Here is a 144,179-nt window from a genome sequence, read left to right on the forward strand (position 1 = left end):
TCATGATCTTAAAGACCTCTATCATATCCCCCCTCAGCCGTCTCTTCTCCAAGCTGAACAGCCCTAACCTCTTCAGCCTTTCCTCATAGGGAAGCTGTTCCATCCCCTTTATCATTTTGGTTGCCCTTCTTTGTACCTTCTCCATCGCAACTATATCTTTTTTGAGATGCGGTGACCAGAATTGTACACAGTATTCAAGGTGCGGTCTCACCATGGAGTGATACAGAGGCATTATGACATTTTCCATTTTATTAACCATTCCCTTCCTAATAATTCTTAACATCTATTTGCTTTTTTGACTGCTGCAGCACACTGAGCCGACGATTTTAAAGTATTATCCTAGATCTTTTTCCTGGGTGGTAGCTCCTAATATGGAACCTAACATCATGTAACTACAGCAATAGTTATTTTTCCCTATATGCAACACCTTGCATATAGGGAAAAAAAATACTACAAGCCTTGCCCCAGCTTCAGAGGGCCTGTACAAGTTCTGCTCAAAGCAATCTTCATATGTCTCCTTTGAAGGGTTTCAGGTACAGTATTTTCAGCTAATGGACGCTTGTAAAATTGAGCCTCTGTTTTCCTAACCCGCACACAGCCACTTCTCCTGGGCACCCGATGCCGGGGAAGTGCTAGGGACGCACAATTTCCCCTAGCGCCTCCTTTTTACACAGCAGCTCATTTGCCTACTGCATCACGCGCCCAGGAGAGGAGGATGGGTGCGCGTTAGGAAAGCGGGCACCCAGTTTGGACGCACAGTTTTAGTATGTCTGTATTTCATTGGCCTGCTTGTCAGTGGGGAACTTCAAACACAGTCTGATATCACAGAGGTGGAGGAGATGGAAGTGGAGGGGTCAGATTTAGGGGAGGCTGTGGAAGTTAGCTGAAAATACTGTACCTGAAACCCTTCAAAGGAGACATATGAAGATTGCTTTGAGCAGAACTTGTACAGGCCCTCTGAAGCTGGGGCAAGGCTTGTAGTATTTTTTTTCCCTATATGCAAGGTGTTGCATATAGGGAAAAATAACCCATGCTATAGTTACACAGTGTTAGGTTCGATATTAGGAGCTACCATCCAGGAAAGAGATCTAGGCGTCATAGTGGATAATACTTTAAAATCGTCGGTTCAGTGTGCTGCGGCAGTCAAAAAAGCAAACAGAATGTTAGGAATTATTAGAAGGGAATGGTAAATAAAACGAAAAATGTCATAATGCCTCTGTATCGCTCCATGGTGAGACCGCACCTTGAATACTGTGTATAATTCTGGTTGCCGCATCTTAAAAAAGATATAGTTGCGATGGAGAAGGTACAGAGAAGGGCAACCAAAATGATAAAGGGGATGGAATAGCTCCTCTATGAGGAAAGACTAAAGAAGTTAGGACTGTTCAGCTTGGAGAAGAGACGGCTGAGGGGGGATATGATAGAGGTGTTTAAAATCATGAGAGGTCTAGAACGGGTAAATGTGAATCTGTTATTTACTCTTTCGGATAATAGAAGGGGGCACTCTATGAAGTTAGCATGTAGCACATTTAAAACTAATCAGAGAAAATTCTTTTTCACTCAACGCACAATTAAACTCTGGAATTTGTTGCCAGGAGATGTGGTTAGTGCAATTAGTGTAGCTGGGTTTAAAAAAGGTTTGGATAAGTTCTTGGAGAAGTCCATTACCTGCTATTAATCAAGTTGACTTAGAAAACAGCCACTGCTATTACTAGCATAAGTAGTATGGGATAGACTTAGTTTTTGGGTACTTGCAGCCTGGATTGGCCACTTTTGGAAACAGGATGCTGGGCTTGATGGACCCTTGGTCTGACCCAGTATAGCATGTTCTTATGTTCTTAGGTTTGTAGCCCATTGCTCTAACCACTAAGCTGCTCCTCCACATTTTTCAACACACATTTTCTGCGTACAAAATTCCTTACTGCAATAAGTCTTGCACACAAAAAATGCATTTTCAAGAGCAGGTAATACTGTGCATTCAGCTGAACATACCTTATTGCATTGGCCTTTTGATTAGCCCAAGATTTCGTCTGCCATTTGGATGCCCAATTTTCCAGTCTCACAAGGTCTTCCTGCAATTTATCACAATCTGCTTGTGATTTAACTACTCTGAACAATTTTGTATCATCTGCAAATTTGATTACCTCACTCATTGTATTCCTTTCCAGATCATTTATAAATATATTGAAAAGCACGGGTCCCAGTACAGATCTCTGAGGCACTCCACTGCCCACCCCCCTCTACTGAGAAAATTATCCATTTAATCCTACACTCTGTTTCCTGTCTTTTAACCAGTTTGTAATCCACGAATGGATATCACCAACTAACTATCCCATGACTTTTTACTTTTCCTAGAAGTCTCTCATGAGGATCTTTGTCAATGTTATTGTTTGTGAGGTTTTGGGTAGACCCTTGGACACTGTGGCAGATGACCATACCCACGGGGAGCGGGGGGGGGGGGGGGGGGGAAGTCCCGTGAGAGGCCACAGGTCAGGCTCAGCTTTAGGACACACAACACAGAATTATCTTTTATTAAACAGAGTTGAGAAGCCACCAGAGGTGTCAGTAGTGAGTAGAGATGAAGCCCGGCTGGGCTTGTAGTCCCTCAGGACACTGGAACAATGATCCCTCAATAGCTGTGCTGTAGTGGAGAGAAAATGAGATAGTGAGTACAGTGGAGCATACACAGGGTTCTGGTATAGAGCCTCGTTGGTAGATTACTCACACAGCAGTTTCTCCCGGAAGGTAACACAGCAGCTGGAATAGAGGCAGGCCCTCGAGGAGCGAGTACCTGGTTCCAGGGAACAGCTCTGAGAGAGTATAGATAGTAACTCACTGATGGTGTAGGCAGCGGGCTCTTCCAAGCAGAAGTGAGCTCAGGCAGTGAGTCCGGGAACATGGGCCCTCGAGGAGCGAGTACCGGTTCCAGACAGCGACCTGAAAGAAAAGAGAGAGGCCCCCGAGGAGCGGGTACCCCGATAGAGTAAGTCCAATTAAGGAGAGGCAGAGTAGCTAGGCACGGAGAGCGAATCCCATCCGTAAGGAGTCCCCTTGCTAACTCGATTAGCTAGCGAACAGAGTAGGCTTTTGTATCCGGGATGCGTGACGTCATCACAGGGGGACGCCCCTGAGGTTCGCGCCAAAGAAGGAATAAAAAGCAGGGCCGTGCAGCGCACGCGCCCTATGGTAGCTGAACAACATGGCAGGAAGCAGCGCCCAAGCCGGACCGGGGATGCCGGAGAGGACGCCAGGCAGAAGCCGCGGCAGCCAGACGTCCATCAACCGCGGGAGGAGTCGCCAAAGAGGTAAGGAGGGCGGAGTGGAGACGTCGGGCAGCGACAGTTGTAACAGTCAAATGCCTTCTGAAAATCCAAATACACTACATCTACTGGTTCACCTTTATTTACATGTTTATTAACCCCTTCAAAAAAGTGAAGCAGATTTGTGAGGCAAGACTTGCCTTGGGTAAAGCCATGCTGACATTGTTCCATTAAACCATGTCTTTCTATATGTTCTGTGATTTTGATCTTTAGAACACTTTCCACTATTTTTCCTGGCACTGAAGTCAGGCTAACCGGTCTGTAGTTCCCCGGATCACCCCTGGAGCCCTTTTTAAATATTGGGGTTACATTAGCCACCCTCCAGTCTTCAGGTACAATGGATGATTTTAATTATAGGTTACAAATTTTTCTAATAGATCTGAAATTTCATTTTTGAGTTCCTTCAGAACCCTGGGGTGTATACCATTTGGTCCAGGTGATTTACTACTCTTCAGTTTGTCAATCAGGCCTACCACATCTTCTAAGTTTACTGTGATTTGGTTTAGTCCATCTGAATCATTACCCATGAAAACTTCTCCGGAACGGGTAACTCCCCAACATCCTCTTCAGTAAACACTGAAGCAAAGAAATCGTTTAATCTTTCCGCGATGGCCTTATCTTCTCTGTGCCCCTTTAACCCCTCGATCATCTAACGGTCCAACTGACTCCCTCGCAGGCTTTCTGCTTCGGATATATTTTAAAAAGTTTTTACTGTGAGTTTTTGCCTCTACGGCCAACTTCTTTTCAAATTCTCTCTTAGCCTGTATTATTAATGTCTTACATTTAACTTGCCAGCACTTATGCATTATCTTACTTTCTGCTGTTGGATCCTTCTTCCAATTTGTGAACGAAGATCTTTTGGCTAAAATAACCTCTTTCACCTCACCTTTTAATCATGCCTTCTTTCCACCTTTCTTAATGTGTGGAAAATATCTGGACTGTGCTTCTAGGATGGTATTTTTTAACAATGTCCATGCATCTTGCACACTTTTTACCTTTGTAGCTGCTTTCAGTTTTTTTCTATTTTTCTCATTTTATCGTTTCCCTTTTGAAAGTTTAGCACCACAGCAGTGGATTTGCTTACTATCCCCCTTCCATTCATTAATTCAAATTTGATCATATTATGATCACTATTGCCAAGTGGCCCCACCACCGTTACCTCTCTCACCAAATCCTGTGCTCCACTTAGAATTAGATCTAAAATTGCTCCCTCTCTCATAGGTTGCTGAACCAATTGCTCCATAAAACTGTTATTTATTCCATCCAGGAACTTAATCTCTCTAGCATGTCCCGATGTTACATTTACCCAGTCAATATTAGGGTAATTGAAATCTCCCATTATTACCGCACTACCAATTTGGTTAGCTTCCCTAATTTCTCTTAGCATTTCACTGTCAGTCTCACCATCTTGGCCAGGTGGACAGTAGTATACTCCTATCACTATTCTCTTCCCCAACACACAAGGGATTTCTACCCATAAAAATGTGATTGTGCATTTAGTCTCATGCAGACCTTTATTCTGTTGGGCTCTATGCCATCCCGGGCATAAAGCACCACCCCGCCTCCTAGATGCTCCTCTCTGTCATTGCAATATAATTTGTACCCCGGTATAGCACTGTCTCATTGGTTATCCTCCTTCCACCATGTCTCTGAGATGCCAATTAAGTCTATGTCATCATTCAGTGCTATACATTCTAATTTTCCCATCTTACTTCTTAGACTTCTGGTATTAGCATACAAACATTTCAAAGTGTGTTTTTTTGTTTGTATTTTCATTCTGCTTTTTAATTGAAAAGGAATAAATTGGAATTTTTTTAGCTCAGTTGAGTGTTTAATTATAGGCACTTGGACTACTTTTCTTATTATTGGAACCTCACTGTTGGGATGCCCTAATTCTAATGCATCATTAGTATCCTTTGAAGATACCTCCCACTGAACCATGCGCTGCTAAGTGACTGTCGGCTTTCCCCTTTGTTCTAGTTTAAAAGCTGCTCTATCTCCTTTTTATAGGTTAGCGCCAGCAGTCTGGTTCCATCCTGGTTAAGGTGGAGCCTATCTGTATGGAAAAGACTCCCCCTTCCCCAAAAGGTTCCTCAGTTCCTTACAAAACAGAATCCCTCTTCCTTGCACCATTGTCTCATCCACGCATTGAGCCTCTAGAGCTCTGCCTGCCTCTGGGGACCTGCGCGTGGAACAGGGAGCATTTCAGAGAATGCTGTCCTGGAGGTTCTGGATTTCAGCCTTCTACCTAAGAGCCTAAATTTGGCTTCCAGAGCCTCCCTCCCACATTTTCCTATGTCATTGGTGCCCACATGTACCAAGACAGCCGGCTCCTTCCCAGCACTGTCTAAAATCCTATCTAGGTGATGTGTGAGATCCACCACCTTTGCACCAGGTAGGCATGTTACCAGGCGATCCTCACTCCCACCAGCCACCCGGCTGTCTACATTTCTAATAATCGAATCACCAACTATGACAGCCGACCTAACCCTTCCCTCCTGGGTAGTAGCCCTGGGAGACCCATCCTTGGTGCGAAAGGACAATGCACCACCTGGAGAGCAGGTCCTTGCTACAGGATCCTTTCCTGCTGTACCAAGTTGATGCTCTCCGATCATGAGACCTTCTTTCTCCAAGGCAGCAGCGGGCTGCCAGTCTGAAGTTGGGACTTGGCTACTGTGCCCCTGAAGGTTTCATCAATATACCTTTCTGTCTGCCTCATCTCCTCCAGGTCTGCCACTCTAGCATCCAGAGATCGGGCTCATTTTCTGAGAAACAGGAGCTCTTTGCATCGATGCACATGTACAACTTCTCACTGGCGGGTAAAAAGTCATACATGTGACACTCAATGCAAAAGACTGGTAGGCCGCCCTCTTGCTGCTGGACTGCTGCCTTAATCTCAAATTGATTCAGTTCCTAGTTAAGTTTTAGGTTGCTATGGGAGTAGGAATGTGTCTAATTAGCATCCTTTAAATGTATTAGTGTATTCGCTATGGGGTAGATTTTAAAAGGGTTACGCACATAAGTTAAGCGCGTAACACTTTCAAAACCCCCTGCACGCGCCGAGCCTATTTTGCATAGGCTCAGCAGCGCGCACAAGCCCCGGGATGCGTGTAAGTCCCGGGGCTTTCCTGGGGGGTGTGTTGGGGGGCATGTTGCGGCGGCGTGTCATTCGGGGGCGTTCCGGGGTGTTGTTCTGGCCCAGGGGCATTCTGGGGGCGTGACCGAGGCCTCCAAAATCGCTCCTGGGCCGGGGAATTGCTTGGCGGCGGCCGGCCAGCGTGCACGAGTTACGCCTGCCTAGGGCAGGCATAACTTTCGCAATAAAGGTAGGGGGGTGTAGATAGGGCTGGGGGGGGGGGGGGGTGGGGTAGGTAGGGGAAGGGAGGGGAAGGTGGGGTGAGGCCGAAGGAAAGTTTCCTCCGAGGCCGCTCCGATTTTGGCTTCGGAGGGATTTCGTAGCGGTCTCAGAGGGCGCGCAGGACTCGACACGCGCAAGGTGCACAAATGTGCACCCCCTTGCGCGTGCCAACCCCAGATTTTATAAGATACACGTGGCTACACGCGAATCTTATAAAATCCGGCGTACTTTTGTTTGCGCCTGGTGCGTGAACAAAAGTACGCTTGGGTGTAGTTTTATAAAATCTACCCCTATATGTCTGGTAGTGGCCAACAGGAGAATGATCAAACTCTCTATAAGGTATTGGGAGTTTGTGAAGTGAAGTTAAAAGGCAGATTGTTTTGTGTTTTTTTTTTAGTGTGAAAGTGGTACATGCCTATAAATTAAAGGATGAGTGGTACCTGCCTATAAATTAAAGTGGTACCTGCCTATAAATTAAAGGATGAGTGGTACCCGCCTATAAATTAAAGGAGAGTCTGCTTATTAGCAGCCTTACTGACAGACTATTTAAAAATAAATACATTAATTTCTGTTAGTTGTCCTGAGTGACTCACTTTTGTTCTTATTAACAAATGATGGTACCTAATCAAATGAATCATACAATCTTAACACTTCAGTTAGTCAGCCCGAGTGACTCACTGCTGTCTTGATTTACAAATGTTGGTACCCAATCAAACCAAATCATGCTACCTTAACACCTTTCCAAGGTGAGTAACTGAACTTTTCAACCTTTTTACTTAGATATACACTACACCTAGCTTATTTCTAGCTTCTGGCTACCTTTTTTTTATATACAAATACACCAACTTCTGCTTATTAGCTGCCTTACTATTAAAAATAGCACACTAACTTATTTTTATTTTTTATTTTTTTGGTTTTTTATATACCGATCTTCTTACATTGGATGCAAATCAAACCGGTTTACAGTGAAACATTCGAATTTGCCAAAGAGCATTACATAGAACAAAGAACATAGAGCAACTTAAAATGCTTGAGAGCATTACATAGAACGAGGAATATATAAAAACTTTTTGTAACATGGTGTTAAAATAAACTTTTATACAAGGTTAATGTCAAAAACCGTCGACTTTGAATGAGAACAGTCGGAGAATTGCCTCAATTGAGAGAGTGCCGGGGGAGGAGGTCGGGGGTGGGGCAGGGGAAAGGGGAACAGTGGATCAGAGAGGTAGAACGTAGGTGAGGGTTTAAAGGTGGATTAATAACAAAAGAGCAAAAAATGGTTGTAGAGGGGGGGGATTGTAAGCCCTCAAGGAAACGCTAGGCTAAATAGCCATGTTTTCAGTTTTTTCTTGAATGAAATCAGGCATGGGTCTTGTCTGAGTTCTGGTGGGAGTGTGTTCCAGTGGGTAGGACCTGCGGTGGATAGTGCCCTGTTCCTTAGCGAAGTTTTGGCTTGAGGGATAAACAGGGTGCCTTGGTAAGCTTTTCTGATCGGTCTCGAGGATTTGTTGGTGCGCAGCTGATATGTAAGATCCATTGGGGCTAAGTTATATAAAGATTTATGTGTGATGGTCAAGACTTTGTAGAGAATTCTGTATTTGATCGGCAGCCAGTTAATAAACTTCTGTTTATTAACTGCCTTACTGACATTTAAAAGCACAAACACACAAAATAATATACCCCAATAGTTTAATTCTCCCCAATACTTTTAAAACAATTTCCCAAGCAAAACTTACTGATTCCTTTCAGCCACCAGATCCCCTCCTCTCAGTGCTCCCACTGCTGTTCCCTGTGACCTTGGGCAAATCACTTTACCATCCATTGCATCAGGTACAAATTTAGGGCAAGATTCATTAAGGCTTTTTTCCTATTTTGTGTGTATGGGAGAAACCCTTAGTGAATCAGGTACTTAGCTTGTAAGCCCTCTGGGGATAGGAAAATACATAGAGTATCAATATAATCTGCTTTGAAGTTCTAAAAAGTGGAAAATAAGATCACAAAAATCCCAGTCCAGTAGTTTAAACTCCATAGCTGTTACTCTTTTTCCCCTCTTCATCATTCCCCAGAACCTCTGCAGAGCCAACTCACTCTCCAAAGTCTCTTCTCCACAATTTCCACAAAGGCAGTCTCTTTTATACTTAAACACCTGCAAATACCTCCTCACAATGTCTCTTTTCTTTTCTTGGACCCTTGGTTGGGGGTGGGGGTGGGTGGGGAAGGTGTCCTAGATGTTTCACCTAGCTTCCACTGATGTCACATCAATCTACTCACACTTCAGAAGGAGCTCAAAATCCAGGTATCATATTCCAGGAGCAGCTCCAAGGTCTGTACAATCTCTGTCCATTGAGCACAGTGTCAGTCCAGAACCCTGCACTAAAATAACCAACTGGTACCTTTTCCTTAGACCAAGCTAGCCCCCCCCCCCCCCCTCCCCAACAACATAGTTCCTCATGCAACTTCCAAATTCACAACTCCGCATTCAGTTTTCAGAGTCAGTTCACAGTCCAGTCTCAATACAAAGGAGCAGCTCCAGGATGGTGCAACCCTGGTTCTTTGGGCCAGTGCAGGTTCCAAGCTCTATGATGAATTACCCCAGGGCCGTCGGAAGCACTAGGCGAGCTAGCCCTGGGCTTAGGGCACCGACCATTGGGGGGCATGAGCGGCGGCGACGAAGAGGAATGGGGCTTCAAATCTCCATTCCTCTTTGCCGCTGCTCGCGAGCCATGGAGGGCCTCCTCCACTCTCGAGAAGTAGGAGTCGGGGCTGCGACCAGGGGTGGGGGCGGCACAAGGCAGAAAGTGCTTAGGGCGCCTAATCCTCTTGCATCAGCCCTGAATTACCCATCAGTGCCCCCCCCTCCCCGCCAACCGATGTTCCTGCATTCACAGTCTGTTTCAAACTTCCTCTTAATCAGCAAGAACGTGTAATCCATCCACTTGTATTTCTGTTCACCATAGGGCTGTTGGAAGCACCTGGCACTCCATTTTCATAACTCAGATTTGTAATCTGCAGATGGATCTTCTCTCAACTACAGTCCACACTCCAGATCCTTTTAATAGGATCTCAGGATAAAGTGTGAAAGGTAATACTACTTTCCTGGCTTGGCTCTTCCAGGCACTCCGACACCCTTCATCAGACATCCAGCTTCGAAGCACCTTTTATACTCATTCTCCATTCCCCTTACTGGGCTGGGCAACCCTGCCTGTCAAATTAATAGCTTACATACCCACTGGCCTCTTGGTTCTCTTCCTTTCCAGAAGCTTCCCAGTGTTAAAGAATAGGCGCTTTTGGAATTAATTTTCCTGAAAAAGCAAACATGACATAGAAAGAATGGCCTCCAGTAACTGCTGGTATCCAGATGCCATCTAGTGGTCAGAGCCACACATGTTGGGAGATCTTGAACCCTACTGATAAAAGATTTTACTCCTCTTTCAAGGGGACATGGAACTCAATCTCGAATAGATTATATTTTAAATTTTTAAATCTTATTTTTTAGAGTTAAAAGCTGTAAACCTCTAGTTATATCTGATCATGCTCCAGTTAGCTGTACTATTGAAAACGGCATGACATTATAAGGCAATATAAATTATGGAGAATGCCTTTATGGTTGCATAATAATCTTGATTTTCAAAAGTTTCTTAGGGATAAATGTGGGCTATATATTAATAATTCACAACATAGAACTAGGCCATTTCTCTTTTGGGAAATGGCTAAGGCAATGCTTAGGGGGAGATAATCAGTTTTGTCATTGAGGAAAATAATGTTTGGTATAAAGATATTATAGCTTTAGAGTCAGAGCTTAACTCTGTTAAAAATGATTTTTTTCCAATTTGAAAAGTGCCAGGCAGAAATTTGTTGAACTGCAGCGTTTGTTAAATAATTTAATAAACCATAGACTGCAGCTTTCCTTGCAGCCTTTGAAACACATTTTTCATTTATGGTAGTAAACCTGGTTCCTTTATTTTATTTTTTTAAATTCTCTTTATTGCAATTTCACAATTTACAAATCAAGAAATCTTGACTTTGAAAAACATGATGAAAAAAAGACAAAGATATTACAAAAGAAGAAAATACAAAAAGAAAACACATCATTTATCATTTAAAGAAAAAAAGATATCTACATTTCCAAGACTAAACAAATTATGCCGATTCATTAACAACTTGGTACAGCAACAGTGGGCAGAGACCTTTTAGATAAGAAACCTTCTGGCTGATCTGTATCACAGAAAATATATTTCACCCCACTCAACTTCATGATACATTTACAAGGGAAACCTAAACAACTTTCTTCTTTATTTCATTTCCCTAGACACGTCATGGAACACAGCAATATTCTGACCTAAAAAAAAAGAGTACTTCTTAAATGAGAAAACAATTTTAATGTCCAGTGCTTATCTGGCTCAAGTGCAAATATGACCAAAAGTGTTGCTCTGTCTGGAGCTTCATTTTGAGATTGCTTTAAAATTCCAGTGAAATCAAGACTGAAGACACACCTGGTCTCAAAGAAGCATTTGTAGAGACAGCAGTAGTACAATTAGGTAAATAAAATATCTTTGAAATTGGAATTTTGGAATTTTCAATAATTCTACATAAAATTTATGCAGCATATATATTAGAAAGATTAAGGAACACTTAGGGAAACTGAGGAATCTCAAATTCAACATTTGAGTAATTTATGCATATTCTCAATCTTATGATGTAAAATTTGATTGTCTTTAATTAGAGCTAAGTCACACTCATGTAGCCTGTCACATGAGTTCTTGACCTCCTCAATTTCCTTTTTCTGCTCCTCTATCATTTGTGAGTGAGTGTTAACTTGTAAAGGCAAATCCCCCACCGAAGTCAATAATTTATCAGTCTTTGTAGAAATTGATTTATTAAACCCACTATTGCTGTCCATAAACTCAGATAACCAGATTGAACCAATGTCTCTGGGGTCACTTGGGAAATGTTCACAACAAAATTCCCAACCACAGGATCATCCCCATCATGATGAGAGTCAGTGTGTATATCCTTTATAATGGCCTCACCCCCATGACCTGTAGAGATCTCAGGACCCACTCGAGAAAAGGAACAGCTATCAGGACAAAGAGAAACAATTGTTTCACTAAGTAGGAGAAACACTTCCAAGTTCAGAAAATCCTGACAACTTGTTGATGCACAAAACGGAAGGCTTCCAAGGTGGGCTGGCCAGATGGGGAGGAAACTGCTGGCCTGGATGGGTAGGCTCTAATCATTCCTTTCCTCTTCTTACCCATTCCAGTGAACCTCCAAACATTGAGAAGGAGTAGATGAAAAAAAGGCCCTAGGGGCATGCTGCATGGCACTGATTTTAAAGGACCTGGATGTGTTTAGCTGGTGTTGGGTAAGTGTTGCAATCGGATGGTAAGGCCTTGGGGCAGAGCTCCTTCATACACTCCTCCTACACTGGTTCTAAATTTGTTCCAACCATTAAGAATTCTCAGGGTTAGTCTTCATCTCAGAGCAAATTTGTGAAGTTTTTAAAGAATTCTATGAAAACCTTTATTCTCTTGATAGTGAGGATGTTTAATCTAGAGAGGAATTTTTTAATATGTTATCGCTCCCACAGTTATCCCAAGTACAACTGGATGATACATACATAAGAACATAAGATAGCCATACTGGGTCAGACTAAAAGTTCATCGAGCCCAGTATCCTGTTTCTAACGGTGGCCAGTTCAGGTCACAAGTACCTGGCAGGATCCCAAAGAATAGACAGATTCCATGCTGCTTATCCCAGGGGTAAGCAGTAGATTTCTACAACTCTTAACTTAATAATGGTTTGTGGACTTTTCCTCCAGGAACTTCTCCAATCCTTTTTTTAAATGCACCTCCATTACCAGCATTCACCACATCCTCTGGTAACAAATTCCAGAGCTTAATTATGCATCGAGTAAAAGAATATTTTCTTTTGTGACCCAGTGGTTGAAGTAAAGAAAAGGGGGAGGGTAAAATTATTTTTTATTAAATATAATAGATGAGAAAATGCCTTAAATCTGAAATTAATGGTAAAATTGGCTATCACAGTATAGAGTTCCTATCCTCAGCTCAGTAAAAGTGGTCAGCTGACAGGGGCTGTCGGAGCCCATGCTGGAACCTGGGAGCCCTGGAAACTGACAGTGTGCCGTATCCATGGTAACCCAAATGCTTCCTGCTAAGGCAGCTGATGGGAGAGTTGAGTCAGCTAGGATCCAAGCTGTGAGTGAGAGAGGGGACACAGTGAAGGCAGAGGTGCTTCCATCACCTGTTTCTCTTCAGAGACTGCCTGAAGTGTCTGCATGCAGTAATAAAAAAAAATACAGAGGGAATATTTGTAGGCACATTTCTGAGTGGATGACAGTGTGTGATTGAGAATTTTAGTGCCTGTATTTGGTATAAGTAGCAGCTGTCAAAGTATGGACAGGATAAGACAGTGATTGCTGGGCTGCGGGTTTAGTCCCAGCCAGTTAGCTGTGGTGAATGAGAAATAAAGGTTTGTGAGAAAAAAAAACATAATTTTACACCTTGACAGAAAATTTCCACTAAGGAGAAATTAATTTCTGTACAGTTTTTTTTTTTTTCTGTATGAACAAATTAAGGTTAGGATTTGAGATAAAATCCTAACAGACTCTGTTGTCAGCCTGAGCCTATTTATCTGAGAATTGTGCCTGTTTTGTTTTGTTTTTTTAATTCACCTTAATTATTTCCCTGCTAAAGTGGAATAGCTTTCCCTGCTTTCTCTCCTTTGAGAGAAGTATAGCAGTTCTGCGCATACACACCCCTCAACGAAATCTGCGTTCAGCAGGTAAAGGACTTCTTACAATTCCTTCTATTGCCACTGCTAAACTTACCTCTGTCAGGGAAAGAGCTGTTTCATTAGCCGGTCCAGGTCTATGGAATTTATTACCTGTAGAATTAAGGCCCCAGAGAGATTTAAAAGAATTTAGGAAAGCACTAAAAACGTGGCTGTATGTACAAGCATTCCAAGTAGAAGTCAGCCAGTAATTTTCAATGTTTTGTATATGTTGATGCTTTCTGTTAATTATTTTATGTGTTTTAATGTGATTATTTACTTTTTACGTCTTATTTTATTTCATGATTTGTTTCTTTTATATTAATTTAAGAATGAGTCTGATGTATAGTTACTTGTTTGATTGGTTTAAATTTTTTTTATTGTATTTTATGATTTTTAATTATGAAACATTGTAAACCGGTGTGAAGGTATATACCAACATCGGTATAGAAAATAAAGTAAATAACTAACTAACTAACTAACTAAATAAATAAATAATACTCAAACCATACTTACCTGATTGTTTTATGGTAAAGTTAGGAGAACCGGTTCTCTTCATTTGAAATACCTGTTAACTGGGAATTAAGAGAAAACCAAGTTGTATTAATTGTGGAAAACTTACAGTATCTTTATAATATTTTCATTACTTGTTTCTCACTGTTTAAACTGGTGATAATAAATCTGAGTCATAGCTCAGAATTTGTAAAATTTGTATCTGCTTACAATCAATATTTTTTTCTATTTGGGTTCTGCCTTCTCTCTCTTCCCCTGGGAGACTTGCTGGGTGGGTTCTGGACCCCTATTCCTAATATTGGGAGACTCGGTAAGAAGGAGAATTCCTTTTCTATCCTTCCCCCTCTGGGCAATTACAATTTGTGACTCCTCTGATACCACCTGAAACCCCATTGCTGATCTAACACTGCCTCTGCCACTGCAGCAGGAGGGTCACTATGAATACACCTCAGAGGGGTGGGGGGTTACATACCGATTTATTTCCAATGGATAAGGTTTGCCGATTGTGCATCATTAAAACCTTTCAGGTATCTGAAGGTCTGGAAGTGGGAGCTGAGACTGGTGTGTTGTGGAGTATGATTTTCAGTTAAAGGCTGTATTCATAAAGTTGTTAACAAAGGTCATGAGGCGTTAGAGGGTGCTCTGGAAAATAATAAAGTAGTTTACTCTTCCTGTTCAGTCTGTGTAGTCAATTCTCTCTGGGATGGAGGACCAAGCTATACCTAAATAACCTGTATATAACCATCTAGTATGGTGTCAAAAGTTTGAACCTCAGGTGAGTATGAGTGTACACTGACTCACTGAGCTATTTCTGTGGGTAAAACAGTGCTTAATCCATCAAAATGAGCTTTTGGAAATCTGCACTTCCTGTATGTGGGTAAACTTACACACTTAGGGCTTGATTTTAAAAAGCATTTAATCAAGAAAAACTGAGTTTTACTCGGGTAAATGCCCTTTACTCGAGTAAATGGGCTTTTTAAAATTGCTATAATATCCATAGGATTTATTCATGTAAGTGCACTTTACTCAAGTAAATGGATTTTGAAAATTGCTACAATAGTATGTTACATTTACACCCCAAAATTTTGAAAATTACCCCCTTAAAAGTGAATTTTAAAAGCCCAACGCATGCCATAATTAGGGGTGTGCCGAGTGGATTTTAAAAACCGGAGTATGTGCATATCTCACACTATGGGGCAGATTTTCAAAGCCCTACGCGCGTAAATCCAGGAGGATTTACGTGTGTAGGGGGGTTACATGCGCTGGGCCTATTTTCAAAAGGCCCGGTGGCACGCGTAAAGCCCCACGATGCGTGTAAGTCCAGGAGCTTGAAAAAAGGGGTGGGGAATGGGCGGGGGTGAGGCAGGAGCCTCCAAGCACAGCGGCCATTTGCCGCTGTGCCCGGAATCGCGGGCCGGCCATTGGCCAGTGCGCGCAATCTACTCCTGCCCGGAGGCAGGCACAACTTATAAAATAAACGTTGGGAGGGTTTAGGTAGGGCTGGGGGGTGGATTAGGTAGGTGAAGAGTGGGGAAGGTGGGGGGCAGAAGGAATGTTCCCTCCGAGACCGCTCCGATTTCGGAGCAGCCTTGGAGGAAACGGGGAAAGCTAGCAGGGCTCCCCAAGGGCTCGGCGACGCAAGTTGCACTATTGTGCACCCCCTTGCATGCGCCGACCCTGGATTTTATAACATGTGCGTGGCTGCGCGCGCATGTTATAAAATCGGGCGTACATTTGTGCGCGCCGGGTTGTGCGCACACATGTACACCCGCGCGTATGTATTAAAATCCGGCCCTATGTGCACAAATAAAAAGTTTCCAAAAAGGGGTGTGGGCATGGCATGGGTGTTCCAGGATTATAACATGGAATTTGAGCGTGCCAGGGTCCCCTGCCGCGCAACTTTACTTCAGCTATGGATGATGTGCAATTTGTAAAACAAAAAAAAAACCAAGCTGCACCGCCTCCGACACCCCCCCAACACTCCCGCCCTCCCCGAAGCAAAGCCCTGGGACTTACACGCGTCCCCGGGCTTTGCGCACGCCGGCGGCCTATGCAAAATAGGCTCACCGGGCGCGCAGGGCTTTTTAAATCTACCCCTAAGTAAGCTTGATTAATAGCCGTTAATGGACTTTTAGTCATAATTGATTGGATCTGTTTGTTTGTTTTCTTTGCTTTGTACATGATATACTTGTGCATTTATAAAGTACAATAAATATAAAATTAATACAGATTAATAAGACATTTTTAATGCTGGTAAGTGTTTGAAATACTTGAGGTAAATTGTTTTAAAGTTCATGCATGATGCATAATGGCTGTTGCAAACTACTTAGAAAGCCATAATAGAGTGCAGTGTATGGCATTATTTACCATTAAGAATACAACTAGTAGGTCTCAGACCTGCTTGCCTACCGCTCACCCATGTTAACCTTGTGTACCCACCCAAAAAATCAGTTCTGGCTACGTCACTGTCACTAGGAGAAATGTTACTGTGCCAACAGCCATAGGAATTTGAAAGACACATTGAGGTGAATTTAATACCCGCGTGCATGCGAACATATGCGCATGTTGGCCGGCGCACGAACATGAGCGTGCTGATTTAATAATATGCGCGCATTTATGCACGCATGTTATAAAATTGGCTACCCATGCGTACATGTGCACATTATTTTATATCGACGCGCGCATGTGCACGTGAATGCCGTTTTGCATGTGTAAGTGGGGAAGTGGGGGTCATTTTAGTCGGTCCGCGGGCAACGCATTAGGTCTATTTTCCCAGTTGCTTCCCAGTTTGCCCTGGTAAAGCAGTGGACTTCCTAAACGCCCTACCTAACTTGTCTCCCTTTTACCTTACTAGCCCCAACCCCTAAAACCCTGCTGACTACCTTAATTTCTTTTATTTCAGTACTTATAGTCTTGGTAGATGTCTTCAGTGATGGATTTTAACAGAGCAGTGGAACAAGGGTTGAGGAAGCAAGGAGCAGGATACATCCTCTGTATTAATATCTGTAATATTTTGGATTGGGCCACTGGATAAAAATGTTCCCATTTCGTCTCAATCATTCCAGTCAGCTTATGCTGGCACTCTCTCGCTCTACATCCCTCTGTTTTTTATTTACAGCACTCTGACATACTGAATGGCAGTCCCAGGTAACCCCAGGCTTCTTTTTATTTTTCTGGGAGCACCTATGGGTAAATACTTCTGCCAGGTAAATCACATATATTCTTTTATTGAATATTCAATATTACCATTTTCTTCATGATCCAAACTAGCTTTAGTTTCTTAAATGCTGTCCTCAGAATGTTGTCTAGGCCATATTCGACTTGAATTGTAGTGGAAGTGGTAGTCTTCTGGTAGTGAATTCTGACTTAGCCACTGGAGCAGTGACAGGAAGAGAAGGAGTTAAGCTTTTCATCAGAGTTTCTGACACATACCTCACAGATCTTCCCAGGATGCCACAGCCCCACCTATATTTACCTGTGCTGCCCTTAGGTAATCTGAATGTCTCAGGTTAGAAGAAACAACATGAAAACAAACAATTTCTCCAGCACACTGCATGCTATGTGTACATAAATATTAGTCTATAATAACTCAAGCCTGGCAAACTTGCTCTTACACAAACAGTGTTATATAACTGTTGGTGGATTCCCAAGGCTTTAACTCTGAACTTCCCATTCTCTGGGATGTAAAGCAGTCGTTTTCTGTAATGTTCAGGAGTGAGAAGAAACATTAGATACATGATGCATACACAAATCTTCAGTTACATATTTTGGAATAATTATAATGCAACTGAGTCTGTTTCATCATGATCTTGCTAGGCAGAAGCACCTGAGGCCATGTGTTTAATCAACAAAGGAATTTGCTTCTTCCTCTTTTGTTGGCTGTGTATTACACATCCCTCTCAGGTGATCTTTCTTGTAAGCTGTGTGTTCATAAATTCATCCAGGATTCAGAAGGCTTAAGAACAGCACCACAGGAAAATACATTGGAACCTAATACTAAGCTGACCAGGATTTTAAGTTTTGTTTACAGCTGTTTATGTCACAGAAGCAGTGAGCTGGGCTCTTTGTAAGGTGTGAGCTGGCACGACCACACATCAGCCCCACTGAGGCCAAAAGGTTCTGTTTGGTCACTTAGTTTTGGCAGCACTTGATCTGTTCTTAAGGTGGTCCTAGAACAGTGGAGCTACTGTTAGCACTGCTCAAGGTCAAAAAAATGGAAAAGTACGTTGAAAAAGGAGAGGTAGGGGAGATGAGAAACAGGACAAAGGAGAGGGGTAAAAAGACAGAGAGAAATTAAGTTGTGGGGAGTGGGGAGAAGGGGACTTTTTTTGAGATGGAGCAATTTTATAAATTTAAATTATAAATATATAACCCCATTCCCAATGGAACCATAAAAGAATCTGATTTTCTCTGGGGCTGGAACCATTCACTGGCTAACTCTCTCACAAGCTCTCTTACTCCCAGGGCCAAATCCTTTGTAGGTGGGGGGAAAGATTTAATTCAGGGCCCAATGTGACAGGGGTGACTCTTATTTGTATTCCTTATGAGGGATACATTTCCTCCACACTGTGAAGTGCCAGAAATAAGACACAGGAGACTTTGGTTGAGTGTCCAAAAATAAAAGCCTTTACCGATGGGTAATCAGATGAGAAATGGCACAATTCAAATTAATTCCTTTAATTTCCACAGATGACTGTTACAGTTCTTTATCTTTCTATCTGTACAAGGGTCTCTTTACTTTGGTTCTGGGTGAGGGAAACTCTCACCATCCAAGGCTTGAATTAATGAGGTTCCCAAGAGGGCAGGGATATCCTTTTTGGGACAGAAAACCCCCTTCCAGCTGGCTAAAAATGTATAACACAGTCTCTCTTCCCAGGGGCAAAGACTCTGAATGGGAGTCGTCTGATGTAACAAATTTAGTATTACTCACAATTTCCCTCAATCCTTCTTGATCTCACTCACTTTCACAGATCCCAAGTTGAGAAGGGATCCTTGAATATGTAGCTTTCAATGTTCTTTTACCAGGGTGGGAATAAGGGCCAGCCAAAATCTTCCAGATCTTCTAACAAAATTGCCTTTTAAGCCAAAAACTGATCTTAACACCGGAGTTCCTTGCAAAGGATCACTGACATCTTCCTCGTGGAGGATATGGAGGGCGGGTCTTCCCTATCCCTGGATGTCCCAAAAACATGGTTCTCCGCCCTCAATCCAGGAAAAGTCCAGATGTCTCACCAGGCTCCTACTACTACAATTGCAAAAAACCTGAAAACAACCCAGAGGGAAAAATCCCAACCAGCCAGTGAGGGGACTGGAAAAAGAAACCCCTCCCGGCCCTGGTCAGGATGACCAAGCAGGGTTTGCCTGGTAGGGATGTGAATCGTTTTTTGACGATTTAAAAAAATCGTCAGATATTTTTTAAATCGTCAAAAATCGTTAGAGTCGTGATACAATAGAAATTCCCCCGATTTATCGTGAAAAATCGTAAATTGGGGGAGGATGGGAAAACCGGCACACCAAAACAACCCCTAAACCTACCCTGACCCTTTAAAACAAATCCCCCACCCTCCCGAACCCCCCCAAAATGTTTTAAATTACCTGGTGGTCCAGTGGGGGGGGGGGGGGTGGGGGTGTCCCGGCGCAATCTCCCGCTCTCGGGCTATAGGTGCCATTTTGGCTGCCACTAATATAAATGGCGCCGATGGCCCGATAAAAAAACCCCCACCTGACCCTTTAAAATGACACCCTTAGCCTCCCCCACCCTCCCGACCTCCCCCCAAAACCTTTTAAAATTACCTGGTGGTCCAGTGGGGGCGCAGGGAGCAATCTCCCACTCTCGGGTCATCGGCTGCCACTAATAAAAATGGCGCCGATGGCCCTTTGCCCTTACCATGTGACAGGGTATCCGTGCCATTGGCCGGCCCCTATCACATGGTAGGAGCATTGGATGGCCGGCGCGGGACCTCCAGGGACTTTTGGCCAGCTTGGGGGGGCCTCCTGACCCCCACAAGACTTGCCAAAAGTCCAGCGGGGGTCCGGGAGCGACCTCCTGCACTCGGGCCGTATTGCCAGTATTCAAAATGGCACCCACGCTACCTTTGCCTTCACTATGTCACAGGGGCCGACAGCTGGCCCCTGTGACATAGTGAGGGAAAAGGCTAGCGGCTGCCAGTACGGAAAATGGCACCGGCGCTAGCCTTTGCCCTCACTATGTCACAGGGGCCGACCATCGGCCCCTATGACATAGTGAGTGCAAAGGTAGCGCCGGCGCCATTTTGAATACTGGCAATACGGCCTGAGTGCAGGAGGTCACTCCCAGACCCCTGCTGGACTTTTGGCAAGTCTTTTTGGGGTCAGGAGGCCCCCCCAAGCTGGCCAAAAGTCCCTGCAGGTCCCGCGCCAGCCATCCAGTGCTCCTACCATGTGACAGGGGCCGGCCAATGGCACGGATATCCTGTGGTCAAAAGTCCCTGGGGGTCCAGCGTGGGTCCAGGAGCGATCTCCTTGACCTATGGACCGGGTTCGGTTCAGACTCCTGCCCTGGTGGACTCAGGAAAAGGAGGCAACCTTATTCCTCAAACTTTAGTGGAATATCTGAAGAGTCCTCTCACCAATTCAGAAGATCCACTATTGAACTACAATTTGAAGTGGGCCTTGGACGTTTCTCAACACTGCCACTTCTATTGAAGAACGCTATGACGTCCCCAGCAACCCTTTCCATTGCTGCTAATATTCTTACGCCTTCAACGTTCACCGTGGCTTGAGGGTGCTCAACATCGCTCTCCTCAACCCTAGCTACTCTGCCGCCTCAGACTTCACTAGAGGTACCCGCTCCTCGCGGGCCTCGCTCTCTCTTTTTCTTTTCAGGTCGCAGTCCGGAACCGGTACTCGCTCCTCGAGGGCCCACGTCCCGGACTTGCTCCTGAATACCTCTTCTGCTAAGAAGTCATCGCTGCTTCAACATCAGTGAGTTCCATCTATCTCTCAGAGCTTTCCCTGGAACCAGGTACTCGCTCCTCGAGGGCCTAATGCATACCAACTCCTGGGCTGCCTTAAGAGACTATTGTGGGAGTATTACCATCAAGGACTTGTTCCTGAATGCTGCATGCTTTGCCTACTCACTCTCTTAGTTTCTCTACAGCTCAGCCACACTGGGATCGCTGTTCCAATACCTGAGGGACTACAGCCCAACCGGGCGCTTCCAGCTCACTACTGCCACCTCTGGTGGTTTACTATATTGTCTAATAAAAGAACTAGTGTGTGTCTGTCTCTACACTAAGCCTGACTAGTGGTCCCTCTCGGGATTTCCCCCAAGGGTGTGGTCATCTGCCACTGGTCCAAGGATCCACCCACAACAATTCATAACAGCTTTAACAACAGAGCTTTCTGACAGCGTATTGGGGCGGCAGTCCTGGCATCGCTAGAGTCATAGGCATGCATACAATAGGAGAGATCTCCTTAAGGCACTTCCTATGACATTCTGGTCCATGGGTAGGCGCTAATTTCTGAAAGCAAAATTTGCGGCTTGGCTGCACATTTTGTTTTCTGAATCGCGCGGGAATACCTAAAAGGGCCATCAACATGCATTTGCTTGCTGCAGGCGCTATTAGGTTCGGGGGGTTGGACGCGTGTTTTTGGCCCCTTACTGAATAAGGGGTAACGCTAGCACATCGAAAACGCGCGTCCAATGGCGGACTGGTCTTTGTTCTAACATTTTAAGTTTTTAGCTTTGATTTTGTTTTAGCCCAAAATTCAAGGATTTCAAATGTTAGAGTTTGAAGGGCCTGCTTTGCAAAGCCATGCATAAAACATGGTTTTATGCATATACAGTAAATGTTTGTTCTAAAATAGCCCAAGGCTCAGTGCATGTAAAAATATATGTATAGCCCAAGTCCGCACATACTTTTACGTGCATTGAGGATAGGCACTCTGGGCTGGGTTGGGGGGGAAGGATTTGGGACTTATGCACATACTTTAACTTGAACATTTTGCGCCTTTGAAAAGGAATGTTTGCTTTGAAAATTTGGGATAAAGTCTTGCGTAATAGGTAGACACAGATTGTACCCCAAATTCACAGTTATAAAATGGTCTCTAGTTGTGTATGGCATTGTTTATTTTTTGATTCCCTTGGAAATAATGCTGTTGTATTTTGTTCCATCTGTAAGTATTATTATTCTAAACTTTAATAAAAAAGCATGAACTGTAAAACATGCCCAAGGCTAATTTAAATTATCCTTGATATCTTGATATAAGATAGTATCTTTGGAAGAAGGAGCAGAATTATTTTAAAATGTAAAACATAGGCTTGGGTTCTTTGGTCTTCCTTAGTGTAATGTCTTTCTGAGGAACTTGAGAAATTTTTCACTTTCCAAGCTTCTTAAGAGAGTGATCCTGTTGCTGTGCTAAGGCAATGTAACTTCATATAAAATATTTATTTTTGACAGGTAGACAGAAACCCAGAACAATATGCATTTAAATTATCATTAAATAGATTGGTTTATCTGAAAAGTGTGAACATTTTATATCAATTTCTGGTACAATTTTTTCTCTCTCTCTCTATATATATATAACAAAGCAATAACAGAAGCTCTTAACAATTGAAGCCATGCAGAACCATGCAGCTTTTTAATATTAGTAAAACTTCAGGGGCCCTGCTTTCAAAGAGTTTTGCCATAGGCTGGGAAATGAAATAAAAATAGAACTTGGAAAATAGATGACAAATATGGGCAGTAACATACACGCGTAACCTGAGGAAATCTGCCTCTGCGTGCGCCGAGTCTATTTTGCATAGGTTTGGCAGTGCGCGCAAGCCCCGGGACGTGCGTATGTCCTGGGGCTTGCAAAAAGGGGCGGTTCGGGGGCGTGGCGGCAGTCCGGGGCAGTCCGGGGGTGTGGCCGAGTGCCCCGACACAGTGGTTTGTGTCGGGGCCTGCCGCGCCAGCAGACATTCGGCGCGCGCAAGTTACGACTGCCCGGAGGCAGGTGTAACTTCCTGTATAAAGGTTAGGAGGGGGATTTAGGTAGGGCTGGGGGGTGGGTTAGATAGGGGAAGGGAGGGGAAGGTGGGGGGAGGCAGAAGAAAAGTTCCCTCCAAGGCCGCTTCGATTTCAGAGCAGCCTCAGAGGGAACGGGCAGCACGCGCAGGGTTCGGCGCGCGCAAGGTGCACAAATCCGGCGTACTTTTGTTTGCGCCTAGTGCGAGAACAAAAGTACGCGCTCACGCTTTTTTTTTAAATGTACCCCATAATTTGTAATTTGAATAGCCCTATGTGAAAATGACTTTATGGAAACCTATTTCTGGGGTATTCTTGATTTGAACAAACACAATGTAGGCTGTTCAGAAATCATAATAAGGCCTTCCCATTGCCAACCTGATACATGTTCATTTTACAGGAAAAAAACAGGAACCTACAGTTCATGTATTTAGGGCCCTATATCAAGGAAACAATGTATACTATATGCTCCAAAAATCATTCCAGTCAATACTAAGGTTCTAATTTTCAAAAGCATTTCACACACTTAAAACTGGGTTTATACATGCATAAATACACTTTACCGATGTAAGTGGGGTTTTAAAAATTGCTATGATGTATGCCATTGATAAGTTTTACCCTCATTAAATGCACATACAGATGAATTTTAAAAGAGCTGTGTGTGTAAAAATGAGGATGTGCACACATATAGTTAAACCTGAAACATATATGCACAAGTAATGGTGCATGAATAAATTTGCTCATATAATAAAGGGGCAGGCTGGGACCAATATTTACACAATGAGATGCTATTTTAAAACTTGCGGATGCTCATAAGGCTGTTACTTGCGCATATTTACACCTGCTAATTATCTGTTGTAAGTCATAATAGAATTCTTGAGAGATTTAAGATGGCTGAACTAGCGGTGCACTCTTGAAGGTGTCTTATTTTTCCTGCTTACCCTGGTGAACTATGCCGCATTCAGTTCATAAATGGAGGGCTAGAGAGAGGGATGCCTCAGTTGCCCTTCCTACAAGCTCCGTAATCAGGCCGAGGGACACCCATGTGCAGCAGGGGATCAACGCTGTGGGAGTTGGATTGCTGGAGAGGGTTTGAGAGGAAGGTAAACGGCGCCTTTCCTCCAGGCAGTGACACGGAGGGGCAGCTCTTCTGCACCGGGCAATCTCTGAGAAAAAATGAGAACAAAAAAGAACAAAAAAATTGAAAAATATTCGCGCCGAAACTGAGAATGCTGCGAACTCAGGGATGAAGAGATCCGCCCCCCTGATGTCATCACACTAAGCGGCCAGCCGGTAAACGGCGCCTTTCCACCAGGCAGTGACATGGAGGGGCAGCCCTTCTGCACTGGGCAATCTTTGAGAAAAAATGAGAACAAAAAAGAACAAAAAAATTGAAAAATCTTTGCGCCGAAACTGAGAATGCTGCAAACTCAGGGATGAAGAGATCCGCCCCCCCTTACGTCATCACGCTAAGCGGCCAGCTGGTAAATGGCGCCTTTCCACTAGGTGTCGCACGCCGAAGGGGCACAACAAAGGGGCACTCCCCTTTGTGCACCCCTTCGTGCAACCCTTTGTGTTACTTTTATTTTATTATAATTATTTTAACTTTTCCTTTGTTAATTAACCTTTTTTAAAGTAATTCCTTGTTAACTATTTCCTTGTTAAAAAATGTTCAATGTATTAGACTTAGGAAACCTATTTTCCTGCATACTCTGTTTTATTGTAAACTGGTATGATTTGTATTTGATACAAGAATGTCGGTATATAAAAATTAAAAATAAATAAATAAATAAATAAATAAATAAATAAATAAGGTGGACTCGAATTCTTCCCTGATTCGCTAAAATCTCTGTCCCTGGAGGACCAGCAAGCTCCTGTGAATCCTGCTGAAGTGATCAGGCTGAAGCCATGTTGGGTAACTGCGCTGGATGATGACATTTCCAGTGCTGAGCACCGTTCTGAGGCCATGGGCCTACCTGGAGACATCTCAGAGCCATATAACATTCTTGGCGATGCAGAGAGATTTTCTGGAGGAAAGGTTCAATGGCAGCATGGAGAAGCCTCTACACAGTTGGAAGTAGTTTTGCCGATAAGGTCTTGTAAATTGGTAAGACCTAATATATTTACTCTGGAAACGATATGGGAGGCCATTAAGTCAGCAAATGGGAGGCCATTAAGTCAGCAAATGAATCCTGTGCTGAATCATATAAATACTATGGATGTTCGTCTAAAAACTCTGGAAATGAAAACAAAGTCATTAAAAGATCTAATGAGACTTTTAAAGTAAATTTGGAAAGTTCCTCTGCTCTTCAGCAAGCTTTATTAAAAGATAACCAATTTCTTTCTAATTGTCTAGAGCAAATGGAAAATCAAATAAAGGGGGCAAATCTTAGATTTATTAACTTTCCAAAAAACCCTCTGGTGTCCCTTAAAGAGATGTGGAAGAAATATATGATCACATTATGCCCATCCTCAAAGATCTGCACTTAGCTTCAGAATCCTTCACAAATCCCTCACTATTATCCACAAATCCATACACCACCAGGTCCCCCTTGACCTGCAATTCCCACTCAAACTTCACACCTCTGCCAGACCTTTAAGGGAAGCTTATAAAGGATCTCTACATGCCCCCCCTAACAAAGTGGCTCACTTGTCTTCTACCAGAGAACGGGCCTTCTCAACAGCGAGACCTTCCATCTGGAATGCCATACCACCGGACATCAGACAAGAATCCTGTCTTCTGACTTTCAAAAAAAAAACTTAAGACATGGTTATTCAGACAAGCCTTCCCCTAATCTAGGCCAGCATCTTGCCATGCCACAGATCAGATGTAGGCTTCTAGTACCCACCATCGCTTTAGTTGTAATTAGTTACTGAGTTTCTCTTTCCCCCTCTGCTTATCACCTCCCAGTTACATCCCCTGTTTTATTGTAACTTTCCGCTTCTTCTGGTTATGGTTAACGTTATAATGCTTCTGTTCCCTGTAAACCGATTTGATTTGATCTGATTCATGAAAGTTGGTATAGAAAAGTTTTAAATAAATAAAATAAATAAATATTTAAAAAATCTCTGAGCAAACTTTATCCCTGGTTTCAAGGGTTTACTATTTATCACCTTATACAAAAGATTTACTGGATGGAAAAGATATGCAGGTTTTGTCAACGATTAAATAATCTAATTTGAATCTTACAGCAGTCTTTGAGACTTCTCAGAGCAACATGGTTATCCTTGCCACTCTTCACTTTTCTCCTGGAAATAGACCAATGCGTCACCTAGATAGGATTATAGACAGTGCTGGGGAGGAGCCGGCTGTCGTGGTACATATGTGCTGTGGCAGTCAAAGAAGCAAACAGAATGTTAGGAATTATTACGAAGGGAATGGTGAATAAAACGGAAAATGTTATAATGCCTCTCTATTGCTCCATGATGAGTCTGTACCTTGAGTACTGTGTACAATTCTCTCACCGCATCTACAAAAAGATATAGTTGCGATGGAGAAGGTACAGAGAAGGGTGACCAAAATGATAAAGGGGATGGAAAAGCTCCCCTATCAGGAAAGGCTAAAGAGGTTAGGGCTGTTCAGCTTGGAGAAGAGACGGCTGAGCGGGGACATGACTGAGGTCTTTAAAATCTTGAGAGGTCTGGAATGGGTAAACGTGAATCAGTTATTTACTCTTTTGGATATTAGAAGGACTAGAGGGCACATTTAAAACTAATCGGAAAAAATTATTTTTCACTCAACGCCCAATTAGGCTCTGGAATTTGTTGCCAGTTAGTGTAGCTGGGTTTAAAAAAGGTTTGGATAAGTTCTTGGATGAGAAGTCCATTAATTGCTATTAATCAATTTGTCTTAGAGAATAGCCACTGCTATTACTGGCATAAGTAGCATGAGATCTACTTAGTTTTTTTGGTACTTGTCAGGTACCTGTAGCCTGGATTGGTCACTGTTTGAAACAGGATGCTGGGCTTGATGGACCCTTGGTCTGACCCAGTATGGCAATTTATAATGTTCTTATGTTCTTGACATCCCTGCCACAACAGAGGAGTCCATGCATAACCAGCTGGACCAGCTGGAAAGAAGGGCATATGGGCAGAGCTACTGCGCCTCAGGAGGGATGTCAACAGGCAGAATCAAATCCTGTGAGATCAGACAGCTGTAAACATGCAGCACATTCATCAATAGCATGATGAATGTGCTGATGCAGATCCTGAAAAGGATGCCCAATTAGCCATCTGAGTCTTCCCCAGCATCACTGGAGTCCACACCCTGCAGAAGTCCCCGGGCTGACAGACACCCAAGGGGTAGGCCCCCAAAAGAGATGCCCCACCCCCAAAGTGGCAAGCCACAACGTGGCAAAGGGCCATAAAGGAACAAAGGTTGTGGCATTGAATGGCAAATAAGAAGAATTGTACCAACATTCCTGGGTGGGACCCTCTACAGAGTTCCTGTATCGGCTAAATGGAAGAAGCGTGTTGGGCCTGTCCTCACCACAGAGTCCTGTGCTGGCTAGATGGAAGAAGCCTGCTGGGCTCCTCCTCTTGACAGAGTTCCTCATGCAAAAGGGATGGTCTACTGTCAGTCATTGTGGTTCAGCAGCCTAACTCTAAAGCCTTCCTCAATGCTCTGCCTGTATTTCATCCTCCTTGATGTGGCCTCCAGTCATGGTCCAGCTGCTGCCTCTTCTCATCATTATTTATTTATTTATTTAGCATTTTTATATACCGAGTTTCCAGTAACAGAATTACTAATCAAGTCGGTTTACATTTTAAACAATAACATGACAGGAGGATGTCTTACAATAAACAGGAAGATTGAACTCGGATAAATAATGTCATCATGTCTTATCTCCGCTCCAGATGCTGGTATCTCATCTCATTTCAGCTCATGCTGCTGCTGCCTCCATGCTGCTGTGTCTTTTCCTAGGTCTCCTTCCTCCATGCTGCTGTGTCTTCTCCTGGGCCTCTTCCCTCCATGCTGCTGTGTCTTCTCCTGGGCCTCCTGCCTCCATGCTGTGCTTTTTGGTCCTGGTCACTTGAACTCTGCTGCCTTGCCCCTTAGGCTGTCTCCTTGAGTGCACTCTTTCAATATGGACTGTCTAGGGCCTTCACTTGAATTCTGCTGCCTTGACCCCTTAGGCTGTCCCCTTGAGCACATTCTTTCAACATGGCCTGTCTGGGGCCTTCACTTGAACTCTGCTGCCTTGCCCCTTAGGCTGTCCCCTTGAGTGCACTCTTTCAACATGGCCTGTCTGGAGTCTTCACTTGAGCTCTTTTGCCTTGCCCCTTAGGCTGTCCCCTTGAGTGCACTCTTTCAACATGGCCTGTCTGGGGCCTTCACTTGAACTCTGCTGCCTTGCCCCTTAGGCTGTCCCCTTGAGTGCACTCTTTCAATATGGCTTGTCTGGGGCCTTTTCTTAGCCATCACAGGGCTGCTATCAGCTCCAACATTAGAACTGTACTGTAGCTATTGGGGGTGCCACTTCTGCTTTCTATGGTCTTTGTTTTAATCATGATTGTGGCAAAAGAATAAGATGCTAAACCTGTATATGTAACGATGCCATATCAAACAATGTATGCACAGGTCTACATAGAATGTGCTGTGCATACAATATACAATGATTTGTGCTATTTGGTATCCTTTCTTTGCAGATTGTGATTACCTAAGACTTTGACCTCATTTCAAACAGTGGCCTACATGTCTTCCCTAATAAAATGGTCACTGGTTTGAAAAATACACTTCATGGTTGGATCCTTTCAGTATGTGGTTTTTGTGTAGGGTTTACTAGGCAACTAATACATCAACCACAGGCCATATGTATTATGATAATCTCACTAAATTATTATATTATTAAAATCTCCATATTCAAGATGAAATCTTTTTCATTTATTTATTCCAAATTATTTACTATCATTTATATAAACCCTTTAAATACATTTCAAAAGTATTGCATCAACCATCATTCAGCCACCACACATACTATTCACAACTCTGTCCCAGTCACACTACAATCCCCCAATACCCCCTTATAAAATATCAACTTATACAAAATCAGTATCAATCAACATCGCACTTTCCTTCAAATAGAAATATTCTTCAAACGACTCCTCCACCCAAGACTATTTTCACTTCCGTGAACATTGATGTACTGGAGTTTCATCAATTTTAATTATATATGTTCTTTGACAGGCAAATGGCAATAACTCCACTTGTAAAATTTGTGCTTACTCCATCCCAGATGTTTATACAACACTGGAAACAAGCCTTACTATCAGTTCCAACTCAATGCAGTTCATCACATAATGTATGTTGCACAATGCCCAAATCGAATCTTATCAATCTTGACAATGTATATTCTTTGAAAGGTGAATGGCAATAGCTCCACTTATATAGTTCATGAAAGCCGCACTAACAATCGCCTCTATATAGTTCATCAGATGGTATACATTACAACATGCCCGATGCCATGGCGTTTCAGCGGCTGTCCTGCTGCCTGCATCAGGGGACTCTTTAAACTCCAAGACTTTGTCCTGAAGACAGCTTCAAGATTGTACTCCAAACCAACTTCGGAATTCCACCGGCTCGTTGGTGCTGATGGGCTTTTTTTGAAAAACAACTTTGAATTTCCAACTGCTGGTGTTAAACAAATAAAGCATTCAAAACTTCTCAGTGATGAAATTCCACTTCACGGCATACAGCATATTAACATAACAGTGTCACTATGCATTCAAACAGTTTTACTGTGCATTTCGCCAAACACCCCAAGTCCGCGAAACTTACTTACCCAGGTCAAAGTAACAAATTCTTTTTGCGGCTGTGAGCTTCACTGCAATTATCCCGGCTTCAAAAAGCCGCAAACCACTCCTCCTCCCGCCCCCTACATTGTGACATCACCGACGTGCAGAGCTCCTTTCACTTTGATAATATATTAAATATTAAATTACATCCAATTTTTGCCTCTCACAATTTCTATAACTATTTCCAAGATCTCTTTTCTTTATTTCATTGAATTTAGAAATTGTCTCTCTTTTTTGAGATGCAGCAACCAGAATTGTACTCAGTATTCAAGGTGTGGTCTCACCATGGAGCAATATAGAGGCATTATGACATTTTCCGTTTTATTAACCATTCCCTTCCTAATAATTCCTAACATTCTGTTTGCTTTTTTGACTGCTGCAGCACACTGAGCCGACGATTTTAAAGTATTATCCACTATGATGCCTAGATCTTTTTCCTGGGTGGTAGTTCCTAATATGGAACTTAATATCGTGTAACTACAGCAAGGGTTATTTTTCCCTATATGCAACACCTTGCACTTGTCCACATTAAATTTCATCTGCCATTTGGATACCCAATCTTCCAATCTCGCAAGGTCCTCCTGAATGTATCACAGTCTGCTTGTGATTTAACTACTCTGAATAATTTTGTATCATCTGCAAATTTGATAACCTCACTCGTCGTATTCCTTTCCAGATCATTTATATATATATATATATATATATATATATATATATATATATATATATATATATATATATATATATATTTATATATTTAAAAGCACTGGTCCAAGTACAGATCCCTGAGGCTCTCCACTGTTTACCCTTTTCCACTGAGAAAATTGACCATGTAATCCTACTCTCTGTTTCCTGTCTTTTAACCAGTTTGTTATCCACGAAAGGACATCGCCTCCTATCCCATGACTTTTTAGTTTTCTTAGAAGCCTCTCATGAGGGATTTTGTCAAACGCCTTCTGAAAATCCAAATACACTACATCTACTGGTTCACCTTTATCCACATTTATTAACCCCTTCAAAAAAATGAAGCAGATTTGTTAGGCAAGACTTCCCTTGGGTAAATCCATGTTGACTGTTTTCCATTAAACCATGTCTTTCTATATGTGCTACGATTTTGATCTTGAGAATAGTTTCCACTATTTTTCCTGGCACTGAAATCAGGCTCACTGGTCTATAGTTACCCAGATCACCCCTGGTGCCTTTTTTAAATATTGGGGTTACATTGGCCACACTCCAGTCTTCAGGTACAATGGATGATTTTAATGATAGGTTACAAATTTTAACTAATAGATCAGAAATTTCATTTTTGAGCTCCTTCAGGACCCTAGGATGCATACCATCCAGTCCAGGTGATTTGCCACTCTTTAGTTTGTCAATCTGGCCTACTACATCTTCCAGGTTCACAGTGATTTCGTTCAGTTCATCTGACTCATCACCCCTGAAAACCATCTCAGGAACTGGTATCTCCCAAACATCCTCATTAGTAAACACGGAAGCAAAGAATTAATTTAGTCTTTCTGCAATGGCCTTATCTTCCTAAGAGCCCTTTTAACCCCTCGGTCATCTAATGGTCTAACCAACTCCCTCACAGGTTTCTTGCTTCAGATATATTTTAAAAAGTTTTTATTATGAGTTTTTGCCTCTATGGCCAACTTCATTTCAAATTCTTTCTTCGCCTGTCTTATCAATGTTTTACACTTAACTTGGCAATGCTTATGTTTTACCCTATTTTCTTCAGATGGATCCTTCTTCCAATTTTTGAAGGATGTTTTTTTGGCTAAAATAGCCTCCTTCACCTCACCTTTTAACCATGATGGTAATCATTTTGCCTTCCTTCCACCTTTCTTAATGTGTGGAATACATATAGACTGCGCCTCTAGGATTGTATTTTTAAACAATGTCCATGCCTGTTGAACACTTTTAACCTTTCAGTTTTTTTCTATTTTCCCATTTTATCTAAGTTTCCCTTTTGAAAGTTTAGTGTTAAAGCTGCAGATTTACTTATTGTCCCCCTTCCAGTTATTAGTTTATATTTGATCATGCTATGATCACTGTTGCCAAGTGGCCCCACCACTGTCACCTCTCTCACCAAATCTTGTGTTCCACTAAGAATTAAATCTAAAATAGCTCCCTCTCTTGTTGGTTCCTGAACCAATTGCTCCATGAAGCAGTCATTTATTACATCCAGGAACTTTATGTCTCTAGCAAGTCCTGATGTTACATTTACCCAGTCAATATTGGGGTAATTGAAATCTCCCATTATTATTGCACTGCCAAATTGGTTTGCTTCCCTGATTTCTCTTAGCATGTCATCATCTGTCTGACCATTTTGTCCAGGTGGATGGTAGTATACTCCTATCACTATACTCTTACCCAACACACATGGGATTTCTACCCATATAGATTCTACTGAGCATTTAGTCTCTTGTATGATCTTTATCCTATTGGACTCTATACCCTCCCGGACATAAAGTGCCACACCCCCACCAAGTTGATCCCCCCTATCATTGCAATATAATTTGTACCCTGATATAGCACTGTCCCATTGGTTATCCTCCTTCCACCAAGTCTCTGTGATGCCAATTATGTCAATCTCATCATTTGCTGCTATACACTCTAACTCTCCCATCTTACTTCTTAAACTTCTGGCATTGGCATACAGAGCACGGCAGGTGTGCTCCTATACTCTGAATGATCTGCAGCTGGTTTGGAAGGACAGGAACTGGACACAAGAACTCTGAACAGAAGGCTACAAACTATGGCCTCAATCAGAGAATAAGAACAAACAAGACAGACCACCAAATCCAGAAGACCACAAACTTGGGCCAATACATACAAAGCTAAGACCAAAACAGAGTAACAGAGGCTACAATGAGGAATGAAACCAGACTCCAAGCTGATTTATAAACTGATTTATAAATTGTGGCAGTACAAAGAACATGGTCATCAGCAGGACCTCCAAGCAATAGAGCTTGGGTTACTGAGCAGAGAATATTCATGAAGCTCCTCAGCAGCTTGTTAACTAGTTATTGCTCTGTATAGGACAATGAGTGCGCCAAAATGTATGCTTCTAAAGTGGAGACTCTCTATCTTCACATGTACACAAACTCATATGAAATGTGAACATTGACAAGCAAACACAAATGTATGTTGGTGGAGGACATACTTCCACATGTGCATGGATGTGTGTTCACATAAATGACATATTAATCTTGTTGCTTAGATTCCAAGATAAAAATGAAAGTTTTCAACCAAGATTAAGCGAGGTTACCAATTCCTAGAATCAAACTTGTTCTGGAATAGAAGCAGGAACCTCAACAATTCTACTATCTAGAAAAGACTTAAGGTGACTAGTTTTGAAAAAGATATACCGAGTACCGACTGTCAGAAATCTTAATTAAACATTTAGCTGGATATCTTAGAAAAATTCCCACACCTAAGCCTAATATTTTTTCACGCATCTGAAGGAAAGATTTTCTTCCTATTTGGGTCTGCTTACCCAGACCTTCTGATCCAAAAAAGGGGTATCTCTGTTACAGAAGAATAATTTTTTTATTACGTTTTAATCAGTCTCAGAAATCTGCATAAGAAATCAGTAATGTAGCATGATCTTTCATTTCCTCAGTTGTCTGATCCAGAGAACTGGTTAAGTTCAAACTTTCTGGGGACACCATAGACGTATCTAGCTCCTCCTCTTTCTTTTTCTTATATGGTAAATAAGAAAATCTTATTGAAGGTAGGCAATAAATGTTCAGAAATACAGAGTATCTGCTTCAGATTAGTTCTTGGGGGCCAATTAGGTAAAATCTTGTTAAATTAAGAATTCTAAGATTAACCCACCTCCACCTATCTTCAAAAATTTCCAATCTTCTATGTACTACCGAACTATCATGTGAAACTATCATCCAAATTCTTGACAAACCAGATTTTGAAAATAGAAATCTTTAAGCTTCCCTTCGTGGCCCATAACAGTAATTTCCACAGTTGGTATCTTCCCTTTCGAGGTCTCCAATGAAAAAGAAAATTCCTCAGTCTTTCACTCACAGTTCTTCTCCAGAACAAAGATGGCCTGCCAGATGTGCCCCAGACTGATTTCTGCAAGTCTCTTCAGGACAGATGTCCAGAAAGTAGCAGAGTGCTTCCCAGGAACCGAAGGACCCCACCTTCTCCACCGGAACAGGCAGCTCTCTGCCTCCTACAGCTGCAGCAACGGCCCTTCTGCCGGCCGTGAGAGCTCAAACCTGCCCCCTCCTCAGGGGTATCTACGGCCATCCCAAGACTGCTCCCAATTCAGGAGGCCTCTGCCGCTGCAGCAGTGCCAATGTCCCCCACTTCGTCTTCAGCCACAACCCCAGACAGAACACGGCCGTTGCCAGAGTCCTCGGAGAAATGCGGCATTCGGAACTCAACAATGCCTCCACTTCTGGCAGACCACACGCTGTCCCTCCAGCGATGCCTGCAATGAGGGATTCACCTGAGGTAATTTGCTCCAGACCACTTCGCAAAACCTGAGGAATAGTCCATTGCGAGGGGGATGAAGAGGCTGAAGAGATTCCTGGCGGCCCAACTTTCCTCTTCACAATCGTTAGCAAAGTTTATAACCAAGAAAAAAATGACAGCATCTCTCTAAATCAGCGCCACACTGGATCCCTCGTATGAAACAAAATCAGTATCTGAATTCAAGAAAGCATGGAATAAACACAGGGGAATCTCTGAGGGAGTGATGGGAATTTTAATGCTAAATTAGTTGGTTGGATGGGCAGGCTATACAGGCCATACGGTCTTTTTCTGCCATCACGTAATCTTTTCTCCTTTTAGGAAGGAATAGCAAAACTAAGAACGTCGGAATGTGGCAGCATATAAATGTTTTAAATAAATAAAATACATGAACTTCCTTCTGAAGCTCTTTAATAGCTAACAGATGTTAACACTGATAATTAACTCCTGAACATGCTGCCATATGCAAGAGAGTATTTTACTGAACCCAGCAGGCTCTGTTTAGTGCTGCTTGATGCAGCACTGCTTACTGCAGTTCAGATTCATCAGTACTGAATGCCCTTTGTTTTCAGCTTTAATCAGTGTGGAAGAAGGGCTTCAAGTTTTCAGCTGGATGTTGTTACTTTTTTAATTTCTAAAAGTTGTGAAAGACAGGACAAACAGATTAGAAAAGAGATGCTGCGTAAACTTTATAACAGAATAAAAGCCATTTGGTAGGAAACGGTCTCTTTTTCATGGAAAAATACAGGGAGCCTTAAAATATATAGGAGATGCATGAGAATATTTTAAATCTGTAGTCTTTTGAACAGAGTAAAAGATGAAGAATTAATAGAATGGGATTTCTTATGTTTTATTAGGAAAGAAAAGCTTCTTGCAGTGTCAGAACAGTGGCATTGGCATGAATGCATAGCTGAGACTATGATCCAACCAGAGTTAGCTCGGACTGAAATAGATAGATATATATTCAGCTCTGAGGGCTCTGTGAAGTGAAAAGGTTGCGTATGTATTTGAGTTTATCAGTCCTTGGTATCAGACCTGTGGGCAGAGAGTAGGACATGTGCTCCCTGAATATCTTTTCTTGGTACTTCACAGAGTCTCTTTTATTGTTTTGTGCTTTTAGGGCGGATTTTAAAAGGAGCGCAAATAGCCTACTTTTGTTTGCGCTCCAGGCGCAAACAAAAGTACGCTGGATTTTAGTAGATATGCGCGGAGCCACGCGTATCTGCTAAAAACCTGGATCGGCGCGCGCAAGGCTATGGATTTTGTATAGCCGGCGCGCGCCGAGCCACGCAGCCTACCCCCATTCCCTCCGAGGCCGCTCCAAAATCGGAGCGGCCTCGGAGGGAACTTTCCTTTGCCCTCCCCTCACCTTCCCCTCCCTTCCCCTACCTAACCCACCCGCCCGGCTCTGTCTAAACCCCCCCCCTTACCTTTGTCGGGGGATTTACGCCTCCCGGAGGGAGGCGTAAATCCCCGCGCGTCAGCGGGCCTCCTGCGCGCCGGGACGCGACCTGGGGGCGGGTCCGGAGGGCGCGGCCACGCCCCCGGGCCCGCCCCCGGAACGCTCCTGACACGCCCCGAAAACGCCGCGCGGTTCGGGCCCGCCCCCCGACACGCCCCCCGACACGCCCCCTCCGAAAACCCCGGGACTTACGCGAGTCCCGGGGCTCTGCGCGCGCCGGTAGGCCTATGTAAAATAGGCTTACCGGCGCGCAGGGCCCTGCTCGCGTAAATCCGCCCGGTTTTGGGCGGATTTACGCGAGCAGGGCTCTGAAAATCCGCCCCTCAGGGTTCTAATTTCTCAGAGATTCCTCTCTCTCAGATTTTTCTCTCTCTGTTTTTGCAGCTCCTGTTTCCTCCCAGCTGCTCTTGTTATGTAAATGTTAGCTGATTTTCTTTCACTATGCTTCATTTTGTAACTAGAGTGTTTGTCTCATCTCTGCTGATCCTAGAATTTTAGATATTAAAAGGCAGCAAAGATTATTGTAGAATATACCAGAAATTCAGCCCTGGTTTTATGCCTTCACGTTCTGTACAACGAGCACTTTTCATCAAGATGGAAAATTTCATAGTAGATTATTGGCTTTCCTCATTTCTCATAATCAGACTCTTGTGGGGGTTAGTTGATTGATTTTTTGAAATCTATTATATTCCATTTTTTTCAGACAAAATAAGCACTTTCAGTCAATAACTCTTTTCTAGTGCTTTCCTTTGTACACAGCACAGTTTTGGAAGACCTCTATCCTATCTGTTAATTGTTTTTCTTCCATATTTTGGGCTTGATTCACTCAAAACTTAGGATTTAGGAAAGTTTCTGGCAAATAAAAATATTCAAATACTTTGGGGGTCATTTTTCAAAGTGATCGCACGCGAAAAGTCCCTTTTTGCGTGCGATAACTAAAAAGGGGCAGCACCGGGGCGGACGCCGCGAAGACAGCATGGACGGCGAAAGGTAAGCTTCCGTATCGCTGCCTATTTTGTGCCACCTTTTATGGTGCAGTTATTCGGCGCGACGCCAGCAGTGATCGCACCGCAGAGGATTGTAAGCCCTCTGGGGATAGAGAAATACCTATAGTACCTGAATTTAAACCGGTGTGATATCTCAATTGAGATCGAATGTCGGTATATAAAAATAATAAATAAATAAATAAATACATTTTCCATACTCACCCAGCACAATTCCATCCTGAACATCACCAACACAACATGCACTCATGCATGAGACACCACTGCAATGTATGTGCATCATGCCAGGCTAGGAAACTTGTTCAGTGCCTCTATTACCTGGTGTCCTGTATATGATATGAAGAGAACATATGAGTTATCTATATATACTAGAGATGTGAATCGTGTGATCGATCGTCTTAACGATCGATTTTGGCTGGCTGGGGGGGGGGAGGGAATCGGATCGACGCGGTTTTGTTTTTTTAAATATCGTGTAAATCGTAAATCGGGGGAGGGGGAGGGCAGTAATAAAGAAAAGAATTATATTTAGACAACAACCAACAAGGACTGAATGGCACAGGCTGGGTAAACAAATAAGCGTGGGAGTAGCATGCTTATTGCAGCAGTTACTACCCCTAACCAATTAAGTTAGATACTTCACTGCTCTCTACATCAATGGCGGGGGTGGAAAGTAACTAGAACCAAAAAGTTACTAATAAGGGCCAAGAGTAACAGATAGAAACATAGAAATGACGCAGAAAAAGACCAAACGGCCCATCCAGTCTGCCCAGCAAGCTATGCACTTTATCCATTTTTTTATTTCCCTTTTTCTCTCTCCCACCTGTTACTATTGGCTTCCAGTACCCTCCAGCCCTAATTTCCCTCCACCCCACCACCAATGTAGAGAGCAGCGCCATATCTGCATCCAAGTGGACATCCAGCTCAATTAGGGGTAGCAACTGCTGTAACAAGTAGGCCACACCCCTACCCCATACTCTTACCCACCCCTGTTTTTTTTTTTGTTGTTGTTTTTTTTTTTTGGAGATGGCAGCCCTCCAGCCTTCCGCTCCATGAAGGTGGAACACCAACCACTGGCATCCCGCTCCGTGAATGCCTCTGTGGCTACTGCCGCTCCATGCAGTGTTTTGCTGCCTCCTCTTTATTCACGCCCTCTAGACTTGATGGATCCACAGTGTTTATCCCACGCCCCTTTGAAGTCCTTCACAGTTTTAGACTTCACCACTTCCTCCGGAAGAGAAAATAAAAGTGTGAAAGCTTGCTGGGCAGACTGGATGGGCCGTTTAGTCTTCTTCTGCCGTCATTTCTATGTTTCTATTTAATTCATTCAGACCTAGTGTTACATTCGGTGATCTCCGGGTTGTCCCACGGGGTCCCTCTCTTGTCTCCAGCCCCAGGCCCGAGCTACAACCAGCCAATGCCACCAAGGAGCCCTTGCAAAGCTGCGTGGCAGGCCAAACGCTGCTTATGCCAATGCTCCTGCTCTCTCTCTCTAGGCTCCTCTAGTTGCGCATATGCCCGATGTGCCCTGCTTTAAAGGGCCTGTGGTGGGAAATACCCTGTGATGCCCACAGATGACCTCATAGGTTCTAACCTATAAAGGGCCTTTGTTCCCTTTAGATCTAGCCTCAGCAACAGATCTCCCTATGTCCTGGTAGAACAAGTTGCTCTCCAGCGTTCTGTGTCTTTAGTCTTCAGCCCAGCATCCTGTGTCTTCAGTTTTCAGCTCCAGCAATACTCGTCTTCAGTCTTTAGCTCCAGCAGTCTTAGTCTTCACCTCCATCCTCCATGGTCTTTGTCTTGTTCTTCTGTGTCTCTCATGCCTGTTCTGCTCCTTGCCTGCATGCCTGCCTGCTTCTCTGTCCCTCCTTTCCTTTTGAACAGATATTCATTATTGACCTTGGCCTGACTCCTGAACCTGCCTGACTGCCATCTGCCTCAGACTATAGCCAACCACTGGATATGACTTGCCTTCTCATGTTCCTACCCTGCTACTTCTACAGATCTTTCCACAAGTAAATGCCCCCAGCTAAGACCTGCCTGTCCCTGCATCCCAAGGCTCAACCCAAGGGGATCGTGGGCTGGTAAAGACGAAGCATGGATAGATTCAGAATGGTCCTATAATTTTGCCACCATGCTGAAAGTGTAAGGCTGCTTTCCTTGTCCCATAAGAGCAGCTGCAGTGGCACCTTAGCTATGCCAGTGCTCAGACACCTCCTACTTACATTTGAGGGTCCTGCGGGATAGATCAGATTCAGTGGGAATTTAAAGGCTCTCTGAACAGCCTCCTTCCTCTTGCTGGCTCTCTGAGCCCAAAAAAACAAACAAAAGACCAGTGACTACTACTACCAAGATGATACATTTATAAATACATATCAGAAAGGGACACAATGTTCTCCCCATCCACACTGAGCTGGGAGAGCCTAAATTCATTAACTCATAGAAGCTAGATTTTGGATGTGAGCCCAGGGAAGAGTAGGAGCTGTGGGTTCCAGAAGGCAATGGTAAACCTCTACAATATTCTACCAAGAATGGTCCCAGGCACCATATGTGGATCTGACTGAGCGCCTAATCCTCAACACCAAGAAATAAGTGGAAAGAGGATAGGAAAAACAGCAACTTATAAAGTCAACATGGTACAGATGATATTCTCCACACTGGGGAACACTGAGAGGAGAGGATCACCTTGCTGGTGGCTGAAAGGAATCAGTAAGTTTTTGCTTGGGGCATTGTCTTTTTTAAAAGTATTGGGGCAAAGTTAACTATCTGGGAATATTGTTTAGTGTGTTTGTGCCTTTAATAGTCAGAAAGGCAGTGAATAAACAAGTTAGACTATTTGTATTTTTAAATAGTCAGTCAATAAGGTAGCTAGTAAGCAGTAGGTAGTGTGTTTATTTTTAAAAGTCTGTAGAACTGAGTGTTCTGCAGACTTTTAAAGAACTGAGTGTTTGCATTTAATACAAATTGAGTGTTTGTATTGAAAAAAAAACCCCCACAAAAAAACAAACAAACCCCACAAAAAGTAGCCAGAAGCTAGAAATAAGCTAGGAGCAGTGTATACCTAAGTAAAAAAGTTGAATAGTTCAGCTCAGTTACTCACCTTGGAAAGGTGTTGAGGTAGTGTGATTGGGTTTGAATAGGGACCAACATTTGTTAATCAAGAGAGCAGCGAGTCACTCTGGCTGACTAACTGAAATGTGGGAGGGAGGTTCTGGAAGCCAAATTAAGGCTCTTAGGTAGAAAGCTTAAATCCAGAACCTCCAGGGTAGCATTCTCTGAAATGCTCCCTGTTCCACGCGCAGGTCACCAGAGGCAGGCAGAGCTCCGGAGTCAATGCGTGGATGAGACGATGGTGCAAGGAAGAGGGATTCAGTTTTGTTAGGAACTAGGGAACCTTTTGGGGAAGGGGGAGTTTCTTCCGAAGGGATGGGCTCCACCTTAACCAGGGTGGAACCAGACTGCTGGCGCTAACCTTTAAAAAGGAGATAGAGCAGCTTTTAAACTAGAACAAAGGGGAAAGCCGACAGTCGCTCAGCAGCGCATGGTTCGGAGAGAGGTATCTTCAAAGGATACTAATGATGCATTAGAATTAGGGCATCCCGACAGTGAGGTTCCAATAATTAGAAAAATAGTCCAAGTGCCTGTAACTAAAAACTCACCTGAGCTACAAAATTCTAACTTATTTCTATCAATTAAAAAGCAGAATGAAAATACAAACAAAAAACAAACTTTGAAATGTTTGTATGCTAATGCCAGAAGTCTAAGAAGTAAAATGGGAGAATTAGAATGTATAGCAGTGAATGATGACATAGACTTAATTGGCATCTCAGAGACATGGTGGAAAGAGGATAACCAATGGGACAGTGCTATACCGGGGTACAAATTATATCGCAACGACAGAGAGGAGCACCCGGGAGGAGGTGTGGCGCTTTATGTCCGGGATGGCATAGAGTCCAACAGGATAAACATCCTGCATGAGACTAAATACAAAATTGAATCTTTATGGGTAGAAATCCCTTGTGTGTCGGGGAAGACTATAGTGATAGGGGTATACTACCGTTCACCTGGTCAAGATGGTGAGACGGACAGTGAAATGCTAAGAGAAATTAGGGAAGCTAACCAAATTGGTAGTGCAGTAATAATGGGAGACTTCAATTACCCCAATATTGACTGGGTAAATGTATCATCGGGACACGCTAGAGAGAGAACGTTCCTGGATGGAATAAATGATAGATTTATGGAGCAATTGGTTCAGGAATCGACGAGAGAGGGAGCAATTTTAGATCTAACTCTCAGTGGAGCACAGGACTTGGTGAGAGAGGTAATGGTGGTGGGGCTGCTTGGCAATAGTGATCATAATATGATCAAATTTGATTTAATGACTGGAAGAGGAACAGTGTGCAAATCCAAGGCTCTCGTGCTAAACTTTCAAAAGGGAAACTTTGATAAAATGAGAAAAATTGTTAGAAAAAACTGAAAGGAGCAGCTACAAAAGTAGAAAATGTACAAGAGGCGTGGTCATTGTTAAAAAAATACCATTCTAGAAGCACAGTCTAGATGTATTCCACACATTAAGAAAGGTGGAAAGAAGGCAAAACGATTACCGGCACGGTTAAAAGGGGAGGTGAAAGAAGCTATTTTAGCCAAAAGATCTTCATTCAAAAATTGGAAGAAGGATCCAACAGAAGAAAATAGGATAAAGCATAAACATTGGCAAGTTAAATGTAAGACATTGATAAGACAGGCTAAGAGAGAATTTGAAAAGAATTTGGCTGTAGAGGCAAAAACTCACAGTAAAAACTTTTATAAATATATCCGCAGCAGAAAGCCTGTGAGGGAGTCAGTTGGACCGTTAGATGATCGAGGGGTTAAAGGGGCACTTAGAGAAGATAAGGCCATCGCGGAAAGATTAAATGATTTCTTTGCTTCGGTGTTTACTGAAGAGGATGTTGGGGAGGTACCTGTAATGGAGAAGGTTTTCATGAGTAATGATTCAGATGGACTGAACCAAATCACGGTGAACCTAGAAGATGTGGTAGACCTGACTGATAAACTGAAGAGTAGTAAATCACCTGGACCAGATGGTATACACCCCAGAGTTCTGAAGGAACTAAAAAATGAAATTTCAGACATATTAGTAAAAATTTGTAACCTATCATTAAAATCAAACGTACCTGAAGTCTGGAGGATAGCTAATGTAACCCCCATATTTAAAAAGGGCTCCAGGTCAGATCCGGGAAATTACAGACCGGTTAGCCTGACTTCAGTGCCAGGAAAAATAGTGGAAAGTGTTCTAAACATCAAAATCACAGAACATATAGAAAGACATGGTTTAATGGAACAAAGTCAGCATGGCTTTACCCAAGGCAAGTCTTGCCTCACAAATCTGCTTCACTTTTTTGAAGGAGTTAATAAACATGTGGATAAAGGTGAAGCAGTAGATGTAGTGTACTTGGATTTTCAGAAGGCATTTGACAAAGTTCCTCATGAGAGGCTTCTAGGAAAAGTAAAAAGTAATGGGATAGGTGGCGATGTCCTTTCGTGGATTGCAAGCTGGCTAAAAGACAGGAAACAGAGAGTAGGATTAAATGGACAATTTTCTCAGTGGAAGGGAGTGGGCAGTAGTGTGCCTCAGGGATCTGTACTGGGACCCTTACTTTTCAATATATTTATAAATGATCTGGAAAGAAATACAACGAGTGAGGTAATCAAATTTACAGATGATACAAAATTGTTCAGAGTAGTTAAATCACAAGCAGATTGTGATAAATTGCAGGAAGACCTTGTGAGGCTGGAAAATTGGGCATCTAAATGGCAGATGAAATTTAATGTGGACAAGTGCAAGGTGATGCATAAAGGGGAAAAATAACCCATGCTATAGTTACACAATGTTAGGTTCCATATTAGGTGCTACTACCCAAGAACGAGATCTAGGCGTCATAGTGGGTAACACATTGAAATCGTCGGTTCAGTGTGCTGCGGCAGTCAAAAAAGCAAACAGAATGTTGGGAATTATTAGAAAGGGAATGTTCAATAAAACGGAAAATGTCATAATGGCTCTGTATCGCTCCATGGTGAGACCGCACCTTGAATATTGTGTACAATTCTGGTCGCCACATCTCAAAAAAGATATAATTGCGATGGAGAAGGTACAGAGAAGGGCTACCAAAATGATAAAGGGAATGGAACAGCTGCCCTATGAGGAAAGACTAAAGAGGTTAGGACTTTTCAGCTTGGAGAAGAGACGGCTGAGGGGGGATATGATAGAGGTGTTTAAAATCATGAGTGGTCTAGAACGGGTAGATGTGAATCGGTTTTTTACTCTTTCGAATAATAGAAAGACTAGGGGGCACTCCATGAAGTTAGCATGTGGTACATTTAAAACTAATCGGAGAAAGTTCTTTTTCACTCAACGCACAATTAAACTCTGGAATTTGTTGCCAGAGGATGTGGTTAGTGCAGTTAGTATAGCTGTGTTTAAAAAAAGATTGGATAAGTTCTTGGAGGAGAAGTCCATTACCTGCTATTAATTTAGTTGATTTAGAAAATAGCCACTGCTATTACTAGCAACAGTAACATGGAATAGACTTAGTGTTTGGGTACTTGCCAGGTTCTTATGGCCTGGATTAGCCACTGTTGGAAACAGGATGCTGGGCTTGATGGACCCTTGGTCTGACCCAGTATGGCATATTCTTATGTTCTTATATTTTTAATCATGTAATCCTCACAGATTTCTGAAATAATTATAGAAGACTTTTTTTTTTTTTTTTTTACAGGAAAACACGTCTACAGGTTTAAACATAGAGAAGGTATGTCTAAAAAATTGTCTGTTAACAGCACAAGAAAATCTCTGTATTCATGCATGACAGAAAATCCACAGCAGGAACAAACCATTGATGCCACCAAAAGTACTAGCATTGAAAACATTTGGCAGTAGCAGGGACCAAAGATGAAGAGATTGAAAACACCCATCATGGGGAATGTTTTGGCAATGTCTGCATCAGACTTTTAACACATTTCTAATAACAGTGGTCACATCCTAGTTTACAGTGGCTCCAACCTACGTTTTTCTAAGCAAATAACTGTCATGGGATGCATTTAAACATCACCAGAACAATAAGATCATCACTGAATAGTGAAATAAAGGATGTGGTATTGTCTTCATCCAATGGCTTTCAGCTCTTTCTTTGGTGAGGGTAGGACAAAGAAATGTGTGCTATTACCCTCATCCATTCATAAAACAAGTCACTCCCATCACCCCGAGTGATCCGAAAGATGAAATTTCAGCCTACGTATTTCACAAAATTAAGCTCTGCTATGAACACAACTGATTATTTAATAGAAATCCAGACAGGGCAGTATTTAAAAAAATCGGCTGAACAAGACAGAGCACGTTGGTCATCAGCAGTCATCCACCCTGATGATGCAGGGGGTGTGGCCAAATCATGAAAATTATTCTGTACTCTAGACATAGCTGCTGAACCAGACGTGTTTAGGGAAGGAGAGGAGCAGTTGTAAAAGCTTCACAAATCTATGTAAATCTGTATGTGCCAGAAAGGGATCATTTGATGATGTGGAAACAAAAGGATAATCCGTTGCCCAACACAACTGCTGCTGGAACAGAGAGTCTCCTGAGAAACTGGTGATCAGGTTTCTGCTGTGCCCCCAGTTTCGGTCACCTGAGACTGCGGTCTGTCCCTGTTGAGATGTCAGGACTAGGTTTTGTCTTGCTCTCTGCTAAAACAGAAGAGGGAAAGCAATATTTTTTTTTTTACTGCTAGATGAACTATCAGAGGAGCAATTAAGTCACTCTCTTCACCGGTGCCGCACTACCCAGATTAAACCCATGTTTGTAATCCTGCTAGTCATGCTTAAATTTAGCCACTGTAAAGTGCTTGATCTCTGCCGTAAACTGGGTTGTTTTTTCAAGTCTTTGAAATCAGAATAAAAAATGTCAGCAAATGAATCTTCCTTCAAATCTGTAATGTACTCAGCAATTTGTATACAAATATTATCGGACATGGATAAAGCAGCATCTGTTAACATTAGCTCCAGAGAATGTTTGTTGAGGCTAGTGTTTCAATGTGCAAAGAAAGCGCCATCTTCAATATAGCTTTTTGGTTTGCAAGCAAGTAGCATAATTTTTTCTGAAGACAACTTCTCTGTTAGTTGCTTCATTACGAAACCCTGCTCCCACATTTTGTGGTGGTATTCCCAATCCTGAAATGTGCTGGAAAACACAGAAGCAGCACCATTTCTCAAAAAACAAACAATACAATCAAGACATATAAAATATCAATCATAATAGTAAAAACATATTAAGAAGAAGAATATTACAAAATGGCTGACAAATAGAATATTCAATAATTAAACACAAACATTTTTAAAAATTTCCCAAAACGCAATAAAATATTTAAAAAGAGCAGACATCAAATAACATGCAATAATTAAACTTCTAAGGATAAAAGAAATTCCCCACTTTCCATACCTGGGAACTTTTGATTTCCAGTAATCCTGAGTTTGTTTTGGATTAGTGGGAAGAGGGAAGCTGCACAAACTGTTGTTCTTGCTTTCTCACATACTCACACTAACACACATTCATTCTCTCTCCCACACATAAACACACACGCTTCCTCACATGCTCCCATACACTTTTCTCCTCCTCTAACACACAAGCTGCAGCAGCCTCCATCTGTCACTCACTTAACTTCTTTTCCTCTCACTTCGGGAAGGGAAGGGAAGGGGAAGTTCCCACTCACTCATTCATTCTCCCCTTCTCTTCTCAGTAAGAAGGAAGGGGAGCTAAATTGATGGGAGGATGAAGTTCTCTCTCATGCACTCACTTTCCTCTTTTCTTTTCATGCCTGGCCTTGTGTCTTCTTCCTACCCGCTGGGCGGTGGGAACCCGCGGACAGGCCACAAAGACCACCACTGCTTTTCCTTTCTTCTGCCCATGAGGGGTGGGAACCCTGTAGGTATGTCACTAAAACCACGCCATCACGGTTCTTGTTTTCCTGTTTCCTGCCCATGGGGTTCCCAACCTCCCCGCAGGATGTCAATCTGTGTTGACTTCTCCAGGGCTCTTTTCAATGGTTGGCACCCTACAGGGCCTTCCTCTGGACTTCCTGTAGTGCCAACCTCAGCCTTCCTTGCAGTGTCCTTCTCAGGCTTATTCCTGGCTCTCTGTGAGGCCTCTCTCGGGGTCTCTGCATGCCCTCTCTCTTTAGGCCACTTCTTTAAGCTCATCCATGAGCTCTTGGGTAATACAGTCTTTTGCACTGCCCTCTGCTGTGCTTTTTCTGCATTCCTACTGGCCTCCTCAGGCCATTGCCACAACTCGGCCAGCTTGCTAGACATCTCTTCCAGCAACTCATCTAGCTCCTCCAGGGACTATTGGTACTCCTTGGCCAGCAGCTCTATGCATTCACTCTCGTGTCTGGCCTGGACTCTTGGGAGTGGGCTCCCTAGTTCCATTATTCTTTTAAGCACACTGGCTTCTCTTTCCTCTTTTTCCTGCACTGTAGTACACCCACTGGATCCAGACCAGGTTTTTGGTTGTACTGCCCAGGCTTTTAAGCTCTTTGGCTTCTGCACTTACTAGCAGTTTCACTTTCAGTCTGGGCAACTCCCTGCTCCAGTCACAGTGCATAGCCACATCTGCTTTTCTCTCCACTTTTTTTTTTCCTTTAAAAGGAAACAAAAAGTAAAAAAACAAAACAAAACAAAACAAAATCCCCTGCCTCACCAGCACTGACTGTACTGAATATAACAGTTCTATCTTCAGTGGGACTTGACCCTGTAGTCTGCAAAGAAAAATCTATCCTGCCTGCAGGCTCCACAGACCCCTCTCTGGTTTAAAGACAATTTTCATTTTTTTTATTCTGTGCTCCTCTGTGAGACAGCGAACTTCTAACGTTCAGCTCTCCCAAACCCAAGCAGCACTGCTTTTCTTCTGTCCCAGCTCCCTTCACTCGCCAAGGCTAGACAAACTTATTTTTTTTCATGCAGCCTGCCTTGTTTCAGTGTGCTCCCAGAGCTATACCCTTGCAGTTGCAGCTCTGCTTTACCTCCAACCTCTTTGGCAGGGCACTTAACAAACCTGGGGTTTTTCTCTGTGCCCAGCATAGAGAAAAATCCCTATCATGACACCATATGTTTGAAAACAAGCAATGTTTCCCTGGCTGGGGCACAAAGCCACACGGATTCTGGCCTTTTCTAATGTAGATAAACTTTATCTGCACTAGAACATCAACCCACTAGAATGACTGCTTACCTTTGCAGTACACTTCCCATTCCCTGGGCTTTGAGTCAGCATGGATTTACCGGAGTTGCCTCTCCTGGAGACATAGGGGCATTCCTGAACCCAGCTGGGCCTACATTCTTATTCTCCCCAGCTGGTCTTGTCCTCTCTCCTGACCCGCAGGGTCCTGCCTACACAGCTCTCTTCCTCTGTGGGATTTAAGATGGGAAAAATAAGCATAGGTAATACCAGGGTAAATGACTGTTCATGTTCACAACAACAGAGGCAGGAGCTGGCATAAGAGTGGTACAAGAGGAGGCTGCACAATAAGGCCCATGGCATGCTGGGGTGATGATTCTGCAAGAAGCCTACAGAAAATTAGTCCAGAATGCTGTGAGCCTAATTCTGGTCACGCTGACCTTTTCCTGCCAGCAGTGTGCTGTCTTGCTCCTATCAACAGAGAAAATTAAGAGAAAGTGAAAAAGTGAGTGCATGTCTTTGTATATGTGTGCATTGCATGTTTGTGTACGAGTGAAAGCCCTGGAATGGAGAGAAAGTTTATATGTTTGAGCATGTGCTGATCTTAGCAGGTGTTAACAGTTACCGGTACTCTTGCCTAGCAATTAGTGTGAGCAGCCATTCAGTGCCTAGGCTGATTGGTCAGTGAGATTTTAGGAGATCAGAAACCCTCTAGCATGATGACATGCTAAGTTTTAATACTAATGAGGACCGGCATAAGCTCATTATAGACCCCATACTCTTTATCTCCTGGCTTCCAGCACACAAACATACATACACAAAAAGACAGCACATAGAAACATACAAACATAGAAATGACGGCAGAAAAAGACCAATTAGCCCATCCAGTCTGCCCAGCAAGCTCCCACACTTATTTTCCCATACTTATCTGTTTCACCGACCACCAAGTTCAGGGTCCTTGTTGGTAACTGTTTGATTCAAATTTCCTGCCACCCATTGATGCAGAAAGTAATGTTGGAGTTGCATCAAAAGTGGGCATAAGGCTTAATGGTTAAGGGTAATAACTGCCGCATCAAGCAAGTTACCATGATGCTTGTTTACCCAGACTGCACAGATCAATGCCTTGTTGGATGTTGTCTGAATGTAAATCCTCTTTTCCACATTTCTCCCTGCCGTTGAAGCAGAGAGCAACGCTGTATATGCATTCAAAGTGAAGTATCAGGCTTAATTGGTTTAGGGTAGTAACCGCCGCAATAAGCAAGCTACCCCCATGCTTATTTGTTTACCCAGACTGTGTAGTTCAGTCCTTGTTGGTTGTTGTCTGTTGTCTGAATGCAAATCCTCTTTTCCACATTTCGCCTTGCCGTTGAAGCAGAGAGCAATGTTGGAGTTGCATTAACCATGTGAAGGCTTATTGAGTAAGGGTAGTAATCACCAGGTAGTATCCTCCATTCCAGCAAGCCACCCCCATGGCTTTTCTCTTCATTCCCATCCTCTAGCCTTTATGGATTCACAGTGTTTATCCCATGCCCCTTTGAAATCCTTCACAGTTTAGTCTTCACCATGTCCTCCAGGCATTCACCATTTCCTCCAGGCATCCACAACCCTCTCCATGCAGAAATACTTCCTGATATTGGTTCTGAGTCTTCCTCCCTGGAGTTTCAAATTGTGACCCCTGTTCTACTGATTTTTTTCCAACGGAAAATGTTTGTTGTTGTCCATGGAACATTAAAATCTTCCAAGTATCTGAAGGTCTGTATCATATCACCCCTACTCCTCCTCTCCTTCAGGGTATATGTTAAGAATGGGGGTTTTTAGTGTGCCCTTGGGCCTCAGCCCAGGCCCAGACCTTCAGGGCCGAGCCGAGGGTTGACGGTGGCTCTGCATGACTGAACACAGTCTTACCCTCTGCCAGCCCTGCAAGCTCCCAAGGCCAACATCCAAGGATGTTGGAAGTTGAATGGTCCTCCGACCATTCCAAGCCCTTTCGGACCTGCTGCGAATAGCATGGAGCAGCAGGCCTGGCCTGAGGTTGAGGGCAGACGGAGGCCTTGACATGAAGACAGGACTATGGTCGATGCGGCGGCATCGCAGACAAGACACTTGACAACAGCAGGGTTGATGCATCGACATCACGGACGAGGAACTTGACATCCAAACAAGCACACATAAGGCATGGGCATTGGCATTGTCTCTCAGGGCGCTCTACTCAGGCCACCCGCGGGACTGAGTCGCAGACCACCCTGTCCTACTGCGCGCCCTACACAGCCCTTGCAGGCTGGTCACGGACCACAAGGAGAGCGGAACAGCGCAGGGAAGATCCAGGCAAGAAGGAACTCCAATGACGGAGTCGGTGTCATCCGAAGCTTCCCCCAAGGCTGGCAGGAATGGAGGCTCAGGAGCACAGGGACACTTCCCACCTGCAAGCCACCTCATTCTCGGGCATACACCATCCGAGAGCACTGGCTTACAGGAACAGAAGGCTCGAGAGCACCAGACGAAGACGCAGGGAAGAACATCCTGGCAGGCGGACACATCAGGATAAGGAGGATCATGGCGGAACATCAGGACATGGTCAGGGACCTCAGGCAAACATCAAGACACCAAGACATGGTATAAAAGCAGACGAGACAAGGAGCTCCACAAAGAACAGACAGACTTACAAGGCTCTGGCAGGCAGGAGCATCCAGAGGGAAGACACCACGATGCAAGGCCAAGACAGAATGAAGTTGAAGTCCTTTTATAGGGCTGCAGACCGGCGACTCCCTGGGAGGAGTTTGGCAGGCCCACACCTAGCTGGCCCTATAACTACGGAGAAGTGCTGCGGGCCGGCCCCTAGGGAAGGGCGTGGCTCAAACCAGGAAGTCCATGCAAACACAAGCAGCCTCAGGCAGGCCCCATGGACATCGAGGCCTCCCAGGCCCTGGAGCAAATCCTGGGACAGTTTGCAGGCGAGGCCCTGGCTTCGAGCGGCCTCCAGGAAGAGGTAAGGAGCCTCCCGTAGCCCAGCTACAGGAGGGTTCATAACAGTATACATATTTAGGTTCTTCAATCTCTCCTCATAAGTCATTTTATGATGACCATCCACCTTTTTGGTCGCCCTTCTCTGGACCGCCTCTATCCTGTCTCTGTCCCTTTGGAGATATGGTCGCCAGAACTGAACACAGTACTCCAGGTGAGGCCTCACCAAGGCCCTGTACAAGGGGATCATCACTTCCTTTCTCTTACTAGATATTCCTCTCTCTATGTAGCCCAGCATTCTTCTGGCTTTAGCTATCGCCTTGTCACATTGTTTCGCCGACTTCAGATCATTAAACACTATCACCCCCAAGGTCTCTCTCTTGCTCCTTGCACATCAGCCCTTCACCCCCCATCAAAAACAGTTCTTTCGGATTTCCACACCCCATATGCATGACTTTGTACTTCTTGGCATTGAATCTCAGCTGCCATATCTTTGACCACTCTTCCAGCTTCCTTAAATCCTGTCTCATTCTCTCCACTCCTTCCGGGCGTGTCCACTCTGTTGCAGATCTTAGTATCATCCACAAAAAGACAAACCTTACCTTCTATCCCATCTGCAATGTCGCTCACAAAGATATTGAACAGGACTGGTCCCAACACCGATCCTTGCGGCACTCCGCTTAACACCGCTCTCTCTTCAGAGTAAATTCCATTTACCATCACACATTGTTCTCTGTCCATCAACAGTTTGCAATCCAGGCCACCACCTCGGCACTCACTCCTAAGCTTCTCATATGCATTACACAATACATACACAAAAAATTTTGTTTTGGGACCTCCCAAATTGAAACCCCATAATATCCACAGAAGCACAAATCTTAATAGCAAGAGGTTCTAGCACCAGATTGAAAAGTAGAGGGAATAGGGGGCAACCCTATCTGGTGCCCCTCTGAATATCAAATAGAGCAGATTGCCAACCATTCGTCAAAACTCTGACTTTAGGATTTGAGTACAAAACAGCAATAATATCAGTGTATTAAGATGGAAAGTTAAATGCTTTAACACAGTGAGCATATATTTCCAAGAATCCTATTGGAAGCCTTGTCTGCATCTAAAGAGAGAAGCAGACAAAGAATGTTGTGTCTTTTTGTCAAATGAATAATAGTAAACAATTGCCACATGAAATTGATCAAGTTCCTATCCTGAATCAAGTTTGATTTTTGTCTATAAGAGAAGGCATAATCCAACCTAAGATGAAGAACCTGCATAAGAATTTTAACATCCGCATTAATAAACAAGCTAGGTCTGTACATGCTACAATCTAAGAGGATCTTTCCCTTTCTTATAAATTAGTATGATTATAACCGCCAATAAGAGATTAGTATAGGCTCCCCATCTCTCAGAAATTGGAATAGTTTATGCAAAAGGAGTGTTTATTCCTTAAAAAAAAAATAATTTGTAAAAACTGAAGTCCATCTGGGCCAGGACTCTTCCCTGACGCCAAGGACCTTATAGCTTGGTTGTTTATAGTAGCCTATGATATCAAATGAGAGATTTATTGATACTACTTTGGTAACTGTTTCATATTAATGTGTATTACTGTAATTTTTTTGATACTGTATGTTTTATGTTTTTATTTTGTAAACCACCCTGATTTGTTATAGAAGATATTAAATACTTGTAAATAAAGAAATAAAATGTGCACACATAAACACAAAAACATAGAAACAAATATACAACACATTCACAGATACAAAGAAACATAAAACACAATATACACAAACATTCAATCATGCAAACACAAACACACAAAACTCACATGTACAAACACATACAATTCACATAATCATACACAACACAAACATACACACGAAGGATAGGTAATTCTGATATATGCATAGATATTTATTGAGCTACCATTCTTTTATAGGTTGAAGGGATACCTGATAAAGAAGAGATATACTTTTTTGGTCAGCCTCAGCTTTATGATCCTTTCCTTTTGCATGGCTTATTCTCTACTGAAACACAAGTTACACAAATTTTCTAGTGAGCTGTTGCCTCTTGGTTATAAAACCACAAGTTCAAGTCTAAGGATAAATTGTTTGCTATCTGTCTCCTCTACTTGCCTACTCTTACTGTAGCTATGATCTGACATTTCATTACTGAAGGACAGTTGAGTAAATCGTTGCTTACCTCACCCACTGCCAGTATTTCTCTTCTGCCTGCTTGGAATACAGAATTTCTGGGAAGTTTATCTGATTTTCTTTCTTTCTGAGAGTTACATAGTACCCATCTGATCTCATCTGTACCCGGAGCAAAGACAAAAAGTTATCTATCAGAATTACAGTACATATTTCCTTTCTACTGCATAGTGTACTACTACTGAGGCACATTGCACATCTGAAAACTATTAAAACAAAAGTATTGGTTAATCTTATTCCAAGTATTTGCTCTTTATTTGTTTTTTAGAATAAAAGGCATGCAAGTTTCATTATGGCCACACCTGTTTTTTTTAAGTGTGCTCTTCATTTGCTCCTGCTACATTGATCTTTTACACAGCAGCACCCAGTTTACTTAGATTTATAAGGGTTGGGATGGCTAAATAGGAAGAGCTTTCAAATAATTTAATCACTAATATCTTCTTGGAGATAAAACAAGGAGTTGTGTGAACATTTCATGATACTCAATTTCTTTTTTTTGCTATCACATGGAGAAAGAGAAACATTCATGAATTTTGTGTCACATAATATCTTATAACTAAAATGTTGGAAGGAAAGTAAAATCAGGTTGAATTTATATTGTGGAATTTATGTTTTTTAATGACTTACAGTTTTCTGTTTTTAAAATAAGGATATTGTACAAGGTATTATTAAATAAAGTATGGGCAGTGGAGTGAATTTTGGAATAAATATGCTGTGAAACCACATATGGGGTCAATAGCCTAACTACAGAACGCCATATTGCCAAAGGAGTGTTTATTGAAAATACTAATGTACATTGTTATTCCATACAGGATAACAATGTATGTTACCCGGTGTTTCCAATAAAAATACATGAAAAATACATATTTGCAGACATCAAAATGTGCTGTGACATCACTGAGATGTCAACCTCTCTTTCTCTTCTTTAGAGAGAAATGACTTGCTTGGCATGTGGCTGTATTTCACATTATGGGGCCGAATCAATAAATCTGTGTGAAAATGGGCGCTCAGTGTTCAGCACCCGCTTTCCTAACGCGCGCCCGGCCACCTCAGCTGGGTGCGCAATCAAATATTTAAATGAGGGGTCACGCTAAAAGAGAAGGCTCTAGGGACAAATGTGCACCCCTAGCGCCTCCATAGCAGCAGGCGCAAAGGAAAGGTGGCTGTCAGCGGGTTAGGAAAATGGACACTTGTTAATTTAGTGTCCCTTTTCCTAAACTGACCGCCAGTACACACTTTAAAAAAAAATCTTTTTTTAAACATTCTGGTGCTTTTCTGTATAGTTTTTGGGCTGCTCAGAAATTAACACCTGCTCTGGGCAGGCGTTAATTTTTGAGAGTAAAAATGTGTGTGTTGGGCGCCATCAACATGCATTTGCTTTGCGGGGGGTGGGGGTGGGGTTTGACACGTGTTTGGATGCGCTAATCCCTTTTTAGAAAAGGGGTTGTGGATGCGCATCCAAAATCCACAGATTAAATAGTGTGCTCGGCTGAGCACATTGTATTGCATCGGTCCTTATATGATCAGAGGCCTAAAGGCACTGAGCAACTGCAGGGCAGCCTTAAAAATGATTGATGATACCACAATGTGTTCCGATCTCCCTGAGATTAGATTGAATGAAACTGGCTTGTTTTTCTTTAGGAAATGAAGGTAATTCCCTCCCCGCCCCCAAACAGGGATTCTTTGTAAGCAGAGTTCACTGGGTGCTCTACTATCTGTGGCAGAAATTTCAGTGATTTTGATGAATGGCTCAGGTGTTATTGGGTAGGGGAGCACAGACAAGCAGATACGATGATCTTATAAGATCAGTAGTTTCCCCCATGGAAACTAGGCTAATAAAATAAGTAAAAAAGGAAAGCATGAATGATTTATCTTGTTTTCACTGAGAGCTCTTAGATCAAAATTATTTTATTGGTACTATGGCTTTAAGAAGGCAAATGTGGGAAAAGAAAGATGATTAATCTCCTCCTCATGAAATGCTTTCTGGAAGAGGGAATTATAAGAGAGAAAAACGAAGAAACAGCACAATTTTCATCAAATAACTAACTCTCTCTCCTAAGAAAGGGAGAGCCGCTAATTTGTCTGATGTGCCTCAACTCATAAATGCATACCCACAGTTACTATTACTACTACGTTTGGTTTATATAGCGCTAACAGATGCACGCAGTGTTGTACAGGTACACGTTAGAAACACTCCCTACTCCTTAGAGCCTCTACAATCTAGGCAACACACACAGGTAAGACCAATAGGAAGTTTGTGAGACTGGAAAATTGGGCATCCAAATGGCAGATGAAATTTAATGTGGATAAGTGCAAGGTGATGCATATAGGGAAAAATAACCCATGCTATAATTACACAATGTTGGGTTCCATATTAGGTGCTACAACCCAAGAAAGAGATCTAGGTGTCATAGTGGATAACACATTGAAATCGTCGGTACAGTGTGCTGCGGCAGTCAAAAAAGCAAACAGAATGTTGGGAATTATTAGAAAGGGAATGGTGAATAAAACGGAAAATATCATAATGCCTCTGTATCGCTCCATGGTGAGACCGCACCTTGAATACTGTGTACAGTTCTGGTCGCCGCATCTCAAAAAAGATATAATTGTGATGGAGAAGGTACAGAGAAGGGCTACCAAAATGATAAGGGGAATGGAACAACTCCCCTATGAGGAAAGACTAAAGAGGTTAGGACTTTTCAGCTTGGAGAAGAGACGACTGAGGGGGGATATGATAGAGGTGTTTAAAATCATGAGAGGTCTAGAACGGGTAGATGTGAATCTGTTATTTACTCTTTCAGATAATAGAAAGACTAGGGGGCACTCCATGAAGTTAGCATGGGGCACATTTAAAACTAATCGGAGAAAGTTCTTTTTTACTCAACGCACAATTAAACTCTGGAATTTGTTGCCAGAGGATGTGGTTCATGCAGTTAGTATAGCTGTGTTTAAAAAAGGATTGGATAAGTTCTTGGAGGAGAAGTCCATTACCTGCTATTAAGTTCACTTAGGGGCGGATTTTCAGAGCCCTGCTCGCGTAAATCCGACCAAAACCGGGCGGATTTAGGTGAGCAGGACCCTGCGCGCCGGTATGCCTACATTCAAAGAGGCCTACCGGCGCGCGCAGACCCCTGGACTCGCGTAAGTCCCGGGGTTTTCGGAGGGGGGCGTGTTGGGGGCGTGTCGGGGGCGGGCCCGGTCGTCGCGGCGTTTCGGGGGCGTGTCGGCAGCGTTTTGGGGGCGGGTATGGGGGCGTGGCTACGGCCCGGGGCGGTCCGGGGGCGTGGCCGTGCCCTCCGTACCCGCCCCCAGGTCGCGTCCCGGCACGCAGCAGGCCCGCTGGCGCGCGGGGATTTACTTCTCCCTCCGGGAGGCATAAATCCCCGGAGAAAGGTAAGGGGGGGGGGTGTAGACAGGGCCGGGCGGGTGGGTTAGGAGAGGAAGGGAGGGGATGGTGAGGGGAGGGCGTTAGAGGATTCCCTCCGAGGCCGCTCCGATTTCGGAGCGGCCTGGGAGGGAACGGGGGTAGGCTGCGCGGCTCGGCGCACGCCGGCTATACAAAATCAATAGCCTTGCGCGCGCCGATCCAGGTTTTTAGCAGATATGCGCGGCTCCGCGCGTATCTACTAAAATCCAGCGTACTTTTGCTTGAGTCTGATGCGCAAGCAAAAGTAGGCCAAATCGCGCTGTTTAAAAATCTACCCCTTAGAGAATAGCCACTGCCATTAGCAATGGTAACATGGAATAGACTTAATTTTTGGGTACTTGCCAGGTTCTTATGGCCTGGATTGGCCACTGTTGGAAACAGGATGCTGGGCTTGATGGACCCTTGGTCTGACCCAGTATGGCATTTTCTTATGTTCTTAAGTTTCATGATATTTAGAGCCGGGGTTTAAGATTTCAAAGTAGCCTCAACAAGTAAGAAAATAATTGTAGAGCAATTTCTGAGAGCCATTTTTTCTAAAACAAAACAAAACAAAACAACCCCCCCCCCCAAAAAACAAACCAAACCCACAGATAATTGTAAAACATGTTGGTTTAAGTCTAGTCCCACCATTATCCCTGGCCAGAGCCATTCTTGGTGAGGGGGTGCACACCCTGGAGTGGGGTGGGAGCCTTGTTCTGCTGTGGTAGCCCTGCCTTTGCCATCTAACATCACTTACTGTGCCTTAGGATTGCCAGTTGGGCCGGCGTTGCTGCAAAACCTACACAGAGATATCTTTACTGAACCACAAGGAACAGTGCCCTCTATCCTGCTTTTCAAAATCAGCAAGTGGAGGGGGTGGGGGGAGAGTGGGTACTGTGGCTGAATTGCCCTAGGTCCTGTACTCTCTATGTAACCCCACCCCGGTGTGCCTTTCCTGCATGGGTGGCGCCATAAAATAATTTGTAAACTCTCTGGGGCAGGAACCCTGGCTAGCTCTTTTCTGTGCCCCTTTCCCCAGGGGGAAAGGGGCAAAGAAAAAGGGGTGGCTGACTTCCTCTGGGTTACCCCGGGAGAGGGGTCACTTCTCTTCCTATGTGCTGCGTGCCCAAATAAAGACGCTGGACACACTGGGTCAGTGTCCAAACTTAAATTTACTGAATTAGGCAGTTGCAGGTGGCACAAAAAATATGGTTCCAACACCACAGTCTTTTCTCAATTACAACTTTTGCCTCTACTTGGGCAGGAATCGTTCACAGGGCAAGGGATCCTACCACTCTCATGGGTTAAATGAAATGGAAGTCCCGATGGGCAGGGCAACCTTTAAGCTGGGCAGGATAAGCCCTTCCACTGATGGCCAAAATCCTGTCCTTGCACAGAGAGTAATCTCTTGTCTCTCCCCAGAGGCTGAAGACTCCAGATTGGTGTCCTCTAATCTCTTTAAGGTTCTTGTACTCATAGGGGTATAGTTTTAAAAAATATGCTCGCACACGCACATGGACGTGCGATTTTATAACATGCGCCCGCTGTTGCACACATGATATAAAATCGGGGGAGGCACGAGCAAGGGGGGGTCAAATTTGGCAATATTCACGTGGTGACGCATCGCGGCCTTCCCCAGTTCCCTCCCAGTCTGCTCCAATTAAGGAGCGGACTTGGAGGGAACCTTTCTACCCCCTACCCTAACCTCCCTTCCCCTTCCCCTCTCCTCCCCACCCTCTAAAGCGCTTTTTTTTTTTTTTAAATCTTTTAATCAGAAAGTTACTTCAGGGCCCGACCTGAAGTAAATTGCGCGCACCGGCAGCTGGCCGGCGCGCGAGGCTCCGGGACATCGAGGAATGGCGCTGTCCCGGCCCGCACCTCTCCGCCCCTCGGCCTGCCCTTTCACAGAGGCCTGGCTCTTGTGCACGTAATGGGGGTTAAGCGCATGGCTGAGCTTCTTATAAAATGTGCGCAGCGTGTGCAAGGCCCAGCTGCGCACGTAACCCCTGTTTTTTACGTGCGGGGGGTGGGTGTTTAAAATCCGGCCGATAGCAGTTTCTTCCTCGCTTTGGATTTATCCCAGTCTCTGACTCTCATTGGAACCCCAATGGGAGGGATCGCTGGAAACAGGTTTTCTTACCCTGATCCACTGCAGGTAGGAAGGGCAGCCAAAAATCTTCCTCCTGGATGGTTTAACTTAATGTCCCTTTTTCCTTAACTGAATATAACACAAGAATTATTACTCACAATGGGTTACCACATCTGTCCCTGGGCATCCTGAACACAGAGTTCCCCATGCCCTGAATCCAAGAAAGACTCAGGTGTCCAGTGAGGCTCCTACCACGAAAAGTGGTAGGAGCCTCACTGGAGGAGTATCCAAACCAGTTATGGAGTAGACTGACAGGACCTCCTGATCCAGGTCAGGATTCCCAGGCTGGGCTAGCCTATTCCCTCTGACTGGGCCTGAAAAGTACAAAAAAGGTAATTTCTTCACTACCTCCTGACTCTACAAAACTTATAAGGGACTTCCTCCAGACTTTCAGGAGATAGCTGTTATAAAGCCTCCTAGAGGATCGCCTTTGCCTCAAAGTGAGGGACTGGAATTTGAATGGGTCCTTCCCCTATCTACTAACCTACTCTAGCTAATACTTCCCTGGGCATACTGGTAACCAAAGAATGGCTCTTGGTTATACCTAGGTCAGCCTTGTCCCCAGGAAACAGTTCCAGTCCGGAACTAATGTGGCATGGATTATGGAAGAGCTTTTGTGAATAAGACATTTTTGGTCCCAGTACACAGGAATTCCAATTGTAGGAACTAATTTATGAGGAGAACATCCACTGATTTTTGGTGAATTGAGAAATTCTGTTGGATACAAAGGTTGAAGAGTCTCCGTTCTATTTTTTCTTTTCTTTATTCTTTTTTTTTTAAGTTTGGCCTAGATCCATAAGTTTAAGGGAAAACTTTATTTTGGTTTCTACCTGTTATGGAGATGTAGCTATCTTGAAAAATGTGGTTCTGTAAGTTGAAAGGTTCAGGAGATGATGTGTACACAGTGAATACAAAAAAATACATTTTATACAATAAAGTTCTAAAAAAAGATTTTTAGGTGAGACTTCAATTTGGCCAGACAAGGAGAATAATGCATCAACTGGAGTGGGGTGATAGGGGAAGGCTATTCATTTCTACTTCCTAGCACTTGACATTGTTATATGATCAAGATATCACTGAACAGGTTGTGTTTAACCCCCACAAAAAAAAAAAAGAACAAGTGTTAAAGTAGCTGATGGCTTTAAATATTGTGAGTACTACAGGGTTAGTTCTTATTTATTTATTTTAATGTTAACATCTGCCTATATTGGACAAGTCATGTCTTTTATTAGGGACAGTGTAGAGAGACTGGAGGGAAACAAACATGTCTGTTTGCAGATGATATAGAAATCTGTTAACAGTGTAGACCCTTTCAGAGGAGTGATAAATAATGAGAGATGACTTAAAAAAAACCCAGAAGAATACTCAAGGGTCTTAAAGATATGCCTTAGTAAGAAATAAGTATAACATTATGCAATTGGAGTGCAAAAATCCATTACTTCTTACCAGTTATGCAGGCAAGAACTGAAAACCGATAAACAGGAAAATGACTTAGCAGTGATCATCTTGGATGACCAGTGGATTGTCAATTAATGTAATTAAGCAGCAGGGAAAGCTTGGATGTATGCTTGGATGTACAAAGAGGCATGAGCAGCAGGAAAAAGGGGGCAATATTGCTCTTGTATTGGCTACTGAGACCTCTTTTTGAGCAATTTGTTCTATTCTGGAGGCCAAACGTGTGAAGACATTGAAAGGATGGAAGAAATTCAGAGAAGGGCAGCCTTCCAAAACGGTGCAAGGCATGCAACATAAGCTCTACACAGAGAAGCTCAAGAATGCAGAATGTACTCTCTGGATTGAAGAAAGAGAGAGGGGAATATGACAAATATTCCCATATTTAGCAGGCTTCAAACAAGTTCAAAAAGGCAGCATTTAAATTCAAAGACATGAAGTTGGAGGGTGAGTGGCTCAGAGGAAGTATGAGGAAATACTTCTCTTTACTAAATAGGTAGTATTGGTAGGTGGGTTCTAAACCCCTCCTTGATTACTTGATTCTGTTGCAAATGTGGGTCTAGCACCTTGGGCTAGACCCACATTTGCAACATTTGCAAATGTGGGTCTAGCACCTTGGGCCTGGTCATAGTGGACCAGGCCCAAGGTGCGTTCCTCTCACTGAACGCGGAAGACTACCCCCTCTATGGCTCACAAAGTCCCCTTGTACTGGCTGGCTTTTTCCAACAAGAACAAAGCTACTGGCACCCTTCACTTCACTCGAACTCAAGTGCTGGGAATGAGTTCAGTTGAAGCACTGAGTGGCACTTCCATTTTGACAATTTATTGTAAAGTGCAAAAACTTTGGTTTTCCAGAACAAGTTACAAGCCACACAGTGCACAAAGGGTACATTTTCAACAAACAGCAGTGCATTATAGTAGCAAATAAAACTCCTCTCCTTTATTATTAATTATATATTTTTAAAGAATTATTTAGGTCACTGGATCCCAATCTGGGATCTGTGAGACCATCCCAGGAGTCCTACAGAAGGGATGCAAGAAAGTTTAACTAGGGAGAAATGAGTGGGCTGCTGCTTCCTGTGATTAGCTGAGCTGCTGCCACATTCCAGGAGAGTGAAAATGGGGCCTAGTATGGCCCCCTAAAACTTCCCCCAACATTGCTGCAGACCAGGAGGAGGAGGGACAGAGAGGGGCCATTCATACCCACGAGGAGCCTCAAACCACACTGCCGCATGTTTAGTGGAGGTGGGGAAGAGAAGGACGGATTGTAAACCCCACTGCTGCACTCCATGAGAATGTCGAGAAGAGAGGGACCGACTGTGACTTTCAGAACCTTTGCAGCCTCTGCTGCACACTGAAGAAAGCAGAGGAAAGCTGGGTTATCACAGTGGTGAGATACATTTTCCAATACTGCCACATGCTCAGCCACTGGCCAGACGGATGGCATTATCATAGAGACCAATCAGGAGCATGTTACAGTAATTAAGGCCACTAAAGATTAGAGATTGCAAAATTGTGTGAAAGTCGTCTGAGTATAAGAGGAGTTTCAGCATGTGGAGTTTGAAAACTGAATTTTTTACAATATGGGAAAATTGATGTGACATGGATAAACTTGAGTCCAATATGACGCCTAGGTTGCGTGCTTTCGACATTATTGGGATCAAAGTACTGTCTAAGTCAAGTTGTGTCAGGGGACTACAAGAGGCGTGTGGAATTGAAGATAGGTGAATAATTTCAGTCTTTGCAGTATTAAGTTTCAGTCAATTATGTGAGAGCCAGCTATTTATAGTTTTGATGTATAGGCAGACAGTGGATAGAGTACTGGGCCAAGAATAAGGAATGAAAACATGAATATCATTGGTGTAGATTTTAAATTGGATACCTAAGTTGTTTAATAGGCAGCATAATGGTAACAGGTAAATATTGAAGAGAGTGGCAGAAAGGGCAGAACCTTGTGGCACACCTGAGGAGATAGTGTACCAGTCAGAAGAGTTGGGACCAATATTTATTTTATGTGTACAGTTCGTTAAAAATGACTGAAACCATTTAAATACAGTATTTGATATAGCAATGGATTGAAGCCTTGATAGTAGTATTGAATGATCTAAAGTGTCGAATGCAGCAGAAATATCCAACATTACCAGGATGTAATCTGTACTGGTAACAAAGCCTCTGAATACTGTAACAAAAAAGAACAGAAGTAAAGTTTTGGTATTATGTCCTTTTCTAAACCCATGTTGATTTTAATAATAGACTTCTATTCTTCACAGTTAAGTCATTGACTAGACACAAGACTATAGCTGAGAAATGTTCTAAAGCCCCTTTTAGTTGTGAAGAATTTGCCAAATACTTCAAGGATAAAACATTTGTTAGATCAGTTTCCACCAATTATAGATTCCATAATTAGGAATCACAAATGTGATTCAACATAGGAGCATTTTTCTGACATTTTGACCTGTGAAGTCCAACATGTCATCTCCAAGCTTAATACAATGTATTGTAAATTAAATTCTATTTCAACTGGGATGTTAAAATTGGTTAGGGAAGTCGTTTCTCCATTTCTCTCTAATTTGGTGAACTTGTCACTATCAGAAGGTGTCCTTCCATGTGATATTAAAAAGGCAATTGTTAAACTAATCTTAAAAAAACAAAATCTAGATCCAGACTTACTAAATAGATATTTCTAATTTGTCTTTTTTATCCAAATTCAGAGTCATTTGTTCTTGTTCAACTCACTGATTATCTAGAGGATTCCAACAGTCTCTATCCAAATTAATATGGTTTTAGAAGAAACAGCAGTACAAAAACTTTCTTGCTTTCCGTTTTTGATTCCATCTGGTGAGGTTTTGACAGTGGCCAAGACTATTTTTTTATTTTACTTGATATCTCTGTCGCCTTTGACACCATAAATCATGATATATTGATTGGTCGACTGAAAGAGTTTGGCATCTCAGGCAACGTCCTTAAATGGTTCGTATCTTTTCTGAGTGATAGATCATTTCAGGTCTATGACAGAGAAAACTCTTCCACATGGAGAAATATCAAGACTAGCGTTCCACAAGGGTCAACAGTGTCTGAAATGCTGTTCAATATTTATCTTATCCCCCTATATAAATTGCTCGCTGGCTTAGGCCTAAATATTTTCATCTGTGCTAATGATATCCAGTTTTTCATTCCAATAAAAAATTCAATAGCTGATACATTAAACTATCTCGAAATCTATATAGGTGCAATTAATTAATGGATGCTTTATAATTATTTATCATTAAACATCTCAAAAACAGAGATTATGATGCTATCCTGGACAGAAAATTTACTAGAGAACACAAAATTTGATTTTGGTAAACATACCATACCTATAGTAAAAGCAGTCCGTGACCTTGGAGTCATGATAGAAACTAATCTTTCAATGAAGTCACATATTAAACATATTACTCATACAAGATATATGAAGCTCCAATGCTAAGACATCTGAAACCTTTGTTGTGCAGTGAAGACTTCAGGACAGTTCTGCAGTCTTTGCTTTTTACTGGGATAGATTACTGTAACTCCCTAGTGCTTGGTGTTCCTTCATCTACTTTACGTTCCCTTCAATTGTTGCTAAACTCTTCGGCCAGGCTACTTTCTGGTAAAAAAAAAATATGATCATATCACCCCTGTCCTTGCTGCACTTCACTGGCTGCCTATAAGGTCTAGAATTAATTACAAGATATTAGTCCTAATACATAAACTGATAAATATTATCAATACCCCTTTGATAGGAGCAGCATTGCATATTTAAACTCCTTCCAGAACACTGCAACCACAAAATAAGGGTTTGTTGGCGCTTCCAACAATTAGACAGGCACACATTGGTAAGATGAGAGACAGAGCCCTCTCAATCGCCAACCTGGCCTTGTGGAATACCTTGCTAGAATATCTCAGAATACAGGGGGGGATATAAAAATCTTTAAAAAAAAGTAGAAAGACCCGGCTGTATGTTGAGAAATTTGCAACTAACAGTATAACTTCACAGTAAAGAAAGGCTGATCAAGTAATATTACTGTATATGTTTTTATTTTGTACATTATGAAATGTTTCTTTTCTTCTGCATTGATTTTATATGTTTTTAATGTAGACACAACTATGTTAATGTGTATGGTATTCTGTAAACTGCTGCGATGTAATGAGTAGAGTGGTATATAAGAGATTTGTTTAAAATAAATAAATAGACAAGTACAAAATATTATCTTGAAAACAGTTTATCTTTGATGTGACTAACACTTCTCTCCAAAAGATTACAAGCTGATACTTCCAGTAAGTAGGATCTTCATTTCTTTAGACCCTATGATCCTTCTAGGCCCGTAGCTGTTCTGGATAGTTGAGCCCAGGAACAGGGTCTATGCTAGCTTTTTTGCTGCCCTGTGCAAAAGGGTACTGTGCTGCCCTCCCTCCGATTCATTCAGTGCCTGTCCTGGACCCATCAAATAAAGCCCATCTCCGTCCTGCAATCCATATTTTTAAAAACTGACACTCCCCAGAACCCATGGATAGATAAGGGTATTAGGTACCTTAGGCAAACCTTAACAGCCTTGCACACGTCACCTCCCCCCCCCACACACACTCACTCATACTTCCACACCCTTTACAGGCACACACAATTAAATTATGTATTTATAATATAACACATTTAACATGAAAAAGAACAGTTTTCTGAGGCAAAAATATCAGTTAAAACATGCATATTATATTTACATGCACTCCTGTGGTGCCAACCAGAAAACTCTGCAAAAAGGACACTTGGAATTCTTATGGAATTAGACTTTTTGTTATGCATGCTGGGTGTGGGCTTGGCTCTCAGAAAGCCATGAACAAACAGAATTACCATTACAATTTAGTAAACCTCCCATATGAAAACAACCCTAACAATCTTATCTATGAAAAGGTAACACTACACATATTACACCAGGCCCTAAAACACCAATAAAACCAGGCTGCTTTAGATCCCTACACAGAAATTACATGCCAGCAAAATACCTCACCTTGGTCACATATACAGAGCACAGAGAGACCCTGACCAAATGCAGAATAAAGAGATCAGAAAGTATCAATAGAAACGTGCTGAGAAGAATTGAACTGGAAACCACAACAAGCCAGTCTCTATATGTAGACCAACAATGAAAAAACAGAAACATTATCATTTTTCATAAAACATTAACCCCTAGATTCATGGAAATGCATTGATAACGCTCACAATAAGAAAAACAGGTGTGTTTAGGGAAATTTTAGAATTCCTATTTTTTGTACCATGCAGAAGAGGGAGAGACAGAGACAGAGACTATCTATGAGGCCTGCCTAGTAGGCAAGTATTTATATCTCTATAGGAGGGCCCCCTATTCGGTCAACGTGAGATGTTGGTGGTGGTTTAGGGTGTAGGGGCCAGTTTCTCATGTAGAGTGAGACGTACGAACAGCAAGTACACCTCGGGAAAGATTTGACGTTATTTGTGATATTTCTTCTCATTTTCCTAAATCCCAACCAAACTCCTCTATGATCCCACCCCTTCCAAAAATTTGCATTTGCATCATGTGTTACTGTTATTATCGCATGTGTTATGGGTTTAATGCATGCATTAATGCATGAGTTAATGCCATAACGCATTTTGATGAATGACCCTGTAAATAATTAAATCAAAAAATATAAAACATAATTCATAATATTAAAATCATATCCATAAAAAGAATATTTCAAACCAGTTAATGAATAGAAAATCGAAAAGTTTCTAAACACCAATAACATATTTCAAAACATCTGATGAATAAAAAAATCCAATAATTAAAAAATATTCTATTCCCCCCCCCCCCAAAAAAAAATTAACATTTCAAAAGTGCAGAAACATCAAATTACACCCAATAACTAAAACTAATAAGGATTAAAAAAATCTCCTGCTCTCCATACCTGGAATTTGCTTTTCAATCACCCTGAGATTGTCGTGGATTGGGGGAGGTAGGGCAACACAAATTTTATCTTCTCTCCTACACACATGTATAATAATACATTCATTCTCTCACACACTCCCTCTTTCAAATATACAACAATTTCCCTCTCCCTCACCCTTAGAGATACATTATATGTGTGTGTGTGCATACTGTGATAGCTTATGTGACATATGGGCTCTCACAGGCCCACAACATAAACAAACACAGACGCTCTCACACAGTCACATTCACAGGCACACAGGCTCTCACACAGACACACATACACCTAGGATCTCACAGACACACACAGGCTCTCTCACACACACACACACACACACAAGCTCACACAAATACACACATGGACTCCTGTTGTCAACGAGCTGTGGTGGGATAAGCTCTACCATGGCTCCGCAGGCTTCCTGGTATCTTCGATCCATGATAATTCACTAGTTGGGGGGGCAGCAAAGGAGTGGGGCTGCACAGTTTCTCTCTTCTTCCTCTCCCTCCCAGGAATTTATTATCCTAATTAATAATCTCTATCACATCCAAGGCAGTCCCAGTACTACCGGATGCATGGCCTTTTCCAATACTAGAAATGAGATGGATTCAGAGTGTAAAGCTCTAGTGCGCAGGCCAATGGCCTGTGTAGTCAATAAAACTTCTCCAGGAAGTGGTTCTCCATGGATAGAGGACAATAGCAGTAGCTTAGCTATTGGTGTGGTAGGAATCCGCAGATGTTCAACTAAGCGCTTCAAAACAAAATTATCTCCGGCACCGGAGTCAATGAGAGCGAGAGTCTGAAATTCAAGGCCTCAGCAGAGTAGGGATACTGGTAATGATAATGGAGGAGTAGGAGAGGTGAGGCCCAGGAGAAGTCCTCCTGCAGATCCTAGGCCCGTCAGTTTCCCGGACAAATGGGACAGGTTTGGACTGTGAGGCCCAATTGGCCACAATACATGCATAACCCCATGCGTTTGCGAAAACGTCTCTCCTTGGAAGTTAAATGGCTTCAGCCTAGTTGCATAGGCTCTTCCTCTTCTAAGGATGCAGACAGTAAGCTGGGGACAATAGGCACAGGTTTAGGACGGTTATCCCCCACCGTAGACTTTCGTGGACTCTTAGCCTCCTGAGTTCGGTCTCGGATGCGGCGGTCAATTCTCCCAGCCAGTTCCATCAGGGACTCAAGGGTATCAGGCAAATCACGAGCCACTAATTCGCCCTTTAAGTGAGAGTTGAGGCCCTCCATGAATATGGCACATAGGTATCCAGTGTCCCAATGAAGATTGGATGCTAAAGTTTTGAATTCGATTGCAAAGTCTGTAAGCGGCTTGTTACCTTGCTGGAGATTGAGCAAAGCAGGTCCAGCGACAGTCTGGCGAGCCGGGTCATCAAAGACAGACTTGAAAAGTTTTAGAAATCCTGCTAGGTCATTCAGGATAGGCTCTTCACATTCCCATAACTATGAAGCCCAAGCCAAGGTTTGTCCTTCTAGAAACGATAAGATGTAGGTGGTCTTGGAAGCTTCAGTGGGAAAGAGAGTAGGCTGTAATGAAAAATGCAAGCTGCTTTGATTAACAAACCCTCTACACATCTTGGCTTCCCCGTAAAGCGGGTAGGTGTGGATAAGGGTACAGTGGTCTTGAGGGTCACCACTGGAGACAGCAATTCTTTAACAGGAGTTGTTGAAGAATTCAGTTGAGCATGTAACTGATTGAAGGCAGTAGCTAGGTTCTCCAAAGACTTTTGTTGTTCCATAATCCGCTGGGCTAGGCCAGGAATGGCCTGCAGGGCCGCGAGCTGAGCCGAGTCCATGGAGTTAGCAATCTGTTGTGTTTGTGGCATTGTGTGGCCCCTAAGTCGCAGTGGAGATGACTCCTCCCACGGGGAGGGGCCCCGTGGGGAACCACAGCGATAGGCTAACCTCAGAGAGCAGACACTTATAGGTAGAAAGCTTTCATTGTGCTGCTGTAGATAGATGGTATGAGGCAGGAAGGAAAGGCACTGAAGTCCGCAAGGTGCCAATACGTTCAGACAGTCTCAGATGTAGAAGTCTCACCCAGATGTTCAAGATAGGTGTGAACCTGCAGTGTGGGCTAGGCCGAGCCTGGTGGGTGGAGTTGGAGCACTGGATCGTAGAGATACTCCCAGGAGCGTAGTGCGGCGTCTTCCTGGCAATGATGATGGTGGGACCGAAGGTCCATGGTGCAGGATACACAGACTGGTAGGCCCTCGAGGAACGAGTACCTGATAGTCCAGAAGATCCTGAAATAAATAGAGAGAGAGTGAGACCCCCGAGGAGCGGTTGTCTCAGTTAGTAGAAACCGTGAAGGGTGGTTGGAAGCGAGAGAACCCCGAGGAGCGGGTGCCTAGAGCTTCATAAGGAGCGAGATCCCCGGAGTGTAGCGAGGCGTCTAAGCGTGCAGATTAGAGTGGTCAGAGTAGCTAAACCGAAGTCCTTGCTAACTCAATGGTGGTAGCGTAGTGGAGGCTTTAAATTCCCAGAGGTATCGACGTCATGCGGTGGGGACGCCCCCGAGGTTCCCGCCATGACGTGTATTTGAGCGTAGGCAACGTGCGCGCGTGCCCTAAGAGGCCACGGGAAGGACCATGGTGGACTGGGACGCCCATGCAGAGTTGGAGACGCCGAGGGTTTCGGCACCGGAGGCAGCCATCTTGCCCAAGGAGGAGGAAAAGGAGAGAAAAGAGGTAAGGCAGAGCGGTTGCAGCTGTCTGCGACCAACGGTTGCAACAAAATCAAGTAGTTATTGGAAGGGAACATCTGAATGAATGCATGGGATGGGAGAAAGTAAGTGAGACACCGAAAAGTCCAAAAGAAGGAAGTATATTATTTTTTTCCATTAAAAAGAAAAAAAACAACAACTCTGCCCACTTCTTTTACCAGCCCTAGTTGCTGCTCTGCATCCTAGACAGGAGGAACTGGAGCCAAAAGCAGCCTAGGGGGACAGTAAAAGCACCGTGATCGCTGTCCCCACACATTGGCTCCCCTTCTCCCAGGGGTGTTTCCTGCTCGAATGGAAATGTTTGCCAGGAAGAGAAGTGAAGGGGCTGGGGCAGCTGCGGAGTCAGGGAGTGCTGCCGTCAGAAAACGAGCTAGAAAAAGGGGGCAAGAAGGGCGACTGCGAATCTTGAGGGTGAGAGGGGAAAGAGGGAAAAGAAGTCTGGCAGGGTAAGAGCCAAAAAGTGTTGGGGGAGGTTGAAATGAGGAAGATGTATGTACTCATCCTGTTAGCACAATTCCCCCCCCCTCCGCATATACTGAAGGTGAACCTGCGGAGAAGGGGGTGACTGGGAGGGTGAGAGCAAGGAATGGGGACTCGATGCAGGAAAAGTCAGAAGGGAGAGGCGTACTGAAGTCTCTTCCCCCCCCCCCCCCAGCTCCGGGACCTCCTCCTCCTCCTCTTGTTAGTATCCCTGTCAAGCCTTCTATTTAAACAGACTGTATAGGGAAAATAAAAAGCGAAAGAAAAAAAGAAACCACAACGGCGACGAAGACTCCAGAAAACAAACAAACACACACAAAAAAAAAAAAAAGGCAGAAAGGGCTTTGCTCTAGTCTATCCGCAGCCTAAGCCTGCCCTCACGGGGGCGAACTTGATCACCTGCAGCTGAGACCGAGACCCGGCTGTCAAGTAGGAAGTGCAGCGGCGGCGGCCGCGCGCGTGCTTGCTGTCACTGTGTTAGCGAGGGTCCGCGTTTGTGCGCCCGGGCTCCCGCCGCCGCCGCTGACTGATGGGCAGCGCCTGCCGCTGCTCGGAGCGTTCGCGCTTCTCTGCGGTGCCGACTGCTTGCTGACGAGGGAGGCTCTGGGCCGGCAGCCGCACGGACGCAGCCCGCAGGAGGAGGGGGGGAGGGGAGGGGGGGGGGACCCAGACTTGCATCTCACGGTAAGTTGGCGTGCCTGCTTTTACTGAACGGTGCGTGGAAGGGGGATGAAGGGAATCGTGTATTTATGTCTGAAAAGAATGAGGAACAGGAAGGGTAAATTAAAACAAAAACAAAAACAAAAACCCAACTGAAACAAAACCAAACCAAGGCTGCTCAGCTTTCCTTTAGAACCAGCGTATGGCATCCTATGCTATTTAAAACCATCTGAGAGAAAATGAATTCAGCCTGGAACCTAAGGCCGTTTGAATTGGGTGGGGAAATATGAATTCAGTATAACCAGTGGGACTTCTTGTAAATATTTAGCTGAATAAATGCATATACAGACGTCATAGCCATCCCCTAGATGGCCAAGGGCGCATAACACAGCTGTCGCCCTTGGCCTCCCCTCTTTAGTTTTGTTTGAAAAAGGGGTCCCAGCTTCTGTCTCTTGGGACCCCTGTGGTGAGGAACAGTGATAGGTGGAATACAGTCCAAGGAGAGGGGAGGTAGGCCTATTAGCATAGCAAGCCTGGTTGGTCACAACAGAAAAGGTGGGGGAGAAACCGAAAAAGTAATAACTCTGGCACGCCGTAGCTCACGGACGACCGCCCCTCCCACCCTTGACCACGCGACAACAGAGTAGGTAAACCAAGATAACTTTTATTAAGTGGAAGAAACGGCCACAGCCAAAATTAACATTATAACATTATTACTTTATATTGCAGCAGCTTAAACGCAATTGGCATTAGCTAAATGCCACGCCCTCACCGGTACCTTCCTTGTTCTTCCCACCCCAATGCTTTTTTGGAGACGGCAGCCCTCCATCCTTCCGCTCTGTGAAGGTGGTATACCATTGGCACCCCGTTCCGTGAATGCCAATCCCGCCTTCCGCTCCGTGAAGGGGAACACCCGCCACTGGCATCCCGCTCCGTGAACGCCTCCGTGGCTACTGCCGCTCCGTGCAGTATTCTGCCGCCTCCTCCCACCCCTGGCCTTGCGGGCCGCGGTTATTGCTTATGCCAGGCCTTCATTGGGCCACCCCCAGACCGGCCATTATCTCGGTCTCCGCCATGCTTAGTTATATCCATGCCCCCGCTTTCCCCCTATGCAAAGTCCTTGGTGCTGTGCTCCTCCCCTTCCCCCTCCCCCAACACCAAAAACTTCCCCCCTAAGCAGCGACACATCCCCTTATGCTCCGGTGAGGGCACCCGCCAAAGTAGGAAACAGTAAAACCTTATTTGTTTCCTACCCCCACTAATTAACTAAAGCTGCTGTGGCCGTTTGCAGGGCGAGGATGAAGATATCTACCCCAACGTCAGATAAGTGAACCCCATCTGGCCTATACATGCCTGAACATGAGAGCGAAATATCATCATGCTTGATGACATATCCCCCTATAGCTCTCAACCACGTCCCCACTTCTTTATTCAATTTGCGCCTGCTTTGTTCAATGGCTTTATGTGACCTCGCGTCCCTCCATACCAATCGGGGGATAATGTGGGACCACACCAATACCACGGCTGGCCATATAGCCTTAATTGCAGTCAAGTCCTTCTTGATCGTGATTATTAAGTCAATGTTTTTGACTGCGACCAAATCGTTACCACCCAAATGACAGATGATAATATCAGGCTGTGGTAGTTGCCTGGCGTATTGGAGGATGCAAGGCATTAGTTGGACCCACCTCGTCCCTCAGTTGCCGAGCCAGAATATGCTGGCCTTGCTACGAGGTATGCCCATCTGCTCGCTGGAGGTCTTTTTCTTGGTTCTAATGTGCGCCCAATAAATGTACGAGTGCCTCATGATCCATATCACTTTCGCGCTCCAGCTGACGAGTCTATGATAGACAAAATAAAACGGTTATGTGTAACAGGACGGTAAATATATATGTTTTTTATGTTTCCCAGTGAAACTGTTCATTGGGCTGTCTGGTTATTGGGCCGTATGTATGTTTTGAATTTACCGGATTTCCACCGCCCTAGCGCCTTAATTTGATCTTCGCTTAAACCGCTGCTGCTTGCGAAGGATGCTGCGCCTATTCGGAATGAATGTGTGTGATAATCTCCCGCGTCTTCCCCTATCTTTCCCAAGCCTTTGCGTAGTATACTGATAAACTGGTAACGCGATAGCGCGTTGCCATCTTTGTGTTTTAGAAAGGGCCCCCCCCCCCAGCGGGCGTACTTTGAGGTATTCTGTTGTAGCCCTTACGGGGCATATCTCCCCCGTATGAGCAGGGTATAATGTAATCCAGCGACCTACTGCCCGTTGATCAGTTTTTGCTCACCTGAGAAAGATCTGTACTGTCTCCTTAACCAGCCTTATGTTTTCAATCAGGAGACCCCCATCCGATGCCCTGATGGTCACCTTTGCCCTCGGGATAAGCTCGCTGTTTCTAAATGCACCAAAGAACATTAGTGAAAAAGCCACGGTCCATAACTTTACCTCATAATTGTCCCAAACTAGGCTGGGGAGCTCCTTTACCAGTGCTTGTAGCAGCATCGGTGTGATAGGCTTTCTGGCGTTCCTTCTAACTGGCTCTTGTCTCCTCCAACCCTCTAATATCTTTTTTATGAGAAAGGAGTTGCTAATGGTGCCTATACCCCATAGTTTTGAGACGAAAACAATAGCAGCTACGTGTTGCCCTGCCTGTGCTCTTGATACCCCAGAGTTCTTGAGGTAGAGCAAGAACTCTGTTACATTTCTCTCTGTCATTGTCCCCTGAACTTGCGTGTTTTTTGTTTGGCAAAATTTTTGGAACAAGCTCCAGCCGCGTGCATATGCTCTCCCCGTACTCTCTGCCAGAGCCGATCTCAATATGGAGGCGATTCCGGGCACCCTAATTCCCAAATCTGCGGAGGGATGCGATAAGGTTGCTGCTCTGCTTCCGGGGCCAGGAATCTGAAACGAGACCACTGACAACGAGACAATGCATCAGCGATGCAGTTAACTTCCCCCGGAACGTACTTAGCCTTAAAGACCAGGTTAATGCGCAGGCAGAGCAGTACTAAATGCCGCAATAGCCTAATGACCCTGGGGGAGTGAGCGGTGAGAGAATTTATCGCCTGTTCAACCGACATGTTGTCTGACCAAAAAACCACTCTTCTATTGTGGAAACATGCTTTCCACATGTGTATTGCTGCAACAATGGGGAACAATTCGAGAAAAGTGATGTCTCTGAGTAAGCCCATGGTTTCCCACTGTACTGGCCATCGTTCCGCGCACCATTTCCCCGCCAAATAGGCCCCAAATCCAGCGCTCCCCGCTGCGTCGGTGTAGAGCTGCAGCTCCCTATTGGTCGTGATTGGGTCCCTCCAAACTGTCTGCCCATTATATTCCCCCAGGAATGTCTTCCATACTATGAGGTCCTCCCTGAGCTCCTTGGTGATTCTAATGAAGTGATGGCTCTTGCGAATACCTGCTGTGGCTTGGGACAATCTTCTAATGAAGGGGCAACCCATGGGCATGATCTTGCAAGTGAAATTGAGGTGACCAATGAGTGACTGCATTTGTTTTAGCGTGATTTTGCGTGATTGTTCGGTAGTAGATATGTTGGCGCGTAACGCTTCTAGTTTTGTGGGCGGTAGGCGTGTGACCATTTGCAGAGTATCAATTTCGATACCGAGAAATGACAATTTTTGTGACGGTCCTTCTGATTTGTGCTTAGCTAGCGGAATACCTAATTCGTCAGCTTTCCGGGTGAATGCTTCGAGGGCTTGCGCACAGGCCTGTGTGTTCCTCTGGCCGGTAAACAGAAAATCATCCAAATAGTGTATGATTTTCCCTTTCCCGATGTCCTGCTCTACAGCCCATTGCACAAATGTGCTAAACCTTTCAAAGTAGGCGCAAGATATAGAGCAGCCCATCGGGAGGCATTTATCGAAGTAATATTTACCTCGGAATTGAAACCCCAACAGATGGAAGCAGCTTGGATGTATTGGAAGCAAGCGGAAGGCTGATTCAATGTCGGCTTTTGCCAACCATGCCCCTTGCCCCCAATGCCTCACCATGTCTAATGCCTGGTCGAATGAGGCGTAGGCGACCGAGCATGCTTCGGGGTCCAAGTAGTCATTCACTGAACCACCCTCTGGGAAGGATAAATGGTGAATCATTCGGAATTCCCCTGGCTCTTTTTTGGGAACCACCCCAAGAGGGGAAATCCTAAAATGAGGTAGAGGTTTGTCATTGAATGGGCCTTCCACCCTACCCATGTCGCTTTCTTTTTTAATTTTTAGTGCAATGACCTCTTCATTACTCCTCGCAGATAACAAATTCTTAGCCTCTGTGGCGGTTTCTGGCCCCATGAAAGGTATGTGAAAACCTTGGGAAAACCCTTCGTATAGCCATCTGGCCTCCTTGGGCTGATAACCCTTTAAACAGACCTGCAAGCTCTGTATATTAATGGGGGTAGGTGCTCTAATGAATTTATTGGTGCTCTATGTGGGGGATGGTTCCTCCCCTTGTGCATTTTGTTTGAGGGTGGCCTGCACCGCATCCCATGCAGGCGTGTCTGAATTTGCAGGCAGCAGCGAATCTGCAAAAACCAGAGTTGAACCTCCTACAGATGGGAGTCCCCCCACCCCTAAATCTAGTGGCTTGACCCCACCTTTGCCCTTGACGAAAGGGCTGACCTTGCCGAAATGGAAATCTTCCTGGAAAAGGGTGTTGGCGAGGAGTTAACCATGTACTCGGCTGGTATGCATTACCAGCGAAGCCAGGGACAACCTCCTGCACCGGTCGGTAAGGTGTGATTTTTGAGAGCCAGAGGTCAATATCCTTGCGATCCCAGTCTAAACATGGGTTCACAGCCATATTCCTTCTGAATTGCTCATCATACTCTAACCAAGCCGTACCGCCATACGTGCGATAAGCACCACAAATGACGTCCTGGTAAGCGAATAAGGAGCAACACTTTTCAGGAAATTTTTGACCTATGATGGATGACAGAATTTTGAATCCTGCTGACCAATTAGCTAGCGTCTTAGCGATGAAGGGTTTCTCCCTAGCTGATAGTTTGCACGCTTCGTGGCATTTGGGATCGGAACCCTCCCCTTCTTTCCTGAGCAGCTCGAATATATCTACATATTCGCTGCGCCATATTTTCTCTTTTAACGCTTCTGACACATGCGCGGTTAGTGAGCCCACGGTACATGTGTATTGTGCAGCGTTATTGCTATTCGTGGCTGAGCTACCAGTGGTATTGTGCCCAGTGGTCCCTAGCTGACCCATCGTTGTTCCAACAGCTGTAGCTGTGGCTGGGGATGGTGTTCCAACAGCTGTAGCTGTGGCTGGGGTTGGTGTTCCAACAGCTGTAGCTGTGGCTGGGGTTGGTGTCACAGGTAAAGTATCCCCCATGTGTCGTCCTGACCGCCCTGTTTCCTGTGGTGGGCTTGCGTTAGCATTACCCTGCCCATGCCAGTTATCAAAAATAGCTTTCATAGCAGCGAAAATGTCGTTAGGCGTGCCTTGTGGCCCCAGCCACACTTTGCTGCCATTCCTTAGCGGTGGGTAACTGGGCTGTGTTGGGGGTACCTGCGCATTAGCCTGGCCCCGGTTTAAATCAGGGTACTCACAGTTCTGTCCTTGCGGGTGCCCGTGTTGTCCATGAGCTGTCTGTTGACGTGCTGGTGGCTGGGTGTTGCCAGCTGAACTGTTGGAGCTGCCCGCTGCACCTTGCTGTGGACCGATGGGCACTGAGCCAGGGGACGGGCTATCGGTATGCGTTAAGGCATCCAGCATTGCCTTCAACCTGTCCGTGCCATGGATAGCAGCCGCTGACAAGGTTTGGTCCATGAGCTGACGTAGCTGTCTTTCGGTTCCATTGCCGTAGTTCTCTCGTGGCGGTGCTGCAGGGGTCGGTGCTGCCGGGGTCATGCCCCGTGGAGGGGGCTGCTCCGGTACATAGCAGCCCAAATGGCTGATGCTACGTGGTTGTCGTCTGCTTGCGGATTTCCTCTTCTTATTCCTCTGTGTCTTGGTCTTACGCTTTTCGACTTCTGGCGTTGCCGCAAAGTTTTCCTGCAATTTGCTTGGCTTCCGACGTGCTCGCTTGGCTGGAGCCTGAGCCTGGTCCGGCATAAGTGCGGACGGGCCGGAAGCCATAGCAAACTGAGTGGTAGCCATGCTGTGTAGACATATGAAATGGTTAGATCCCGCACAGTTTGGGGGGGACGGGACATATGAATAGGTAGCCAGACGTGGGTGTGCGCACACCTGCTAAGAAGGGGGTGGGGGAGGGGGCAGCCGGGGTCCGGGGGGGAGGGGTGCAGGGGCCTGGCGGGGGGTGGGGGCATGGCTGAGCCACAGGGAACGAGGCGCGCATAAGCCCGCCAGGGCTCAGCGGGGGGGGGGGGGGGGGGCGGGAGTGCAGGAGACTGGGGGGGGGCTGGGGCACAGGGGGGGGGGGCGGGGCAGCGGGGGCGTGCGTTTGCGCCCGCCAGGGCGGCAGGCTCACACCTGCTAAAAAAAAAAAAAAAAAAAGGGGGGGGGGGGGGCTGGGGGCAGCCGGGCATTGAGGGGGGGGGCTATGAGACAGACAGTACTGCATAAAATCCCCTGCCCCGTATCCTAAAATAGAAAACCAAATAGAAACCCAAATCCCAAGCCCCATCCAGCAGGGGGGGGGGGAAACCCCCAGGAGCGCCGGGTCCCGGGGGGGGGCAGGCGGGCGGGGAGCACGGGGGCCACAAGGGTGCGGGGACACCGACGAGCCGGGGGGGGGGGGGGGGGGGGGGGCCGCGGGCGTGTCGGGGCAACCAGGGGTCCCAGCTGGGAGCAAACGGAGCCGCGCTGCCAGGGGGCGGGGTGCCGTGGGTGGGGCCGCCCCCTGCTGTGCAGAGCTTGCCACGTGGGCACCACAGCAGGGGCAGCGGCAGCGCTGCCGAGGAGCGGGGCTGGGCGGGGATTTCGGCGCGGGGGGGGGGGGGGCTGCGAGAAAAGTGTGCTGCGGGGGCCGGCGAGGGGGGGGGCGAGCGAACATGAGCTGCACGGGACGCGGCGACTTTCAGGTGGATGGCGGGGGGGGGGGGGGGGGCGGGGCGGCCGCGAGGCTCGAGGGCCGCGGACGCCTGGGGGTAGGCCTCGGGGGAGGCAAGGTGCCTCATGGCTCGGACGCCTGGGGGTAGGCCTCGGGGGAGGCAAGGTGCCTCATGGCTCGGGCCGCGCCGCGCAGGGTTTTGAGGGCGGGCGCTCTAGCGGGTGGGGCCGGGCGGCGGAGCATGGCAGGCTAGGGGGACTCATGGCTCGGGCCGCGCTGGGATTTTTTTTTTTTTTGGGGGGGGGGGGGGGCTCTTGTGGGCGGTGCCGGGTGGCGGCGGCATGTATCAAGGGCTCGGGGGCCGCGTGGCCCGGTGAACGCCTTGGGGGGGGGCATCGGCTCCCGCTACGGGGGAGGCTAGGGGGGCTCATGTCTCGGGCCGGGACGCTCCGCGCTGGGTTTTGCGGGGGGGGGGGGGGGGGGGGGGAGCACTTGTGGACGGGGCCGGGCGGTGGCAGCATGGCAAAAAAGGGGGGGGGGGCTGCCGAGTGGAGCGGGGTTGCCTGGATTTTGGCCTGGCCTGGACCGCGGCGGCAGCATGGCAAAAAGGGGGGGCTGCGGGGTGCCGGGTATAGCGGGGTTGCCTGGATTTTTGGCGGCTCCCGGGTGGGGAAAAGGCTAAGGCTGTGCGGCGGGGCAGTGCATGGCTGGGGAGCCGCGAGGTTCGGGGGGGGGGGGGGGGGGCAGGCGAGGGTAAAAGGGGGGGGGGTGGCCGAGGCCGCATTGCTCGTGGGCCGCGTGGCTCCAGGAGGGGAGCAGCTACGGGGGCCAGGCTGGGCGACTGCTGGGAGGCATGGGTGGTAGCGGGGAAATACAGGAAAGGAAAAAACAAAGGAAAGCGGCGGGTGGGAGCAGGGCAAATCGACTGCGAAAATCATGCAGGGCTTACCTGGTCGCTCTGGTCGTGAAATTTTCAGCTCTGGTAGCAAAATTTTCAGCAGAGGAAAACTGCTTGGAGGCTGCCATCGGAGGACCTTCCGTCTCTGCTTTGCCTGCGCTGGGTTCGCTGAAGTCAGTTCTGCTGCAGCTCCTCCGCGCTGGAGTCGGCTTTGAATCGGAGAAGAATTCTTCCGGCTGCCTTCCTGTAACAGTGATCGCCTCCTGGAGCTCTGATTCCTCTTCGCTGAGGCTGGAGGTTAGTTGCTCTTCGTTGCTCTCGATTCCAGGCTGCAAGGGGAAAGAGGGAAAAGAAGTCTGGCAGGGTAAGAGCCAAAATGTGTTGGGGGAGGTTGAAATGAGGAAGATGTATGTACTCATCCTGTTAGCACAATTCCCCCCCCCTCCGCATATACTGAAGGTGAACCTGCGGAGAAGGGGGTGACTGGGAGGGTGAGAGCAAGGAACGGGGACTCGATGCAGGAAAAGTCAGAAGGGAGAGGCGTACTGAAGTCTCTTCCCCCCCCCCCCCCCCAGCTCCGGGACCTCCTCCTCCTCCTCTTGTTAGTATCCCTGTCAAGCCTTCTATTTAAACAGACTGTATAGGGAAAATAAAAAGCGAAAGAAAAAAAGAAACCACAACGGCGACGAAGACTCCAGAAAACAAACAAACACACACACAAAAAAAAAAAGGCAGAAAGGGCTTTGCTCTAGTCTATCCGCAGCCTAAGCCTGCCCTCACGGGGGCGAACTTGATCACCTGCAGCTGAGACCGAGACCCGGCTGTCAAGTAGGAAGTGCAGCGGCGGCGGCCGCGCGCGTGCTTGCTGTCACTGTGTCAGCGAGGGTCCGCGTGTGTGCGCCCGGGCTCCCGCCGCCGCCGCTGACTGATGGGCAGCGCCTGCCGCTGCTCGGAGCGTTCGCGCTTCTCTGCGGTGCCGACTGCTTGCTGACGAGGGAGGCTCTGGGCCGGCAGCCGCACGGACGCAGCCCGCAGGAGGAGGAGGGGAGGGGAGGGGGGGGGGACCCAGACTTGCATCTCACGGTAAGTTGGCGTGCCTGCTTTTACTGAACGGTGCGTGGAAGGGGGATGAAGGGAATCGTGTATTTATGTCTGAAAAGAATGAGGAACAGGAAGGGTAAATTAAAACAAAAACAAAAACAAAAACCCAACTGAAACAAAACCAAACCAAGGCTGCTCAGCTTTCCTTTAGAACCAGCGTATGGCATCCTATGCTATTTAAAACCATCTGAGAGAAAATGAATTCAGCCTGGAACCTAAGGCCGTTTGAATTGGGTGGGGAAATATGAATTCAGTATAACCAGTGGGACTTCTTGTAAATATTTAGCTGAATAAATGCATATACAGACGTCATAGCCATCCCCTAGATGGCCAAGGGCGCATAACACAGCTGTCGCCCTTGGCCTCCCCTCTTTAGTTTTGTTTGAAAAAGGGGTCCCAGCTTCTGTCTCTTGGGACCCCTGTGGTGAGGAACAGTGATAGGTGGAATACAGTCCAAGGAGAGGGGAGGTAGGCCAATTAGCATAGCAAGCCTGGTTGGTCACAACAGAAAAGGTGGGGGAGAAACCGAAAAAGTAATAACTCTGGCACGCCGTAGCTCACGGACGACCGCCCCTCCCACCCTTGACCACGCGACAACAGAGTAGGTAAACCAAGATAACTTTTATTAAGTGGAAGAAACGGCCACAGCCAAAATTAACATTATAACATTATTACTTTATATTGCAGCAGCTTAAACGCAATTGGCATTAGCTAAATGCCACGCCCTCACCGGTACCTTCCTTGTTCTTCCCACCCCAATGCTTTTTTGGAGACGGCAGCCCTCCATCCTTCCGCTCTGTGAAGGTGGTATACCATTGGCACCCCGTTCCGTGAATGCCAATCCCGCCTTCCGCTCCGTGAAGGGGAACACCCGCCACTGGCATCCCGCTCCGTGAACGCCTCCGTGGCTACTGCCGCTCCGTGCAGTATTCTGCCGCCTCCTCCCACCCCTGGCCTTGCGGGCCGCGGTTATTGCTTATGCCAGGCCTTCATTGGGCCACCCCCAGACCGGCCATTATCTCGGTCTCCGCCATGCTTAGTTATATCCATGCCCCCGCTTTCCCCCTATGCAAAGTCCTTGGTGCTGTGCTCCTCCCCTTCCCCCTCCCCCAACACCAAAAACTTCCCCCCTAAGCAGCGACACATCCCCTTATGCTCCGGTGAGGGCACCCGCCAAAGTAGGAAACAGTAAAACCTTATTTGTTTCCTACCCCCACTAATTAACTAAAGCTGCTGTGGCCGTTTGCAGGGCGAGGATGAAGATATCTACCCCAACGTCAGATAAGTGAACCCCATCTGGCCTATACATGCCTGAACATGAGAGCGAAATATCATCATGCTTGATGACATATCCCCCTATAGCTCTCAACCACGTCCCCACTTCTTTATTCAATTTGCGCCTGCTTTGTTCAATGGCTTTATGTGACCTCGCGTCCCTCCATACCAATCGGGGGATAATGTGGGACCACACCAATACCACGGCTGGCCATATAGCCTTAATTGCAGTCAAGTCCTTCTTGATCGTGATTATTAAGTCAATGTTTTTGACTGCGACCAAATCGTTACCACCCAAATGACAGATGATAATATCAGGCTGTGGTAGTTGCCTGGCGTATTGGAGGATGCAAGGCATTAGTTGGACCCACCTCGTCCCTCAGTTGCCGAGCCAGAATATGCTGGCCTTGCTACGAGGTATGCCCATCTGCTCGCTGGAGGTCTTTTTCTTGGTTCTAATGTGCGCCCAATAAATGTACCCCATGATCCATATCACTTTCGCGCTCCAGCTGACGAGTCTATGATAGACAAAATAAAACGGTTATGTGTAACAGGACGGTAAATATATATGTTTTTTATGTTTCCCAGTGAAACTGTTCATTGGGCTGTCTGGTTATTGGGCCGTATGTATGTTTTGAATTTACCGGATTTCCACCGCCCTAGCGCCTTAATTTGATCTTCGCTTAAACCGCTGCTGCTTGCGAAGGATGCTGCGCCTATTCGGAATGAATGTGTGTGATAATCTCCCGCGTCTTCCCCTATCTTTCCCAAGCCTTTGCGTAGTATACTGATAAACTGGTAACGCGATAGCGCGTTGCCATCTTTGTGTTTTAGAAAGGGCCCCCCCCCCAGCGGGCGTACTTTGAGGTATTCTGTTGTAGCCCTTACGGGGCATATCTCCCCCGTATGAGCAGGGTATAATGTAATCCAGCGACCTACTGCCCGTTGATCAGTTTTTGCTCACCTGAGAAAGATCTGTACTGTCTCCTTAACCAGCCTTATGTTTTCAATCAGGAGACCCCCATCCGATGCCCTGATGGTCACCTTTGCCCTCGGGATAAGCTCGCTGTTTCTAAATGCACCAAAGAACATTAGTGAAAAAGCCACGGTCCATAACTTTACCTCATAATTGTCCCAAACTAGGCTGGGGAGCTCCTTTACCAGTGCTTGTAGCAGCATCGGTGTGATAGGCTTTCTGGCGTTCCTTCTAACTGGCTCTTGTCTCCTCCAACCCTCTAATATCTTTTTTATGAGAAAGGAGTTGCTAATGGTGCCTATACCCCATAGTTTTGAGACGAAAACAATAGCAGCTACGTGTTGCCCTGCCTGTGCTCTTGATACCCCAGAGTTCTTGAGGTAGAGCAAGAACTCTGTTACATTTCTCTCTGTCATTGTCCCCTGAACTTGCGTGTTTTTGTTTGGCAAAATTTTTGGAACAAGCTCCAGCCGCGTGCATATGCTCTCCCCGTACTCTCTGCCAGAGCCGATCTCAATATGGAGGCGATTCCGGGCACCCTAATTCCCAAATCTGCGGAGGGATGCGATAAGGTTGCTGCTCTGCTTCCGGGGCCAGGAATCTGAAACGAGACCACTGACAACGAGACAATGCATCAGCGATGCAGTTAACTTCCCCCGGAACGTACTTAGCCTTAAAGACCAGGTTAATGCGCAGGCAGAGCAGTACTAAATGCCGCAATAGCCTAATGACCCTGGGGGAGTGAGCGGTGAGAGAATTTATCGCCTGTTCAACCGACATGTTGTCTGACCAAAAAACCACTCTTCTATTGTGGAAACATGCTTTCCACATGTGTATTGCTGCAACAATGGGGAACAATTCGAGAAAAGTGATGTCTCTGAGTAAGCCCATGGTTTCCCACTGTACTGGCCATCGTTCCGCGCACCATTTCCCCGCCAAATAGGCCCCAAATCCAGCGCTCCCCGCTGCGTCGGTTGTAGAGCTGCAGCTCCCTATTGGTCGTGATTGGGTCCCTCCAAACTGTCTGCCCATTATATTCCCCCAGGAATGTCTTCCATACTATGAGGTCCTCCCTGAGCTCCTTGGTGATTCTAATGAAGTGATGGCTCTTGCGAATACCTGCTGTGGCTTGGGACAATCTTCTAATGAAGGGGCAACCCATGGGCATGATCTTGCAAGTGAAATTGAGGTGACCAATGAGTGACTGCATTTGTTTTAGCGTGATTTTGCGTGATTGTTCGGTAGTAGATATGTTGGCGCGTAACGCTTCTAGTTTTGTGGGCGGTAGGCGTGTGACCATTTGCAGAGTATCAATTTCGATACCGAGAAATGACAATTTTTGTGACGGTCCTTCTGATTTGTGCTTAGCTAGCGGAATACCTAATTCGTCAGCTTTCCGGGTGAATGCTTCGAGGGCTTGCGCACAGGCCTGTGTGTTCCTCTGGCCGGTAAACAGAAAATCATCCAAATAGTGTATGATTTTCCCTTTCCCGATGTCCTGCTCTACAGCCCATTGCACAAATGTGCTAAACCTTTCAAAGTAGGCGCAAGATATAGAGCAGCCCATCGGGAGGCATTTATCGAAGTAATATTTACCTCGGAATTGAAACCCCAACAGATGGAAGCAGCTTGGATGTATTGGAAGCAAGCGGAAGGCTGATTCAATGTCGGCTTTTGCCAACCATGCCCCTTGCCCCCAATGCCTCACCATGTCTAATGCCTGGTCGAATGAGGCGTAGGCGACCGAGCATGCTTCGGGGTCCAAGTAGTCATTCACTGAACCACCCTCTGGGAAGGATAAATGGTGAATCATTCGGAATTCCCCTGGCTCTTTTTTGGGAACCACCCCAAGAGGGGAAATCCTAAAATGAGGTAGAGGTTTGTCATTGAATGGGCCTTCCACCCTACCCATGTCGCTTTCTTTTTTAATTTTTAGTGCAATGACCTCTTCATTACTCCTCGCAGATAACAAATTCTTAGCCTCTGTGGCGGTTTCTGGCCCCATGAAAGGTATGTGAAAACCTTGGGAAAACCCTTCGTATAGCCATCTGGCCTCCTTGGGCTGATAACCCTTTAAACAGACCTGCAAGCTCTGTATATTAATGGGGGTAGGTGCTCTAATGAATTTATTGGTGCTCTGTGTGGGGGATGGTTCCTCCCCTTGTGCATTTTGTTTGAGGGTGGCCTGCACCGCATCCCATGCAGGCGTGTCTGAATTTGCAGGCAGCAGCGAATCTGCAAAAACCAGAGTTGAACCTCCTACAGATGGGAGTCCCCCCACCCCTAAATCTAGTGGCTTGACCCCACCTTTGCCCTTGACGAAAGGGCTGACCTTGCCGAAATGGAAATCTTCCTGGAAAAGGGTGTTGGCGAGGAGTTAACCATGTACTCGGCTGGTATGCATTACCAGCGAAGCCAGGGACAACCTCCTGCACCGGTCGGTAAGGTGTGATTTTTGAGAGCCAGAGGTCAATATCCTTGCGATCCCAGTCTAAACATGGGTTCACAGCCATATTCCTTCTGAATTGCTCATCATACTCTAACCAAGCCGTACCGCCATACGTGCGATAAGCACCACAAATGACGTCCTGGTAAGCGAATAAGGAGCAACACTTTTCAGGAAATTTTTGACCTATGATGGATGACAGAATTTTGAATCCTGCTGACCAATTAGCTAGCGTCTTAGCGATGAAGGGTTTCTCCCTAGCTGATAGTTTGCACGCTTCGTGGCATTTGGGATCGGAACCCTCCCCTTCTTTCCTGAGCAGCTCGAATATATCTACATATTCGCTGCGCCATATTTTCTCTTTTAACGCTTCTGACACATGCGCGGTTAGTGAGCCCACGGTACATGTGTATTGTGCAGCGTTATTGCTATTCGTGGCTGAGCTACCAGTGGTATTGTGCCCAGTGGTCCCTAGCTGACCCATCGTTGTTCCAACAGCTGTAGCTGTGGCTGGGGATGGTGTTCCAACAGCTGTAGCTGTGGCTGGGGTTGGTGTTCCAACAGCTGTAGCTGTGGCTGGGGTTGGTGTTCCAACAGCTGTAGCTGTGGCTGGGGTTGGTGTCACAGGTAAAGTATCCCCCATGTGTCGTCCTGACCGCCCTGTTTCCTGTGGTGGGCTTGCGTTAGCATTACCCTGCCCATGCCAGTTATCAAAAATAGCTTTCATAGCAGCGAAAATGTCGTTAGGCGTGCCTTGTGGCCCCAGCCACACTTTGCTGCCATTCCTTAGCGGTGGGTAACTGGGCTGTGTTGGGGGGTACCTGCGCATTAGCCTGGCCCCGGTTTAAATCAGGGTACTCACAGTTCTGTCCTTGCGGGTGCCCGTGTTGTCCATGAGCTGTCTGTTGACGTGCTGGTGGCTGGGTGTTGCCAGCTGAACTGTTGGAGCTGCCCGCTGCACCTTGCTGTGGACCGATGGGCACTGAGCCAGGGGACGGGCTATCGGTATGCGTTAAGGCATCCAGCATTGCCTTCAACCTGTCCGTGCCATGGATAGCAGCCGCTGACAAGGTTTGGTCCATGAGCTGACGTAGCTGTCTTTCGGTTCCATTGCCGTAGTTCTCTCGTGGCGGTGCTGCAGGGGTCGGTGCTGCCGGGGTCATGCCCCGTGGAGGGGGCTGCTCCGGTACATAGCAGCCCAAATGGCTGATGCTACGTGGTTGTCGTCTGCTTGCGGATTTCCTCTTCTTATTCCTCTGTGTCTTGGTCTTACGCTTTTCGACTTCTGGCGTTGCCGCAAAGTTTTCCTGCAATTTGCTTGGCTTCCGACGTGCTCGCTTGGCTGGAGCCTGAGCCTGGTCCGGCATAAGTGCGGACGGGCCGGAAGCCATAGCAAACTGAGTGGTAGCCATGCTGTGTAGACATATGAAATGGTTAGATCCCGCACAGTTTGGGGGGGACGGGACATATGAATAGGTAGCCAGACGTGGGTGTGCGCACACCTGCTAAGAAGGGGGTGGGGGAGGGGGCAGCCGGGGTCCGGGGGGGAGGGGTGCAGGGGCCTGGCGGGGGGTGGGGGCATGGCTGAGCCACAGGGAACGAGGCGCGCATAAGCCCGCCAGGGCTCAGCGGGGGGGGGGGGGGGGGGGCGGGAGTGCAGGAGACTGGGGGGGGGCTGGGGCACAGGGGGGGGGGGGCGGGCAGCGGGGGCGTGCGTTTGCGCCCGCCAGGGCGGCAGGCTCACACCTGCTAAAAAAAAAAAAAAAAAAGGGGGGGGGGGGGGGGGCTGGGGGCAGCCGGGCATTGAGGGGGGGGGGCTATGAGACAGACAGTACTGCATAAAATCCCCTGCCCCGTATCCTAAAATAGAAAACCAAATAGAAACCCAAATCCCAAGCCCCATCCAGCAGGGGGGGGGGGAAACCCCCAGGAGCGCCGGGTCCCGGGGGGGGGGCAGGCGGGCGGGGAGCACGGGGGCCACAAGGGTGCGGGACACCGACGAGCCGGGGGGGGGGGGGGGGGGCCGCGGGCGTGTCGGGGCAACCAGGGGTCCCAGCTGGGAGCAAACGGAGCCGCGCTGCCAGGGGGCGGGGGTGCCGTGGGTGGGGCCGCCCCCTGCTGTGCAGAGCTTGCCACGTGGGCACCACAGCAGGGGCAGCGGCAGCGCTGCCGAGGAGCGGGGCTGGGCGGGGATTTCGGCGCGGGGGGGGGGGGCTGCGAGAAAGTGTGCTGCGGGGGCCGGCGAGGGGGGGGGCGAGCGAACATGAGCTGCCCGGGACGCGGCGACTTTCAGGTGGATGGCGGGGGGGGGGGGGGGGGCGGGGCGGCCGCGAGGCTCGAGGGCGCGGACGCCTGGGGGTAGGCCTCGGGGGAGGCAATGTGCCTCATGGCTCGGACGCCTGGGGGTAGGCCTCGGGGGAGGCAAGGTGCCTCATGGCTCGGGCCGCGCCGCGCAGGGTTTTTGAGGGCGGGCGCTCTAGCGGGTGGGGCCGGCGGCGGAGCATGGCAGGCTAGGGGGACTCATGGCTCGGGCCGCGCTGGGATTTTTTTTTTTTTGGGGGGGGGGGGGGGCTCTTGTGGGCGGTGCCGGGTGGCGGCGGCATGTATCAAGGGCTCGGGGGCCGCGTGGCCCGGTGTGAACGCCTTGGGGGGGGGCATCGGCTCCCGCTACGGGGGAGGCTAGGGGGCTCATGTCTCGGGCCGGGACGCTCCGCGCTGGGTTTTGCGGGGGGGGGGGGGGGGGGGAGCACTTGTGGACGGGGCCGGGCGGTGGCAGCATGGCAAAAAAGGGGGGGGGGGCTGCCGAGTGGAGCGGGGTTGCCTGGATTTTGGCCTGGCCTGGACCGCGGCGGCAGCATGGCAAAAAGGGGGGCTGCGGGGTGCCGGGTATAGCGGGGTTGCCTGGATTTTTGGCGGCTCCCGGGTGGGGAAAAGGCTAAGGCTGTGCGGCGGGGCAGTGCATGGCTGGGGAGCCGCGAGGTTCGGGGGGGGGGGGGGGACAGGCGAGGGAAAAAGGGGGGGGGGGGGCCGAGGCCGCATTGCTCGTGGGCCGCGTGGCTCCAGGAGGGGAGCAGCTACGGGGGCCAGGCTGGGCGACTGCTGGGAGGCATGGGTGGTAGCGGGGAAATACAGGAAAGGAAAAAACAAAGGAAAGCGGCGGGTGGGAGCAGGGCAAATCGACTGCGAAAATCATGCAGGGCTTACCTGGTCGCTCTGGTCGTGAAATTTTCAGCTCTGGTAGCAAAATTTTCAGCAGAGGAAAACTGCTTGGAGGCTGCCATCGGAGGACCTTCCGTCTCTGCTTTGCCTGCGCTGGGTTCGCTGAAGTCAGTTCTGCTGCAGCTCCTCCGCGCTGGAGTCGGCTTTGAATCGGAGAAGAATTCTTCCGGCTGCCTTCCTGTAACAGTGATCGCCTCCTGGAGCTCTGATTCCTCTTCGCTGAGGCTGGAGGTTAGTTGCTCTTCGTTGCTCTCGATTCCAGGCTGCAAGGGGAAAGAGGGAAAAGAAGTCTGGCAGGGTAAGAGCCAAAATGTGTTGGGGGAGGTTGAAATGAGGAAGATGTATGTACTCATCCTGTTAGCACAATTCCCCCCCCCTCCGCATATACTGAAGGTGAACCTGCGGAGAAGGGGGTGACTGGGAGGGTGAGAGCAAGGAACGGGGACTCGATGCAGGAAAAGTCAGAAGGGAGAGGCGTACTGAAGTCTCTTCCCCCCCCCCCCCCCCCAGCTCCGGGACCTCCTCCTCCTCCTCTTGTTAGTATCCCTGTCAAGCCTTCTATTTAAACAGACTGTATAGGGAAAATAAAAAGCGAAAGAAAAAAAGAAACCACAACGGCGACGAAGACTCCAGAAAACAAACAAACACACACACAAAAAAAAAAAAGGCAGAAAGGGCTTTGCTCTAGTCTATCCGCAGCCTAAGCCTGCCCTCACGGGGGCGAACTTGATCACCTGCAGCTGAGACCGAGACCCGGCTGTCAAGTAGGAAGTGCAGCGGCGGTGGCCGCTCGCGTGCTTGCTGTCACTGTGTCAGCGAGGGTCCGCGTGTGTGCGCCCGGGCTCCCGCCGCCGCCGCTGACTGACGGGCAGCGCCTGCCGCTGCTCGGAGCGTTCGCGCTTCTCTGCGGTGCCGATTGCTCGCTGACGAGGGAGGCTCTGGGCCGGCAGCCGCACGGACGCAGCCCGCAGGAGGAGGAGGAGAGGGGAGGGGGGGGGACCCAGACTTGCATCTCACGGTAAGTTGGCGTGCCTGCTTTTACTGAACGGTGCGTGGAAGGGGGATGAAGGGAATCGTGTATTTATGTCTGAAAAGAATGAGGAACAGGAAGGGTAAATTAAAAAAAAAACAAAAACAAAAACCCAACTGAAACAAAACCAAACCAAGGCTGCTCAGCTTTCCTTTAGAACCAGCGTATGGCATCCTATGCTATTTAAAACCATCTGAGAGAAAATGAATTCAGCCTGGAACCTAAGGCCGTTTGAATTGGGTGGGGAAATATGAATTCAGTATAACCAGTGGGACTTCTTGTAAATATTTAGCTGAATAAATGCATATACAGACGTCATAGCCATCCCCTAGATGGCCAAGGGCGCATAACACAGCTGTCGCCCTTGGCCTCCCCTCTTTAGTTTTGTTTGAAAAAGGGGTCCCAGCTTCTGTCTCTTGGGACCCCTGTGGCGAGGAACAGTGATAGGTGGAATACAGTCCAAGGAGAGGGGAGGTAGGCCTATTAGCATAGCAAGCCTGGTTGGTCACAACAGAAAAGGTGGGGGAGAAACCGAAAAAGTAATGAAAGGTTCAAGGCAGGGTGTGGACAGACGAATAAGCAGCAGCAGCAGCAGGAGAAAGGAAGGGAGGCAGCAGAGGTTGTACTTCTTCAGCAGGGACTCCTGTTTGTTTCATTTGATATAAGATCATATAAGGAATGGGGAGTATGGCAGTCCCGTACAGTACCAACATGGAGGTCCCAAGGGCAGTGTGCCAACCTGGTTCAGAGCAAGGGAAGCAGGAGAGGAGATTGGTCCACGGATTCAGCAGATGAAAAGCAGCTGAATACCAGGTACATGGGTCGCCTGTGAAGTAGCTTTCTTCATTAGGAAACAGGCTGAAATGACCTGGAAGAAGCTGATTGTGTGTGTAGTGCATGAACTTGTGGAACTAGATTAGTGGAGCATATACTGCACAACAGTTTTTTCTATAGCCATTTGATGTTATGATTTTCACCACAAGGCAATAGTGCCTATGGTACAGTAAAAGCTGGGTTGGGAATAAAGAAGAAGCAGATAGAGTTTCAGAACAGCGAAGGACTGGAGGAGAGAGAGAAAGATCGGAAGGCATGTCGCTGTCAGCAAGTGACCTGAATGTGATGCAGACGGAAGAGGAACAGTGAGGGACCGGGCAGACAGAGTGGTATGGGACCAGATAGACATGCAGACAGATGAGGAGCAGCAGGGACACATGAGAGATCCAGATGTGGAGTGACAAGGGACCAGATAAAGATGCAGACAGAGGACATGTGGCCAGGGACCTGAGAGAGAAACAGCAGAGGAGCAGCATGGATATAAATAAGGCGGGACAGAGGGCCCCATGGACCCAGAGATCCAGCAAACTACTGGACTGCTGGAACTGAGAACATGAGAGGGTACCTGCATGGAATGGTAGCTATTACCCTTAAGAGAAAGCACAGGGGTAACTGCACAGAATGGCAGTTGCTACTCTCACCCAAAAGTATGGGTCCTTGCAGACCCAGACATCATGGGCTTCAAGGAACAGAAACGTATGTTGTTGGGTATGATTGCACGCACACACACAACAAATTCACACCTACAACAGGTTCAGGAAGCAAGGAATAAAGAAAGTAAGTATGAAGTGAGTGTTGTGCACACACACAACAGATTCAGGAGGCAGGTGGACTACAGGAACAGAGATCTTAAGTATGGTGTAGGTGTTTGAGCATGTACATACACATGTGCACATGGACTGGAAGGGAAGGGGTGAGAGAATACCTTTAATATAATTGTCTTCTTTAAAGAGAAAAATGCTGTGAGAGTCATATTAACAGCTAAGTTTTATAAACAAATTATATCAATTTGTTAAGTTTTGAGCAAGGTCATACAGGTATTAGTAGTTAACTATGGCAGCATGTGGAATGGGGACTTTTGGCAACAAGCCAGAGGCAATAAATCAGATTTGAATTTGCTAGTTATGATAGTATATTATATAAGAAGCTGTTTTAGATATAAAAGGATCTGACCACTAGCAAATTTAGTAGTTGGTGTTACGCTTGGGCTCCGGTCAGGAGTCGTGAACACCACCCAGCAGGGTGGCTCCAGGTGGAGAGAGACAGGAAGCTAGAAACAGTGTCAGGTACCAGGCTGGGTCAGGGCAGGCAGCAAGTATCAGAGTCTGGGTTCAGGCTGGGTCAGGGCAGGCGGCAAGTGGCAGTGTCTAAGTACAGGCTGGGTCAGGGCAGGCGGCAAGTGGCAGTGTCTAAGTACAGGCTGGGTCAGGGCAGGCGGCAAGTAGCAGTGTCTAAGTACAGGCTGGGTCAGGGCACAGTAAGCAGGGCAAGGCAGGTCAGAAGGCCCGTAGGCCACACACACACACACACGGAAGGCCCGTAGGCCACACACCAATAGCGGGGCAAGGCAGGTCAGAAGGCCCGTAGGCCACACACACACAGAAGGCCCGTAGGCCACACACCATAGACGGGGCAAGGCAGGTCAGAAGGCCCGTAGGCCACACACACACACACACGGAAGGCCCGTAGGCCACACACCAATAGCGGGGCAAGGCAGGTCAGAAGGCCCGTGGACCACACACACACACACGGAAGGCCCGTAGGCCACACACCAATAGCGGGGCAAGGCAGGTCAGAAGGCCCGTGGACCACACACACACAAAAGGCCCGTAGGCCACACACCATAAGCGGGGCAAGGCAGGTCAGAAGGCCCGTAGGCCACACACACACAGAAGGCCCGTAGGCCACACACCATAGACGGGGCAAGGCAGGTCAGAAGGCCCGTAGGCCACACACACACAGAAGGCCCGTAGGCCACACACCACAAGCGGAGCAAGGCAGGTCAGAAGACCCGTAGGCCACACACACACAGAAGGCCCGTAGGCCACACACCATAAGTGGAGCAAGGCAGGTCAGAAGGCCGTAGGCCACACACACCCAGGAGGCCCGTAGGCCAGGTATGGAAATCAAGGAAGAAGGCCCAAAGGCCGCGCAAGGCAAGGCAAGGAAAGGCCCGAAGGCCGCGCAAGGCAAGGCAAGGCAAGGAAAGGCCCAAAGGCCGCGTAAGGCAAGGCAAGGCAAGGATAGGCCCGAAGGCCGCGCAAGGCAAGGCAAGGCAAGGCAAGGCAAGGATAGGCCCGAAGGCCGCGCAAGGCAAGGCAAGGATAGGCCCGAAGGCCGCGCCAGGCAAGGAAAGGCCCGAAGGCCACACAAGGCAGGCTAGAGCAGGGAGCCCAGGAGAGCTCGATGCCGAAGCACCGAGGCAACTGTCAGGCAGGGTTATAAGGGCACACCCAGAGCATAGAGTGGACATAGGAGATGGACTGGGCCTGTCAGGAAAGCCAGCACTAGAGGGACCCCTGGTGGTGAGGCGGTAGCACAGCAGCCACAGCCGTAACAGTTGGGGGTTGATGGGAGAATATGATGAGAGCAGGTACCATGGGGCTTTTGGGGAGGGTGAGAGAGGTGGTACCTATATTTATTATGTATAGATGGATATATAACTAGCTTACATTATATGATACATGCTGACTTGTTTAGCTAGGATGGGATATTTATTTAATTAACTTTTCACCAAGCTTTCCCTCAAGTTGTATCCTACTATCCTTCAAAAGGGTTAACAAATGACAACAGTTCAGAGTATAAGAAAATAATAGCTCAGTTACGTTTTGCTAAAGTTGTTTGTCAAGGTTACTTAGATGTTAAATTATAACTTAAGGGGCAAGGTAAGAAAACGTGCAGTTCAAAATTTTCTGGAGGAGATTGATTTAATTTATAATACTAGCAATCTTTCAATGAGATTACAGATTAATCCACGGATGGGTTCATTTACGTTAGCCATTGTCTACTTTCAAAAAATCTGGTCAGGCAGGAGGAAGTCAGCACTTGTGAAAACAGCAAGTAGGGAATAAGCAATGCTCAAATTTTGTTAAAAGTTGAGGAGTCTCCTGATACGCAATGTGAGCTAACACAAGAGATTGGGCATGGCTCTTTGCTATGCAATAGTGGGACCAGAGTAATGCAGTGGGGCAGTATATTTACATCTTTACTAGTGTCTGCAAAACAAGCTTGGAAATTGCATTGGGACATGCTGTATGGATGCAAGAGTCAGAAACCAACTGTAGGGTGAAAAAGTGGAGATGAAGTTTGACATAATTTGAGCAAGACATGTAAAGGACATGGGAACAAGAGGAAATCATGGACTTTTTCAGTTTAAGGGAGGGAGTCAGAGTGATGTCTGCACAATACTGTTGAAGGAAAGGGTTCAACAAAACCAATTAACAACTACTTAGGAGGTAATAAAGCTGGAGCCAAGAGGCTCACATTCTAGAAAAGTCCATGGTGGATATGCTAATGGTTGTTGGTGACATTAGAGGAGAGAAAGATAAGATTGGGAACCAATTTTTATGTAATAAGAAAATTGTCTGCTTGTGAATTTAATGCAAAGCAGCAGTTGATATTTTATAGCCTTTGGGGGATCAATACATTTTGATTAGCTAAACACAGAAACATAGAAAGTGATGATAGAAAAGGACCCTACGGCCCATCCAGTCTGCCCAGCAAGCTCCCATACAGGCCGATTAAAAAAAAACTCCACGGGAGAGCCGGTGCTCTGTGTTGAGTGCCCGCTCTCCCGACGAATACCCAGGCACCTCTCCTGGGCACTCGATTCTTTATTTAAATTAGGGCCCATGCTAATAAGGAGGCGCTAGGTACACTAGCGCATCTCTAGCGCCTCATTAGCGCAAGTGGCGGCTGTCAGTGGGTCCGACAACTGACGTTTAATTTTACAGGTGTCTGTTGTCGAACCCGCTGACAGCCACGGGTTTGGAAAACGGACGCCTGCAAAATTGAGCGTCCGTTTTCCAACCTGTGTGCCGGTGGACAGCTTTTTTTTTTTTTTAATTTTTGGGACCTCCGACTTAATATTGCTATGATATCGTTATGATATTAAGTCGGAGGGTGTATAGAAAAGCAGTTTTTTCTGCTTTTCTGTACACTTTCCTGGTGTTATCTGTGATTAATGCCTGCCTTTGGGCAGGTGTTAATTTCTGAGAGGATAACTAATAGGCTCATCAACATGCATTTGCATGTGATGAGTGCTATTAGTTTCGGGGGGGTTGGCCGCGCGTTTTCCACTCGCTATTACCCCTTACAGTATAAAGAGTAATAATAGTGTGTGTAAAACGCGCGATCAAATGGGGGCTAAATGGTGCGCTCGGCCAAGCACACCATTCTTATCAGCCTGATTGTTATCAGTTTCCCATACTTATCAGTTACTCAGACCGCCAAGGTCAGGGCTCTTGTTGGTTACTGTTTGAGTCCAGTTTTCTCCCCCCCCCTCCTGTTGAATCAGAAAGCAATGTGCAGTGTTGGAGTTGCATCAGAATTGTAGTATCAGGCTTTTGGTTAAGGGTAGTAACCACTGTATCAAGCAAGTTACCCCCACACTTGTGTGTTTTCCCACACCGTCTGATGTCTGATGTCGCGTCTGAGTGACGCGGCGCCACGTGATTCCCGGCGAGTTCGCGCCGGACGGCTCGTTCGGCCCAAAAAGAACTTTTGGCCAGCTTGGGGGGGTCAGGAGGCCCCCCCAAGCTGGCCAAAAGTTCTTTTTGGGCCGAACGAGCCGTCCGGCGCGAACGAGCCGGGAATCACGTGACGCCGGCGTCACTCGACGTGCCGCCGACGTCACATACTTCTCGCCAAGGATTGCAGAAATGGCGTCCTCACTCCTCGCTCCATCACCAGGGAGTTGTGGTAAGTCGGGGGGGGGGGATTAAGGAGGGTGAGGGGGTTTATATTTTTATTTTGGCTCAACAATCGCGATTTCCCACATATCGAACATATCTATGTTCGATATGTGGGAAATCCGATCGTTTATGTCGAATCAATTTTTTAAGTAAAAAAAAAATATGAGTTGCGTTTTACTAATGCGGTCAATCCGAATGCACACCCCTAGTCTGTATCATATCTCCTCTGCTCCTCCTCTTCTCCAGGGTATACATATTTAGGTCTTTCAACCTCTGCTCATAAGTCATTTGATGGAAAACTGTTGCGATTCCGGGTCGGCCCCGGAATCGCCGCTTACCCAGTGGCCGCCCCGGTCCCGGGCCGTCTTCCCCATGCTTCCGGGGACCGCGTCCGCCGTGGCCCCGATGCGTCCCCACCTCGCCGGGGCCTGCAGGCTCCTCTGCCGCCCCGCTCCTGCTTCGACGGAGCAGCCGGCGTCTCGCCGCGGCTGGCTCCGCCCCCTAAGCGCGCGCGCGCGTCTCGGGTCCCCATTTAAAGGGCCAAGCGCGGGAGAACTTGGTTCCTCCTTCGGATGACGTCAGAGGCTGCAGGGCTACTTAAGCCCTGCAGTCCCAGCTCTCAGGGCCTTGCAACAAGGTTCCCTGTTTGCTCCACTTCCTGTTGTGAAGTTCCTGGTTCCTCTTGGTGTTCCCTGGTTCTTGACTCGGATCGGCTGACAGTGCTCCTTGGTTCCTGACTCTGGCCCGGCATTCGGTGACTCTCTGGCTTCCGACGTTGGACTGGCTTACGGCGATCCCCTGGCTTCTGACCCTGGACTGGCAAGCGACGATCCTTTGGCTTCTGACCCTGGACTGGCAAGCGACGATTCTCTGGCACACGACTCTGGACTGGCAAACAACAACCCACTGGCACTCAACCTCGGACTCCGTCTGACTAGGCCCCCGCGGGCCCTCCTAAGTCCCAGCGGCCGGGTCCCTACGGGCTCCTCCTGGGGGGATTCCGGCTTCCAGGGTGAATCTCCTAAGTCCCAGCGGCCGGACTCCTACGAGCTCCTCTCGGGGGAGGATTGGCTTCCAGGGCGAAGACCATCTCTCCACAGCGCCAGTACCACCGTCCTCCGTCTCCGTGCCAAAGCCCTTGGTCGCATAGGGCTTCCTTGGTTCTTCCTTAGGCCACCCACGAGTCCGTGCTTGCCGCCTCCCGGTCGGGACCACTGCTGCAAAACCTTCACAGCATCTCATCCATCGGTTCCGATCGGCCCAAGGGTCCACGAAGCTAACAGAAACCTCCCACTATTTTGGTCGCCTTTCTCTGGACAGCCTCCAACCTGTATCTGTCCCTTTTGAGATACAGTCTCCAGAACTGAGCACAGTACTCAAGGTAAGGCTTCACCAAGGACCTATACAAGGGGATTATCACTTCCTTTTTTTTTTTTTTACTAGATATTCCTGTCTCTATGTAGCCCAGCATTCTTCTAGCTTAAGCCATCGCCTTGTCACATTGCTTTGCCATCTTTAGATTGCTAGACACTATCACCCCAAGGTCTCTCTCCTGTTCCTTCACAGCAGCGCCTCACCCCCCATCGCATACAGTTCCTTCGGATTACCACATCCCAGATGCATGACTCTACACTTGGCATTAAATCCAAGTTGCCATATCTTTGACTGCTCTTCAAGCTTCCTTAAATCATGTTTCATTCTCCTTCTGGCATGTCCACTCTGTTGCAGATCTTAGTACCATCTGCAAATAGAGAAACTACCTTTTATCCCTTCTGCAATGATGTTCACAAAGATATTGAACAGAACTGGTCCCAACACTAATCCCTGCGGCACTCCACTTAATACCATTTTCTCTTCAGATTAGGTTCCATGTACCATCACACTCTGTCTTCTATCCGTCAACCACTTTGTAATCCACACCACCACCTTGACACTCACTCCCAAGCTTCTCATTTTGTTCACGAGTCTTCTATGCGGTATCGTGTCAAAGGCTTTACCAAAATCCAAGTAAATCACATTGAGCGCTCTTCCCCGATCCAATTCTTTAGTCACCCAATCAAAGAAATCAATCAGATTCATCTGACAGGACCTTCCCCTAGTAAATCCATGCTGATGTGGATCGAGCAAGCCACCATATTGTAGGTAGTTTACTATCCTTTCTTTCGTCAGAGTCTCCATTAAATTTCCCACCACCAAGGTGAGGCTAACCGGCCTGTAATTTCCAGCCTCCTCTCAGCTCCCACTCTTGTCAAGTGGGACCACCACCACTCTTTTCCACTCACTTGGTACCACTCCTGTTTCCAGGGATCTACTGAACTCAGCAGACTACCCCAGCACATCTCTGAGCTCTCTAAGTATCCTCAGATGAATCTCATCAGGCCCCATGGCTTTGTCAACTTTCAGATTTCCTAGCTCTTTCCATTAGGGATGTGAATCGTTTTTTGACGATTTAAAAAATCGTCCGATATTTTTTAAATTGTCCAAAATCATTAGAATGCGCGATACAATACAAATTCCCCCAATTTATCGTGAAAAATCGTTAATCTGGTATGGGAGTTATTTGGGGGGAGGGCGGGAAAACCGGCACATCAAAACAACCCCTAAACCCACCACGACCCTTTAAAACGAATCCCTTACCCTCCCGAACCCCCCAAAATGTTTTAAATTACCTGGTGGTCCAGCGCCGGCCATCCAGTGCTCCTACCATGTGACAGGGGCCGGCCAATGGCACGGATGCCCTGTCACATGGTAAGGGCAAAGGGCCATCGGTGCCATTTTTATTAATGCAGCCGATGGCCCGAGAGCGGGAGATTGCTCCCCGCGCCCCCACTGGACCAGCAGGTAATTTAAAAATGTTTTTTGGGGGTTCGGGAGGGTGGGGGAGGGTTTTTTTGTTATCGGATCGGGCGCAGCCGATAAAAAAAAAAAAATCGAGCCGGACGATAAAAATGTTAAGATTTGAATTGGAACCGGAACCGATTAGATTCTGGTTCCGATTCACATCTCTACTTTCCATACATTCTCTTCCGTAAACGGGGTTTCATCAAATCCACCCCCATCCTCAGCCTTATTAACCAGCAACGGTCCTTCCCCAGGGTCTTCCTTACGGCTCGATACAGTAAGGCCGCGGTAAAAACAGTGCGGCAGTGTCAGGCGCACCCTTCCTCCCCGCACGCACAGTTCTCCTGACCTAACGCCTGATTCTCTCTTCTAATCGCATGCAAATGCATGCCGCGGGCTGTGAAGCGTTAGGGAAGGGTTATGCCCGCGCAACCCATTTTACTGTATAGGCGCTGTAACAGCGCCTATACAGTAACCTGGGTGCGCTGGTACCTGTCATTTCAAATGACATTTGAAATGACAGGCACCAGGAAGTGTAAAAAAGTGTAAAAAGTGTAAAAAACAAAAAACCTGTGTGTTATATAAAAAAATAAAAAAATTTAAATACCTGTCGGAGGGCCGTGGGTCCAGGCGGCCGGTGGGCGGCGGGCAGCCATCAGCGGCATCCGGTAGTCCCTTCTCCCGATTTCGCACGGGCATTCATCCAGGCAGAGGGAGCCGACGGCGAACGACCTCCGGCTCCCCCTGCCTGGATGAGCGCCAAAATCGCATGGGCGGGTCGGCAGCGGGGGGGGGGGGGGGGGGGGGGCGGCAGGGGGGGGGGGCGGCAGCAGGATCCGGGAGCGGCGGGTAGGCAGCAGCGGAGTCCGGGGGGCAGCGGCAGCAGGATCCAGGGGCGGCAGTGGCAGCGAGATCCGAGGGGCGAGTAGCGGCAGCGTGTTCGATCGGGCAGGTAGGTGGGAAAAAAAGATGGCCGCCTGCACGGGGGAAAGCTGCAATTGGCCGCTGAAGACGTGACGTCACACCCCGTGACGCCAAACGTAGTGACGTCACGTCTTCAGCGGCCAATTGCACGCTTTTCCCGTGCAGGCGGCCATCTTTTTTTTGCCACCTACCTGCCTGCCCGATCGAACACGCTGCCGCTACTCGCTCCCCGGATCTCGCTGCCGCCCCTGGATCCTGCTGCCGCTGCCCCCCCGGACCCCGCTGCCGCTGCCCCCCCGGACCCCGCTGCTGCCTACCCGCCGCTCCCGGATCCTGCTGCCGCCCCCCTGCTGCCGACCCGCCCGTGCGATTTTGGCGCTCATCCAGGCAGGGGGAGCCGGAGGTCGTTCGCCGTCGGCTCCCTCTGCCTGGATGAATGCCCGTGCGAAATCGGGAGGAAGGGAGAAGGGACTACCGGATGCCGCTGATGGCTGCCCGCCGCCCACCGGCCGCCTGGACCCACGGCCCTCCGACAGGTATTTAAAATTGTTTTATTTTTTTATATAACACACAGGTTTTTTGTTTTTTACACTTTTTACACTTTTTACACTTACCGTAGCAGGCCCGAGCCTTGCTACTTTTTCGTTTGTTTTTTTTTTTGCTTCGGGAGGAGGGGACCGGACGGGACCAGAGCGGGTAAGCAATGTTTTTACACTACACTACACTACACTAACTCCTACTAGGGGGAGGCGGTAAACTAGCAGGTTAAGGCCGCGGCAGAACAGCGGGTTACGGAGGAGATAATATCAGCGCCCGTTACAGTATCGCAGGGGAATAGCTAATTCCTTCATTATACAGCTTTTTCGTTCATTTACATGCTGGGTGCGGAAAGGGTTTAGGAAGCGCTAAGGATGCGTGAAACTGGAGACTGTATCGCTGGATGGCCTTACTCGTCTGTATTGTGCGCTCCCAGCACGTTACAGACCGGGAATCTTTAACTCAACGTTACTGTATCGACCCGTTAGTGAGCACCGAACTGAAGTATTTGTTTAATATTTCCGCCTTTTCTTGGTCTCTTTCCACACATTGATCCTTTTCACCTTTCAGTTTTACTATGCCACTTCAGACCTTTCTCCTTTCTCTGATGTATCTGAAAAAAGTTTTGTCCTCTTTTTACCTTCTGCATGACATTTTGCTTTCCTGATTACTTTCTTTATCTCTCTGTTTAACCAGATATTCTTCCCTATGTTCTTCTTTTTGGGATCCTTTATATTTCTCGAATGCTATTCTTTTTATTTTTATTTTATCAGCCACCTCCTTTGAGAACCAGATAGATTTCCTATTTCTCTTGCTTTTATTTACTTTTCTGACATAAAGATTGGTTGCCATTGTGATTGCTCCTTTTAGTTTGGCCCACATTGTTCCTCCTCTCCTTTTTTTCTCCCAGTTTTCAAGCTCCATCTCCAGGAATTTTCCCATTTCAGCAAAGTCCATATTTTTGAGGTTCAAAATGTAGGTCTTCATGTGACTTCTCCGTATCCTATTTGTAATATCATACCATACGGTTTGATGATCACAGGTGCTAAGGTGGGCCCCCACCTGGACAGGTGAGATGCTAACCCCATTTGTGAGCACTAAGTCGAGAATAGCTCCCTCCCTATTAGGTTCTATTACCATTTGTTTGAGCAGAGCTCCTTGCAGGGCATCCACTATCTCTCTACTTCTGTTAGATTCCGCAGAAGGAATCCTCCAGTCTATGTCTGGCAGATTAAAATCACCAACAATCAACACTTCTCCCTTCTTTCCCATTTTTGGATGTCTTGTCAGCTCTCTGTCTAGTTCTTCCATTTGAGTTGGAGGCCTGTAAACCACTCCGGTAAAAATGGATGCACCATCCTCTTTCTTTTTTTTTTTTTTTAGGATGGCCCATAATGCTTCTTCTCTACTCCCTATTTCTTGCAGTTCAGTTGCTTGGATATTGTTTTTGACATAAAGAACTACTCCTCCCCCTTTTCTGTCCTCTTTGTCCTTCTTTAACAAGTTATAGCCCGGTATGACCGTATCCTAATCATGAGATTCCATGAATCATGTCTCAGTAACAGCAACACCAAAATAAGCCCAAACAATATTCCAGAAACCTCCAAACTGTAAACACATCAAATTCAACGGTAACTGGTGCAATTTTATGTCCAATACCAAACATGAACCATAAGGTTTTTGTTTGGTATTGGACATAAAATTGCATCAGTAACAGCAACAACATCCAAGTCTGCCTCCACATTCTTAGTGTAGAGTTATGAAGTAAAAGATTTTGGAAATTTGGAGTTAGGATAGATATGCAGTGAGGGTCCCTCCCATCTCCTGTTTGGGGAACTTTCAGGCCGATGCAGTACTGGCACGTGTTAAACGGTCACTCACGACTGAGTGCCTGCTCCCTTAATGCATGTCGATCGACTGCTCCTGGGTGCCTGATTTAATATTTAAATCAGGTGCCATGGTAAAAAGGGGGCGCTAGGGGAAATTGCGCGTCCCTAGTGCCTCCTCGGCAGTGGGCGCCCGGGAGAGGTGGCTGTCAGCTGGTTAGGAGAACGGATGCTCAGTTTTACGAGCATCTGTTTTCCTAACCTGTGCACAGCCATGGGTTAGGAAAAAGGACCCTTGTTAATTGAGTGTCCATTTTTCTAATCTGACTGCTGGTGACATTTATTTATTTATTTATTTATTTTGCTGGTTCTCCTTTTTTCGGTTCCTCCAACTTAATTTTGACACGATATTAAGTCAGCGGAACTACAGACAAGCTGTATTTTCTGCTTTTCTGTTAACGTTTGGGGCTCCTCAAGAATTAATGCCTGCTCCATGCAGGCGTTAATTTTTAGAGTAAAAATGTGCACATGGGGCACACTTTTGTTTTGCATTGGGGGGGGGGGGGGAGTAATAGCTAATAGCCTTAGCAACAAGAATTTACATGTGATGAGCACTATTAGGTATGCGCTGGTTTGGATGCGCCTTTTGGACATGCTAATCCTCTTATTGCATGAGGGGTTTTGGATACGCATCAAGCCATGGGCTCAGTTGAGCGCATTATATTGCATCAGCCTGAAAGTATATGGAAAAGCTCCTGAAAATCTAGGAGAAAATTCAATTAGGTGGTTAAATATAGGGTTTTCATAACCACTCAAGGGGGATCAATCTCTTCTGATCATGGTTTTAGGCACTGGGCTATGTTGCACTACCAGAAAAGCCGGGAGAAGTTTCAATAACTTGGAATCAAAGAGGTTTAAAATAAAAAAATATAAGTACAATATAAGAGATTTACATAAGCAGGCAAAAGTTTTATAAAAGTGCAAGTGTAGAAATAATTTCAGTAACAGCAACAAAATATATTAATAACAAAAGTTGGGTGGAACCATATTCAATGCGTCAGGTCAATTAAGTAAGGTTGGTTTAAAAAAAAAAACCAAGTCTTAATAGTTTTTGAAAGATACATAAAAGATCAAAGGGGCAAAACATTGCTATTCATGGTATGAGAAGGAAATTAATGCACCATTAGGGCAATCACTGGGGCATTCACTATAAAGCAAATAATGGAAGAAGCATCCAAGGACCATAATGACAAGCATCTGAGGGAAAAGGATGGAGATCCTGCTTGAGATAGCATGAAATAGCTATGAGGCTGAACCACTTGGAGAAGCATTTCTAATCAGCTACTTTGGGACATTTAGAGTTAATGAGGTGGTATCCAGTGTTCCCTCAAATTTTTTTACTGTGCAACTTTTTATAAGCTAAGTTCAAATTTGTGCACTACGAGCACAAATAATATTGGGATATCTTGTGTGCACTATGTTGTGCTGTGTGCACAGGGTTCACAGTCTGTGAATGTGCACACATGGGCACAGCTTGAGGGAACAGTGGTTGTATTATAAGCTGGTTTTAAAATCCATGGTCCAGCGATAGCAAGAGATGTGCATGCGGGGGAAGACTAGGTAGAGGTGTGGCTCTTTGGATCCAAAAACCGATAGAAAGAAAGGAGACTGTAAAGTAATACTATGACAGACATGGGACAAAATATTATATCCATTTCAGCTTGTGGAGGAGTACAAATTGAGGCCTCCGGTGGAGGGTCCAATTTTAAACACAAGGTAGGGACAGAACTTTCGCGGTTCCGGTTCCAGAAAGTGTTGTCAAGCTGCCTCGAGATAGCAAGCAGGGACACCAAGGGTTATAGGAAAGACTTTTTGGGATTGAAGCTACATCACTGGCCAAAGATTTGGGGATGGAACTTAGGCAGATGCAACAAAGCAGATGCTGGGAATAGGCCATGTTGAAAACATTTTGTGAGGGGTGAGCAATATTGGAAATTAACGCGCTATCTTAGATTGATTAGTGTGGGGGAACAAAGGACAGCTTTGAACATTGGTCCAAAAAAATGGTCGTTATAGGTCATGCCTTTTACATTGGGCAAAGAAAAGAGTGTGGATGGGATCAGGTGGCAAAGGACTGAGCATACCTCAGGAAAAGGCAATTGTAAAATGGATGTGGTGGAGAGGAATGAAAGAGAAACAGGCTAATGCCTAAGCATTTGCAGATGGCCGGGATGCAACTAAGCCTGATATTATCATCAATGATTTGGTAACACAAAGAGCAATAACGTTGATAATAACAATAAAAGGAAGCATGGTTGATTAATATGGTAAGGGGCCAAGAGTAAAAAAGGAATGGAGAAAGGTGGAAAGAACAAATAAGTGAGCAGTCATGTGGGGGAGCTGAAAGAGGCATAAATAGAGCATGGGAAAATAATATCCCAATGGGAAAGTTTATTTAGGAGGGATGGGATCCACCTAACAGACAAGGCTTTGGTCATTTTCAATTTAAATTTTCAGATGGCAATTGAAGTTTACAAAAAATCCTAGATAGGGGTGGATGGCCAAGCCCTAGGAAAGTGTTACTGGTCCCTTCTTTGGTGGCGGCTCACCAGCCAAAAAGGAAATGGGGGCGCCCAGGTGCCATTAGATGGTGTGCATTTGGGCTGATGATGGGTATTAACTTTTAATACATTGTGAGTATCCCCCAATTAGGAAAGTGCAATATAAGGCATGAACAAATAACTCCAAGGCCGAGGTCGGGCTGGCCTGGGGAGTGGTGGAATTATAAAGCCAAGGCCTTCTTCGTCTCCACCGCAAGCAGAACAGGCTCCACTTGTGGCATGCCGGGACCTGCTTCATCTTTGCTATGAGCGGGACAGGCTCTGCTCGCGGCACGCCAGGGCCTGCTTCATCTTCATTGCGAGCAGGACGAGCTCCGCATGCGGCACGCCGGGGTTTGCTTCATCTTCGTCACGAACAGGACGGGCTCCACTCATAGCATGCTGGAGCCTGCTTCGTCTTTGCTGTGAGCGGGATGGGCTCTGTTTGTGGCACTCCGGTGACCTGCTTCATCTTTGCTGCGAGTGGGATGGGCTCTGCTCGCGGTGCGCCTGGGCCTGCTCCATTTTTGCCAGATTCTGCGCAGGAGGGGAATTATGCCCTAACTCTGCGCTCCACACTAGCTCAGAATCCCCCCAGGACTATCATGTGAAGGCAGGACCACTGCTGGGCCTATGAGTTTGTGTTGGCTCACAGGCCCCCCCGATGACTTCTACTACTAATGCTGCTGCTGCTGCTGCTGGTGATACCTAAAGAGTGCTGCCATTTGAGGCACTTATATCCCCAGTTGAAGGGTTTTGTGACCTCATTTGGCCTCCTGACCCACAGTTTGGGAAGCCCTGTGCTAGACAGAGACCTACTTTGGGGGCCATATTAAACAAGGCTGCTAGTTATCTTTTGTGTAACCCCTCTTCTTCCAGCTGCTGGAATTTTGGAACACATTCAGGATTGGTACTCATTCCAAAAAGTTAGTCACTACGTATCTTCACACACTAGGTGTTTCTTCCTTCACTAGCTTGGAGGAACTCTTAGGAGAACGGGACCCTCCCTGGGCTTTCCCTTCTTGGTACTTGCATTGTGATGTGCAGATCTCTGATCCGGAGGCTGAACAGATTAGTTTATACCGATTCCTTCCAAGCAGGAACTTTAAAAGTACATATTGAACTCTGCCAGTCCTTCCTCTGAATGCAACCGGAAATCCACTCTGCAAACTCTCAAAGCAAATCTTTAGTGAAATGCAAGGAGTATGGGACTAACTCCCTTTTCATTATTCCTCACCTCTCTTGCATCTTTCAATCTCAGGATCCTTTTTGGACCCTCAAGAAATCACCCATCTCCTGGAAGGCATGAGGTCTGTGACCTTGACCCTCGGTCACCTACCTAGGACAGAAGATGGCATGAAAGACCACGAGTCAAAGTGGAATGAATTTTGTGAAACCCACTCCTTTATGGGGGGAGACTTCTGATTGGGGAGGGTCAGGGAACATTATACATTCATACTGTCTCTGACATCATTCTTGCAACATCTGTGAAGACTCTGTAATGGACACTTTTTGGTGACCCCCTTCCATTAGTTAAAACTCTAAGGGGTTTATTTATCAAGGATTAGTAAATAGGCCTCATTGTAAATAATGGAAGCTGCAGAAAATAACATGCTTTGATGAATAGACTCCTAAGTTTGTCCCAGAGAAAGTGCTTTGGAAGCCATAGGATGGCACTTTTTTTTTTTTTTAACTAGGCTAATTGTGATCTGAACCTTCTTTTAACTTAAACCACTGTATGGCTCTGTAAGGCACCAGCTGCAGACCAAACAGCTTCTGGTTTGAAGCCAGCTAGAGCCCCTTTGGCCTTGACAATTTATCAAAGAATATAAGTCTGTGCAGGTTGATTTGTGCAGCAAACACTTCTCACAGCTGAATATGAAATGGTCTTTCAATGAATGAATATGAAATGGTCTTTCAATGAATTGGCAAAGACTTTAAACTAGGGAGGAGCGTGGGAGGAGTGAATTTGTCGCTCAGTAGTTCACTTACTGCCTGCTTACGTGAGGTAGTTTGCAGTCACAGACTTTATTTGATCTTCATCAGTGAAATTCTTAAAAAACAAAACAAAAAAAACAACAACCCCAAAACAAAAACCAAACAAACCATTGTGCACTCACTTGTATGGTGACATATGATCCCATAGATCTGTTTCAGCATGTTTGTGTATTAGTCATAGTTACCAGTTCACATAGTTTCCCTGTGGAGTCACATGGCTTCCTTGGAGCTCACTTGTCATATGGGAGTTACTAGCTTCACATGGTCCGTGCCGAAGCCGGAGGTGGGGTAGGGTGGAGAGGGGGAGTATTGGAGTGATCTTCTGGAATTTTGGGTAGGTGATGTAAGCTCATGCAGGTAATAACATTTCATGTTAAACTTCATGTGTGATGCCATGTGAAAACATTTTGTATTACATGTTATTCAGCTGAGGCAACATGATTGTCACTAGCAGTGTCTCAGGCTGCTGCTTTAGCAGAGTTACAAACTTGGACTCAATTTTTTTTTTTTCTTATCCTGTGTCATCCCCCATTAACTGTTTTGACTTTGTTCCATTTCTCCAGCAACCTCTTACTTTTTTTTTTTTAAATTGAAAGAAAAACATGTGGTTTAATTTCTTTTGTTGGTCACAAAGTAGCTAAACCAGTGACAGTTGGCATTTGTCGCTGGGTGAGCCACTTTTGCAGCAAGTCAAAAGGTTACCGTCTGTAGGTTATCATTTTTTAACTTTCAGTTTGTGTATCCACATTGCCTGTTTGTTGAGAATTGATCCACAGTACAGAAAGGGAGAGATAAATGGAGAAACACTAACAAGCAGTCCAGTATTTGAGAAAAAATATATTCAGCAGAGAATCAACTAAAAATAATATTTGAATGCAGATAAGCAGTTACGATTCTGTGGTACTACTAAGTAGCTTATATGGCAACTAAAGTAAGGAAAGCATCTATAATTTATGTATTGTGTTTCTATTAGTGAGTAAATCAAAACTAACTAGAGAGATAAAAGGGGTAAAACCTTTCTTATGTGAGGTTTTAGGAAATATATCTATGTGTAACCCTTCCTTAATGTATGGATCAGGTACGGAGGGGGACATAAAGTTATTTATAAGTTCTTTGGGACAGGGACTCTGGCTTGCTTTTTCTCATCTTCCTATCTCACCAGCAGGAACAGGATTCACCCGGGCACAAACAAACTTGAGAAAAAAACTTCTTGCTAAACTCCTCTATAATCCAAGGAGTGTTTAGCTGATTTTTCTCTCATTGTACTGTGAGCTGTACATTGTGTGCCGAACAAACCACACTCAGACCATACAGGCAGTGTTCACAATAAATCTTTATTGATACAGTTTCATTGAATGGCACAATTAACTATGGTAAATCACACACCACAGTCTCTGTTGCACATTTTCCAGTTACAGCTCCTTTCTCCTCTATCTGTGCATTAGTCTTTATTAGGTCAGGAATCCATCCACACTTCTGGATTAGATTGTGCAGTGGTCCCTCTGGGCATGGACTCCTTGGCTGGATGGGAAACCCCTCCTGATGGCACAAAAATCTATCTTGGCACAGAATTTAATGTCTCTTATCCCTCAGGGATCTGGTAGACGCCGGATGGCGTCTACCAGATCCCTTTAATGTGGATCTTTTACTCACTGTTAGTAGATTAATCTTCTGGTGGGATCCCAGGTGGTAGAAATCCTTGGATGATTGCAGGATTTGCCAGTCCCCTTGATGGGCAGGAAGAGGGGCAGAAAACACTTCCTCCCAGATGTTGGAAACAAATCTTCTTTTCCCAATTTAGATAATCAGGAAATCCTCTGCAGCGGGGTCACCACCTTTGTTTGGGAGATGTTCTCTTAACACTGGGTGTCTTCAGCTCAGGGCTCCCCAGTCCCTGGCTTCAGAAAGGCAAAGGCCTTCAGCAGGGCTCCTCTAAATAAATGTTCAAAATCCCAAAATAGTCCCAGAGCAGCCACTCTGCACCTTGTGAAGAGAGTACAGCAGCGAAGCCCTTTGGCCTGTGCTGGAGGTGTCTCAGAGGGTTTCTGAGGCTCTAGGTAGGCCCAAATCCAACTTAGGAAAATTACAACCTCTCTCTCTGACTTTCAAATAATACTGCCCCCAGAGTCTATGTCAGAGCTCTGCTGTAAAACCTCAGGACCAGGGGTATCCACTACAGCTCTGCCAGTGGGAGGGCTGTCCATTAATGGATACTCCTCTAATTATCTCTCTAACTGCATTAGGCTGCTACCTGAGAAGTGGTCTGGGTTACATATGCATTCTTCAAATACATAACAAGCAGGCCGATACAGTACAGTGTGCTCAGGCGGAGCGCACTGTTAACCCGCAATTGGTTGCGCGTTTTTGATGTGCTATCGTTACCCCTTATTCAGTAAGGGGTCGAAAACGCGCGTCCAACCCCCCCGAACCTAATAGCGCCTGCAACATGCAAATGCATGTTGTTGGCCCTATTAGGTATTCCCGCGCGATTCAGAAAGGAAAATTGCAGCCAAGTCGCACATTTTACTTTCAGAAATTAGCGCCTACCCAAAGGTAGGCGCTAATTTCTCCGGGCACTGGGAAAGTGCACAGAAAAGCAGTAAAAACTGCATTTCTGTGCACCCTCCGACTTAATATCATGGCAATATTAAGTTGGAGGTCCCGATAGTTACAAAAAGTTTAAAAAAAAAAAAATTAAAATCGGCCTGTGGCTCGTGGGTTGAAAACCAGACGCTCAATTTTGCTGGCATCCAGTTTATGAATCTGTTGCTGTCAGTGGGCTCGAGAACCGACGCCGGCAAAATTGAGCATCGGCTGTGAAACCCGCTGACAGCCGCTGCTCCTGTCGTCCAAAAAGAGGTGCTAGGGATGCGCTAGTGTCCCTAGCGCCTCTTTTTACCTCTTTTTACCGCCGGGCCTAATTTGAATACGCGCACAGGAGAGTGGGCGTTTGCCCGCTCTCCTGTGGACTTTACTGTATTGGTCCGAAGGCTTGGTGGTAAGTCCTCCTAAGATTATAGTGCCTAAGTGTATAAACCTTTCCATTGCCCTTACACTTTCCAAAATTAATTCCCCAAGGATGGCAGATAATGTAGAAATTCTGGCAGCTGTAAGTCATGTATGGCCTGATTTATTAAAGCTTTTCTTCCATTCTGAGTCTTCTGGAGGAAAGCTTAGTGAATCAGGCCCTTAGTAAATAAAAGTGGCCTGATTTAATAAAGATTTTTTGCATTGCATATGTGGCAGACCCACTAGTCAGCCACTAATTGACCCTAGCTCACAGCCCTTAGAATTAATATCAGCTTAGTTGGAGACAGCATCCAGCATAGGCCCTCTCCCAGAGGCTTGCCTGTGAGTGATGATCTCCTAGTCCACAAGGGGGGTTAGCCCTAGTTAGAGCATGGCAGTGTAGATTTGATTTTGAGGGAGGAATGTTTTCAGTGTGCTTCTCCAATTTAGGACCACAGCTTAGCACAGAGAGGAAGAGACACTGCCCTGCTAGGGCCCCAGAAGTGAACTGGAGGCAAGAGAGAGAAGCAGAAGCATTTTTTAGATTTTTCTGAAGTTTTGCTGTTTTGCCTTGAGTCTTCTGGCAGGCAGAGTCCCCTGCCTAGTGGGTCAGGAAGGAGCTGTTTGCCTCTTCACCCAATCCAAGAGGAGGCTGCAGTGACCGTGCGGAGAGAAGAGAAGTGTCTTGATCAGAGATTTAGTTTTTACCACTAAGAGGGAAGGAAGTTGTTTTCTGTCACCCTTCCTTACCCTGAGCTGGAAGATGTAAGGACTGCTTTCAGTAGTAGGTCTTTCCTCCTGGAAGGCTGCATCTGTTTTAAGTTGAGTCAGAGAGAGAAAAGAGGAGAAGGACATCTGGAGACCCCCAACGGAGTTTCCACCCCAGGACACAGGACACTGCCTGGTTGGAGTTTAGGATTCTTCGTGGACCTCAGGTACTGCTCAGGGTATCCGTCACAGGACACCCTCAGTCCACCTGGAACTCTTAGCATTCCCTGTCATGGAGAATAAGCCAGTTTCATGCCCCTGCCTGAAGAGTCACATCTACAGAGTTAAAGATCAGTTAAATCCTGGCTCGTAAATCTACAGACCCTAGATATAACTGGATATTTCATTTGTTGCACCTCTTGATTATTTTGAACTGAGTCCAAGTTAACTTTAATTTGTACACCCATCCAGAGAGTCCAGCCTGGTTTGTAAGTGTACCTATCCCAAAAGAGCAAGGGTAACACACACCTATGAGATACTAAACCACCCAGCCTGGGCCAAAATAGTTTTCCTTCACCCCCACAAGAAGGACCCTCCCCTTGGGAAAAGAATGTGGGTCAAGAGACTGAAAAGCTAGCCATGGTTAATCAGTTATTTTATGGCCCTTTGGAATTCACAGGGAAAAGGTTACACATACACAGTGATAGATTTCATGTTTTTTTGTGGCTCTTAGGCACTTTTAGTGCTGTTGTCCCTTCCTGCTCTTGTATAGTATAGGTTCGAAGGGTCTAGATTAGGGAGCAGAGCATCTTTTCTTTGCTCTGCTCTGTCTGTTCTATCCTCACCATCTACCCTCCTTTTTTCTACAGCTGTCTAGGAGGGGGTGGGGTGAAACAGGAAGCAGAGGGCTGTTTTCTGCTGAAATTTGGCACTGCTGGGAGGCAGTAAACCTTCAGCCTGTCTGTCATCCCCAGAATTTTGTCACGTTGGCACATGTGGGAACCCATGGTCTCCCACTAGATGGCCGTAGATCTTTGCCCTTGTAGGTGATAAGGAAGGGAACAGACCATTTTCAACACCTCCTCCTCCTGAGAATGCTAGCAATGGTTTAGTCCTTGTCCAGAAAAGGTGTATGTGTGTGTGTGTGTGTGTGTGTGTGAACCTTCGTGTGTGTGGGGTTTTGTTTGGGTTCTGTTACAAGAGGAGTTGGTTTATGCTCCTCTGCTGTGTTTGGTTGGGAAACTGCCCAATTCCAGTGCACCCCTTGCCTAGTAGGGGCTATCCCTTCCTTCGATTATAGAGGAGTTTAGCAAGAAGTTTTTTCTCAAGTTTGTTTGTGCCCGGGTGAATCCTCTTCCTGCTGGTGAGGCAACCCTCCCCCACCGGAAACCAAAGGGCAGAAGGAAGAAGACCTGTTTATTCCTTTCCAGTCAGTGAGAGGACTACACCCAGTGGTGAAGTTTGGATTTTTGAGTTTTGCAGTTTAGTGAGGAGATATTTTTGTTCCTCCCCCTCCTCACTGTGTGGCTGGGCTGCAAAAAGCCCTGCTGGTGTCCAGAAAAAAAGGTCATTGTCCCCTAAGAGGTCAAATATAGGTGTCCAGAAAAGAAGAGTTCAGGATCAAATTGGAGACTCCAACTGGATCTCCATTCTGGGGAACGCAGGACACAAGTTGGGACAACTGAGACTCTGGTAGGCTGCAGGTACAATACATTTTCGGAAGAATGGGAAATTGCCTCAATAGGTTTCCTTTCCTGACTGGGTCCCTTGCCCCTCACACTATTAAGGGGCAAGGGTACCAGGCAGTAGTGAAACAGATACTTGCATAGAGTTAAAAGAGGAGTAGTCCTGCTTTTAAGCACACCGGGAACACAGATGTGAAGAATCAAATAACATATTGGACGTTTATTTTAATTCTGCTAAGTCAAAGTAAAGGGTTTTTTGAATACCCTCATCGTGTCCTGCCTATTTCTACAGTACTAACCTCACCAAAGGGGACAGTAACATACCTAAGGGAGGATTCCAGTTCACCACCTGGGTTTAAAAGGTTAAGCCTTTTTCCCATGCAAAAAATCCACTCCTTGGGACTTGTTAAAATTGGGGAAGTGGCAAAAGAAGATAGCCCCAAGGGAACTTTTTTTGTGTGTCCTCGGACTACCATAAAATCTGGAAAAAAGGTTAAACACAGATTTAGTGTGCCTATTGGCAAATCCAGGCCAAGGCATAAAGGGCAGGCTTTTGGAATGTGCAGTCTATTTGGCTGCAAGTGGTGCCATGAATGTGGGCATCACCTGGCCTGCCAGTGTACCCTCTAAGCTGCATGTGCTCATGGCCACACACAGCATCTCTTTGTCCATGCCTATCTAAGCCACCATGAGCATTTTCAAAACTTGTGGGCCAGCACTTCCTGACTGCTGATCTTATGCATTGCAAGATTGGCGGCCAGGAAGTGTCAGCTGACAAGTTTTGAAAATGCTTCTGTTGATGGCACAGAACAATTAGTGACGGCCATCCTGCTAGTTGTTGAATCGAGATAAGAGGCCTGGCCAGCTAGTGGGGTCCATCCTGCCAGCTGCTGAAGAGAGGAGGAGGCTTACACACCAGTAGATGGGGCTGGGGAGTAGGGGGAGGCTACTTGGGAAGGTAGATTGGGGGGAGGGAGAAAAAGCACAAGCTGGAGGTGAGTTGGGGAGAAACACGTGGTGAGTAAATAGCACATGATAGCGGGGCAAGGAGAAGGGACCCCCTTTCCCCTCGCTCACTGATGTGATTATATGCACTGATATACTGCAAAAAAAACCAAAAACAAACAGGGAATGTTGGGTTGGGAAAGAGAAGGAGAGAAATGGGATAAGGGAAAGGGGGCCTACTGCTGGGTGGTGGGTTGAAGAGAGAAGAATGCTGGGTAGGTAAGAGGAAGAGAGAGGAGGTCATGCTGCACCGAGGAGTAGGAGAAAGAGGGATGTTGGGCAGGGAAGAGAGAAGAACCACTGCTAAAGGAGGAAGTGCTGTGCCAGAACCAGTGGCATACCTAAAGGATTTGGCACCCAGGGCGGATACTTTGGCACTCCCCATATATAATTTTAAAATTAAAATACATAGACAAATATTATTGCAAGTGGATTTCTAAATTGTACAACTGTCATAAGCAAATTGAAAACAAGAAAAATGCAGGACATTTATAATTTAGTGCATTTTATTTTATACAGGAAATGTAGTCTCAATACTCAGCCTATTCTTGGAAACCGCAACAAGCCAGACTTTGTATGTACTGCAACAATGGAAACACAAAACCATCAGCATTCTTCAAAACAATAAAATCAAGAAATATAAATAAATCAGAATTGTAAAACCATACGACTAAAAAATATATTTTTAAAACAGTTGGCAAATAGAATAAGCTCCACTAATTAAAATTTCCTAAATAGCGACAACATATTTAAAGATAGCAAACAACACCCAATAATAAAACTAATAAGGATTTAAAAAGTTCCCCACTCTCCATACCTGTCACTCTGAGATTTTTGTAGACTGGGGGCGTGCACACAGACTCACACAATATGCTCCCTCTGTCTCATGCATATACATGCTCAGTGAGAGACAGAACATGTATGTGTGTATGTGTGTGTGTGTGCTTCCTCTTCCTTTCACACATACACACATGCTTCCTCTGTCTCTCCTCTCTCACACACACTTGCGCGTCCTTTGTCCCTCACACACACACACACATACACACACGCTTCCTCTGTCCCTCTCACATACATATGCTTCCTGTCTGTCTTACACAGACACATACTTCCTTCTCACGCATACACTTTCTGTCTCTCTCACACATACACATGTTTCCTCTGTCTCTCTCGTACATAAACACACTACCTTATAGGGCCTTGTAATGGGACAGCTGAGGAGGGAGGTAGTGATTATGAAGCAACAGCCAGCAGCACAAGGAAGCAGGCATAAAGCTTTCATTTGCCAAAACCAGCATGTCCGCACTGGCGGCATTGCCCATGGGGCAGTCAGAGATGGCCGGGCAGCCGAAGACTTGTAGGGGAGGAAGCCAGCAGCAGCAGCAGACTATAGCAGAAAGCAGAAGGTAGACACTGCATTGACAACTGCGGCAAGAGGCTGTGTCAGAGGACTCTTGTCTGTGGTGGTGGGTTGATGGTGCACATGTACATACACGTACCATGCAGTCAAACAGTGAACACAAATCACTGGTTGCACCAAGTCCTTTCTGCCCATCGCAATTATTTGAGTCGAGACTTGGCAGTAGCAGCCCTGCCTGAGCCATAGCAAGGATGGGAGCCAGGAGCAGAGCTACCACAGAGTTGGTACAAGAAGCATATGCTTTAGGCAGGCAAAACACGTGTTTTCTTTTTGTGGCTGCCCCCACCAGTCTGTATTTAAAGCAGATGTTTGGTGCTACTCAACCACCTCGGCACACCCCTCCTGGTTGCCATCTGGGGCAGACCACCCCACTTGCCCCCTTGGTGTACACCACTGTCCAGAGCCACTGTCATGTCTGGTATCAAAAGGTGGTGGTGGGTGGGGGGGAGCTGGGTGCTAATTAGCCTAGAGCAGGCCCTGTAAGCATGAATGGAAAAAAGTCCTATTTGTCTAAGGCCCATAGACTGTATAGGGGGATCTAAGAGAGAGAGAGAGAGCAGGATCATGCTGTAAATCTGTATTAGTTATTTCTTTGATCATGTTTAAAACTCTCTAGCCTGGAATGTTTACATGTTAGGGCATTGCCACCCAATATGTGATAAACTGTTGTCAACCTACCATCCTCTCTAGCATAAAGGAGAAACACTGAAAGGAGAATATATATATATATATATATATATATATATATATTTTTTTTTTTTTTTTTTTAGATGCAAGGGTTATATGTCAGCTCTACAAAATGTTATACCAAGTTCCTGGAACTGTAGCACAGATGGAAGTCTGCATAGTTTTTTGTTTTTTTTTTTCCCCCAAACATCATCACACTGCTGCTCTGAAAGCGAGACCTGCAATCTTTTTGCCCACCCATGCATATAACTAAAGACAGGCACACTTTTATTAAGTAGCAGCTGATATGTAGCAGAAATCAGGCCCCACATGCTGCTGTTATGCAGAGAAAAATTCCCATACAGAGCGAGTACATCCCTCATTACCTTCCTGCAGATAGGTCTAATCGGTTTAAGTTTCAGGGTCATGTGGGGAACCAAATTTTGCAATCTCCCCACTGCAGAAAAGGTGAAGGAGACAAATGTTTACTTCATCTATAGAAATCTTCAGAATGCATTCTTGTAAGTGGTAAATGGTTAACCCATGATTCTAAATATTAGCCCCATTTGATTCTACAATTCCTGTGGTGTAAAAGAGCCATAATGTGGCTTATGAACCACAGGGTTGACTGCCTGCCACTGCTGTAAACCAAAACCCAGTAAAATAAAACCTTCTGTTCATGATGGTAAACAAACTAACCAAGAAAACAAGTTTTTAGACTTGCTTGGAAGTTAATGGCAAAAGTGCAGCTTCATGGGAAGGGAGTTGCAGTCCTGCTCCTGATGGAGTTTTCCACAGAGATGAAAATGCTTGTAATTATATTTGTGACTTCAGAGTGGCGTTGCACAAATTTATATAACTAGATCAGGAAAACCTGTCATTTTATACTCTTCAATTAACTAACCACATCAAAGTTCTGCTAACACTGAGTAGAACATTTTCTTTTCTGGTTTTATGGGGATCTTTGCTGTTATGTCAAGTTATGGGAATTTTTCTTCAGAGCGGCTGTAGTAGTGAGGAAGAGGGGCCCAATAGGATGGAATGTGTCCTGAGTGCAAGGTAGTCCTCAAAAGGCATGCGGACTTCTGCAAAAGGGGAAACAGAAGGACAAACATGACTATCATGAAATGAGGAAAATAGGAGAATTCTGAAAGGAGCAGCTGCAAAGGTTAAGAGTTTACATCAGGCTTGGATGTTGTTTAAAAATACCATCTTGGAAGCCCAGACCAGATGTATTCCATGCATTAGAACAGGTGGAAGGAAAGCTAAATGACTACTGGCATGGTTAAAAGGTGAGGTGAGAGAGGCTATAATAGCTAAAAGAACATCTTTCAAGAAATGGAAAAGAGATTCAAATGAAGAAAACAGGAAACAGCATAAGTACTGGCAAATTAGATGTAAAGCATTGATAAGGAAGAGAGAATTTAAAAATAAACTTGATGTGGGAACAAAAACATAATAAAATCTTTTTCACCTACATTCAAAGTAAAAAGCCTGTGAGGGCGTCATTTGGGCCATTAGATGCTAAAGGGGCAAAAGGGGCACTTAGGATGACAAAACCATAGCAGAGAGACTAATTGAATTCTTTGCTTCAGTCTTCACTGAGAAAGCTGTAAGAGAGATACCCATGCCAGAAATGATATTCAAAGGTGGTGATTCTGCACAACTGAAACAAATCTCAGTGAACTTGCAAGATGTATTAGGGCAAACTGACAAACTAAAGAGTAGCAAATCACTTGAACCAGATGGTATACATCCCAGAGCACTGAAGGAACTTAAAAATGAAATTACGGACCTGCTATTAATAATTTGTAAAATATTACAATCTTCTATGGAACCTGAAGACTGGAGGTTTGCCAATGTAATGCTAGTTTTTAAAAAGGGCTCAAGGGGTGATTGAGGAAACTACAGATCAGTGAGTCTGATATCTATCTGTGCCAAGCAAAATGGTAGAAACTATAATAAAGAACAACACTGCTGAACATATAGATAGGCATAGTTTAATGGGACAAAGCCAATATGGATTTAGCCAAGAGAAGGCTTACCTCACCAATCTGCTGCATTTTTTTGAGGGCGTAATAAACATGTGGATAAAGGTGAGCCAGTTGATAAAGTGTATCTGGATTTACAGAAAGCATTAAAAAATCATGGGTTAGGAAATTAAAAAGTCATAGGTTAGGGGGCAGTGTCCTATTGTGGATCGCGTACTGGCTAAAAGATAGAAAACAAAGAGTAGAATTAAATGGTACATTTTCCCAGGGGAGAGGGGTGAATAGTGAAGTGCCCCAGGGATCTGTTCTGGGACCATTGCTTTTTAATATATTTACAAATGACCTGGAAATGGGTACAACAAGTGAGGTGTTCAACTTTGCCGATGACACCAAATTATTCAAAGCTGTTAAATCACAAGAAGATTGTGAGAAATTGTAAGAAGATCTTGCAAAACTGGGAGACTGGACATGCAAATGACAAATGAAATTTAATGTGGACAAGTGCAAAGTTAATGCACTTAGGCCCTGATTTTAAAAAGCATTTACATGCTTAAAATTGGGTTTTACATGTGTGAATGCAATTTTCTCGAGTAAGTGGACTTTTGAAAATTGCTACAATAGTATGTTACATTTATATGAGTAACTGCTTTGAAAATTACCTCCCTAGGGAAGAGTAACCCAAATTATATCTACACAATGCAAGGGTTCCACATTATGTGTCACCATTCAGGAAAAGGATCTAGGTGTATTCGTTGATATGTTGAAAGCTTCTGCTCAGTGTGCAGCAGCAGCCAAGAAAGCAAATAGAATGCTAGGAATTAGAGATGTGAATCTTGTGATCGATCGTCTTAACGATCAATTTCGGCTGGGAGGGGGAGGGAATCGGATCGTTGCCGTTTGGGTTTTTAAAATATCGTGAAAATCGTGAAAATCGAAAACCGGCACACTAAAACATCCCTAAAACCCACCCCGACCCTTTAAAATAAATCCCCCACCCTCCCGAACCCCCCCAAAATGCCTTAAATTACCTGGGGTCCAGTGGGGGGGAGGGCGGGAAAACCGGCACACTAAAACAACCCTAAAACCCACCCCGACCCTTTAAAATAAATCCCCCACCCTCCCGAACCCCCCCCAAATGCCTTAAATTACCTGGGGTCCAGAGGAAGGGTCCCGCTGTGATCTTCCACTCTCGGACCTCCGGTGCTTGTAGAAATGGCACCGGCGCTACCTTTGGTTTTTCCGTACGGAAAAACGATTCGCGGCAGGAGATCGCTCCCGGACCCCCGCTGGACCCCCAGGGACTTTTGGCCAGCTTGGGGGGCCTCCTGACCCCCACAAGACTTGCCAAAAGTCCAGCGGGGGTCCGGAACGACCTCCTGCAGTCGAATCGTGTTGTCCACGGCCGGCGCCATTTTGTGCCGGTGCCATTTTGTGCAAAATGGCACCGGCCGTGGACAACACGATTCGACTGCAGGAGGTCGTTCCGGACCCCCGCTGGACTTTTGGCAAGTCTTGTGGGGGTCAGGAGGCCCCCCAAGCTGGCCAAACGTCCCTGGGGGTCCAGCGGGGGTCCGGGAGCGATCTCCTGCCGCGAATCGTTTTTCCGTACGGAAAAACCAAAGGTAGCGCCGGTGCCATTTCTACAAGCACCGGAGGTCCGAGAGTGGAAGATCACAGCGGGACCCTTCCTCTGGACCCCAGGTAATTTAAGGCATTTGGGGGGGGTTCGGGAGGGTGGGGGATTTATTTTAAAGGGTCGGGGTGGGTTTTAGGGTTGTTTTAGTGTGCCGGTTTTCCCGCCCTCCCCTTCCCCTCCCCCTTCCCCCGATTTACGATTTTCTGACGATAAATCGGGGGAATTGTTATTGTATCGCGGCTTTAACGATTTTTGACGATTTAAAATATATCGGACGATATTTTAAATCGTCAAAAAACGATTCACATCCCTACTAGGAATTATTAGAAAAGCAATGGAGAATAAAACAGAGAATATCATAATGCCTCTATATTGCTCCATGGTGCGATCTCATCTTGAATACTGTGTGCAGCTTTGGTCACCACATCTCGTAACACTTGCCATACTTGGTCAGACCATGGGTCCATTAAGCTCAGTATCCTGTTTGCAACAGTGGCCAATCCAGGTCACAAGTACCTGGCAGGATCCCAAGAGGTAGATAGATTCCAAGCTGTTATTTCCAAGAATAAGCAATGGATATCTGCAACTCCACCTTCATAATGGTTATGAATTTTTGCTCCAGGAACTTGTCCAAACCATTTTTAAACACAGCTATATTAATAGCTTTCACCACATCCTCTGGCAATGAATTCCAGAGCTTAATTATGCTTCTTGAGGGCGAAAGCACCCGTGGGTATAAGTAGGGAAAAGGAAGATTGGCCGTGGAGTTGCATTGTCGCTGGCTGAGCTGCAGATAGCTGCGGATGGACTAGTGGTGGTTAAATTCTAGGAGGCTGCTTGGTGAGATAGCACAGGCTGGGGGAAACATGATGCCCAAAGAAGAATTTGGAGAATGGTCTAGCTGGTTCCATGGCAGACCTATAGAATGCAAACAGTTGTTCACTTGGCTTGGGTACACACACAGTAGTTTTGTTTATATGCGGTTATATCAAGGTATGGCTCTGTATTTTTCCAGGATAGACAATGTCTGTTTGCTTATGTTATACTCTATTTATGTATGTATGTATGTATGTATGTATTTATTTAAAATCTTTTCTATACCGTTTCAAAGTTATATACCATCGCAATGGTTTACATGTAGGCACATAAATTAAATTAGGTGAAGGCGTACATTAGAACATTCTAACAGGTGCCAAATAGATTCTGTACAATATATCATAAAAGACAATCGATTGTTTAGTGATGTAGGTCCTGACTATGTGTACCTGTAAGGTACCAATCACAGGTAAAATTCACAGTCTCTGTGTTTTACTATTACGTTAGTTGTGAAATAGAGCTGTTGGTATTATCATACACATTTTGAGAATAGTGCTGTATGCTGGCGCTCTTCTGCCTATTCCTGTATATTTTCTATTCTCCGGTCTCTTTAGAAAATGCTTGTTTAAAAAGCCATGTTTTTAAACTTTTTTTTAAAGGTTTTGAAATCTCTTTGTAATCTGATCTCTAGGGGCATTGTTTTCCATAGTGAAGGGCCTGCTAAAGATAAAGCCCTTTTTCTCACTTGGGTTAGTCTCACTGTCTTTACTGAAGGAATGGTTAAGAGAGCTTTGTTTGCTGATCGAAGGTTTCTGAGTGGGACATGTACTCGTAATGCTGTGTTTAGCCAGTCCACTTTTTCATCATATATTAGTTTATGTATGGTACATAAGGCATTGTATTTTATTCTGTGTTCTATGGGTAGCCAATGTAATTCTGCTAGAATTTCAGTTATATGGTCCCTCCTTCTTTTTCCAGTTAGCATTCTGGCTGCTGTGTTTTGTAGTATTTAAAGTGGTCTTAATGTTGTATTTGGGAGTCCTAATAAGAGTGAATTGCAGTAGTCAGTGCTGGAAAAGACTAGTGCCTGAAGTACAATTCTGAAATGATCTGGTGTTAGTAGTGGTTTTAGCCTTCTGAGTACCATGAGTTTTGCATAGCCTTCTTTTACTTTTAGCGATATGTGCTGTTTTAGATTGATTTCTGGATCCATTATTATTCCAAGGTTCTGTACTTTTTCAGCTAGTTCAATTTTCTGGTTGTTTTTGAGTATTATTGGAGTTTGAATGATTTCGATATTTTTCCGCTCTAAGGGGTAGATTTTCAAAGGGTTGCACGCGTAAGATACGCGCGCAACCCCCAAAAACCTCCCCCTGCCTCCCCCTGTGCAAGATAGGCTCGGCGGCGCATGTAAGTCCCGGGGCTTGAAAAAATGGGCGTTCCGTGGGCGGGGCGCTGGCCCGTGGGTGGGGCCGAAGCCTTCAGAACAGCCACCGAGCTGGGGGATGGAGAGCCAGCGTGTGCAAGTTACGCCTGCCTGGAGGCAGGCGTAATTTCTTCAATAAAGGTTAGTGGGGTTTTTTTTTAGTTAGGGTTGGGGGTGGGTTAGATAGGGGAAGGGAGGGGAAGGTGCAGGAAGATGCGGGGGGGGGGGGGGGGGCAGAAGGAAAGTTCCCTCCGAGGCTGCTCTGATTTCAGAGTGGCCTTGGAGGGAACAGAGGCAAGCTGCTCAGCTCGGCGTGCGCAGGTTGTACAATTGTGCACCCCACTGTGCGCGCCGACCCTGGATTTTATAACATGCGCGTGGCAGCATGCGCATGTTATAAAATCGGGCGTAGATTTGTTTGCGCCAGGTTGCGCAAGCAAATCTATGCCCATGCGCTTGTTATAAAATCTGGCCCATAGTGTAGAAATTCTGTTTTTTCAATGTTAATCACCAGTTCCATCCGGTTTAGCAGTTGTTTAATAATGTCTAGGTACATGTTAGCTAAGTTTAATGTTTTCTCTATTGTGTCATCGATTGGAAGATTTAGTTGAATATCGTCTGCATAAATGTAATGTATGATTCCCAGTCCTGCTAGCAGATGGCATAAGGGCAGCATGTATATGTTAAAGAGGGTTGCAGATAGGGCTGATCCCTGCGGTACTCCTGTTTCGAGATTGACTTTTTCTGATAATACTTTATCTCAACTTGAAAAAACCTATTGTTTAGATATGAATTGAACCAGTTTATTGTTTTACTGTGTAATCCAATTTCTTCTAGTCTTTTTAGTAGTATTTTATGGTTTATTGTGTCGAAGGCTGATGATAAATCTAGCATTATTAGAATGTAATGTTTACCACTATCAAAACCTCTTAGAATGTTATCTGTTAGTGAGAGAAGTAGTGTCTCCGTGCTGTAGTGTTTGCGAAATCCATGTTGTGACGGATACAGTATGTTATTATTGCCTAGGTGTTCCGCTAGCTGTTTCTGTATAATTTTTTCTATTAATTTGGCTGGGTGTAGGTATGTTGTGAGCTAGTATGGAGTGAGGATGGTATCTTTGCCAGGGTTAATTCTGCTTTTACTTAAACCTTTTTGGGACTTTGGGATATTTTTGATGGTCACTTTTTGTAACAAACATTTTAGACCAGCAAAAGGAGAATAATGATAGTTGTAATCTATTTTTTATAATTATTTTGTTCTATTGTGTGGAAGAAATAAAGTATTAACCTTTTTTTCTGTCTATATTTCTTTATTTTGCCTGAGATTAAATTGATGACTCTTTGAATGCATCCATTACCTAACATTTCATGTCATCTTAGATAAAATGTGGTAAGTGCTTTGCCATCTTCTGAAACCTCAGCTAGGGCTACTATTTACATCTCTCTTATGATCACAACAGACTCGGCTGAAGCATAAATACTGGGGAATGGAATTTGGAAAACAGGAGGTCTGATCAGCATCCAAAGCAAAGGTGCTTACCTCTGAATAGTTCCGTGGTGTATTCTGTCTGGATTAAGAAACACTGAGATGAACCAGACCAGTGTTAACATATTAAAAGATTAGTTATTACTTGGGTGTTAGGAATGCACAGACACCTGGATAAACTAATTCTGCTTACATACCTCTTAACATGCTGAGTCGATAATGAGGGGGTTTTCCTGACTTGCTTGACTACAGGCCAAAGAAAATCTGATGTGTGGGGGGTCAAGCCATTTATGGAATAGAGTGGGACGTTTGTGCACAAGTACAATTCACAGCAAATCTATGGCATTTACAATATAATCTTGCATTATAATGAAAATAAAGAGATAGCAAATAAAAGCAAAGGATTCATGAGTCATTAATAAATACCATATTGTTGTGTGGGTGATTACAATTATCTATTGGGAATACCTATGTTTCTATCACAAGCCAGCATTGATTTCAAATGACTGAGAATGTCAGGAACGCTTGGTTTCTAGGACTTTTGATATCTGCTTCGGCAGAGTATCATATGCTTGGGGATGATCAACTTTCACAGAGTGACAGAGACAACGTAGAGATTAGTCATAAGGTTGTGGTTCCAGAGGTAATGATTACAGATTCTGGAGACAAATGTATGTTTTTAAATACACTATATAATGTAAAAATGCTAAGTTTAAGAATCAGGAAAACTCCTACAGTGCTTTTTTTTCCCTCACAAGCTTGTTTGTTTGTTGTTTATTTTTACACAGTATTTTTTCAGTGGAATATTTTCCCTTCTAGAAGGAAATTTCTGGTCAAAATATATGCTATTTAAAAATTATACAGTCTGACTGGCAGGCAATTGTTTTGTCCTGCTTATGCCTCAAAACTTAAATCTGGCCTTAAATGATCTAATATTCTGCATGCAGGAAATGACATTTCAGGGGCCCACTCTTGCTCTCTCCTTTACCACCTTTTCTGTGGGGTTTTGAAAAAATGGTTGCCAGAGAAAACACTGACATTTACTGCTAAAAATGTGAACGACACTTTGCTTGCATGATGTTACTTGTTTGTTGAAAGGAGAATGGTTTGGTTTGGAAGGGACGCTCTATTGCATGTACACAAACTGTTAATGACTGAATGAAGCAAACCTTCCAGATCCTTAGCTGCAGAATCACATCCTACTTGGATGCACCCTCTCTTTTGTGTTTTTCACTTATAGAAACTTCATCCACATCCATCTAAATATATCTATAATCTATACATACCTACAGGACTCCTTGGTTCCTACAGTGCTGTGGGAAGGGCTGCAAAATCTGGCCCTTCCTGAGGAATTGCTATGCGAGACCAGGGACCAAACCAGATTGGGATGGGGAGGCAGCTTCTGGCTAGTGTTGGGTTTGCAACTCCCTGCTCTCTCCCTGCTCTCTCCCTGCTTACTGGTGGATTTTCCCTGTCCCTACACTGATCAGACTGGCAGGAGGAGGAGTTGAGTTAGAGGCAGCTTGGACTGCATACTCCTCTTCTGCCCGGTGCTCAGCTAGTTGTTTGATCTCCCTGGCTCTATGGATGACCCACGCAGTTCAAAGTAGTAGTCTGGTCTCAGGTGGCAGAAGAAGAGGATGGGCCCAAGATGCTTCCACTCAATCAGTTTATGAAGGGGGATCAGCATACTTAAGGGAGATTAATGGAGGGGTATGGGTGTGTGAAAAAGAGGATGGTGGGATTGTGAAAGGAGAATGAGAGTTGTGTGAAAGAAGGGAAGGAAGATGAGTGTTTTGTGAAGGCGGGGCTGAGAGATGAAGGGATTGTGAAAAAGAGTCTGGAAGGATGAGGATGGGGGTGAGTTGAGGTCCTGTGCATCAGAATTATTGATCTTTATGTGGATCGTGTGTGTGTGTGTATATGTATGTGTGTGTATGTATGTGTGTGTATATATATATTGTGATGAGTTGAGCCAGAGCGGAGTCTCTGTGCTGTATAACTTTGAGGTGTTTTCCTCAAAGGGACTGTTACTTTGCAGGAAGGAAACTACATTTCCCAGGTGCCCTGGTAGTCAGCCTCAGGAAGGGTTGGGGGCAGGGAAACACAAGGGCGGCTTCTTCCTAGGGAGGGGCACTCTATCTGACATAAAGAGAGTAGCCTTCCAAAGGAGGAGAGAGGAGAGCTGGAGGGAAGGCAAGGCAAGGCAAGTAACATCTAAAGCCTGAGGCAGGGGGATGGTGCCCAGGTAGACCCTTTTCCACTAAAGGCTACGTCAGCTCTAACAGGATTCCTTCACTCTTAAGGGCTGTGTAACAGGGGATATGCATAAGTGTCGTCAGCAGTGCCTTGAGGGTTAATTAGAGGGATTAGCTCCGGTGGCGTTGAAGAAGCTGCGGTAGGAAGGCTTATGCAAAGGTGGAGAATGCTTATTGTGGGGTTTGGAACGAAGTATAAGGTAAAAAGGAAGAATATAAAATGGTGTTAGGACTGTACAAGCCAGGGGAGCTTGTGGCAGTGAAAAGAGTAGTTTTACTTAATGAAGTCAGCTGGAGGAAAAGAGGTAATTAGGACCTGGCAGCTGGCCTAAGGAGACGTTCCTGCAGTGGGGGAGGTTTCAGTACTGTGTTATGCTTGGGGGAAGTATAAGGTACTGGGGGAAAAACCTACTTTGCCCACATGTTGTGCAGGGGAACATATACTAGAAATTCAGAGTGAGAAGCTTGGATGTTTTGGGGGATTAGTGAATCAGGGCTTAAAGGGTATCAAACCCGCAAGCTCCCAGTTACTGCTTGGAAATGCAGGTCTGGTAATACTGTTTATGTTGAGTGTTTTTCCTTTCTGTGGAGTTTTGTTTAATTAATAAACTTCAATACATAAGAAGCTTCTGCCTGAATGTAATATGTTGTTTTAAAGGGCTGCCCGGGGGGTGACCCTTACTCTAGTGGAGAAGGAGGGAAGTTTGGTCTCAGGGGCCTAGTTGTACGAGAACCTTCCCTCACAAGTGGTGCTGACCCATAGCCTCCTTGCCTTATGGTTATCCTCTACTCCTGTCTCCTGGGAGAAACTTCAAGAAGGGATCTGCTATAAAGGACTTTGTGGAAGCAGTCCTTGATAATTAGCCCCGAGCTTGAAGTCACCGCTGAGGACCTGCCAACAGGGGCACCATCATCGCCACAAAATATATATATATATATATATATATATATATATACTGTATATATTTATTTTTAGAAAACCATAGCAGTTTAGTTTTCTATTAAACTGTGATTTAATTCATGGATTCTCTTGCAGTATTAATCTTTAGTGTTCCACTTCTTTCATCATTTATACAAATAGCATGAAAACTCTGAGAGTGGTTTAATTTGGCCATATAAGAAAATATCTTCAATTGCAAAGCAGATGGGCACTTTTATTTTTATTTAAGTGGACAAATACTGCAATCATGATACTTTATTAACATTTTTAGTATGGGTAGACTTTCAAGCATTGGGGCACAGTTCTTTCCAACTGTTTAAATATTCTTTAGAGCTTTGCTTTATTTTACTAAAAATATTGAGAAGTTTGCAGTAGAGGTATTACAATCCTTATCAGCCTGTTATTGGTCAGATAAGAACAAGAAAAAGTAAGATTCCCAGCCTTGCTTCTTGTAACTTTATTGTTCTTTATCTGATAACCACTTTTTATGTTAGTTGTTATTGCTTATATGTATTGTGTATATCAGATATACTTTGAAATAATGCAACAGGTGATCCTGTTACATTACTTTTTTCGGCCGATCATTCCTTTCCCTATGCACTGAAGCAGCTTTTTGGCTTTTTTCCGTTGCCTTCTCTACCTCTTCAGCCACCTTGACATCATCAGATACGATCACCTCCAGATCCCACTCTAATTTCACGCAGAGAGCAAATTCACCCCCTATATTGTATGGCTCCCTTGGATTTTTGCAGCCCAAATGTATGACCCTGCATTTTTTTACCATTAAATTTTAGCTGCCAGAATCTAGCTCAGTGATGGTGAACTCCAGTCCTTGATTGCCACAAACAGTCCAAGTTTTCAGGATATCTACAATGAATATGCATGAAAAGATTTGCATGCACTGCCTCCATTATATGCAAATCTATCTTATGCATATTCATTGTGGATACCCTGAAAACCTGACCTGTTTGTGGCAATCAAGGACTGGAGTTCACCATCACTGATCTAGATTCTGGCAGCTAAAATTTAATGGTTAAAAAAAATGCAGGATCATACATTTGGGCTGCAAAAGTCCAAGGGAGCCATACAGTATAGGGGATGAATTTGCTTTCTGCATGAAATAAGAACGGGATCTGGGGGTCATCATATCTGATGATGTTAAGGTGGCTGAAGAGGTGGAAAAGGCAACGGGAAAAAGCCAAAAAGCTGCTTCAGTGCATAGGGAAAGGAATGATCGGCCGAAAAAAGTTGCTGATAATGCCTTTTTGTAAGTCCCTCGTGAGATCTCATTTGGAATAGTGTGACAGTTCTGGAGATTTCACCTTTAAAAAAATATAAACAGGATAAAGTCATTCCAGAGGGTGGCTATTGAAATGGTCAGTGGTCTTTGTTGTAAAGCATATGGGGACAGACTTAAAGATCTAAACATGTATACCCTAGAGGCCAATGCGGGATAAAATGGAAGATAGAGACATTTAAATATCTACAAGGTATCAATGCACAGGAGAAAGGAGATTCTGGAAAGAGGGTTGAATGTGGGTAGACTCAGGAGTAATCTAAGAAAATATTTCTTTATAGAGAGGGTGGTGGATATATGGAACAGCCTCCCAGGTGGTAGAGACAAGCGCAGTATCTAAATTCAAGAAAGCAAATAACAATCCTCAGGATCTCTGAAGTAGTAGTAGGAATTATAGAGCTGAGCACTTCATGTATGGATGGGTAGACTAGATAGGACATGTGGTCTTTCTCTGCTATCATGTTTCCACGTCTTTATGTTTAACTTTTTCTAGATAGATTACATTCTTGCAAAAGTTGTTTTTACAGAGTAGCAATTTGAAAAAGTCAAGAATTTCTGCCATGGAATGTTCAGCTTTGTCTTGTGCCACCTAAAGAAATGCCGAAATCAGACAATCAAAACCTGTGATTTGGATCTGCCCATTAAAAAGTTGCTTAGAAAACAACTCTTTTGTGGTTGCTTGGCATTTCCTCACTGAAGAGATGGGTGCTGAAGAATTAATAGAAATTATTTTCTCACTTTAGCTTATTTTCCCAACATGCCTAGATTTATTGGAAGACATAAACTATTCTATTCTTTCACCATTCTAGAGTGCTACTACATTGCAGATACAGTATTCAGTTTACAGGAATAAAAATATCCTATGTATTACTAAATTTACCAATAATGGGCCTGATTTACTAAAGCTTTTCTCCCATTCTGTATCTATACGAAAAATGCTTAGTAAATGTTCTGCATGATTCACCTCCAGGGAGAAGTGGATTAGTTAAGGTGTTCACCTGTTCCAAGCAAGTAGTTTTGGGTGTGCAATGTTGGTTTCAAAACTTAAATTGAGAACCTCCCAAGATATTAAAAGTGGAAGCTGAAAAATTGGGAATGACTCATCTGTTCCTTTATGTCCTGAAACAAAAAAATAGACCTAATGAGCTTTTAGAGTAGTATTCTGATTGTAGAAAGTACTTTGAGGTGGAAACGAGACGAGCATTAATGCATTTTCTTCACGTACCACTGAAGTTTACATATGCATTCCCTTAAAACTGAACATTCCCCCTACGTTTCACTGTTAGCAGTTCCCTAGTAATCTGCAGCACCCAGCATTGGTGCCAGAGTGTTAAAAAAAAATTGGGGATGCTTGAAAAAGTTGTAAATGCTATGAATTTTTAACATCCGTATTTCCAGTGCTTACAAGCACCTGCTGTAGTGTGGGTGTTTATGACTTGCAGTGGTTAAAACCACTCGGTATCAGAGGTTGGTCCTCCGCCCACTGCATTCTTTTCAGAGTAATAATTTGTTATTGTTGTTGTCGTCATGATATGAAAAATACACTGTACGTGCAGTTCTTCCTGAGAAGCGGCTGAGCGATTGTTCCTTTACCATTCCAAATGAAGAGAAATCAAAGGGATTACGAGGCTGTGTCCTTGCTTTGACTATTATGTCCTGTCATGCACACATCTTGAAGTGAAGGTAGAGCTAAGCGTGGATGACCCTGGAATACTATGGCTTGCTTTTCGGCTTGGGTCAGGCTGACTCTGCTTGGATTTCTGCACTGCTTTTTTTCCAAGAAGTTGCTAGGTATTCTTGAATTGAAAGCCAAGCTTTCAGGGCCATCTCTGGTTAGCTGAGGTTGCTGGGTGGAGACCGAGTGAGGTTTGGTCAGCCATTTCATTGTTGGGTCTAAATTAAGGGAAGAGTTTTAGTGCTGCTATTGTTTGAGAGAAGGAGTTTCAAGGTGTTTAGAAGTGGAAGAAGGAAGGCGAGAAATATATTTATTGTATTATAACCCCTTGATGGGGCACATAAAATGAGAGGGCCTGATACCTGTTTTTGAGCTGAGTACCGGTCTGCAGGTGGGTTTGAAAAATTAAAAAATGGTTGAGCAGATGATGTAATGGACCAGGCTAAGAGGAATGGGTTGCATTTTGTCCTGCCGTAAAGGGAAGTCTTCCCACTGCTGCTTTCTTGTGACCTGGGGCAAGTCACTTTACCCTCCATTGCCTTATGTACAAACTTTGGGGATAGGGAAACACCTACAGTATTTCCTGAATGTACTCTGCTTTGAAAGTGCCTGAAAAGCGGAATAAAAATAAATCAATAAAAAAATTCTCTCTTCTCTGTGATCCTTCTGACTGCACCCTTATTTCTTTCTTGCTCTTGTTCCAGCAAGTTATGCACCCTCACACTTTGGTTGAAGGAAGGACTCATTTGGATCTTCAGTCAAAATAACATTTATTGTGCATTCTGGGGTTACCCAGCAGTCAGACTTTACAAAATCTTAAAAAAAAAATAAAAATCACTGATTTAATCAGGGCTCCAGGTTCTCACAGCTGAAGTATAGCAACATCAACAACAGCAAAATCAATAAAACTCCCTTCCTCCAAATATGTACTTCATGTACTTTACAGACAAATTATCATAATCATTCTGCGCTTTCCACTTTGATAAACAGATTACGCACATTCCCCTTGTAGCTCTCTTCAAGCACAGCTCCGTCATCACAGGTCTCTTAATTTCCACATAACTCTTTTAGCCTGTTTATAGCAATTCTGCATCCTCCAAAGCAGTCACCAAAACACTCCTTAGGGCATTGGCAAGTGATCCCCCAGCCTCACAAGCTTAAACCCCACTGGACTATCACGCTCTTAAGCCCTTTATAGGCTGTGGAGCCCTAACGCGCTTCTTCAATTTTTGGGACCAAATCCTGATTCCCTAGGGCATTCCCCTTGGATCTCCCAGTCATTCTCGCTTGAGGCAGAAAGCCCCCCGAGAGCTCTCTATATGAGGAGAGGCACTCAGGGCGCCCCAGACTCCTGGTGCCTTCTGCTGACTCCCCCCACCAAAACCTTTGTAAGGAATTTTTGGTTTCCTTACAAAAGGAGTGTACTATCTAGCTGGGGAGGTTCAGAGAGTTTTAGAGAAGAGCGCTTTGGGTTTGACTCCCCCACGTCGAGCTGCAGATGGTGTACTCTAGCAGTACATAAGCCTCTGCCACCATCTTAGGGTGTGGATTTTTGGTTAATCTTTCTGAAGGCAGGATGTCCCTGCCTCCTGTTAGTTTTTTTTGGTTTTTTTTTGCTGACTTGGAACCTGATTCCCTAAGGCATTTCTCCCATTCTTTGTCTATGGGAAAATGCTTTGATGAATCGGGCCCTAAATTAGTTGAGGGATTTTCCTGATTTGCCCTTCTTGGGGTCAGCTTTTTGTCTGACCTGTTTTGGTTAATTTAGTCTTTTTGATCTATTTTTGGAAAACGTCTATGTGAGAGCCTTGGTACTCCTTCACAGAGGATTTAGGGGAGTCCCTGTGAAAAGTTAGATCAAGGGGTAGGGAAGATTCTGCTGTTTTTCTATCTCGCCTCCAGTGTATAGATCAGTCAGTGACACAATGCAGAGGAGTTTCAATTTCCTTCACAGGGTAGTAAATGCTGCAGTATTTTGCCCAGTGATAAAATGCAGTGGGGGAAAAGTATACTGCAAGTCAAAAGTGCATGGTGGCAACCTGGAGCTGTGGGATCAGAATGATTTAAAAGGGTTGATGGGCCTGAAGTACCCTCACCCCCAAATGTGCCAAATCTCCATCCCTCCCTCCCCACTACCCCTTGAGGCTGCCAAAGTAAAACTAAAAATTTTAAAAGGTGAAGGTCCAGCACAAATCTCTGCCTCCCCTCCAAAGCCCTCCCCTTTGTCAAAATCCCTCCTCCCCAAAACCCTAGCCCATGCCTCTGAACCTCTCAGCCTCTACCCTCAGTAGCCCTGGTAGTCCAGTGGGTGCTTGGAGCAACCCTAAAGCTCCGTATCCAACACGACAATTTCAGAATAGCGCTGGTCAGCTGATAGTATGCTTTTGTCTCTATCATGTGATGGGCAAAGGCATACTATCGGTCAGCTGGCACCATTTTGAAATTGGCTGAGCTGGGTCTGAAACCCTAGAGGGCTTTCTGGGGCCCCAGTGGACCACCAGGTCTATTGAAGTGGGGGAGGGGATTAGGGATGGGAAGAATCCAGGGGAGTTTTTTTGAAAAAGGGGAGAGGGTTGGGTGAGAGGGGGGTAGAGCTAGCACCTGGCATGATTTTAAATGATTATTTTTTTAGTATTGGCAGCCGCAGGAGTGGTGGATGGAGTGGAACAGGGTGTTTCAGCACACTTCGGGAGGGGGTGGGGGCGGAATAATTCAGGCTGCTTGAGCTCTTTAACGGATGGCCGTGGGAGTTTCAAGATGTGTGTTAGCATCCCTTTGCTGCCAGAGAAAGTTAGCTACCACCTCCAGAATTTTAGCTAACATTCCTGAAAATCAGGAAATGCAGCTTGCCTGATTTTTTCAGGCAAGTTGTGTTGTTTATTTACATGAAGTTACCTAGTAATGAGCTGCTTTGCTGGCAGAGCAGCTCCTTGCTTTATCTGCATTACTGGGGGGAAAATATTGCACAGTATTTGTATTTGCATTTTATTAACATTTATGAATTGCTTATGCCTAGGCCCTAAGCGATATACGTGGCCAGTGCAGCCCCTCAGGAAATACCTGGAGGAGGCGCCATCCATGGTGATGTCTTTCTGATGGTTGGTCAGTCTCCATGATGCAGGTGGCTGCTGTTACATTGCTTACTCGTTCTTTAATGTATTTTGCCCTGATAAGCTTGTAGACAGCTCTTGGTATTCAAAAGGCCTATGCAATGTGTTACAGTCAGGGTTTTCCATTTGCATGACAATTAGGGCTTCTAATGGTCCCAACCCAATCTTCTCCAGGCTAGATGGAAGAACAAGAACATGATGTACCCTGCAAGGTCCTTGTCAGTACTTCCCTGGGTTATTCTGATGCAGTTGTAGATAAAGAAACTACAGAGGAAAGGCATCAGCTCCTACAGGCACATCTCTTCTATTCCATACCAGTGGCATTTATTTATTTAGAGATTTTTATATACCGGTATTAGTTGTGGACATCATATCGGTTTACATTAAACAAAATAAGCTTGGAAATTACATGATAACAGGGGAACAAAGAACTGGGAGGGGGTAACAAGGAGCAATTATGAAGAAAAGATAAACAAAAACAACTGGTACCTCAATACGAGGAATGCATACAACACCATGTAGTAAACATCATGTGGTAAAGTCTATTCTGGATAGGCTTGTTTGAATAGTAAAGTTTTTAATTTCTTTTTGAATTTGCTCACACAGGGTTCGAGGCGCAGGTTGGGTGGCAAGGTGTTCCATAGGGCAGGACCAGAAATCGAGAGGGCACGGTCGCATACAAAAGACAGGTGGGCTATTTTCAGTGAGGGCACAAGAAGGGTGCCTTTGTTGGCATTTCCGGTTGGGCGGGTGGACTGGGGAGCAGAGAAAGGAAGGACTAACCATTTAGAGTTGTGGACATGAATGGGTTTATGCACTATGGTCAAGGTTTTGTAGTGAATGCGGGAGGGGATGGGGAGCCAGTGTAGGTCTCTGAGGATGGGAGTGATGTGATCGTGTTTGCGGGAATTTGCGATGAGTCTTGCTGTGGCGTTTTGTAGCATTTGCAGTGGTTTTATCATGGAGTATGGGAACCCTAGGAGGAGAGCATTACAGTAATCAAGTTTGGAAGAGATGGTGGCTTGGATTACTGTGCGGAAGTCTTGGGTGTGTAGGAGAGGTCAAATTTTTTTAAGTACGTTGAGTTTGAAGAAGCCAGTTTTGAGTATAGAGTTGACAAAGTTCTTCATGCTTAATTGGTGATCAATGAGAACTCCAAGATCCCTCACAAATAGTTGCGCTGAAAGGGGGTTAGGTTTGGGGGTGTTGGACAGTAGGGGTGAGGGGGAAGAGTGGGGGGAGATAAGCAGGAGTTCCGTTTTGTTCGTATTGAGGGCAAGATGGAGGTTGGTGAGCAGGGCATTGATGGCTGTGAGGCAGTTTTCCCAGTGCTCTAGGGCGTCAGAAATGGAGTTGTGTATAGGGATGATGATCTGGACATCATCAGCGTAGAGAAAGAACTTAAGTTTGAGATCAGAGAGGAGTTGGCAGAGGGGGGTGAGGTAGACGTTGAAGAGGGTGGAGGAGAGTGATGAGCTTTGGGGGACTCCTTGTTGTAAGGGCTGTGGGTGGATGTGGAATAACCAATTTGAACGGAGAATTTTCTGTTTGAGAGGTAGGATTTAAACCAGGCCAAGGCAAGGCCTGAAATGCCGATGCTTTCTAGGCATAGCCAGAAATGAATTTTTTTGGGGGGCCCAAGGTTAACATGGGTGGGCAGATAACGTTTAACTCTAGACCCTACTATTTGCACTCTTATCAATAAATAATGCCTTAGAGTGCATCTGATGATGGATTTGTAAATAATTTCATCATGAGTGATGCTTTAAAATATTTAAATTCTATAATTTCAAGCACTTACCAGCATTAAAAATACCTTATTAATCTATATTAATTTATTTTATATTTATTGCAGTTTATAAATACAAATCATATAAAACGTAACAGAAGTTTAACAGAAACATCAGATCCAATTATGTAATAAAACAATTATAAATGTATTATTTTATGAATCCTCTTTAAAAAATTCAGAGAATATCATAACTACAGTAAAACAGTAATAATCATCATAAGAACAAGATTTGCAATAGGAGAAGAACAGAACTAGGACATGCAAAAACAATATATTCACATGCTGGTGTCACTTCAGTGACAGCAAAACAAACTCTCTCCAGTGCCAACACCTAGAACCTTCCCATGCCATATCATAATGGCAGTAACTCTCAGGACTCAAAACAGCAGCAACCTTACCTTAAAAAAGGCAGCAAAGGCAAACATTACACCAAGCCCTAGAACACTAGTACACTATGTGGTGGGCATACAGAATAAACGGAACTACTACAAATCCCTACTGAGAAATTACACACTAGCCAAAGTGTGTAATACAGAATAAGGGGACTACAAATTAGAAACAAACATACAAATAGATAAATCTGAAATGGAAAGCCCAAGAAACTAGTCTCAGCCTCTGTGAACACTGGAATACTGAAGAAACAGCAAAATACAAATATATAAGAAAGGTCCATTCCCAAAGATGGCATATTCCAATTGCTGAAAGTCAAAATTATTTTTTTTTACCTTTGTTGCCTGATCTTATTTTTTCTAATCGGTTGGTCCCAGTCTCTTTGTCCCCCTTGTCTATCTTTTCCTTTTCAAGGTCTCTTTTATTCTGTTTCTTCTCTCTCCTCTTCTTCTTTCCTTCCTCCTTCTTACACACAGAGATTCTCTCTCAAACACATGCTTTCTCTCACACAGGCTCCCATTTTTGCATGCTCTCTCTCTCACATACACACAGGCTCCCACTCTCATAAAATCTCTCTGACATGAGGCTCTCACTCACAGGTTCCCACTTCCTCACACTCTCTTACCCAGGCTCCCACTGGCACACACAGGTTCCCACTCTCACACGAAGGTTTCTACTCCCACACACACAGGTTCTCTTACATGCTCTCTCCCACATGCAGGCTTCTACTCCCATATGCTCTCTCACACCAACCGTGTCTTGCACCCACATGCTTTCTTTCATACATACACACACAGGCTTCTCACTCCCATGCTCTCTTTCATACAGAAAACAATTGCATCACAACTGGTTTTGTTCTGAAGGGGCATGGCTGACATTGCTTCAGTAATTCGAAACAAAAATTGTCCTAAGCACCAGCTCTTCCAGGCATCAGGAGAGCTCCTTCAGCAGCTGCTGTTTCACCTGAGGCTCTAGTCTAACAAGCTCCATATCATAAGAGGCAGGCTGAGCCATTTCACCGGGGGACTGTAGTCTTGCATTCCTTAGAGAAACTGGAACAAGTCCCAGCATGCACAGGGGTAAAACCATGACTGGCTCAGCCCGTCTTTATGACCTGGAGCGTCTTAGCAGCCCTAGTCTTGTCACTTTCTATGCTTGTGGGTAGTTTTCATGTGCAGCTATTACTGAATTGCAGCGGATCACTTATCGCTGTTGATCAAACAAAAGACTTCTTGACTCCTATCCCCAGGGAATAACCATTTAAAGAAAGTCCTTTCTATGGAAAACCATGAAGGTCTCTTTGTAATTTCACAGCTGTCTATACACACCACACACACACACACACACACACACGCACACAGAAAAAAGATCGGCACAGCCTGTGTGAGCGAAAGTCTTCTTTTCTTTGGCCCCGCCGGCCTGGTCTCCGGCTGCGCCGATCTTCTTTTCTTCGGCCACGTGATTAGCTAGACCGGCCCACCGGGGGAAGCCTGATCCCCCGATAGGCCAATCCGCCCCTGGTGCCGGTGGCTTTCAACCCCTACCATGTGACAGGGGGCTACTGGTGCCATTGGTTGGCCTCTGTCACATGGTAGGGGCTAAAGGTCACCGGCACCATTTTGAATAGTGGCAGCCGAGGTCCCGGGAGCAGCAGATCGCTCCTGGGCCCTCCGCTGGACCACCAGGGGGGCGTCAGGAGGGTGACACTGGGCAGGAGGCAGGGCGAGGCGGGGGCTGGCAGAATTTTGAAAGGGCACTTTTTGCCCTTTCAATATATGCCTATATATGCTTTATATATTTTATTGTAAACCGATGAAAAGCAAATAAATAAATACTCAATGCACAGAACTGAAACTATGATCTAACACAAAAACACAAGTTGTAAACATGCATTAGAGCAATGTTTCCCAACCCTCTCCTGGAGGCACACCTATCCATTCAGGTTTTTGGGCTTTCCATAACGAATATGCATGAGATAGACTTGCATGCAATGGAGACCCAGGGTATGCAAATCTCTATCATGCATATTCGTTATAGAAATCCCTGTAAGCAGGGAAGAGGATCCCCCATTCCAAGCCCTGAACCAGGACAATGGTAGTTATGCAGTTTAGGTCATTCTGAAAAATAGAAAACACCATGTAGCTCATGGCCTATGTAAGGTTACACAAAACCTAAAATCCATTTAATATTGTTAAACTTTCATCTGTGCAGCATACATTGGACCCATCAACAATGTGTGAGAGTTCAAAACATGCAAAAAATGGATACTAACTGGAGCTTGTAGTAGGATTTGCCAGCAGAAATCACCGGGGTTCCAATACTGGTCCAGTTGGATAAAAGGGCAGCAGGGGCAGTAGGAGAGGGTGGTCATGGCTGGAGCTATGGCTATGTTTGGTTTCAGTCAAGTAATGAGCATGCTGCTAAGGTGGTGCATTACAGCCATTTAAAAGCACCTTGTCAGTGTGCTTGTTTGGCACAGCTGAAAGAAGTCCTCCGCCTCTCTGCAAGAATGACTAGCAACCTATTGGAAAGAGGCAGAATGAGTAAGGGGCAGCACTTACTATTCTATCACCAGATGTGCTTATTTCTATGTACATACCGTAGCATGATATTTACTTATATGCCTGTACAGAGCTGAGACAGTGGGAGGTGAGCAGGGCTTTCTTGCCTTCTATGTCCCTTTCCTAATTTGGTGATGACTGTGATGGACAAGCTGATGAGGTCCTGGCAAGATGGCATCTATGAGGGCATGACTGCTGGGGTTGTTGTCTGAGGAGTTTTACAGAGTAGGTGATGCACAGCTGGGAGCCTTTCTGTGGTGCCGATGAGGCTCCATTTCATACTGGGCCCTATCTTTTCTGACCCGTGTTGAATAATGTGAGGTATGAGGCCAGGATACAACAGCAGGGGTTAAATAGTGAAAGCTCTATGCAACGGAACGGCGTGCACTGCCATAGTACTGCCAGTTCTGTAGCTGGTTAGAACAGCTGTCATTGCATGAAGTAGAAAATTGGGATTTCTTATGGTATGAACCAAAGACCTTTCATGTCAGCAGTTGTTTATTCTTTGTAGCTAGCAACATCATGGTTACTTTTTTTTTTTAATGCTTTTTTTTTTTTCTTACACTCCTCAGAAGTATGGGGGACCCCTCTGAGAGAGCATCTGTAGTATATGCTTAAGAGACATGGTGGGCTGGGAAACACCTAGTGGGGGAAAAAAAAGCTCAGAGTATATCTTGGCATCCTCAAGGGCAGTGTGTGACGGAGAGAAAAAGAAAAGAAAAAGGGGACTAGAAGTTGGCGTGAAGAATAAAGCACTTGTGCAAAGACTGAAAGGGAATGTGCCTATTAAGCTGCCAATTTGGAACAGGTGACATCTATCTAACTTCCTCGCTAGGCAACTTAGTACCCCTGAGGAGGTTCATGCAGAGTTCATAAGGGGAATCCCTCTTCTAGAGGATTTTTTCCTGGATCAGCTCCCAGATGTGTGAGTAATTGACCATTTTCTCACCAGTGGTAGAAAGAGGAGTGACAGTTTGATCCAAGGAAAGGAGCTGGGTCAAAGAGGAAGTTTGGCTACCGAAGAGAGATCGTCAGCTCATGGAGACATGGGTGGAATGCTGGAATTTCCCTAATATTTCTATGGGAACAAAGGAAAAACTAGTATAGTCTAATGCCAAACAATGACTTATGGAAGTTGAGTTAAAGGATCTCTTCTAAAGAGGACTGATCCATTTGTCACAGAGTGAACTGGATTAGTAGTATTGTGGGTTTTAGCTTCCCAATGTGAGAGACAGGAATGGTGAATCCCCAAAGTATATTAACCCAATGTTTCCTTTTTAGGGACAACTCTTTTTAGTTATCCTTTCTAGGGGCAGCATGTCCCTATGCTTGTTCCCTTTTTGTTTAGTTTCCTTAGGAAATGATTCTTGGGCCTATAAGGATGAGGCCTTGGTCTGGAAAAGTAGAAAGGATGTCTTTGCCTAACTTTAGGCTGTTTTTTTTCTGGGAACCTTTTTTGCTTTCCAGAGAAGGGCATTTTCCCACACGTCCTTTCTCTATTTTGGTTTTCCCTTTTTCTAAGGATTTTATTTTTACCACCAGGTTCTCAGTATATACCGTCTAGAGGAGTGGCGTCTCTCAATCAGAAAGCATGGGTGGACTATTGTAAGTTCTAATGTAGGAATGGACCCGGATTCATTCCTGGAGAGTAGGAGGAAGATCTGTGGCACCCATCCGGTGTTAACCACATCTACACTGTCAGGAGGTTGATGAGAGGAGCATGGAGATAGCTTCTCAATACCAATAGGGAAATAAGGAGAAGGAGAAAGAACTCTAAACAACTGGATTAAAGATATGAGGAATGGTACTGTACTTACATGCATCTAAATTGGGAAAATATCATCCTATCCACCAAATTCTTGGAGGAAGCTCCAAAACTACCCCATTAATGGAATGGATCAGGAATGAGATTATATCAATTGACATCAGTAATAGACTAAATAAAATTGGAATCTTAAAGTCACAAATTTATTGAGAAGAGCCGAAGCTGTAAAAACGGATTGCAAGTAACAGGTACTTGTAACTGAACAATTTATTCAATTTTCCATAGTTAAGTTGGAAACCACCAGTTGCTTCCAGTGTGATTAATACTGCGATTTTCAACAATATGTTTGTTACTGCTGTGCTGCATTCAAAAGACTTTCATGTTGAATTAACTATGAAACAAAGTTCAGGACCTAGGATGTAATCTCCACCCCCCCCTCCCAACAGGGAACCTTGGATTTCAGAGAGATTTAATATCAAGAAAGGAAAGTTACATTTTTAAGTCCAGAACTTGATTGATTTATCTCCTTTTAATAATTGTTTGGATAGGGTTGCGGATTGGTTTTCTAATCATAATCTTCAGGTGACTCCATCTAAATCAGAGGCAGTTTGCTTTACTATTAGATCTACTGCCCTAGCTGTGGCTCCCATCATGTTAGGTATACCTCTTCTAATAAAACCTATGGTGATTTCATTAGGTGTTCAGTTAGATTCTGCTCTTTCTATGACAAATTTTATCTCAGCAATCATACAAAAATCTTTTTGTTCTTTGAGGTATATTAGGAAGATTCAATCATTATTAGAGGTTAAAGATCTTAAGTCCCTGGTACATGCATTTGTGATTTCAAAGCTGGATTATTGTAATTCTTGTTACGATTCGTGGACCCACGTGATAGTCTTAACAGCCTACCTGAGTTAGGGCCACACTGAGGTTCAGCCAAGGTGGCCAGACATAGTAGTCCGGGTCGGAGGCAGGCGGCAGACAAGCAATCCAATAGTCAGCCCAGGTCAGACGCAGGCAGCGAATAAACAATTCAAGGGCAATTCAAGTCTCAGGAAAAGAGCAGAATCCACATGAAAAGCACCAGCACAAGCAAGCCTATAGCTGCGGCATTGCTGGTGCTGAAACGCCGGTTTAAATAGTCATTTTTGCCGCGCTGGCGCAGGGCCCTTCGGGAGGCATCAGCATGAGGAGAGGAGTCTCACTGAGCTGATTCTGGCGCACGGCCATGATGCCAGCGGGGAGTGAGCGCAACATGTCGGGAGGAATCTCCTACCAGCGAGGTACGGGTCTGCGCCACAACAATTCTTTGTTACTTGGGGTTCCTAATTCACAATTAAAATGTCTCCAGTTGTTACAGAATACCACAGTACAATTGATCTTTGGACTGCACAATTATTTATTTATTTATTTTATTTATTTAAAGTTTTTCCTGAACGACATTCGTTGGGTACATCACATCGGTTTACATGTAACATAAAAGCAGCGTATGAGCTTTACAAAAAACTCTTTTCAAAACGAAATAACATAATAACATATGACCATTTATCACCTGTCTTGAGACAGTTGCACTGATTATACGTTTCTTACAAGATTCAATTTAAAGTTTCAAGTCTTGACTTTCAAACTCTCAATGGGTCTTCCATCTTATTTTTGTAAAATGTTAGTCCCCTATATTCCATCTCATTCCTTATGGTCATCTCAAGCAGGATTTCCTCATGTTTCTTCTTTTTTGATAATTCGTTTACATTCCACTAGAAAAATCACATTTAGTTATCAAGCACAGTTTCTATGGAACTCCTTACTACTTGACATTCGCACTATTTCTGATTATTTAAAGTTTAGGAAAGCACTTAAGACCTGGTTTTTCAATAAGGCATTTGATAATATTTAAGCTACTTTCGTAGAGTGGATGATTGTAATTTGGTGATGCTGTAATATTGCTGAGTATGTTGTATTTTTTTCTGTTGATTTAATTTTTGATTATGTATTGTTAGTTTTAATTATTTTATTTATTTTATGTTGTATGAAGTTTAATTTTCTTTATATTGTACTACCACTTGGCTAATGTGTTTTACAAGCAATTTATAAAGTTTTGGTACATGAAATGAAATGAAAGGTGTGGACTTTGGGTCCTGAGATGGGATGCTAGCCCAGGGATTACATATAGATGTAAAGAACTGTATTCATTGACTGTTTCCTATAGAGTACACTCCATATATAAATTTTCATGTAAATAAAGTCAAATAAGTGATTAACCACATCAGAAGCATTGTTTGCATTTATTCTACATCCCAAGAAAGGAGTTTGTAGGCTGCCTGAGAGTGAATGGTTTTCCCTGTCAGTGAGTGAAGTTTGAGCCATGGTACACGACACCATCTGATTGACCACTTGATTATAAAACTCTAAACCCGATCAAGACAATTCCCTTGATACCACAGTTGCGTTCTGTTTATATATCTAGCTGCTGTTTCTTTCCATATTATATCCTACAGGGCCTGGCTGTTGCGTTCAGCAGAGCATGGACTGACCCCGCAAACTGCCACCCTCACCTTCCAGGCCGGGCCTCGGTTCCAGCGGGACACTCACGCAGCGGGAAGCCTCTCTCTTCCGCACTGGGCCCCACACAGGGCCGGTATAAGGGGATTAGGCACCCTAGGCACCTTCTGACTTGCGCCACCCCCCTCAGCTCCTCAGGACACTACTTCCTTGCTTTGGCAACAGGTCTCCCTACTTATTAGTAGTGCGAGTTGCTCCAGCATTCTGCATCTTCAGCTTCTGTGGTCCTTGTCCTCATCTTCAGTTCCAGCATCTTTGTCTTCAGTTCCTGTGGTTCTCGTCCTCTTCTTCAGTTCCAGTGTCCTTGTCTTCAGTTATCTTCATTTCCTTGATACCCGCCAGTCCCTCTCCTTGTCCTCCTGCCCTGCCTATCTGCCCTTTTTTCCCCTTTAAATGAATAGCCAGTGTTGACCGTGGCCTGACTTCTGATTCTCTGGACTGGTGCCTGCCACTGACCACTGCCCGTCCCTGGATACTTCTGACTGCCGCCTACCACCGACCACTGCCTGCTACTGGACTCTTCTGGTCTACGTCCACTCCGATCTAGCCTATGTCCACTCCTGCTGGCCTAGGCACCCAAAGGCTCAACCCGAGGGAAACGTGGGCTGGTAAATGCGAAGCTCCAGATGGGCCTCTGCCTCATCCGGGTCTGCCTGCTGACGGTGGGGACCTGCAGGGCTTCTCCCTGCAGGTTGCGTCAATTCCACCTCGGCCTAAGGGTCCACTAATTCAATGCTGGCCAAATAAGTGTTTGAAAGAATATATAAATGAAGTGGTGTGACTGAAGAGTGGGCAAGTATTTTTGCTTTTTGTCCTTAGTTTATACTGACATCATTTTTTGAGCATGCTCCACATGTTTGCTCCTTTTTCTATAGGGGACTAATGTTACCAGAGTGACTTTGTATGTCTAGGAAGTGATGAGAATCATGCATATTTTATTGAGATATGTAATACATTCGAAGGCTTGGAGCCAGGTTGTCTCTAAATGCTCCATTCTTTGGTTATCAATGGCCTATTTATGGTTATTCAGATTCCCGAGGCCCATTTATAATGTTTTATACTTTCAAAATTACAGAATTTTGGAAAGAGTTATTTAAAGGGTGTCTGCCTATCCACATGTCCATTCATCTGGGGGCCACAATAACTCTCCAAAGAAGGGACTGAAAGTTGCCAAATTTGGCATGCAGGAAGAAAATGGGATTATCTCAGGTATGAAATTTTAGAAAATTGGAACCACCCCAAACAATTCTCATTACTTTACTATGGGAGGCAGCTAGAGGCTGTGGAATGTTGGTGAATGCTCCATTTCAAAACCATCCATATTCCTCCAGCAACTTGGCACAGAGAAAGACAGGCAGACAAACAGGGAAAAATGAAGCAGCCACACAGCCACAACTCCTACACCCTCACACACCCCTGTACATATCCATCCCATATATACCTCCCCACATATACCCTGTACAATCCTCTCACACTTCCCCAACACAAAACTCCAACACAACATCTCATACATAGTCCCCCACCCCTCTACATCCATACACATACACACCCACACCCATCTCCACACACCATCTACATTCTCTCACATAAAATTCTCCCATCCCCTACACATAACCCTTCCCTGTATATGCCTTCACACTCCTCACATGTAGGAAGGGCTGTTCTGGAATGGAGAGAGCACTAACTGCCAGCATAGACCCACGCTTCATGTTGGAAATAGTTTGAAGACCTGACCTCTGTTCTCATCAAGTTCTAATATTCTGGTCAGAGAGCCTAGCTATTAAAAAGTCAAGAGTTTGGTTCAGCAGAGACTGGATGACTTTTTGTAGCATGGTCTGTGCAGTGAAGAGATGACCTTCATTGTCGTGTCTAGCATGGGAGAGGCTGACCCAGCTACAGAAGAGGTATCTCTGTCCCCTCCAGACTCAGTCCTGCTGACCTTTCATAGGCAGCATCCAGATCCTGAGGCCAGCCCATCGCTGAGTGATGATGCCAAGAGATGGGTTGTGGGAATTGATGATAGTACTGCTGGGATAGTAGTGGCTTCAGTGGGTGAGAGGAGGCCTGGAAGTTCAACGCCTTCATTCTCTTAGTTGTTGCAGGTAGGAGATGGTCCTGCAGAAGGTATTGGCTTTGCTGGCTCTTCCATTCAAGATTGTGAGTCTGTTACCCCCCCTCCTCCCACTGTTGTTACATTGGATACTAACTGGGCCATATTAGTGAAATTGGACATTTCTATAAATGCCTCCTCAAAGGATATCTCTACCTTGGTTGAATGTGTTTGAATGCTGGCTGGGATTCAAGAAGCCGATTCTAAAGAATTTAGAGAGAAATTTGTTGAAATAAATTGTGAATTCAGGGAAGTTAAAGCTGTGAATGTCTCTTTGGTAAAGAATATGTTGATTACCCATAGGTGAACTGAGCAGATAGAAGATCAAGCAGGGCAATTGAATTTGTGATTTATAAACTTCCCTAAATCATCTGGGTGCTTTCCTCTGGAAATTATTTAAAGTTACTTTATTGACATTATTTCAATACTGCCTGAAGCTATTCCTTCTATGAATAAGGTGTATTATCTTCCTATGAAGAAGTGGGCAATATGGAATGGAGTAAGACAGTTTGAACCTTACAGATATTTTGGAAAGATCAGAATATGAAGGACTTAGTAGTGCAACATAATGCACTTCTTTTGCTTTTAGGCAAGATCTTGGTATGGTCTTGTGTTTATAATTCCAGAAACTGTCAGAAAACTTTGAGGCAACATATTTGGATTTTTCCTGATGTAACTAAATTATTCTTACCTATCCAGTATGTCTTCAGAACTGATTAGGTGTATCATGGAAAAGTCACCCAGTATCTAATACTCAAATCCAGACCACCTGGGCTCTGCTCCCAGTATCTTGTAGCAGCAAGTGGTGGCTCTTAAACTTGCAGGAGTATCTTTGAGTACATGTGTAGACAAGCATGCCTCTCCTTCCTAGCTACAGCATGAGCCCCAGAGTATAGGAATTAATGGGCAGCATGCAGGGCATGGATAGTGGAGGAGCAGTGTGCAATGTGTGCTGTACACGCATTGCATACAGCTCCTCCTCATTTTCTCCTTCTTGAGCCTCCTCCTTTTGAGTCCTTCCAGTCTCTATCCTTCCCCAGGCTGAGTAAGATGGGGAGAGCATGCACTAAGCACTGGATGGGACCCACCTAATATTTGGATCAGCAGCAGTGGAGGAGTTCTGGAAGTCACATGGTAACTGAGAAATCTGAATACCCCTTCTTCCTTTGTTTAAAAATTTGGAGGTTAGACTGTGCGGCTTTCAGTCCTTCCTTAGCCCTTCTTTTGCTATATGAGTCCTCTCTATGCCCACCGAAGTTGGTGTGCCACACCACATTTTTGTTAATGTAGGTGTGCTTTGGGCTCGAAGAGTTTGGGAAACACTGAACTAAATCAACTCAAGAAAAAAAAAATTGTTTTTGTCTAAATGCCAGGAGACTAAGTGTCTGGGTGCTTCTTTCCTCCTACATTATCCTTGTAAATGTTTAGATGCTTATGCCCAAGTTAATTATATATTTTTTTTGCCCCTGAACAACTGAAACCTTTCTTGAACATAAAGAAACTAAATGGGCCCATAGCAATGGGCAGTGAACACTGTTCCCTCTAAGCTGTGCGTGGGTGCACGCCCACAGATCGTGAACTCTGCGCGCACTGCAAAACACAGTGCACACAAGAAATTTCAGTTTTATTTGCATTATACTGGTTCATAATGCACTAATATGAACTCTGTTTTATAAAAAGTTGCACAAAAGAAAATGTTTTGCACACACAACCTTTCAATTATAAAAAGTTGCACAAAAGAAAATGTTTTGCACACACAACCTTTCAAAAATTAGAAGGAACATTGGCAGTGACGGGAATGGTTGACTGAAATTGTTGCCTAGGCTTGACTTTTCATTGTGTCTTTTTTTTTTCTTCTTGAATTGTCTACCAATAGGATCTTTTTTTTTTTTCTCCTCTTCTTCGTCTTAATAGTGGGCTGTATATTGGAATACTATTTGTGTATCATCTTGTTCTATTATTTTTTCATTATTGAAATATTGCTTGCAATCTCAATATTTCTGTTTAACAAGATTGTAAAGTTCTATAAATAAAAAGTTTAAAAAGTGTCACGATTTCTTCATCCAATGACAAAAATCTACATGATATAAATGAAATTTCTCAAGTGAATTGTCAAAGAATGTGAGGGGTAGAACAGTATATAATGTAAGAACCCTTCCATACCCATCTACAGCTCTTTTTCGGAAAGTATTCCCACAACTATGCTGCTTCTTGCTTTCCCCACTTGTTTTCAGTCTCAGGATAACATTTAAATTATTCGCCAGCCCTCCTGAATTGCTCTCCACCATGGGCTCCTCCTCGGCCTTAAACTGGGTATATCAATCTCATAAAGAATAAACTATATTAAGGCAATAAAGGGAGGAGCCTGAGGTATAAGACCAAATCAGGTATCAATAAAATAGACTCATAGTTTGAAGACTAACTATAGGGCTGCTCTAAATACTGCATGTTAAATTTTGAGCAATTAGGATTTTGGTGCCTGTTTATGTTGAGGATTACCTCTTGTGGTGTTGTTCTTTCTTAGTCTTATCTTTATTCTGATTGGTTAACTTAATTAAAAATAAATTGTACTATGTATATGTACATTACATAAGAACACAAGAAATGCCATGATGGGTCAAACCAAAGTCCAATGAGCCCAGCATCTTGCCTCAGGCAGTGGCCAGCTCAGGTCCCAATTACCTGGCAGAGCCCAAAGTAGGTATTTTTCTAGTTACATACTCCCAGGGATAACAATAGATTTCTTTATTGCCTGGCTAACAATATTTTATGGACTTTTCCTCCAGGAACTTGTCCATACCCCTTTTATATCTTGCTATGTTTGTCGCCTTGACCACACATTCCACAGCTTAATTGTGCACTGAGTGAAAAAGTGCTTTCTCTGATCTTCAAAGTGAACTCCATTTATTACTGCCCTCTGTTGTCTATTACTCAACCAGTTTCTAACCTGGTCAGTTTCCTTCAAGCCTGCCCCTATTTATGAAATTTCTATGTGGAACAATGTCAAAAGCTTTACTAAAATCCAGATATAACCATACCTGGGAACTCTCCGGATTTGGTCCGGAAACTCCGGAATTCTAAAAGAGTTACCGGGTCTCCGGGCCAATACCGGAAATCTCTGGGTGCTACAGCAAAACCAATCTGCTTGGACCCAGAAAAAAGAAAGGAACATCATTGGTCTTGCGCTGCTGAAAAAGGAGGAAATAGACAGTGATTTCTACCATCTCCGAACCTTTTTAACTCTTACCTTCACTTCCTTGTGACACCACCTGCTCCTGCACAGCCTGTTTCCTGTATCCAGCCACTTGCCCGCCCCATGCTGTTTGCCTTGGCCAATTGACATTGCGATTTCCTGCCCGTGCATCAAACGAGGAGTAAGAAACAGGCAGCGTCCACTTCCGCAGCACAGTAGGAGAAGGAAGAGGCTGCTGCTGCTCCAGGAGCCCAAGTTAGAGTCTGCTGTTACTAGTGTGTTTTGAAAGGGAGGGAGAGAGAATGAATGAGCATGTCTGTGAGAGTGAGTGATTGTGAATTTGTGTAGGAAAAAGAGATCTGAGAGTGTATGTAGGTGAGTAGGAGAGAACTGAGTGCAAGTGAGCATGGGTGTGAAAATGAGTGGGCATGTGGGTATGGAAGAGGGAGAGCCGTGAGTGAGTGTGTGTGTGTTGGTGGGAGAATGGCAGAAGTAAAGCTGTAAATGGACATGTGAGAATGTGAGAGAATGAGCAATGAAAGTAAGTGTGAACATGTAAGAGTGTTTATGAGAGCAAATTTGTGAGCATCCGGTCCCACTGTGCAGTTGCCCTCCCACCGTTTCCCCCCCCCTCGGCTAATCCATGGTAATCTCAGGGTGACTGGAAGTCAAACGTTCCCAGGTATGGATATAACACATCCAGTGCTTATCTCAATCTACTTCTTTGGTCACCCAAATCAAAGAAATAGATCAGATTTATTTGATGTAATCTCCTAAAAAAAAAAAACATACTGCCATGAATTCTGAAAACCTACTAACTACATTTAAGGTACTCCACTATCCTCTCCATTATTAGTTATCCAATTAATTTACCCACCACTTAGTTCAGAATAACTGGTCTATAGTTATCAACCTCCTCTCTCTTTCTTTGTTTGCTTTTTTTTTTTTTTTATAAGAATGGCATCTTTCCCTCTCCAGTCCTCTGGAACTATTCTTGTCTTCAAAACAATTGAACGGAACAGCTAGTTGAAGCCAATTGTGACCTCAGTTCATTGTGTTTTGTTTAACTATTCAAATGTAGTAAAAGTTTTGAAAGAGAGACCCAACTACTACTATCACAATTTATCATTTCTAGAGCGCTACTAGATATACATAGAGATACCCATGTTTAAACATTAGTCTTTTTTTACACTTGATTAATGAAAGATGTGTCATTGTACTGTATCTGGATCATTTTTCTTTAGTAACTGGTGAGTGTAGACATGGAAAAACTTAGTTTTGTCTTTACAGTGGCTCATGTTTACATTTGCACTGATGTGAGATTTTTAACTGAGGT

General features: G+C 45.2%; 1 protein-coding gene across 19 annotated transcripts; it reads right to left on the reverse strand.

The window, feature by feature from the left end:
* Positions 1 to 10,654: 10,654 nt before the first annotated feature.
* On the reverse strand, positions 10,655 to 86,691 carry LOC115085116. 19 transcript variants are annotated; one of them, XR_003854733.1, is made up of 17 exons: positions 86,581 to 86,691; positions 85,832 to 86,109; positions 83,490 to 84,040; positions 80,170 to 80,277; positions 79,577 to 79,723; positions 76,881 to 77,158; positions 74,529 to 75,079; positions 71,243 to 71,870; positions 70,643 to 70,795; positions 52,102 to 52,211; positions 47,002 to 47,177; positions 23,915 to 24,139; positions 17,230 to 17,356; positions 14,456 to 14,625; positions 13,987 to 14,045; positions 13,529 to 13,584; positions 10,655 to 11,017 (listed from the first exon to the last, which is right to left on the reverse strand). XR_003854733.1 is itself a non-coding variant. In XM_029590745.1 (5 exons), the coding sequence occupies exons 1-4, from the start codon at positions 77,246 to 77,248 to the stop codon at positions 70,651 to 70,653; spliced, it is 1,692 nt and encodes a 563-aa protein (XP_029446605.1). In that variant the 5' UTR covers positions 77,249 to 77,378; the 3' UTR covers positions 66,929 to 67,335; positions 70,643 to 70,650. The 19 variants fall into 19 exon arrangements, 1 of the variants encoding a protein (XP_029446605.1); XR_003854734.1 differs by lacking the exon at positions 86,581 to 86,691 and adding an exon at positions 77,628 to 77,981 and having other exon boundaries at positions 85,832 to 86,325; XR_003854735.1 differs by lacking the exons at positions 85,832 to 86,109; positions 86,581 to 86,691 and having other exon boundaries at positions 83,490 to 84,230.
* Between the last annotated feature and the right edge of the window lie 57,488 nt (positions 86,692 to 144,179).

This window comes from Rhinatrema bivittatum, chromosome 2, assembly GCF_901001135.1.
Source record: "Rhinatrema bivittatum chromosome 2, aRhiBiv1.1, whole genome shotgun sequence".
NCBI classification, from domain to species: domain Eukaryota; kingdom Metazoa; phylum Chordata; class Amphibia; order Gymnophiona; family Rhinatrematidae; genus Rhinatrema; species Rhinatrema bivittatum.

What these genes read in the sequence shown, in the direction of transcription:
- LOC115085116 (XM_029590745.1), bottom strand. Translation starts at nt 77,248, where the DNA reads ATGAGTACATACATCTTCCTCATTTCAACCTCCCCCAACACATTTTGG. An exon ending in TTCACGACCAGAGCGACCAG is followed by an intron (nt 75,080 to 76,880) that starts GTAAGCCCTGCA and finishes ATGTCTACACAG; the next exon opens with CATGGCTACCACTCAGTTTG. An exon ending in GCACCCGCAAGGACAGAACT is followed by an intron (nt 71,871 to 74,528) that starts GTGAGTACCCTG and finishes TCTCGTTGTCAG; the next exon opens with TGGTCTCGTTTCAGATTCCT.